At 44.5% G+C, this 121,105-nt stretch overlaps 1 protein-coding gene across 1 annotated transcript; it reads left to right on the plus strand.

Annotated features, from left to right (window-relative positions):
- The first annotated feature begins 58,737 nt into the window (after positions 1 to 58,737).
- Positions 58,738 to 116,338, plus strand: LOC142075040 (poly(A) RNA polymerase GLD2-like). Its single transcript, XM_075136036.1, is given in 10 exon segments — positions 58,738 to 58,759; positions 59,875 to 59,944; positions 64,307 to 64,383; positions 78,579 to 78,707; positions 84,123 to 84,166; positions 91,766 to 91,902; positions 109,570 to 109,638; positions 109,640 to 109,659; positions 114,128 to 114,207; positions 116,095 to 116,338. Coding segments are annotated over 10 exon segments (723 nt in total). The 3' UTR covers positions 116,170 to 116,338.
- The last annotated feature ends 4,767 nt before the right edge of the window (positions 116,339 to 121,105 follow it).

The raw sequence follows: 121,105 nt of genomic DNA on the forward strand, positions 1-121,105 counted from the left end.
AGGCGTGAAGGAAAGGTATCCCTTCAAGGAAGATGTTATATAATGCCCAGGCAAATGGACCACTATGGAGAGAGGTATCCAGTACCTGAGAGAACTAGGCGTGCTGGAGGTGGTTTATAGTGACCTGGACGATGACCAAACACCCAAAGATCCAGATGAAGTCCAGTGCACGCGACACATGTGGCGGAAGCTGGTACGGAGCGCACCAGTGTCGTATGCCAATTCGTTGGCAGTACTGTGCTGGAAAGAGGAAGAAGCACCAACGGTGGATGACGTGGCTGGCAGACCCAGGGATTTCGAAGAAACTGTCTCCTCCTCCCTTGTCTCGGCTGTGCAGAAACTGTCCCGGGAGTTCCAGCAATTCAAAGAGGATATGTCCTATTCTCCACCTGTACAAAAAAGTATCTCAGGCATTAGGAGTCAGCGTTTTTCTCCTCAAGAGAGAGGGTATAGAAGGTACACACCACGGGGCACTCTGTGGTTTTACCTGTGTGACCACGGAGAGGACATGAGGCAGTGGGATGGAAAACCTACCTTGACCCTAGAGGCACGGGTACATGAGTTGCAAGGAAAAACAATCACACAAGGGGGTTCTCCCAGGAAAAATGCTGCTCCAGTTTTCACGAATAACCTGTCTCACGATGGTCTAGTTTTTAGTGAACAGTTTCCCAGACAGAGTAAAAGGCCTGATCTTACTTTGGATTGTAATGAAGGAATTCTTGACTTGCGTTTGCAAGAAGTGAGAAGCGGATACTATGACCAGAACTAGAGGGGCCCTGCCTCCAGCCAGGTGGAGGAAAGGGACAACCGGGTTTACTGGACTGTGTGGATTCGATGGCCTGGCACATCAGACCCACAGGAGTATAAGGCTCTCGTAGACACCGGGGCACAGTGCACCCTGATGCCATCAAGCTATAAAGGGGCAGAACCCATTTGTATTTCTGGAGTGACAGGGGGATCCCAAGAGTTAACTGTATTGGAGGCTGAAGTGAGCCTAACCGGGAATGAGTGGCAGAAGCACCCCATTGTGACTGGCCCAGAGGCTCCGTGCATCCTTGGCATAGACTACCTCAGGAGAGGGTATTTCAAGGACCCAAAAGCGTACCGGTGGGCTTTTGGTATAGCTGCCCTGGAGATGGAGGAAATTAAACAGCTGTCCATCTTGCCCATTCTCTTGGAGGACCCTTCTGTTGTGGGGTTGCTGAGGGTTGAAGAACAGCAGGTACCAATCACTACCACAACAGTGCACCGACAACAATATCATACCAACCGATACTCCCTGATCCCCATCCATGAGCTGATTCGTCGACTGGAGAGCCAAGGAGTGATCAGCAAGACTCGCTCACCCTTTAACAGTCCCATATGGCCAGTGCGAAAGTCCAATGGAGAGTGGAGACTAACAGTAGACTACCGTGGCCTGAACGAAGTCACGCCACCACTGAGTGCTGCCGTGCCGGACATGCTAGAACTTCAATATGAACTGGAATCAAAGGCAGCCAAGTGCTATGCCACAAATGATATCGCTAATGCGTTCTTCTCCATCCCTTTGGCGGCAGAGTGCAGGCCACAGTTTGCTTTCACTTGGAGGGGCGTCCAGTACACCTGGAACCGACTGCCCCAGGGGTGGAAACACAGCCCTACCATTTGCCATGGACTGATCCACACCACACTGGAACAGGGGGAGGCTCCAGAACACCTGCTGTACATTGACGACATCATCATATGGGGCAACACAGCAGAAGAAGTTTTCAAGAAAGGGGAGAGAATAGTCCAAATCCTTCTGAAGTCCAGTTTTGCCATAAAACAAAGTAAGGTCAAGGGACCTGCACAGGAGATCCAGCTTTTAGGAATAAAATGGCAAGATGGACGTAGTCAGATCCCAATGGATGTGATCAATAAAATAACAGCCATGTCCCTACCAACTAGCAAAAAGGAAACACAACCTTTCTTAGGCGTGGTGGGTTTTTGGAGAATGCATATTCCAGATTACAGTCAAATCGTAAGCCCTCTCTACCACGTGACCAGGAAGAAGAATGACTTCAAATGGGGCCCTGAGCAACGACAAGCCTTTGAACAAATTAAACAGGAGATAGTTCATGCAGTAGCCCTTGGGCCAGTCCAGGCAGGACAAGATGTAAAGAATGTGCTCTACACCGCAGCCGGGGAGAATGGCCCTACCTGGAGCCTCTGGCAGAAAGCACCAGGGGAGACTCGAGGTCGACCCCTAGGGTTTTGGAGTCGGGGATACAGAGGATCCGAGGCCTGCTACACTCCAACTGAGAGGGAGATATGAAGCAGCATATGAAGGGGTTCAAGCTGCTTCGGAAGTGGTTGGTACTGAAGCACAGCTCCTCCTGGCACCCCAACTGCCGGTGCTGGGCTGGATGTTCCAAGGGAGGGTCCCCTCTACACATCATGCAACCGATGCTACGTGGAGTAAGTGGGTCGCACTGATCACACAACGGGCCCGAATAGGAAACCCCAGTCACCCAGGAATCTTGGAAGTGATCACGAACTGGCCAGATGGCAAAGATTTTGGAATATTCCCAGAGGAGGAGGTGATGCGTGCTGAAGAGGCCCCACTGTATAATAAACGACCAGAAAATGAGAAGCAATATCCCCTGTTCACTGATGGGTCCTGTCGCCTTGTGGGAAAACATCAGAGGTGGAAAGCTGCTATATGGAGTCCTATACGCCAAGTTGCAGAAACTGCTGAAGGAGAAGATGAATCCAGTCAGTTTGCAGAGGTGAAAGCCATCCAGCTGGCCTTGGACATTGCTGAATGAGAAAAATGGCCAGTACTTTATCTCTATACTGACTCATGGATGGTGGCAAATGCCCTGTGGGGGTGGTTGCAGCAGTGGAAGCAGAACAACTGGCAGCGCAGAGGTAAACCCATCTGGGCTGCCGCATTGTGGCAAGACATTGCTGCCCCGGTAGAGAACCTGTTTGTAAAAGTACGTCACGTAGATGCTCACGTACCCAATAGTTGGGCCACTGAAGAACACCAAAACAACCAGCAGGTGGACCAGGCTGCTAAGATTGAAGTGGCTCAGGTGGATCTGGACTGGCAACATAAGGGTGAATTATTTATAGCTCGGTGGGCCTATGACACCTCAGGCCATCAAGGAAGAGATGCAACATATAGATGGGCTCGTGATTGCGGGGTGGACTTGACCATGGACACTATTGCACAGGTTATCCATGAATGTGAAACGTGTGCTGCAATCAAATAAGCCAAGCGAATAAAGCCTCTTTGATATGGAGCAAACCCATCTGTGGGATTGCTTTTGCTCAAGGACCTGGGTGCACTTGGTGGGTAATGCGAAAGGATGGGGAAGTCCGGTGTGTACCTCAAGGGGATTTGATTTTGGGTGAAAATAGCTAATGAACTGCATTGTATGATGTTAATTGTTATATGATATTGTGTGGTGTAAGATAGCACAGACCCTCACATATCTAGGCGCAGCAATACTGGAGCCTCTATCATAACAGGGCAGTCCCACAGTCTCTCTCTCCATTGCCTCAGCCTTCTGTCTCTCTCCGTTGCTTCACCCCTCTGTCTTTCTCTGTTGCCTCTCTCAAGTCTTCCTTCCGGCAACGATCACGTCTGCTCACAATTCCCTTCACCTGTTTTGGCTCTTGAATCAGCTGGTACTCATTAGGCCACACCTCAGGGTAACCGCAAGCAGCATTCCTAACTGAGAGCTTTTTCATTTTGATGTTTACAGTTTCATTACAGAATGGACAACTAAGCCAGGTGTTCAGGTCTTTTCTCTCCACAATATTGTATATCATCATTTCTATGGTTGCTATCAATGGTATAGCAGTAAAAATCACCCAGATTAATGAAGAATGAACTAACTCCGATGAAACCAAGCCAAGTGCAACGAGCGCAGCAATACTGAAATGAGAACTGACTTCAGGGTGCAACAGCCCAACACCACACACCATCTCTCCGGCCCTGAAATACTTTTATGACATATGGAGCCCAAAGTTGTGGACTAAATGAACTCAGTGGACATTTTGGAGGGATGGCCCATAGACTAAGGGAATGATATCTGTGTGTGCAGTATATATAAAAAGAAAGATAGTGGTGATTAATTGAAACGTATCGAAAAATGCGAGACCTAAGCACGACGTAAATGGTATGGAATAAGGGGTGGATACTGTCCTGGTTTCGGCTGGGATAGGGTTAAATTTCTTCCTAGTGCTGTGTTTTGGATTTAGTATGAGGAGAATGTTGATAACACACTGATGTTTTCAGTTGTTGCTAAGTGCCCTCCTAGTCCAAGGACAGCTCCCGTGCCTACTGACTGAGCTAGGTACACAAGATGGGAGGGAACATAATCAGGACAGCCAGCCCAGCTGGCTAATGGGGTATTCCATACCATGTGACGTCATGCTCAGTATATGAATGGTAGGCGTGATCCAGGAAGTACTGATCGCTACTTGGTTATCGGTCAGCGCGGGTGGTGAGCAATTGCATTGTGCATCACTCGTTTTGCATATTCTATCATTATCATTATTATTTTCCCTTTTTCTGTTCTATTATACTGTCTTTATCTCAACCCACGAGTTTTTCTCACTCTTACCCTTCCGATTCTCTCCCCGTCCCACTGGGGGGGTGGTGGAGTGAGTGAGCGGCTGCGTGGTATTTGGCTGCCTGCCAGGTTTAACCACGACAATCAGTACAATAGATTTATAAAATATGTATTTTATAATTTTAAGTTGGAATTCATAGATATAATATACATGTTTCTATAGTTACTCAACATTTTCATATAAATGTCTGATACACTAATTACATTTCATAAATAGTGCTTTGTATAGTGTATGATATGTGTATATATATAGAAAAATTAGCGTATTGTACTTAATATATCAACTGATTTCTCACTTAAAAAGCACTAGAGAAAGCATTTAAAGGCATACATGAAAATCATTGAACCTGACTGAACGCTGAACATCAGAACTAGGCTGTTGCACAGTGGAAAAAAAATGATTACATTTGTTTAATTAAGAAAATTATTAATTGTACCTTCAGTATTTACTTGCTAAACTTTTGAATCTTGCTTTTAATGCGGTGTATATTTACATGGACACCTGCCAACCTTTAGCAATTGATTTGTGCTTTTTTAATATTTTTTGAATGGTTTGGGTTGGAAGGGACCTTAAAGACCATCTAGTTTCCTAATGTACATCTGATTTAAATTCTTTGTATTATTATTAACAATCTTGTATTGCTTTCCTGAGGAAAGCTGCTTTTTGCCTGGTACATAAAATTTACTTTAAACCTAAGTCTCTGGTTTGGCTTCAATCCCAGAATATCCTGATTTCTAAACAAACTGCAAAGCATATCATATGGGTATCATGATTAAAAAGCTGCAGTCTTTATGTGGATCCTGTACCATATTAATCCCTGTTATACCTCCATTTATTTAGTTGGAGTTACATTTCTTATTTAAATATACTTGCCATGTTTGGCCTCAGTACAAAATATGAAAATGGCATACTTAAAATGAAGCACTGTACTGATAAAAGTTTCATTATTTCAGACCTGGTCCTGGAGACTAGTAACATAATAAATGATCATATACTGCAGCTGTTTTTGAATCTGAAAAATGTTTCAAGTAAGTTGAATAATTTCCCACTAGGGAAAGGATGACTACATGAGTACATGTTTTTAATCACCCTTAATCAGGTAACACTTTTAAAAGCAGTAGTATCAAATGCTCTATCATAAGACTGTTTGCTGTGGTAAAGCATATTCTAAACATACACCTGGCGCAGTTCCCATAGGTCTTGTCTGGTGCTAAGAGGTACAGAAAAGAGCCTACAGACTTTTTAAGATTAGACAAAGGTTTCCATAGAAGAATAGGGTTTTTTCCTCCATTTTTTCCACTTGAACTACTGAATGTTGAGCTGCTTTGACCAAACTTTCCGGCACTATTTACCTTCAGACAGCACCTAAACCTGGAGCACATCAGCTCTAAAAGTTTCAGAAAATTGCAAATAGCACCAAACAGGAACTTTAACATTGCATAGTTGTTTCCATTCTGTGACAGAGATTGCAGCTGGTCTATCTGAGACCTCTTTGCTAATGACTTAGAATGATAGAATCATAGAATGGTTTGGGTTGGAAGGGACCTCCAAAGATCATCTAGTCCAACCCCCCTGCAATGAGCAGGGACATCTTCAACTAGATCAGGTTGCTCAGAGCCCCGTCCAACCTGACCTTGAATGTTCCCAGGGATGGGGCATCTACCACCTCTCTGGGCAACCTGTTCCAGTGTTTCACCACCCTCACAGTAAAGAATTTCTTCCTTATATGTAGTCTGAATCTACTATCTTTCAGTTTAAAAACATTGCCCCTTGTCCTATCGCTACAGGCCCTATTAAAAAGTCTGTCCCCATCTTTCTTATAAGCCCCCTTTAAGTATTGAAAGGCTGCAATAAAGTCTCCCCAGAGCCTTCTCTTCTCCAGGCTAAACAACCCCAACTCTCTCGGCCTGTCCTTATAGGGGAGGTGCTTCAGCCCCCTAATCATCTTTGTGGCCCTCCTCTGGACCCGCTTGAGCAGGTCCATGTCTGTCTTATGCTGGGGGCCCCAAAGCTGAACACAGTACTTGCGGGGTCTCACGAGAGTAGAGTAGAGGGGCAGAATCACCTCCCTCGACCTGCTGGCCATGCTTCTTTTGATGCAGCCCAGGATACGGTTGGCCTTCTGGGCTGCGAGCGCACATTATTGGCTCATGTCCAGCTTTTCATCCACCAGTACCCCCAAGTCCTTGTCTGCAGGGCTGCTCTCAATCCCTTCATCCCCCAGCCTGTATTGATACCAGGGGTTGCCCTGACCCAGGTGCAGGACCTTGCACTTGGCCTTGTTGAACCTCATGAGGTTCACATGGGCCCACTTCTCGAGCTTGTCCAGGTCCCTCTGGATGGCATCTTGTCCCTCTAGAGTGTCAGCCGCACCACTCAGCTTGGTGTCATCTGCAAACTTGCTGAGGGTGCACTCGATCCCACTATGTCATTGATGAAGATATTAAACAGTACTGGTCCCAGTACGGACCCCTGCAGGACACCACTTGTCACCAATCTCCATCTGGACATTGAGCCGTTGACCACTACCCTCTGGATGCAACCATCCAACCAATTCCTCACCCACCGGACAGTCCACCCATCAAATCCATATCTCCCCAATTTAGAGAGAAGGATGTTGTGGGGACTGCGTCAAAGGCCTTACAGAAGTCCAGATAGATGACATCCGTAGCCCTTCCCATGTCCACTGATGTAGTCACTCCATCATAGAAGGCCACTAGGTTGGTCAGGCAGGACTTGCCCTTGGTGAAGCCATGCTGGCTGTCTCGAATCACCTCCCTGTCCTCCATGTGCTTTAGCATAGCTTCCAGGAGGATCTGTTCCATGATCTTCCCAGGCACAGAGGTGAGGCTGACAGGTCGGTAGTTCCCAGGGTCCTCCTTTCTACCCTTTTTAAAAATGGGTGCAATGTTTCCCTTTTTCCAGTTGCTGGGGACTTCACCTGACTGCCATGACTTTTCAAATATCATGGAGGGTGGCTTGGCAACTACACCAGCCGATTCCCTCAGGAGTCTGGGATGCATCTTGTCAGGTCCCATAGACTTATGTATGCTCAGGTTCCTCAGGTGGTCTCGAACCTGATCTTCTCTTACAGTGGGAGGGACTTTGCTCCCCCAGTCCCTGCCCTGAGGTCCATCCACTCGAGAGGTGTGGGAAGAGAGATTGCCAGTGAAGACTGAGGCAAAAAAGTTGTTGAGTACCTCAGCCTTCTCCTTGTCCATTGTTACCAGTTTGCCAGTCGTGTTCATCAGTGGGGGGTATGCTTTCTTTGACCTTCCTTTTCTGGATGACATACCCATAGAAGCCCTTCTTGTTATTCTTTGCGTCCCTTGACAAGTTCAGCTCCAGCTGCGCCTTGGCCTTCCTGACCCCATCCCTACACAACCGGGCAGCGTCCCTATACTCTTCCCAGGATACCTGTCCCTGCTTCCACTGCCTGTGCATTTCCTTCTTGCCCTTTACTTTGACCAGCAGGTCTTGACTCAGCCATGCCGGTCTCTTGCCTTCCTTTCCTCATTTCTTACACATGGGGATCAAGAGCTCTTGCGCTCTATGGAAAGTGTCCTTAAAGATCTGCCAGCTCTGTCCTGCTCCCTTGTCCCTGAGGGCAGTTTCCCAGGGGGTCTTATTGACTAACTCCTTGAAGAGCTGGAAGTTTGCTTGCCTAAAATTCAGGGTCCTGACTTTATTCTTTGCCTGTCCCATGTCCCTCAGGACTGCAAACTCCACCAGTGCTTGATCACTGCAGCCCAGGCTGCCTCCAATCTTGACGTCTCTGATTAGCTCACTTGCGTTGGTGACCATCAGGTCCAGTATCGCATCCCCTCTGGTAGGACTGTTGTTCTAGTTTCGGCTGGGATAGGGTTAAATTTCTTCCTAGTGCTGTGTTTCGGATTTAGTATGAGGAGAATGTTGATAACACACTGATGTTTTCAGTTGTTGCTAAGTGCCCTCCTAGTCCAAGGGCAGCTCCCATGCCTACTGACTGAGCTAGGTACACAAGATGGGAGGGAACATAATCAGGACAGCCAGTCCAGCTGGCCAATGGGGTATTCCATACCATGTGACGTCATGCTCAGTATATGAACGGTAGGCGTGATCCAGGAAGTTAGCGATCGCTACTTGGTTATCAGTCAGCGCGGGTGGTGAGCAATTGCATTGTGCATCACTCATTTTGTATATTTTATCATTATCATTATCATTATTATTTTCCCTTTTTTTCCCTGTTCTATTAAACTGTCTTTATCTCAACCCACGAGTTTTTCTCACTCTTACCCTTCCGATTCTCTCCCTGTCCCACTGTGGGGGCGGGGGGAGTGAGTGAGCGGCTGCGTGGTATTTGGCTGCCTGCCAGATTAAACCACGACAACTGTCTATTACCTGGCCTAAGAAGTTATCCTCAATGCACTCCAGGAGTCTCCTGGATTGCCTGTAGCTCGCCATGCTGCTTTTCCAGCAGATGTCGGGGTGGTTGAAGTCCCCCCAGCAGGATGAGAGCCTGCGAGCATGATGCCTCCTGTAGGTGGAGTAAGAAGGCTTTGTCAATAGGCTCCCCTTGATCGGGCGGCCTGTAGTAGACAGCGACCACAAGGTTCCCTTTGTTGGCTCGGTCTCTAATTCTTACGCATAAGCTTTCAACCTGTTCGTGGCTATTCTTCAGAGACAGCTCTTCACAATCTATCAATTTCTTAGAATCATAGAATCATAGAATCATTAAGGTTGGAAAAGACCTCGAAGATCATCGAGTCCAACCGTCAACCCAACACCACCATGCCCACTACACCATGTCCCTAAGGGCCTCATCTACACGTCTTTTAAATACTTCCAGGGATGGTGACTCAACCACTTCCCTGGGCAGCCTGTTCCAAGGCTTGACCACTCTCTCAGTAAAGAAATTTTTCCTAATATCCAATCTAAACCTCCCTTGGCGCAACTTGAGGCCATTTCCTCTCGTCCTATCGCTAGTTACTTGGGAGAAGAGACCAACACCCACCTCACTACAACCTCCTTCCAGGTAGTTGTAGAGCGCGATGAGGTCTCCCCTCAGCCTCCTCTTCCCCAGACTAAACAGTCCCGGTTCCCTCAGCCGCTCCTCATAGGACTTGTTCTCCAGACCCTTCACCAGCTTCATTGCCCTTCTCTGGACACGCTCCAGCACCTCCATGTCCTTCTTGTAGTGAGGGGCCCAAAAGGGAACACAGGATTCGAGGTGCGGCCTCACCAGTGCCGAGTACAGGGGCACGATCACCTCCCTACTCCTGCTGGCCACACTATTTCTGATACAGGCCAGGATGCCATTGGCCTTCTTGGCCACCTGGGCACACTGCTGGCTCATGTTCAGCCAGCTGTCAATCAGAACCCCCAGGTCCTTTTCCTCTGGGCAGCTTTCCAGCCACTCTTCCCCAAGCCTGTAGCGTTGCCTGGGGTTGTTGTGACCCAAGTGCAGGACCCGGCACTTGGCCTTGTTAAACCTCATACAGTTGGCCTCGGCCCATCGATCCAGCCTGTCCAGGTCCCTCTGCAGAGCCTTCCTACCCTCGAGCAGATCAACACTCCCGCCCAGCTTGGTGTCATCTGCAAACTTACTGAGGGAGCACTCGATCCCCTCGTCCAGATCGTTGATAAAGATATTGAACAAGACTGGCCCCAAAACTGAGCCCTGGGGAACACTGCTCGTGACCGGCCGCCAAATGGATTTAACTCCATTCACCACAACTCTATGGGCTCGGCCGTCCAGCCAGTTTTTTACCCAGCGAAGAGTGTACCTGTCTAGGCCGTGAGCCGCCAGCTTCTCTAGGAGAATGCCATGGGAGACAGTGTCAAAGGCTTTACTGAAGTCCAGGTAGACCACATCCACAGCCCTTCCCTCATCCACTAGGCGGGTCACCTGGTCATAGAAGGAGATCAGGTTGGTCAAGCAGGACCTGCCTTCCATGAACCCGTGCTGGCTGGGCCTGATCCCCTGGTTGTCCCGCACATGGCTCGTGAGCGCCCTCAAAACCAACCGCTCCATAATCTTCCCCGGCACCGAGGTCAGGCTGTCCGGCCTGTAGTTCCCCGGATCCTCCTTCCGGCCCTTCTTGTAGGTGGGCGTCACATTGGCAAGCCTCCAGTCGTCTGGGACCTCCCCTGTTAACCAGGACTGCTGGTAAATGATGGAGAGTGGCTTGGCAAGCTCCTCCGCCAGCTCCCTCAGTACCCTTGGGTGTATCCCATCCGGCCCCATAGACTTGTGAGCATCCAGGTGGTGTAGCAGGTCGTTAACTGCTTCCTCTTGGATTATGGGGGGTTTATCCTGCTCGTCGTCATTGTCTTCCAGCTCAGGGGGCTGAATACCCTGAGGATAACTGCTCTGACTATTAAAGACTGAGGCAAAGAAGGCGTTGAGTACCTCAGCCTTTTCCTTGTCCTCGGTGGCAATGTTCCCCCCCGCATCCAATAAAGGATGGAGATTCTCCTTGGCTCTCTTTTTGTCGTTAATATATTTGTAAAAACATTTTTTGTTGTCTCTTATGACAGTGGCCAGGTTGAGTTCTAGCTGGGCTTTTGCCTTTCTAATTTTCTCTCTGCACGACCTAACGAGATCCCTGTACTCTTCTTGAGTTGCCTGCCCCTTCTTCCAAAGGTGGTAAACTCACCTTTTTTGTCCTGCGTCCCAGGCAGGACAGTCCCAGTCTGCCCTCCAGAAGTCCATGGTAGCGGTTTTGCTGACCCCCCTCCTTACTTCACCAAGTATCGAGAATTCTATCATTTCATGGTCACTAAGCCCAAGCCGGCCTCCGACCACCACATCTCCCACCAGTCCTTCTCTGTTTGTGAACAGCAGGTCAAGCGAGGCACCTCCCCTCGTAGTCTCACTAACCAGCTGCGTCAGGAAGTTATCTTCCACACACTCCAGGAACCTCCTCGACTGTTTCCTCTCTGCCGTGTTGTATTTCCAGCAGACGTCTGGAAAGTTGAAGTCCCCCACGAGAACAAGGGCTAGTGACTGTGAGACTTCTGCCAGCCGCTTGTAGAATGCTTCATCTGCCTCTTCATCCTGGTTAGGCGGTCTATAACAGACTCCCAGCAGGATATGTGCCTTGTTGGCCTTCCCCCTCATCCTTACCTGTAAGCACTCGACCTTATCATCACAATTGTTGAGCTCTAGACAGTCGAAGCACTCCCTAACATACAGGGCTACCCCACCGCCTCTCCTTCCTTGCCTGTCCCTTCTGAAGAGCTTATAGCCAATCCTTTGCAGCACTCCAATCGTGAGACTCATCCCACCATGTTTCTGTGATGGCGACTAAGTCTTTTCTTGACAAAGAGGGCAACCCCTCCACTCCTCCTTCCTCACCTGTCCCTTCTGAACAGCCTGTAGCCATCAATAGCCACACTCCAGTCATGGGATTCATCCCACCATGTTTCAGTAATGGCAACTAGGTCATAGCTTTCTAGCAGCACGGTGGCTTCCAACTCCTCCTGTTTGTTGTCCATGCTGCGTGCATTGGTGTAGAGGCACTTCAGCTGGGCTGTCGGCCATGTCACCTTTTTAGAGGAACACACCTTAATTCCTTTGAGGTATTTCACCAGTGTTCCCCTGTTGGCTTTTATTACCTCAGGAGCCCCTGGCTCATCTCCGTAAGACTTCAAGTGTGCTCCAGTGTACCCAGCACGTCTCAGAGCAACAGGCTGAGGGCCCTTGCTAGCACCCCATCCCTCTAACCTTGGTGTGTTGTCCCATGGCTTGTCATGGGCGAGCCTGGTATTATCTCCTTCCCCCTTTAAGTCTAGTTTAAAGCTCTGTCAATCCGCCCCGCTAGCTCATGAGCAAAGACCCTCTTCCCCCTTTGAGAAAGGTGATTCCCATCAGACACCAGCAGGCCTGGTGATGTGTAAGCCATCCCATTATCGAAAAACCCAAAATTCTGGCAGTGACACCAGCCATGGAGCCATGTATTAATAGACTGGGTCCGTCTGTTTCTTCCAATATCGCTGCCCGCAACTGGAAGGATAAAGGAAAAAATTACCTTTGTGGAATTGAGCCTCTGCTTCTATTATAATCATAAATTTATTTCATTGTTCATTCAGCTTGTTTGTTGTTGTTCCAATAAATTTGTTTTACAAACTGTTCTGTTACAATAAATATACCATTTTCATGCTAAAGCAATATTTCTCTTTGGAGCAGAAACACAAGACCAGTCCTAATCCTATTCTATTTTTGGGGATCAGGTGAAATCTCTAGTGCTAGTTCTCAAATTCCTTGTTGTACAGATGTTCAGCTGAGTATCTCTTGACCAGCAGTCTGATTCTTTGCATGAATGACTAAAACCAGAAGTATGGCTTTGTAGGTCTTTTCTGACAGAAGAGAATCTAACCTATCTGTTAACTTTCTTAGATCACAGTCAGGGTCAGGAAGTAAGAAGGCACATATCGAAAAAAATAGAACAATAGCTCTCAGCACGTCAAAGCACAGAGATTCGTCTCGGAAGGCTGTTGGTGATTTGTAAAACATCAGGTTATTTCAGGTACCTCACTGAAATGTGTAGCTATTTTGACAAATGGATGCAGGTAAGACATGGGGAAAAATCCTTAAGAGTGAACAGTCTGTGCCAAAAAAATTGTGAGATTTAATATCTAGATTACGGTAAACACAAAATATCAGGGTGTGCCAAGGAGCGGAGGAAAAGGAGACAAGGAAAAACATAGCAACACAAGTTACTTCAATCAGATAAATGCATTCCTAAATCTTTTTTTTCCGTTTAGTTGTACAAAAAATGTTGATGCTTAATACACTGCTATAAACACTGTCTGTTACCAGGCATATTTATTGTATCAGGTTATATTTATTGTACGCCCTATGGCAAATGTGAGAAACCTTGAAGAATGACATGTTATTGGTTAATGGATAGATTAAGGTGAGAAGAGTGTTGAAATGGTCTGGAGAACACTGTTTGAATGGACTAAGTGGGGAACTCCTGCTATCAGGAGTAGTATCACTTTACTGTAACAGTTAAGACACAAAGTTTCTGCCTGGTGAAGACGTGAGCAGGACTGGAAAGTTAAGTTATGATTCCAAACAGACAGCATATAAACAGGGCTGAGTTCCAGATGAAAATCGAAGTCCTGCGTAACTGGGCATTGCTAGGATTCTCATGAAACTAAAGATCTATTATACTACTCATCCTCTATTTAAGCTATCTTGGGACTGAATTCCTTCACGGGGGAGAACTCTTTCTTCATCCCAATACTTCCCATTTCAAATCCTTATCATCCCCCCCGCCAAACAACTCATACCTGAGCTTTGTAACACTTATAAACCATATTCCTTACTGTGGTGGGTTGGCCTCGGCTGGACACCAGGTGCCCACCAAGCCGCTCTATCACTCCCCCTCCTCAGCTGGACAGGGGAGAAAATATGACGAAAGGCTCGTGGGTCAAGATAAGGACAGGGAGATCACTCACCAATTACTGTCACGGGCAAAACAGACTCGGCTTGGGGAAATTAATTTAATTTATTGACAATCAAATCAGAGTAGGGTAATGAGAAATAAAAACAAATCTTAAAACACCTTCCCCCCACCCCTCCCTTCTTCCCGGGCTCAACTTCACTCCTGGCTGCTCTACCTCCTCCCCCCGAGCGTCACAGGGGGACAGGGAATGGGGGTTGCAGTCAGTTCATCACACGTTGTCTCTGCCGCTCCTTCCTCCTCACTCTCTTCCCCTGCTCCAGCGTGGGGTCCCACCCACAGGAGACAGTCCTCCATGAACTTCTCCAACGTGGGTCCCTACCACGGGCTGCAGTTCTTCACAAACTGCTCCAGCGTGGTTCCTTTCCACGGGGTGCAGTCCTTCAGGAACAGACTGCTCCAGCATGGGTCCCCCACGGGGCCACAGGTCCTGCCAGAAGACCTGCTCCAGTGTGGGCTCCTCTCCACAGGGCCACAGGTCCTGCCAGGAGCCTGCTCCAGCACGGGCTCTCCATGGGGTCACAGCCTCCTTCAGGACACATCCACCTGCTCCAGCATGAGGTCCTCCACAGGCTGCAGAGTGGATATCTGCTCCACCGTGGACCTCCATGGGCTGCAGGGGGACAGCCTGCTTCACCATGGTCTTCACCACGGGCTGCAGGGGAATCTCTGCTCTGGCGCCTGGAGCACCTCCTCCCCCTCCTTCTTCAATGACCTTGGTGTCTGCAGGGTTGTTTCTCTCATATATTCTCACTCCTCTCTCTTCCGGCTGCTGTTGCTCAGCAGTTTTTTCCTCTTCTTAAATATGTCATCACAGAGGTGCTACCACTGTTGCTGATTGGCTCAGCCTTGGTCAGCGGCGGGTCTGTCTTGGAGCTGGCTGGAGCTGGCTCTGTCTGACATGGGGGAAGTTTCTGGCATCTTCTCACAGAAGCCACCCCTGTAGCCCCCGCTTCTACCAAAACCTTGCCACGCAAACCCAGTATACTTACCCTAGCCCTGATCTTAACTGTGGGCTGACCTTAGCCAAAGACCCCAAACCACGGCCAAGATGGAAAAGCTCTCAGGGGAGAATTCTTTGTGATGCACAAACTTGCCCTTGGTAGCCCCTTTGCAGCCCCACCACAACAGGATCCTTAAGCTTTGTCTCCTAACCCTAAAAGTGGCCAGGTAGCCCATAACCCCAGAAAACCAAACTGTGGCACAACCGAAAAAGTTCTCAGGAAAGAACTGGTTTGGAAGCCCACACCTTCCCTTGGCAGCCTATCTGCAGCCCCACTTCATCTAGATCCATAGGCTTTGTCTCTCTTCAAATCATAATGCTAGAAGTGCATAGAGCTTTAACCCCATACAGCCCCAAACGTCGCCCAGATGAAAAAGCCCTCAGATAATTCCTTCTGCAGCCCAGACCTTTCCTCAGCAGCCCCACTCCATCTAGACCCCTAGGAACTATCTCTCTCCTCACCCTAAATGTGCCCAGGGCCTTAACCCCAGGTAAACCCAAACATGACCCTGATGAAAGTCTTCCAGGGCAATTCTTCTGCAGACCAAACCTTCCCTAGGCAGCCCCTTTGCAGATCCACCACAACTAGACCCCTAGGAACTGTCTCTCTTCTAACCCTAAAATTGCCCGAAGTCCACAAAGTTCTTTTTGCAGCCCAAACCTTCCCTTGGCAGCTTCTTTACAGCCCTACTCCACCTAGACCCCCAGACTTTGTCTCTCTCTGAACTCAAACCCTAGTCTTAACCCAAGCCATGTGCTGAGCCTTAGCCCAAGACCTCAAGCCATGGCCCAAACAAAAAATTGTTAAGGGAAATTTCTTTTTGTAGCTAAACTTTCCTTTGGCACCACTTTTGCAGCTTCACTCCATCTATGCCACTAGGGTTTGTCTCTCATAAGTGTAATGCTAACTCTAGCCATGGGATGACCCTTACACAAGGATCCCAAGCCATGGCCAAGATGAAAAAGTCCTGAGGAAAGAATTCTTTTTGCAGCCTAAACCTTCCCTTGGCAGTCCATTTGCAGCCCCACTTCACCTGGGCCCCTGCGCTTTTGTCTCTCTCTTATTCGTTAAGTCTATCTGTGAGTGGCCAGAGCCTTAAGCCATGACAACTCCAGCTGTGGCCAAGATAAGCAGCTCTCTGTTGAACAAGCCCTCAATTTACCCCTTCCCTCTCAAAGATGGAAGCTTCAACAGTGTCTCTGTGTATGCGTAAACTCATTATTTCTGTACCTATTCAACGCCAAGAGTTCACTTATGGTAATTGTCCTTCTGGAGAAGGACAATTCCCTTGTCCTAGTCTGGAGAAAAGGAGGCTGAGGGGAGACCTTATCGCTCTCTACAACTACCTGGAAGGAGGTTGTAGTGAGGTGGGTGTTGGTCTCTTCTCCCAAGTAACTAGCGATAGGACGAGAGGAAATGGCCTCAAATTGTGCCAAGGGAGGTTTAGATTGGACATTAGGAGAAATTTCTTCACTGAAAGAGTGGTCAGGCCTTGGAACAGGCTGCCCAGGGAAGTGGTTGAGTCACCATCCCTGGAAGTATTTAAAAGACGTGTAGATGTGGCACTTAGGGACATGGTTTAGTGGTGGACTTGGCAATGTTAGGTTAACAGTTGGACTCAATGATTTTAAGGGTCTTTTCCAACCTAAATGATTCTATGATTCTCCCGAGGAAGGAATCAAATCTTGATTTGGCTCATATCTTCTGAACTCTTGATTCTTCAGGGTGCAAGCATTTTAGCCCATTCTTGACTTCGGGTTTATCCTAGCACACCTATGATCTCTGGTAGCCAAATCCTAACTTATTTATTCAAATATTATCTTTATGACACACTTCTGAACTGTAGTTCAGTTACAATCAGACAACAACTTTAGAAAGCAAAATAGCTGTACTGTCGTTTCTATCTTTTGGCTTTAGCCAGAATTGGTTGTCAGTGGAACAGTGAGCTGTAAACTCTTTCTTTTATTCCTTCATCAGCACATAAAGGCCGTTAGGCTTTTTTCAGACAAAACACTTGCAAATAATGACAGCTGAGGACAGAGAAAAGACACGCCGTGAGGCCGGGCTTTCGGTCTGCGCCTTTACAGGGACGTGATGTTGTTCCAGCCCCAGCCTAAGGACCGAGCCGATACCTCCGCAGCCTGACAGAGCTGCGCAGGAACGGGGCGGCTGCAGGCGACTACCCCCCGCACAACGCACAGCGCCGCCCGTGCCTGTCAGCGCGGCGGGCACCCCCAGCATCTCGGCAAGCAGCTGCCCCGGCCCCAGGGCTGCTCTGCGCCGGGGGACCGCGCAAAAGACTCCAGCGCGGCCTCGCAAGCCGCCAGCCTGCCGCTGAGGCAGCCGCCCTGGCCGGCTCGCCACCAGTAACGGCTACCGACCCCAATGCCGCGCGCCGCCACTACAGCCCCCCCATCGCGGCACAGTGAGGAGGCGGGAAAGGCGCATGCGCAGGGGCCGCGCGGCGGGGGAGAGGTGGTGCGAGGGCTGGGCGGGGTGGTCACTTCCTGCTGGCGTCTCTGTATCCAGGTGAGAGGGTAGTGCTCTGCTGGAGGGGTTGATATCTGCTTCTGGCCTGTGCTGTTGTTGGGGGAGTGTTGGTATGGGGCCTGCTCCGCTTGCCTCTGCCTAGGCTTGGCATGAGTCTTCCGGCGGGGTGCAGGTGTCCCGTGTTGCTATGGGGAGAGGTGCTAGGGGAGTCGGGGCTCGGCGGTTGAGGGGGGGGCCCATAGTGCTGCCCTGTTGTTGGATGTCCTGGCCGCCTCTCTCTGGACCGCTGTCCTGGTTTCGGCTGGGATAGGGTTAAATTTCTTCCTAGTGCTGTGTTTTGGATTTAGTATGAGGAGAATGGTGATAACACACTGATGTTTTCAGTTGTTGCTAAGTGCCCTCCTAGTCCAAGGACAGCTCCCGTGCCTACTGACTGAGCTAGGTACACAAGATGGGAGGGAACATTATCAGGACAGCCAGCCCAGCTGGCTAATGGGGTATTCCATACCATGTGACGTCATGCTCAGTATATGAAGGGTAGACGTGATCCAGGAAGTAGCGATCGCTACTTGGTTATCGGTCAGCGCGGGTGGTGAGCAATTGCATTGTGCATCACTCATTTTGTATATTTTATCATTATCATTATCATTATTATTTTCCCTTTTTTTCCCTGTTCTATTAAACTGTCTTTATCTCAACCCACGAGTTTTTCTCACTCTTACCCTTCCGATTCTCTCCCCGTCCCGCTGGGGGCGGGGGGAGTGAGCGAGCGGCTGTGTGGTATTTGGCTGCCTGCCAGATTAAACCACGACAGTCCTTTTTGGCGCCCAACGTGGGGCTCGAAGGGTTGAGATAACGACACATCTGACCCGAACGGGTTAAAACAAATTTGTGATAAGCATTCATTATATCAGTTTAGTACTCGATGTTCACAATGTTGATTTATTTGCTCTCAGAGTTGTTGGATCTGTTTTTGGAGTTGTGGTATATAGCACCTTACTGGCTGTCTATACTGCTGATTATCAGTTTTTATGTGGGGTTGGTCATCTCTGGGAAATGGATTAAGGTCATTGCTTTGCTATACTGTGTGACCTGGCTTTATGTTATGATAAAATTATTGGTCACGAGCCTGTACTCAGCACTGCCATAATTCCTGTTCTTCGGGAGCTATCTTTTGGAAACTATTAATAATTACACTTCTTACGTCTTCACCTCAGAGGATGAATTTAGTGGGGAGACAGGATGGGACACTTTCTCCCACTTGTTCACCTTCCCCTCCATATCTTCAGAAACTCCTTTTTCTTCTATCCTCTTCATGAAGACGTCCACAATATTCCCTGAGAATTTTGAATATCCTTGGGATGTTCAAACAAGCATGATCATATTGCTATGTCTCCTGAATGTGGTTCAGGCCTTGTTTAGAGTTAAACAACTATTCAGGAATACTGTCCAGATATCAACCCCGGCAACAGACATGGTGACTACTCAAACCCCCACGACAGGCACTGTAGCTACTTCAACCCGCACGACAACCACTGTGGCTACTCAAACCCCTGCGACAGGCACCGTGGCTACTTCAACCCCCACAACAACCACTATGGCTACTCAGACCCCGGCAACAGTCACTACAGTTACTCCAACCCCCGCAACAGGCACTGCAGCTACTCAAACTCCGCCAACAGTCACTGCAGTTACTCTAACCAGTGCGACAAGCACTGCAGCCACTCAAACCCCGGCAACAGTCACTACAAATACTCCAACCCCCGCGACAGGCACTGCAGCTACCCAAACCCCAGCAACAGGTACTACAGCTGAACCAGAGGACCAACCGTCGCTGGTATCCGTCGCCCCTGTACAGAAGAAGAAATCTTTGAAGCGGAAGTCAGGTCGTATAGAAAAGGATGATGGAAAACCAGGGCCATCACGAGGAGGGGAGGAGGAAGAGGAAGAACTCATAAACGAGACAGAAACCACCCGATCCTTATCCCTGAATGAGTTGCGAGATATGCGGAAAGATTTTGGCCGTCGTCCAGGCGAGCATATCGTTACCTGGCTGCTCCGATGCTGGGATAATGGGGCCAGTAGCCTGGAATTAGAGGGGAAGGAGGCCAAACAGCTGGGATCCCTTGCTAGGGAAGCGGGTATTGACAAAGCAATTGGAAAAGGGACACAGGTCCTCAGCCTCTGGAGGCGACTGCTGTCAGGCGAGAAGGAAAGGTATCCCTTCAAGGAAGATGTTATATATCGCCTAGGCAAATGGACCACTATGGAGAGAGGTATCCAGTACCTGAGAGAACTAGGCGTGCTGGAGGTGGTTTATAGTGACCTGGACGACACCTGAACACCCAAAGATCCAGATGACGTCCAGTGCACCCGACCCATGTGGCGGAAGTTGGTACGGAGCGCACCAGCATCGTATGCCAGTTCGTTGGCAGTACTGTGCTGGAAAGAGGAAGAAGCACCAACGGTGGATGAGGTGGTTAGCAGACTTCGGGATTTTGAAGAAACTATCTCCTCCTCCCTTGTCTCGGCTGTGGAGAAACTGTCCCGGGAGGTCCAGCAACTCAAAGAGGATATGTCTTATTCTCCACCTGTACGGACCAGTATCTCAGCCATTAGGAGTCAGCGTTTTTCTCCTCAAGAGAGAGGATATCGAAAGTACACACCACGGGGCACCCTGTGGTTTTACCTGCGTGACCACGGAGAGGACATGAGGCAGTGGGATGGAAAACCTACCTTCATCCTAGAGGCACGTGTACGTGAGTTGCAAGGAAAAACAATCACACAAGGGGGTTCTCTCAGGAAAAATGCTGCTCCAGTTTTCAGGAAAAACCTGTCTCACGACGGTCCAGTTTCCAGTGAACAGTTCCCCAGACAGAGTAGAAGGGCTGATCTTACTTTGGATTGTAATTGTGATGAAGAAATTCTTGACTCGTGTTTGCAAGAAGTGAGAGATGGATACTATGACCAGAACTAGAGGGGCCCTGCCTCCAGCCAGGTGGAGGAAAGGGACAACCGGGTTTACTGGACTGTGTGGATTCGATGGCCTGGCACATCAGACCCACAGGAGTATAAGGCTCTCGTAGACACCGGTGCACAGTGTACCCTGATGCCATCAAACTATAAAGGGGCAGAACCCATTTGTATTTCTGGAGTGACAGGGGGATCCCAAGAGTTAACTGTATTGGAGGCCGAAGTGAGCCTAACCGGGAATGAGTGGCAGAAGCACCCCATTGTGACTGGCCCAGAGGCTCCGTGCATCCTTGGCATAGACTACCTCAGGAGAGGGTATTTCAAGGATCCAAAAGGGTACCGGTGGGCTTTTGGTATAGCTGCCCTGGAGTTGGAGGAAATTAAACAGCTGTCCACCTTGCCCGGTCTCTCACAGGACCCTTCTGTTGTGGGGTTGTTGAGGGTTGAAGAACAGCAGGTACCAATCGCTACCACAACAGTGCACCGGGGGCAATACCGCACCAACCGAGACTCTCTGATCCCCATCCATGAGCTGATTCGTCGACTGGAGAGCCAAGGAGTGATCAGCAAGACTCGCTCACCCTTCAACAGTCCCATATGGCCAGTGCGAAAGTCCAATGGAGAGTGGAGACTAACAGTAGACTACCGTGGCCTGAACGAAGTCACGCCGCCACTGAGTGCTGCCGTGCCGGACATGCTAGAACGTCAATACGAACTGGAGTCAAAGGCAGCCAAGTGGTACGCCACAATTGACATTGCTAATGCCTTCTTCTCCATCCCTTTGGTGGCAGAGTGCAGGCCACAGTTTGCTTTCACTAGGAGGGGCGTCCAGTACACCTGGAACCGACTGCCCCAGGGGTGGAAACACAGCCCTACCATTTGCCATGGACTGATCCACACCGCACTGGAACACAATGAGGCTCCAGAACACCTGCAGTACATTGATGACATCATCGTGTGGGGCAACACAGCAGAAGAAGTTTTTGAGAAAGGGAAGAAAATAATTCAAATCCTTCTGAAATCTGGTTTTGCCATAAAACAAAGTAAGGTCAAGGGACCTGCACAGGAGATCCAGTTTTTAGGAATAAAATGGCAAGATGGACGTCGTCAGATCCCAATGGATGTGATCAACAAAATAACAGCCATGTCCCCACCAACTAGCAAAAAGGAAACAGAAGCTTTCTTAGGCGTTGTGGGTTTTTGGAGAATGCATATTCCAAATTACAGTCAGATCGTAAGCCCTCTCTATCAAGTGACCAGGAAGAAGAACGATTTCAAATGGGGCCCTGAGCAACGACAAGCCTTTGAACAAATTAAACAGGAGATAGTTCATGCAGTAGCCCTTGGGCCAGTCCGGGCAGGACAAGATGTCAAGAATATGCTCTACACCGCAGCCGGGGAGAATGGACCCACCTGGAGCCTCTGGCAGAAAGCACCAGGGGAGACTTGAGGTCGACCCCTAGGGTTCTGGAGTCGGGGATACAGAGGATCCGAGGCCCGCTACACTCCAACTGAGAAGGAGATATTGGCAGCATATGAAGGGGTTCGAGCTGCTTCGGAAGTGGTTGGTACTGAAGCACAGCTCCTCCTGGCACCCCGACTGCCGGTGCTGGGCTGGATGTTCAAAGGGAGGGTCCCCTCTACACATCACGCAACTGATGCTACGTGGAGTAAGTGGGTCGCACTGATCACACAACGGGCCTGAATAGGAAACCCCAGTCGCCCAGGAATCTTGGAGGTGATCACGAACTGGCCAGAAGGCAAAGATTTTGGCATATCCACAGAAGAGGAGGTGATACGTGCTGAAGAAGCCCCACTGTATAATAAACTACCAGAAAACGAGAAGCAATATGCCCTGTTCACTGATGGGTCCTGTCGCCTTGTGGGAAAGCCTCGGAGGTGGAAGGCTGCAGTATGGAGTCCTATACGCCAAGTTGCAGAAACTGCTGAAGGAGAAGGTGAATCGAGTCAGTTTGCAGAGGTGAAAGCCATCCAGCTGGCCTTGGACATTGCCGAACGAGAAAAATGGCCAGTACTTTATCTCTATACTGACTCATGGATGGTGGCAAATGCCCTGTGGGGGCGGTTGCAGCAGTGGAAACAGAACAACTGGCAGCGCAGAGGTAAACCCATCTGGGCTGCCGCATTGTGGCAAGATATTGCTGCCCGGGTAGAGAACCTGACTGTAAATGTACGTCACGTAGATGCTCACGTACCCAAGAGTCGGGCCACTGAAGAACACCAAAATAACCAGCAGGTGGACCAGGCTGCTAAGATTGAAGTGGCTCAGGTGGATCTGGACTGGCAACATAAGGGTGAACTATTTATAGCTCTGTGGGCCCATGACACTTCAGGCCATCAAGGAAGAGATGCAACATACAGATGGGCTCGTGATCGAGGGGTGGACTTGACCATGGACGCTATTGCACAGGTTATCCACGAATGTGAAACGTGCGCTGCAATCAAACGAGCCAAGCGAGTAAAGCCTCTTTGGTATGGGGGACGATGGTTGAAATATAAATATGGGGAGGCCTGGCAGATTGATTATATCACACTTCCACAAACCCGCCAAGGCAAGCGCTATGTGCTCACCATGGTGGAAGCAACCACCGGATGGCTGGAAACATACCCTGTGCCCCATGCCACTGCCCGGAACACCATCCTGGGCCTTGAAAAGCAAGTCCTGTGGCGACATGGCACCCCAGAAAGAATTGAGTCAGACAATGGGACTCATTTCTGAAACACCCTCATAGACACCTGGGCCAAAGAGCATGGCATTGAGTGGGTCTATCACATCCCCTACCATGCACCAGCCTCTGGGAAAATCGAACCATACAATGGACTGCTAAAGACTACGCTGAGAGCAATGGGTGGTGGGACATTCAAGCATTGGGATACACATTTAGCAAAAGCCACCTGGTTAGTCAATACCAGGGGATCTGCCAATCGAGCTGGCCCTGCTCAGTCAAGACTCTTACGTACTGTAGATGGAGATAAAGTCCCTGTCGTGCACATAAGAAATATGCTGGGGAAGACAGTCTGGGTTACTCCTGCCTCTGGCAAGGGAAAACCCATCCGTGGGATTGCTTTTGCTCAAGGACCTGGGTACACTTGGTGGGTGATGCGAAAGGATGGGGAGGTCCGGTGTATACCTCAAGGGGATTTGATTTTGGGTGAAAATAGCCAATGAACTGAATTTTATGATGTCAAGTGTTACATGATATTGTATATCATTATTTCTATGATATAGCAGTGGTATAGCAGTGAAAATCACCCAGATTAGTGAAGAATGAACTAACTCCGATGAAACTGAGCAAAGTGCAACGATGATAGAACTGGACGAGCGCAGCAGTACCAAAATGAGAACTGGCTTCAGGATGCAACGGCCCAGCACCGCACACCATCTCTTCGGCCCTGAAAGACTGTTATAACAGATGGAGCCCAAAGTCATGGACTAAATGAACTCAGTGGACATTTTAGAGGGATAGTCCATAGACCGAGGGAATGATATCTGTGCGTGCATATATATATATGTGTGTATATATAAAGATAGTGGTGGTTAATTGAAATGTATTAAAAAAGATGTGAGACCTAAGCACGACGTAAATGGTATGGAATAAGGGGTGGATACTGTCCTGGTTTTGGCTGGGATAGGGTTAAATTTCTTCCTAGTGCTGTGTTTTGGATTTAGTATGAGGAGAATGTTGATAACACACTGATGTTTTCAGTTGTTGCTAAGTGCCCTCCTAGTCCAAGGGCAGCTCCCGTGCCTACTGACTGAGCTAGGTACACAAGATGGGAGGGAACATAATCAGGACAGCCAGCCCAGCTGGCTAATGGGGTATTCCATACCATGTGACGTCATGCTCAGTATATGAATGGTAGGCGTGATCCAGGAAGTACCGATCGCTACTTGGTTATCGGTCAGCGCGGGTGGTGAGCAATTGCATTGTGCATCACTCATTTTGTATATTTTATCATTATCATTATCATTATTATTTTCCCTTTTTTTCCCTGTTCTATTAAACTGTCTTTATCTCAACCCACGAGTTTTTCTCACTCTTACCCTTCCGATTCTCTCCCCGTCCCACTGGGGGGGCGGGGGGAGTGAGCGAGCGGCTGCGTGGTATTTGGCTGCCTGCCAGATTAAACCACGACAGCCGCCAAGCGCTGAGGTGGGGGGCGAGGTGTGCGAGTGCTTTGGGGGACTGGTGGGGCTCCGGGCGCCACGGGAGCTGTGTCCCCTCGGGCTCGTGTGCGCTTGGGCTTGCTTACATGGAAAGTGTAACAGTATTTACTTGTGTGCTTCCCTCAAAAGTACACGCTTGCTTGGAAAAAAATTGCTCATTGGGGGAAGTGTACCTGAACTGTAAAGCTTACGAGAACTCTTTTTGGAGAGCCTAGCAATTTCTGCCATGGTAATTTCTATTGAAAATCACCGTAAATGCCGTTATGGCTACTGTGAGACAAGAGTGTTGCTATGCTGTTTTGTTTTGGGTTTTGATTTAGGGAAGGTAACTTCTTCATTGCTGTTCTTTCTGGTATTTACAACTTCTAAAATTAAAAACCTGTTACTTTTACAACTAAATTTTAAATTGTGATGCTGATGAATTATATCCCTCAACTCCTTATGTATACCATATGTAATGCTAAGAGTGCCTGGGATGCTTAGAGATAAATGAGGTGTGTTAACAGTTGTTACATTGCCTGTCCATACTAGAAAAGGAAAAGTTAAAGAGACTTGTTTCTGTGAAGTGTAGGTCCCTTCTCACTGTTAAAAATTACTATATCCACTTTCTTCCTTAAAGTGACATAATTGGTGTTTCTGCATCTGTGTGTTTTGGTTTGTACTGTTTTATGATTTTTGGATTGTACATAAATATTATTCAGACTAACAGTAAATGTCAGGTGACTTTCTTGTCATGCAATTTGTTTTCTCTCTTCAGCAGAACTGTAAGTAAGCATCTCAAAAATAACTTTTACTAATACATAACACTTCCCCCCACCTCCAAAAAAAAGTGAAAGAGAAAACTGTAAGAACACTTACCTGGACAGCTTTTTCTTGGAGCTAGTAGAGCAATGTCAATGTAGGTAGTAACAGTTTTTCACTAGTGTGGGTTGTCATCACAGGAAGTAAGGAACAATGTCAAACCTAAGCAAATAAATTCCAAGGAGTTTATTTGCTTATGTTCCATGTTAATGCTGCCTGCAGTGACAGACAGAGCTGTCTGAGGAGGTAAAAAATATGACAAGACTCCATAGTGGTAGGTGAAAGAAGACTTCAAGGCCATGGAAACAATAAAACCTTACTACAATAAAGTTAGGAATAACTGATTTTATTTTAGTGTATGAGAGAATGCCTATTAATGTAGCTGTTAATACAATTTTTTTATATGTATATTTTCAGTTTGGTAATAGAGAGAGAAAACGTAAAAGTGACACTTAAATTTTATTCTGAACTTAGGCTACTCTGTGGTGACAGGATTTCCATGCTGGTACATGGATCTGTCAGCGCTTTTCCCAATAGTATTACTGCAGCATTGGGTTGATAAAAAGGTTTTTATGTAATAATTAGGGAAACACTGCCATTGCTCTTATGACATCTAAATGTTCCGCTTGTTTGAAAAAACTTCTTCCTCTTTTATTTGTATCCCTGTATTGCACTAATCGGGTAAATATTTGTCGTGGTTTAATCTGGCAGGCAACCAAATACCACACAGCCGCTCACTCACTCCCCCCGCCCCCACAGTGGGACGGGGAGAGAATCGGAAAGGTAAGAGTGAGAAAAACTCGTGGGTTGAGATAAAGACAGTTTAATAGAACAGAAAAGGGAAAATAATGATAATAAATAATGATAGAATATACAAAATGAGTGATGCACAATGCAATTGCTCACCACCCACGCTGACCAATAACCAAGTAGCGATCGGTACTTCCTGGATCACGCCTACCATTCATATACTGAGCATGACGTCACATGGTATGGAATACCCCATTGGCCAGCTGGGCTGGCTGTCCTGATTATGTTCCCTCCCATCTTGTGTACCTAGCTCAGTCAGTAGGCACGGGAGCTGTCCTTGGACTAGGAGGGCACTTAGCAACAACTGAAAACATCAGTGTGTTATCAACATTCTCCTCATACTAAATCCAAAACACAGCACGAGGAAGAAATTTAACCCTATCCCAGCCGAAACCGGGACAATATTTATATGCAAAGTCTTGAGATCAGTCACGAACAACTGTGTTTCAGTGTCATATCTTCTTTGTTTGCAGGGTTCTTAAGACTGAAGTAAAAAACAAATGAAGAAACTTGAAAGTAATGTCAGGTTTTCACTGCATCTAAGAGGTGTATACAGTATTGATAATAGGTTTTAAAAATCTTGTAATGTGGTCTTGCCATGTGAAATCTGAACTTTTATTGTTTCCAACATGTAAGTTGAGCTTAAGGTAAAATACTGATGATTTGCAAAATGGATGCAACACACAGTTCAACCTATTGTAGAGGCAAAGATTTTCATCCAGCCTTTCTGCTAAAGTGTAATGCATATCATGATAGAAGATCAAACAGCAGTCAGCTGTGCTAGAATTAATTTAAAATATAGAAAAATGCAGATTTACTATCACAGGCTCCATTCTGTTAGCACGCACATAAAAAACCACTGTGTATGATATTCTTAAAGATTGAGTAGATTACTTACCAATTGCTGTCAACATTTGGCTGCTTCTTCGCTTAAGTTGTGGGAAAAAAACCTAATGTTGCTGATAGCTTGTGATCAGCTGCATCTTCATGTTCTTATGATGAAGTGTTCCTTGCCTTATATTGTGAAAAGCACTGTGAAACATTTTGTTGTGGTTTAACCCATCAGGCAGCCAAACATCACACAGCTGCTCGCTCACTCCCCCCAAAACCAGTGGGATGGGGGAGAGAATCGGGGCGGGGGGGGAAGTAAAATTTGTGGATTGAGATAAAGACAGTTTAATAGAACAGAAAAGGAAGGGAAAATAATAATAATGATAGAATATACAAAATGAGTGATGCACAATGCAATTGCTCACCACTCGCCGACCCATGCCCAAGCAGCGATCCCCCTGCCTGACCAACCCCCGGTTTATGTACTGAGCATGAAGTCATATGGTATGGAATACCCCGTTAGTCAGCTGGGCTAGCTGTCCAGGCTATGCTCCCTCCCAGCTTCTTGTGCACCTGCCAGAGCTTGGGAAGCTGAAAAGTCCTTGACTAGCATAAGCACTACTTAGCAACAACTAAAACATCACTGTGTTATCAACATTCTTCTCAGACTAAATCCAAAACACAGCACTATACCAGCTACTAGGAAGAAAAATAACTCTATCCCAGCCAAAACTAGGACAGTATCCACCTCTTACCCTATACCATCTACATCATCCACAGGTCTCACATTTTCTAATACACTCCAATTGATCACCACCACTTTTCTTGTCTTTTGATATATATACATACAGATATAATTCCCTTAGTCTATGGGCCATCCCTCTAAAATGTCCACTGAGTTCATTTAGTCCATGACTTTGGGCTCCATCTGTCATAACAGTCCGTCAGGGCAAGACAGATGTTATGGTGCGCTGGATTGTTGCATGCTGAAGGCAGTTCTGGTTCCACTATTGCTGCACTTTGCTTGGTTTCATTAAAGTTCATTCTTCATTAATCGGGGTGATTAGTACTGCAATACCACTGATTCGACATATAGTATTATACAGCAATTAACATAATCAAATTCAGTTCATTGGCTATTTTCACCGAAAATCAAATCCCCTTGAGGTACACACCGGACCTCCCCATCCTTTCTCATCACCCACCAAGTGCACCCAGGTCCTTGAGCAAAAGCAATCCCACGGATGGGTTTTCCCTTGCCAGAGGCAGGAGTAACCCAGACCGTCTTCCACAGCATATTTCTTATGTGCACGACAGGGACTTTATCTCCATCTACAGTACGTAAGGGTTTTGATTGGGCAGGGCCAGCTCGAGTGACAGATCCCCTGGTGTTGACTAACCAGGTGGCTTTTGCTAAATGTGTGTCCCAATGCTTGAATGTCCCACCACCCATTGCTCTCAGCGTAGTCTTTAGCAGTCCATTGTATCGTTCGATTTTCCCGGAGGCTGGTGCATGGTAGGGGATGTGATAGACCCACTCAATGCCATGCTCTTTGGCCCAGGTGTCTATGAGGGTGTTTCGGAAGTGAGTCCCGTTGTCAGACTCAATTCGTTCTGGGGTCCCATGTCGCCATAGAACTTGTTTTTCAAGGCCCAGGATGGTGTTCCTGTTGGTGGCATGGGGCACGGGATATGTTTCCAGCCATCCGGTGGTTGCTTCCACCATGGCGAGCACATGGCGCTTGCCTTGGTGGGTTTGTGGGAGTGTGATACAATCAACCTGCCAGGCCTCCCCATATTTATATTTCAGCCATCATCCTACATACCAGAGAGGTTTACTCCCTTGGCTTGCTTGTTTGCAGCGCATGTTTCACATTCATGGATAACCTGTGCAATAGCGTCCATGGTCAAGTCCACCCCTCGATCACGAGCCCATCTGTATGTTGCATCTCTTCCTTGATGGCCTGAGGTGTCATGGGCCCACCAAGCTATAAATAATTCACCCTTCTGTTGCCAGTCCAGATCCAGCTGAGCCACTTCAATCTTAGCAGCCTGGTCCACCTGCTGGTTGTTTTGGTGTTCTTCAGTGGCCCGACTCTTGGGTACGTGAGCATCTACGTGACATACTTTTACAACCAGGATCTCTATCCGTGCAGCAATATCTTGCCACAATGCGGCAGCCCAGATGGGTTTACCTCTGTGCTGCCAGTTGTTCTGCTTCCATTGCTGCAACCACCCCCACAGGGCATTTGCCACCATCCATGAGTCAGTATAGAGATAAAGTACTGGCCATTTTTCTCGTTCAGCAATGTCCAAGGCCAGCTGGATGGCTTTTACCTCTACAAACTGGCTCGACTCACCTTCTCCTTCAGCAGTTTCTGTGACTTGTCCTATAGGACTCCATACAGTAGCTTTCCACCTCCGATGTTTTCCCACAAGGCGACAGGACCCATCAGTGAACAGGGCATATTACTTCTCCTTTTCTGGTAGTTTGTTATACAGTGGGGCCTCTTCAGCACGTGTCACCTCCTCCTCTGGGGATATTCCAAAATCTTTGCCTTCTGGCCAGTTCGCGATCACTTCCAGGATTCCTGGGCGACTGGGGTTTCCTGTTTGGGCCCGTTGTGTGATCAGTGCGACCCACTTGCTCCACGTAGCGTCGGTTGCATGATGTGTAGAGGGGACCCTCCCTTTGAACATCCAGCCTAGCACCGGCAGTCGGGGTGCCAGAAGGAGCTGTGCTTCAGTACCAACCACTTCCAAAGCAGCTTGAACCCCTTCATATGCTGCCAATATCTCCTTCTCAGTTGGAGTGTAGCGGGCCTCGGATCCTCTGTATCCCCGACTCCAGAACCCTAAGGGTCGACCTCGAGTCTCCCCTGGTGCTTTCTGCCAGAGGCTCCAGGTAGGACCATTCTCCCCGGCTGCGGTGTAGAGCACATTCTTTACATCTTGTCCTGCCCGGACTGGCCCAAGGGCTACTGCATGAACGATCTGCCATTTGATTTGTTCAAAGGCTTTTGTTGCTCAGGGCCCCATTTGGAATCGTTCTTCTTCCGAGTCACTAGATGCAGAGGGCTTACGATCGGACTGTAATTTGGAATATGCATTCTCCAAAAGCCCAGAGCACCTAAGAAATCTTATGTTTCCTTTTTGCTAGTTGTTGGGGTGTCCTGGTTCCAGCTGAGACAGGGTTAACTTTCTTCCCAGTAGCTTGGGGGGTGTACTGTGTTTTGGGTTCGGTGTGAAAGGAGTGTTGATGGCCCATTGATGCTTTGGCTGTTGCTGGGTGATGCTTGCACCGGGAGGGGGGAGCACAGCCGGGGTGGTGGACCCAGCTGGCCAATGGGGTATTCTATACCATGTGACATCATGCTCAGTATAAAAACCAGGTGTGTGGGGGGGCTCGCCCCCCGTTCGTGACACGCGGTCGGCGGTCGGTGAGCGATTGTGTTGTGCATTGCGTGTTTTGTGTATTCTGTTATTGTTGTTGTTCTCATTGTTATTATTACTGTTCTACTTAGTTTTATTTCAATTATTAAACTGTTTTTATCTCAACCCGGGAGATTTCCTACTTGTGCCCTCCCGATTCTCTCCCCCATCCCACCGGGGGGGGGGTGATCGAGCGGCGGCATGGCGTTTATTTTTCCTGGCTGGGGTTAAACCACGACAGTCCTTTTTGGCGCCCAACGTGGGGCACGAAGGGTTGAGATAACGACAGATTATTTAGAGCATATTAAGGAATTTATATCTGGTAACATATTAATTTGTTCTGCACTATGCTCTTGCTTTTACTGTACCTGTTAAAAATTGGAGTTGGGTTTTGTAGTCTGCTGTGCTCTGCCGTGATTAATGATGTTTTGCCTGGGAGATTTGTTACTAAAACGCTGGCATTGGGGGTTATTTGGTATTTGGGATTCGTAATGAAGCCGTTCCTGCATTTCGGGTACCACTTCATGGAGGCCATTAGCAATTATACCTTTTCCTCCGAGAGATTTTTTATGGAGGAAATAGAGAATGGCACCCTCGCTACCTTCATCTCCTTTGTTAAAATAACTTGCCAGTACCTTGAACATCCCTGGGTAGTTAAGATATATCTATTGGTACTCCTTGGGAATATTGTTTTGGTTTTATCCAAGGTTAGTAAGCAATTTAAGAATGTCATCCAGAGATCTGCCCCAAGGCTGGATAGTTATGAGTGGCAGGGCGAGTGGGATAGCATGGGCAAATGCCTAGGACGATGGGCACCCCCAGTGTTCTGGAACTTTACCCCTGAACAAGTGCAGAACCCTGAAAAATTAGTAGAATATTTGGAAGAAGTATGCTGTCACCCTGGCCATTCTAGGGAGACGCAAATTACTACAGTGTGCTGGGGCCTGGCCCACGCCTACCGAGCCCTGTTCAACACCACTCAGAACCCCCAAGGGGAAGGAAACGTCTCTGCAGCTGATGACAAAGCAACAGGCCCTGTGGCTACCCCACCCCCCACGGCAGGCACAGCGGCTCCCTCACCCCCCAGGGCAGGCACGGCAGCTACTCCGCCCCCTGCGACAGAGAACCAACCCATGCCGGAATCAGTCGCCCCTATACAAAAAAGAAAATGCACAAGAAAATCAGCTCGTTTAGTAAGGGATGAAGATGAACCAGGGCCATCACAAGAACAGGAGGAGGAGGAAGCAGAACCCGTAAATGAGATGGTGACCACCCAATCCCTATCCCTGAGTGAGCTGCGAGATATGCGAAAAGACTTCAGCCGTCGTCCAGGCGAGCACATTGTCACCTGGCTGCTCTGATGCTGGGATAACGGGGCCAGTAGCCTGGAATTAGAGGGTAGGGAGGCCAAGCAGCTGGGATCCCTTTCTAGGGAAGGGGGCATTGACAAAGCGATTGGACAAGGGGCACAAGTCCTCAGCCTCTGGAGGCGACTCCTGTCAGGTGTGAAGGAAAGGTATCCCTTCAAGGAAGATGTTATATGCCACCCAGGCAAGTGGACCACCATGGAGAGAGGTATCCAATACCTGAGGGAATTAGGCGTCCTGGAAGTGATTTATGATGACCTGAACAACGAGCAGTTATCCAAAGACCCAGATGAAGTCAAATGCACCCGACCCATGTGGCGGAAGTTTGTACGGAGCGCACCAGCGTCACATGCAAACTCATTGGCAGTAATGACCTGGAGAGATGGAGAGGAACAAACAGTGGATGAATTGGCTGGCCAACTCCGGCCATATGAAGAAAGTCTCTCTTCCTCCCTACGGGCCTGTGTGTCTCCTGTGGAGAAACTGTCTCAGGAGGTCCAGCAACTCAAAGAGGATATGTCCTGCTCCCCACCTGCACGGGCCAGTGTCTCAGCCATTAGGAGCAAGCGTCCCTCTGCTCAAGAGAGGAGACATCGTGGGTACACACCCCGGGGCACCCTGTGGTTTTACCTGCGTGACCACGGAGAGGACATGAGGAAGTGGGATGGAAAACCTACCTCAGTCCTACAGGCACGGGTATGTGAGTTGCAAGGAAAAACAATCACAAAAGGGGGTTCTTCCAGGAAAACTGCTGCCCCAGTCTCCAGTGCGTTCCCCAGACAGAGTAGAAGGGCTGATTCCACTTCCGACCTTAATAAAGGGGCTTCTGACTCATACTTACAAGAAGTGGATAGTGAATACGATGACCAGGACCAAAGGGGCCCTGCCTCCAGCCAGGTGGAGGAAAGGGACAACCGGGTTTACTGGACTGTGTGGATTCGATGGCCTGGCACATCAGATCCACAAGAATATAAGGCTCTCGTAGACACCGGTGCACAGTGTACCCTGATGCCATCAGGCTATAAAGGGGCAGAACCCATTTGTATTTCTGGAGTGACAGAGGGATCCCAAGAGTTAACTGTGTTGGAGGCCGAAGTAAGTCTAACCGGGAATGAGTGGCAGCACCCCATTGTGACTGGTCCAGAGGCTCCGTGCATCCTTGGCATAGACTACCTCAGGAGAGGGTATTTCAAGGACCCAAAAGGGTATCGGTGGGCTTTTGGTATAGCTGCCCTGGAGTTGGAGGAAATTAAACAGCTGTCCACCTTGCCCGGTCTCTCAGAGGACCCTTCTGTTGTGGGGTTGCTGGGGGTTGAAGAACAGCAGGTACCAATCGCTACCACAACAGTGCACCGGCGGCAATACCGCACCAACCGAGACTCCCTGATCCCCATCCATGAGCTGATTTGTCGACTGGAGAGCCAAGGAGTGATCAGTAAGACTCGCTCACCCTTCAACAGTCCCATATGGCCAGTGCGAAAGTCCAATGGAGAGTGGAGGCTAACAGTAGACTACCGTGGCCTGAACGAAGTGACGCCACCACTGAGCGCTGCTGTGCCGGACATGCTAGAACTTCAATACGAACTGGAGTCAAAGGCAGCCAAGTGGTACGCCACCATTGATATCGCTAATGCGTTCTTCTCCATCCCTTTGGCAGCAGAGTGCAGGCCACAGTTTGCTTTCACTTGGAGGGGCGTCCAGTACACCTGGAACTGACTGCCCCAGGGGTGGAAACACAGCCCTACCATTTGCCATGGACTGATCCACACCGCACTGGAACAGGGTGAGGCTCCAGAACACCTGCAATACATTGACGACATCATCGTGTGGGGCAACACAGCAGAGGAAGTTTTCAAGAAAGGGGAGAGAATAGTCCAAATCCTTCTGAAGGCCGGCTTTGCAATAAAACGAAGTAAAGAAAAGGGACCTGCACAGGAGATCCAGTTTTTAGGAATAAAATGGCAAGATGGACGTCGTCAGATCCCAATGGATGTGATCAACAAAATAACAGCCATGTCTCCACCAACTAACAAAAAGGAAACGCAAGCTTTCTTAGGCGTTGTGGGTTTTTGGAGAATGCATATTCCAAATTACAGTCAGATCGTAAGCCCTCTCTATCACGTGACCAGGAAGAAGAACGACTTCAAATGGGGCCCTGAGCAACGACAAGCATTTGAACAAATTAAACAGGAGATAGTTCATGCAGTAGCCCTTGGGCCAGTCCGGGCAGGACAAGATGTAAAGAATGTGCTCTACACCGCAGCCGGGGAGAATGACCCTACCTGGAGCCTCTGGCAGAAAGCACCAGGGGAGACTCGAGGTCGACCCTTAGGGTTCTGGAGTCGGGGATACAGAGGATCCGAGGCCCGCTACACTCCAACTGAGAAGGAGATATTGGCAGCATATGAAGGGGTTCAAGCTGCTTCGGAAGTGGTTGGTACTGAAGCACAGCTCCTCCTGGCACCCCGACTGCCGGTGCTGGGCTGGATGTTCAAAGGGAGGGTCCCCTCTACACATCATGCAACCGATGCTACGTGGAGTAAGTGGGTCGCGCTGATCACACAACGGGCCCGAATAGGAAACCCCAGTCGCCCAGGAATCTTGGAGGTGATCACAAACTGGCCAGAAGGCAAAGATTTTGGAATATCCCCAGAGGAGGAGGTGACGCGTGCTGACGAGGCCCCACCATATAACAAACTACCAGAAAGCGAGAAGCAATATGCCCTGTTCACTGATGGGTCCTGTCGCCTTGTGGGAAAACATAGGAGATGGAAGGCTGCAGTATGGAGTCCTATACGCCAAGTTGCAGGAACTGCTGAAGGAGAAGGTGAATCGAGTCAGTTTGCAGAGGTGAAAGCCATCCAGCTGGCCTTGGACATTGCCGAACGAGAAAAATGGCCAGTACTTTATCTCTATACTGACTCATGGATGGTGGCAAATGCCCTGTGGGGGTGGTTGCAGCAGTGGAAGCAGAACAACTGGCAGCGCAGAGGTAAACCCATCTGGGCTGCCGCGTTGTGGCAAGATATTGCTGCCCGGGTAGAGAACCTGACTGTAAAAGTACGTCACGTACATGCTCATGTACCCAAGAGTCGGGCCACTGAAGAGCACCAAAACAACCAGCAGGTGGATCAGGCTGCCAAGATCGAAGTAGCTCAGGTAGATCTGGACTGGCAACATAAGGGTGAATTCTTTATAGCTCGGTGGGCCCATGACACTTCAGGCCACCAAGGGAGAGATGCAACATATAGATGGGCTCGTGATCGAGGGGTGGACTTGACCATGGGCACTATTGCACAAGTTATTCACGAATGTGAAACATGCGCTGCAATCAAGCAAGCCAAGCGAGTAAAGCCTCTCTGGTATGGAGGACGATGGTTGAAGTATAAATATGGGGAGGCTTGGCAGATTGATTATATCACGCTCCCGTGAACCCGACAGGGCAAGCGCTATGTGCTCACCATGGTAGAAGTAACCACAGGATGGCTAGAAACACACCCTATGCCCCATGCCACCGCCCGGAACACCATCCTGGGCCTTGAAAAGCAAGTCCTATGGCGACATGGCACCCCAGAAAGAATTGAGTCAGACAACGGGACTCATTTCCGAAACACCCTCATAGACACCTGGGCCAAAGAGCATGGCATTGAGTGGGTCTATCACATCCCCTACCATGCACCAGCCTCTGGAAAAATTGAACGATACAACGGGCTGTTAAAGACAACACTGAGGGCAATGGGCGGTGGGACATTCAAGCATTGGGATACACATTTAGCAAAGGCCACCTGGTTAGTCAACACTAGGGGATCTGTCACTCGAGCTGGCCCTGCCCTATCCAAACCCTTACGTACTGTAGAGGGGGATAAAGTCCCTGTCGTGCACATAAGAAATATGCTGGGGAAGAGAGTCTGGGTTACCCCTGCCTCGGGCAAGGGAAAACCCACCCGTGGGATTGCTTTTGCTCAAGGACCTGGGTGCACTTGGTGGGTGATGAGAAAGGATGGGGAAGTCCGGTGTGTACCTCAAGGGGATTTAATTGTGGGTGAAAATAGCCAATGAACTGAATTGTACGATGTTAGTTATTACACAGTACTGTGTGTCATCACTTCTATGGTTACCATATGCCATATTAACAGTATTACAGTAAGAATCACCCAGATTAATGTAGGATGAACTCTGATGAAACTGAGCAAGGTGCAATGATGATAGAACCGGACGAGCGCCCAGAACTGGCCTCAGCATGCAACAATCCAACACCACACACCATCTCTCCTGCCCTGAAAGACTGTTATGACAGATGGAGCCCAAAGTCATGGACTAAATGAACTCAATGGACATTTTAGAGGGATGGCCCAGAGAGTAAGGGAATGATATATCTGTGTGTATATATCAAAAGGCAGGAAAGGTGGTGGTGAGTAATTGGAATGTATTGGAAAATGTGAGACCTGGGCATGATGTAGATGGTATAGAATAAGGGGTGACATACTGTCCTGGTTCCGGCTGGGACAGAGTTATCTTTCTTCCCAGTAGCTTTGTGGGGTGTGCTCTGTTTTGGGTTTGGTATGAGAGGAGTGTTGATGGCCCTTTGATGCTTTGGTTGTTGCTCGGTGGTGCTTGCACCTGGGCCTTTTTTTTTTTTTTTTGGCCTCCCATGCTCTGCCAAGTGCAGGGGAAGCTGTTGGTGGGGGGAGCCTAGCAGGGGTGGTTGACCCAGCTGGCCAATGGGGTATTCTATACCATGTGATGTCATGCTCAGTATAAAAACTAGAGTCCGGGGTTTGGGGCTTGCCCCCTGTTCGTGACACGCGGTCAGCGATCAGTGAGCAGATGCATTGTGCATTGCCTGCTTTGTATATTCTGTTATTGTTGTTGTTCTCATTGTTATTATTACTTTTCTACTTCGTTTTATTTCCATTAGTAAACTGTTTTTATCTCAGCCTGGGAGTTTTCCTACTTGTGCCCTCCCGATTCTCTCCCCCATCCCACCGGAGGCACGGGGTGAGCGAGCGGCTGCGTGGGGTTTAGTTGCTGGCTGGCGTTAAACCACAACTCCTAGCGAGGGATCCCATCTGTTTGGCTTCCTTCCCCTTTAATTCCAGGCTACGGACCCCATTATCCCAGAATCGGAGCAGCCAGGTAACAGTATGCTCGCCTGGACGATGACTAAAATCTTACCGCATATCTCGCAACTCACTCAGGGATAGTGGTCGTGTGGTTTCCGTCTCGTTTATGAGTTCTTTCTCTTCCTCCTCCCCTCCTCATCATGGCCCTGCTTTTCCATCATCCCTTTCTAAACGAGCTGTCTTTGGCTTCTGTCCTAGTTTCGGCAGGGATAGGGTTAAATTTCTTCCTAGTGCTGTGTTTTGGATTTAGTATGAGGAGAATGTTGATAACACACTGATGTTTTCAGTTGTTGCTAAGTGCCCTCCTAGTCCAAGGACAGCTCCCGTGCCTACTGACTGAGCTAGGTACACAAGATGGGAGGGAACATAATCAGGACAGCCAGCCCAGCTGGCCAATGGGGTATTCCATACCATGTGACGTCATGCTCAGTATATGAACGGTAGGCGTGATCCAGGAAGTACCGATCGCTACTTGGTTATCGGTCAGCGCGAGTGGTGAGCAATTGCATTGTGTATCACTCATTTTGTATATTCTATCATTATTTATTATCATTATTCTCCCTTTTCTGTTCTATTAAACTGTCTTTATCTCAACCCACGAGTTTTTTCTCACTCCTACCCTTCCGATTCTCTCCCCGTCCCACTGTGGGGGCGGGGGGAGTGAGTGAGCGGCTGCGTGGTATTTGGCTGCCTGCCAGGTTAAACAACGACAGCTTCCAAGATTTCTTCTTATGTATAGGGGCGCCTGATACCAGCACGGGTTGGTCCTGAGTTTCAGCCGCAGTGCCCGTCGCCAGGGTTGGAGTAGCCGCAGTGCCTGTTGCTGCAGTTGGAGTAGCCGCAGTGCCTGTCCCTTTGTCATCAGATCCGGAGACCTTCTCTCCGGAATAATGTTGAACAGGGCTTGGTAGGCATGGGCCAGGCCCTATCATGTTGCAGTGATCTGTGTCTCTCTGGAATTGCCAGGGTGACAGCATGCTTTTTCCAAATATTTTACTAGTTTTTCAGGATTCTGCACTTGTTCAGGGGTGAAGCTCCAAAACACTGGAGGTGACCACTGTCCTAGGCACTTGCCCATACTATCTCACACACCCTGCCACTCATAACTATTCAGCCTCGGGGCAGATCTCTGGGTGGTATTCTTAAATAGTTGTTTAACCTTAAACAAGGCCTGAGACACATTCAGGAGGCATAGCGATAGGAACATGCTGATTTGAACATCCCAAGGATATTCAAAATCCTCAAGAGCTATTGTAATCAGCCTGGAGGAGAAGGGGAAGGTGAAGGAAGCTGTCTCCCCTGTAAATTGGCTCTCCGAGGAGAAGAGGTAAAAAGTGTAATTATTAAAATAAGCTATCTCTCGGAAACTAAAGCACAGGGGTGACAGCAGTGCTGAGTACAATGTCACAACCAGTACTTTTATCATACCGTAAGCCAGTGTTACACAGTGTAGCAAAGCAATAACCTTAATCCATCTCCCAGAGATGACAATCTCCACATAAATACTGAAAATCAGCACTATATATAGCCAGTAAGGTGCTACATGCCAAAACTCCAAGAACAGATCCGATAACTCTGAGAGCAAATAAACCAACATTGTGACCAGCGACTACTAAACTGATATAATGAATGCTTATAACAACTTGTTTTAGCCCGCTCAGGTCATATGTGTCATTATCTCAACCCTTCGTGCCCCACATTGGGCGCCAAAAAGGACTGTTGTGGTTTAACCTGGCAGGCAGCTAAACACCACACAGCTGCTCGCTCACTCCCCCCCCCCCCCCCCACTGGGATGGGGGAGAGAATCAGAAAAAAAAAAAGTAAAATTCATGGATTGAGATAAAGACAATTTAGTAGAACAGAAAAGGAAGGGAAAATAATAATAATTATAATAATAATGATAGAATATACAAAATGAGTGATGTACAGTGCAGTTGCTCACCACCCACTGACCAATGCCCAAGCAGTGATCTCCCTCCTCCACCAACCACCAGTTTATGTACTGAGCATGACGTCATATGGTATGGAATACCCCGTTGGCCAGCTTGGTTAGCTGTCCTGGCTATGCTCCCTCCCAGCTTCTTGTGCACCTGGCAGAGCATGGGAAGCTGAAAGCTCAGCAACAACTAAAACATAAGTGTGTTATCAACATTATTCTCATACTAAATCCAAAACACAGCACTAGGAAGAAATTTAACCCTATCCCAGCCGAAACCAGGACAGTATCCACCCCTTTTTCTATACCATTTATGTCATGCCTAGGTCTCACATTTTCCAATACATTCCAATTAATCACCACCACCTTTCTTGTCTTTATATATACTGCACACACAGATATCATTCCCTTAGTCTATGGGCCATCCCTCTAAAATGTCCATTGAGTTCATTTAGTCCACAACTTTGGGCTCCATCTGTCATAACAGTCCTTCAGGGCAGGAGAGATGGTGTGTCGTGTTGGATTGTTGCATCCAGAAGCCAGTTCTGATTCCATTATTGCTGCGCTCGTCCGGTTCTATCATCGTTGCACTTTGCTTGGTTTCATCGGAGTTAGTTCATTCTTCATTAATCTGGGTGATTTTTACTGCTATACCATTGATAGCAACCATAGGAATAATTATATACAATAGCATATAACAATTAACATCATACAATTGAGTTCATTGGCTATTTTCACCCAAAATCAAATCCCCTGAGGTACACACTGGACTTTTCCATCTGTCCTGGTTTCGGCTGGGATGGATAGAGTTAAATTTCTTCCTACTGCTGTGTTTTTGATTTAGTATAAGAAGAATTTTGATAACACACTGATGTTTTCAGTTGTTGCTAAGTATCCTGCCAAGGACAGCTCTCATATCACCACGCAGAGGATGGGAGGGAGCATCATCGGGTCAGCTAGCCCAGCTGGCCAACGGGGTATTCCATACCATGTGACGTCATGCTCAGTATATGAATGGTAGGCATGATCCAGGAAGTAGCGATCGCTACTTGGTTATCGGTCAGCGCGGGTGGTGAGCAATTGCATTGTGCATCACTCATTTTGTATATTCTATCATTATCATTATTATTTTCCCTTTTCTGTTCTATTAAACTGTCTTTATCTCAACCCACGACTTTTTCTCTCTCTTACCCTTCCGATTCTCTCCCCGTCCCACTGTGGTGTGGGGAGTGAGAGAGCGGCTGCGTGGTATTTTTCTGCCGGCCAGGTTGATCCATGACACCATCCTTTCGCATCACCCACCAAGTGCACCCAGGTCCTTGAGCAAAAGCAATCCCACGGGTGGGTTTTCCCTTGCCAGAGGCAGGAGTAACCCAGACTGTCTTCCCCAGCATATTTCTTATGTGCACGACAGGGACTTTATCCCCCTCTACAGTACGAAAGAGTTTTGATTAGGCAGGGCCAGCTCGATAGAAAGATCGCCTGGTGTTGGCTAACCAGGTGGCTTTTGCTAAAGGTGTGTCCCAGTGCTTGAATGTCCCACCACCCATTCCTCAAAATGTAGTCTTTAAGCAGTCCATTGTATCGTTCGATTTTCCTGGAGGCTGGTGCATGATAAGGGATGTGATAGACCCACTCAATGCCATGCTCTTTGGCCCAGGTGTCTATGAGGGTGTTTCAGAAATGAGTCCCGTTGTCTGACTCAATTCTTTCTGGGGTGCCATGTCGCCATAGGACTTGTTTTTCAAGGCCCAGGATGGTGTTCCTGGTGGTGGCATGGGGCACGGGATATGTTTCCAGCCATCCGGTGGTTGCTTCCACCATGGTGAGCACATAGCGCTTGCCTTGTTGGGTTTGTGGGAGTGTGATATACTCAATCTGCCAGGCCTCCCCATATTTGTATTTCAACCATCGTCCTCCATACCAGAGAGGCTTTACTCGCTTGGCTCGTTTGATTGCAGCGCATGTTTCACATTCATGGATAACCTGTGCAATAGCGTCCGTGGTTAAGTCCACCCCTCGATCACGAGCCCATCTATATGTTGCATCTCTTCCTTGATGGCCTGAGGTGTCATGGGTCCACCAAGCTATAAATAATTCACCCTTCTGTTGCCAGTCCAGATCCACCTGAGCCACTTCAATCTTAGCAGCCTGGTCCACCTGCTGGTTGTTTTGGTGTTCTTCAGTGGCCCGACTCTTGGGTACGTGAGCATCTATGTGACGTACTTTTACAACCAGGTTCTCTACTCAGGCAGCAATATCTTGCCACAATGCGGCAGCCCAGATGGGTTTACCTCTGCGCTGCCAGTTGTTCTGCTTCCACTGCTGCAACCACCCCCACAGGGCATTTGCCACCATCCATGAGTCAGTATAGAGATAAAGTACTGGCCATTTTTCTCGTTCAGCAATGTCCAAGGCCAGCTGGATGGCTTTCACCTCTGCGAACTGGCTCGACTCACCTTCTCCTTCAGCAGTTTCTGTGACTTGTCATATAGGACTCCATACAGCAGCTTTCCACCTCCGATGCTTTCCCACAAGGCGACAGGACCCATCAGTGAACAGGGCATATTGCTTCTCACTTTCTGGTCGTTTATTATATAGTGGGGCCTCTTCAGCATGCGTCACCTCCTTCTGTGGTGGTGCATTTATACCCCCCCCTTCTTCCGTGGGCCACTTGTTGATCTGGGCCGCTTGTTCATCTCAGAAATTTCCATGAAACCTTGGCCTTGGTGTATTGAAGTCTGGCAGTTGAGCGCTCCTTGACTGTATCCTAAACTCTGCATAGCTGAGGATGGGAACATACTCCTCCTGCCTGGCCCAGGTGTCCAGTAGAACAACACCGAAACCTTGAGAATTCTTTAGTAATTACCACCTGGGACTGTGGCCAGGATGGAAATTTACGGATGACTAAAGCCAACCATCTTGTGAACCTATAAACGGTGGTCCTAAGTGAGGCCCTTTGAGCTCTCCTGGACCGCAGCGGCTGCACCCAGCATCTCTGAGTGGGACGCCTCTCAGAGCTTGCGATCTTTCAGGCCTACGATATTCGGAGGACTGCTGGGTCATGGGTGAGTCCCTTTCGAAGCTCAACCCTTTCGCCCGTTGAGAGGGAATGCCTAGACATTCAACGTGAATATTTCTTCACTGAAATCGAGGGGAATTTTTAACAGGTATACCTTCTGTATATTTTTTTATATATATATGTTTCTCTGTGTGTGTGAACTAATAGTAAGCATAATCTGTAATTAAGTTGTGATTGTAGTAGACTTACTAACTCACTTTGCAAATATTGAATTAGTTAATGATTAAGCGTTACTAAAGTTTGTCAATGATTGGTTCATAATTAAGTGTTGCTAAATTGTGAATGAAACCTAGACTGTCCCTGAAATATAAACCCTTAGATGATTTTCCTTTATATGTTTCACCCATGTAATAAGTAATAGAGTGAACCTTGCCATCGAATCCTATTAGGTCGCACCTTTATAAATCTCTATTAAAATCACTTTCTGCTAATTTCTTTGACGGTGATTCTTTAAGCGGCCTCTAAACCACTCATTCGCGACAAATTGGCGTAGTCGGCCGGATGGCAAGTAGTATCACTGATTACTTACAAAAACATGGAATAAATCCAAGTCTTAAATTCTCAGAAGAATGTGCTCGTAATAATTGGCATGATTGGGAAGCTGTGGAAAAACAACTAGAAGTAGCTAGGCGCTATATAAAAGATGGAGAAGGAATCAGTTGCAAAATGTTAGGCACCTGTTTGGAAGCTGCTTATCAGTACAGAAAGAATAACAATAGAAGGGAGCAGGACCTGAAAGAAGAAATAGAAGGCAGAAAGGAAGCTGAATTAATACTGTCCTTGAAAATTGAGCAGCTGCAAAAACAGTTACAGGAAGAAAAGGAGAAATCACAAAAGTTGGAAGAAAAGATCGAGATGATGCTTATGCGGGCTCCCAATCCCCCTGACATTGTACAGATTAGGAAATTAATTGTATCCCTTGAGGAATGGGATGGTGATATTTGTGGTGATCCTGATGACTATGATGAGGGAAATGATGACCCCTTGTTCCCCTTAGATTCCTCTGAATATGAGGCCAGACCCATCATTAAAGCAAAATATATTTTAATTCCAGTTGGTCCTTGGCAACAATTAGTAAACTTTTTAATAGATACAGGAGCACAAATTTCAATATTAACACAACAAGATGCCGAGAAGCTGGGTATACGACCTGGATGGCAAAGAGTTAAAATCACTGGAGTGAACGGAGCAAGTGTTATGTGCCAAACTGCAAAAGTTAATTTATGGCCCCCGGGTGAGAAGCGTATATCATCCACTCGCTTTGCAATTAAAGGTCACAATGAAAATATTTTAGGTTTCAATGTTTTGAACGGTCGAACCTGGTGTCTGCCGGACGGCAGCGTGTGGTCCTTCGGTTCAAATGTCAACCCAAACCCTCATAAAAATCGGGAAATGATAGTGCGCGTACTCCGTGCAGCTCCTGTACTCCCTGATTCAAAAATCACTAACGTTCCGCAGTATCTGATTTCTGATGCGGCACGAGCTGGAATCTCTGAAGTAATAGCAGATCTGGAAAAGCGGCATATTATTTCCAGAACCCACTCCCCATATAATTCACCAGTTTGGCCAGTGCGAAAACCAGACGGGAGGTGGCGATTAACACTTGATTATCGGTGCTTAAATGCCAACACAGCTCCGCTAACGGCTGCCATACCTAATATTGCAACTTTAACAGCCACACTACAAGCAGCCGCACACCCATGGATGGCAGCATTAGATGTAAAGGATATGTTCTTTATGGTCCCTTTACAGGAAAAAGATAAAGAGAAATTTGCTTTTACTTGGGATGGCATACAATACACCTTTAACAGACTCCCACAGGGGTATAAACATTCACCCACAATCGCTCATGCTGTGCTTGCTGAGCTTTTACAAACCGTCTCACTTCCCCAGAATGTGAAACTGTACCAATATATAGATGATATTCTAATCGGAGGAGATTCCTCTGAAGAGGTAGGGGAAGCAGCAAGAGCAGTATAGCAAGCGCTACATAAAGCAGAAGTTGAAATCCCCTTTGAGAAATGTCAGGGACCAAGTAGAGAGGTAAAATTTTTAGGTACGTGGTGGATTGCAGGTAGTGCAAGAATTCCACCGGACACCCTAAGTAAAATAGAACAATTGCAGATGCCCCAATCTAGAAAAGAATTACAACAGCTTATGGGTACTTTAGGATATTGGAGTGTGGCGAATAAGGACACGGACTCCGTCTGAGAGGGCACGAAGACGAAGACGAAAATCCTTTATTATACAGCACAAGCGCCTTTTTATACCTCACATTATGCCACGTATACACTTCAAAGAATTCCCTAGTACATCCCCTAAGCAAAGGTCATCTCGACACTCTTCCGCTAATTTCCTTATCTTTGTCACGCCCTCAGAACCGTTAACTGCCACCTCTTATCTCCCTTTTTCCCACGGCTTCTTTCACTTCCCACCTTCCCATGGCTTCTTGTTTACCAACGCTATGATACTGCTTGTACTCTCAGACATTGATTCCTCCACATCTCCCCCTTTTTCTTTTACAACAAACACTGAGCTAACTGACTTTTCTATTATTCGTTTCACACATTGCAATAAACATAGTACACACACAAGAATACATACGAATACAATCAAACGTATAATTCCCAGTTCAATCAAACTCATTACCCATTTTGCCAAGCCCCGATAATTCTATCTCTTGTGGCTCTACGCTCAGGGGCGGACGGTACACCAAACATCCGTCCCAATTGTCAGTCACATTGCGGCCGCCACTACAAAGTGTTGCATGCGGCTCCGTGAGACCTAGGGTCCAATTGTTCCATGGGAGTCCCACTAAGCAGGTGGAAAAAGGATCTCCAGGTGACGAGAGCAAAAGGCAAATGGTCTCCTGGCCTGTCTGATTCGCAAGGGTGATCCAGATGTTCTCTTTGGGCTGCAGTGGGGCCCAAAATGCGCTTATGCCTGCGACAACGGCGAAAAGGATGGCTTGACAAACCGCACTGGTACCCATCTTGGTCCTCGATCTGTGGAGACACAAGCATACCCTCGACCCCAGGTTATCAATGAAAACGGGCCTTCCCCACTCATGAGATTCCAGGTTTCTCACCTTTACCCACGCCTTGTCCCTTATGATTGCCTCATGACCTTCAACAGAATCAAAATGTCTGCAAATCGGGGGTCCACCTTCCTCAGCCCACCAATCGAGAAAATTAAGAACATAAACGGCTTTTGCCAATCTTTCCTGTGGGGTTAAATCCCCTACTCCCCCTTTTTGTTTTGTTAACATGTCTTTGAGCGAACGGTGCGCGCGCTCAACAATGGCTTGCCCTGTGGGGCTGTGTGGAATTCCCGTGATATGAGTGATTCCCCACGTTTGCAGGAACGTCCGTGTGGCTTGGGCAACGTACCCGGGGCCGTTATCTGTTTTTATTTTGCTCGGTACTCCGAGAATGGAAAAAGCAAGAAGAAAATGTTTTCGGACATCCCGGGACTTTTCCCCAGTGTGGGCTGTGGCTGCAATTGCTCCCGAAAATGTATCCACTGAGACGTGGATGTATTTGAGTCGACCAAAGTCGGGAAGATGTGTAACATCAGTCTGCCAAAGTTCGAGCGCCTGCAAGCCACGAGGGTTGACTCCCCCCAGCTGTGGAGGGCCCGCACACTGGCACTCAGGGCATGCAGTGACAATTTGGCGTGCTTGTGTAAGTGGTAAATGAAACATTCTAGCCAAGGCCTTAGCGTTCTGATGATAAAAGTTATGTGAAGGCCTCGCTTGCTCAAATTTCCCCGGGACAACAACAGCCCCTGCAAGCGAATCAGCCAACTGATTTCCCTCAACCAGGGGCCCCGACAATGCAGTATGAGATCTGATATGTAATATAAAAAAAGAGTGGATCCTTCGATGAATGCGTTTTCTGAGGGTTTTAAACAGAGCAAAAAGCTGGGCATTATTTACATCTTTCAAATAAGCAAACTCCATGCGGGACACTACCCCTGCAACATATGCAGAATCAGTCACGATGTTGACGGGGCATTGCCATTTTTCAAACACTCGTACCACTGCCGCCAACTCCACGATTTGTGGTGAACTGTCTTGCTTCCGGATATCAGATTGCCATTGATCATGGTCGTCTTTCCAGACAAGGACAGACTTACCCGTGCGCCCGGACCCATCCGTGAAGACCGTTAGAGCATCCAAAGGGGTCACGCTACATTTCGGCAATTGCTGCAGTGGTAGCGGGGACTGCAGCCATTTATGACTGGGAGGGTGAATAGAAATCGCTCCTGTAAAACCTTCCATAGCCATTTGAAAAGGTACAGACATTTGCATCAACCAATTTAACATAGGCATCACGACAGGGATGTAAATGGTATGCGGCTCTTTTCCGCACAGCGCTATCAACCGTTGCCTCCCTCTCATGACCAGGGATGCAAACATTTCTGCTCTAGTGGTGATGGTTTTTCCAAATTGATGGGGAAGAAACACCCATTCTATGACCAACAACTGTTCGCCGCTGGGTGTTGACTTCCATTGAAACAACAAACCATATGGTTGGAAGTCAGTGTTCACTATTGCTAACTGAAAAGGAAGCTCTGGATCACAGCGCTGTGCTTGCCGAGCCGATATCATTGTAGCAATCCGCTGCAACGCTTGCTGAGCCTCGGGGGTTAACGTTCGTCGAGACCCCAACACAGGGATCACCTTTTAGCAAATTAAACAGAGGTCTCAACAGCTCGTTGTTGATTCCCAACAGAGGCCTTACCCAATTGATGGTGCCCAATAATTTCTGCAAATCAGTCAGGGTGTGGACCTGACTACTGATCTTGAGCCCTTGCGGTATCACAGTTTGCTCAGTAATGTGCCACCCTAGATATTTCCAGGGAGCGGTCTGCTGCACCTTTTCTGGGGCAACTATCAAGCCGTTACGCTGGAGGCTCGTTACAACAACCTCCAATGGCCCCTCGTATCATGGCCTCAGAGGGGGTTGCTACAAGGATATCATCCATATAATGATAAATTACGACTTCAGGCAATTGGGCACGGGCTGGACTAAGGGCCTGTGCCACGAACCATTGACATATGGTGGGACTATTTTTCATGCCTTGCGGGAGCACCGTCCAATGGTACCATTGACTCGGCTGGGCTACATTGGTCGCGGGTAGAGTAAAAGCAAACCGCGGCGCGTCATCTGGGTGTAGCAGAATGGTAAAAAAACAGTCCTTAAGGTCTATTATAGTGATGTGCCAGTTCATAGGTATCATGGTTGTTGAAGGGAGACCTGGCTGTAGAGCTCCCATGTCCTCTATAGCCTCATTTATACATCTTAGATCGTGAAGGAGCCTCCACTTTCCTGATTTCTTCTGGATGACAAAAACTGGTGAGTTCCATGGGCTCGTGGATGGCACAATGTGCCCAGCGCGCAGCTGCTCAGCAACTAGGTCCTGCAAGTGATGCAGCTTATCCGTGGGGAGGGGCCACTGATCCACCCATATAGGCTTTTCACAGGACCATTGCAACTTCAGGGTGTGCTGCCAATCAGTAGCCCCTAGGATAAATTTATCCCCAGCATGATTCCCCATTGTGACAAACAAATCTCATCCCCACAGCGTGAGAGGGGCCGGAAGAACGAACGGTCGGACATTGGTCCGCCGACCCTCCGGTCCCTCGATTTGAATTAATTGAACACTCTGCAGTGGTGCTGTTTGCCCTCCGATACCTGTAAGGGCAATCGGGACCTGTTTCATCGGCCATTGAGCTGGCCAGTGTGACTGCGCAATGACTGTCACGTCAGCTCCGGTATCAATAAGGCCGCTGATGCGCACAGACTGCTGAGGGCCACCGCCTGACAGGCAGCAAGTCAGTTGCGGTCGCCCCGCAGCGACAGGCTGCGCCCACCACAGTTGTGGCGTGCTGGTGGAACCAAAACCTTCACCCCCCGTTCCTGAGGCTCCGCCGCAGGAGGGGCAGCTCGAAAGTAGACGAGCTGTGCTATTCGTGCTCCTGCCGGCACGTAACAGGGCAGAGTAGGCGTCCACAACGTGATTTTAATTTCTCCCGTATAGCCTGCATTGATAACCCCCGGGAGAATGAACAAGCCCTGTAACGTGGCGGATGAACGTCCCAATAAGAGCGCACTGTAACTGCCACCTAGTGGCCCCCACACTCCGGTGGGCACGGCTTGAACAGCCGTAGAAGTCAGGTTCACTGGGTGGGAGGGGGCCAAGTCCACGCCGGCACTTCCCCATGTCCGGGCGGATAATTCGGAGGCACGGATGCCGGAGGGGGGCTGGGGGCAGTTTGCATCATCACATGGGGGGCTGCTTCTGTCATCGCGCGGCCCCTCCCCGAGCTTCTGCGACCATTTCCCTGGATAGGCTGACCGTCTTTATCATACCGCGACCGGCATTGATTCGCAACGTGCCGGCCTTTCCTACATTTTGGACACGTTCCCAGTTGTGAGTCAGCCAGTTCCCGCCTCCGCCTGCCTGCCTGCGGGCACTGTCTCTTAAAGTGACCGGGGCGGCCACAGGTGAAGCACGTCTGTTGGCTAAACTTAATGTTTGCAAAAGCAGCAGCCATGGCCACAGCCTGGTGCTCCGTGGTCCCCACACGGTTGCATTCCTCTATCATTTGAACTACCGTAGGGTTTTTTAACGGACGGAGCACCTTCTGGCAATCCGCGTTAGCGTTTTCAATCGCCAATTTTTGTAATAATATTTGCCTCGCTTCCTCATTCTCTACTTGTTTGTCCAAAGCATCTTTTAATGTCTTGATAAATTTCATATACGGTTCCTGCAGTCCCCGCCTAATATTAGTAAACGAGCATTGGGGCTTCCCTACATCGGGGACCTTCATAAATGCTAGGTAGGCAAGATTCTTTGAATCATTTAGGGCTTCCATTGGGAGTTGTGCCTGGGCAGAGGCAGCGGCATATCGATCCTCTCCTACCAATGCCTCAGCTCCCAAGAGTCTCAGTGGATCTGCTGCGGGCTGCCCCAAATAGTCCAGGGCTTTGGCCTCACAGAGTCGCCGCCACTCCCCATTCCAGAGCATAAACTGAGCAGAGGAGAGCAACAATTGCGCCAGCGTTTTACAATCGTGCAGACATAACGTATAACTCCTCATGACTGACCCTAGCATGTTCGCAGAGTAGGGGGCACTGAGGCCAAATTCAATCACTCCCCTTCTCAACTCCTTCACTACTTGGAAATTCAAACCCTCCTACCGGGGCCTTTGATGAGCTTCGTAAATCACCGGGAACGCCCGGACCTCACGGAGCTTAACCGCGAGGTCAGAGTCCCCTTCTTTCTCTGCCTCCCTTTGAATCCCCTTCCACACATCATGCAGATCCGGGGGATATAAGTCCGGCTCTTTCTCTGGGTCGACTGGCCCCGGATCAAACGGGTTGGGATCATCACCGTCGCTACCCTGCTCCTCCCAGGCAGCCACCACTCCAGCCTCAGTGGCCGGGGGCGCAGAAGGCTCTTTGGCCACAGATGCGCTCCCTCCTGAGTTTTCACCTCTCAGCTTGTCTTTAGCACTGACGTGCTTTTTTAGGGTCTCATACAGAGTCCTCCAGGGCGCTAGCAGTCCCGCAGCCACCGAGTCCGAACGAGTGGCAGCATCCCAAAGCTGGGTGCCTGCTTCATCCCAAATTTTTGGATCATAAATGTTAGTAGAATCGACTCCCTTAACGGTGGATGCCACCCACTTCAGGAGTCATCTCAAGTCCCCATGATCCATGGTTACTTGATATTTCTTCAGGATCAATTCCATGGTCCTGCAAACAGTTTTTTCCTCCTTTGTCATGTTTGAACCCATGACTACCGTCCCCCGCTGCTCACCTCTGTCCTGCAGAGACGATTACGCGGCGTCGCTATCCTGTTTCCTTTCAACAGCTTTTCTCCCGTTTCCTTTCAACGGCTTTGCAGTTCAGCGGGGCGCACCACCGGTTCGGCAATTGCCGACTTTATGGCCCTTCAGACAGAGGGTCCCTGTTCGGGTGCCAATTGTGGCGATTAAGGGCATGGACTCCATCTGAGAGAGCACGAAGATGAAGACGAAGATGAAATCCTTTATTATACAGCACAAGCGCCTTTTATACCTCACATTATGCCACGTATGCACTTCAAAGAATTCCCTAGTACATCCCCTAAGCAAAGGTCATCTCGACACTCTTCTGCTAATTTCTTTATCTTTTGTCACGCCCTCAGAACCACGAGCTGTCACGTCTTACCTCCCTTTTTTCCCACGGCTTCTTTCACTTCCCATCTTCCCACGGCTTCTTGTTTACCAACGCTATGATACTGCTTGTACTCTCAGACATTGATTCCTCCACAGATACCTAAACAGCGTTCGCTACTTCCTGGACCACGCCTCCTATTTATATACTGAGCATGACGTCATATGGTATGGAATACCCCGTTGGCCAGCTGGGCTAGCTGTCCTGGCTATGCTCCTTCCCAGCGTATTGTGTACCTGGCAGAGCATGGGAAGCTGAAAGGTCCTTGACTAGCAGGGTACTTAGCAACAACTGAAAACATGGACAAAACCATAAATTTTAATGCAGACTTCAAATTGTCTTCACTGGCAGGTGTACATACCCAGATTTCAACAGCTCGCTTGAGGAGAGACTTGATATATCCATCTCGGAATAGGCATCTGATATACAATAGCAATAAGTCATCAAATATTGATGTTTGCGTAAGTGGTCCAGAACTTAGTCTGAGTATGCCTAGGATGCAAGTCGTTCCAGTGCTGAGAAGCACAGTGATAAAATCATTGTGTTTTCAGGAACCAGAAAGGGAGCATCTAAATAAATTATCACCTCCTTCTTTTTATCAAGAGCTTGTGTTCTGTGACAGTTTTAGATAAAATCAAGTTTGTTTGCCAGTAACAGAAAGTCATGATGGTCATGTGGGAGTGATCCCTGAAGGTTTTTTGTTTGTGCCATTGCTCATTTCTGATGCTTTCCAAATTCTCTGTTATCTTGCAAGTGCCTTTGGTCAGCTTCATTTAATCAAAATATTCTGTGGAAGGTCAGGCAGGACAAAACACTGCTGATATTACTGCTCCTGTCAGACTGTTTTAGTTGTGGTATGTAGGCCTCTTAGATCATCTATTCATAATTTTAACATCACTATGGGCATGAATTCCTATACCTAGCCATCTATCCTTGTGCCTTTGTGTGGGTGTTCTGTGGATAGAACTGATAGACAAAAGTTGTTTGAAAACATTCCCCTGATTCAAAATGAAAAGGCTTTTCCATATGGGTCTTTCCATTTGGATTTAGTTCACTTAAAATTTTTATCTCAACTATGCTAAGGTTCAGTACTTCTGAAACAAGGGAGTTGCCCAGTTATTTTGATTAAAGCTTATTTAGGCAAATATAATTGCTGTCATCCAAAATTTCGAAATATCTTGTGGGTTGTTGGGGTTTTTTTTTTTTGGGGGGGGGGGAGTGGGGGTGTCCCCCAAGCTAGATTTCAGAAGCTAATAGATTCATATGCTTTTTCTCCGCCTCTGAGGAGATGATCTTAGCAGTATGCTTCAGTGGTGTCCTGTTGGCACTCCTGTGGGTTTGTGGAGTCGGGCTTACATGCTCAGAAATGTCTGTTCATTGTCAGCTCCAAATTGGCTGCTAAGTTCTTTTTTTTTTTTTTTTTTAAATAGAACTGCAATTTCTTGTTTAAGAGATTTCCTACCTTCTACTGTCTTCAGAAGTCAGCTGCCACTTAATCAGCAAATGTGGGATCTACAAGTACATATATTTAAAGAAAAAGCATACAGAAATTGTAATTCTTTTGAGACATTACTTCAACTTGACCCAGAATTCTAGATTTGCAGCCTTAAAAGGGTTAGCATGAGTGCACGTATGCTGCTGCTGTGTACAAGCAAGTGTAAGATTTGTCTGTACCAAGCTTCTTTAAAAATTGCAATTTCATTCAAACAGTATTCTGTATTTTATTGCATGTGCTTTTTAACAACCTAAAAGGTATGAAGCTGCTTCTGATCATTATTTTTAGGTTTTGTGTTGTCCAGTTAATACATATGCTATCCTGTTATCTTACTAGTTAAGTAGTTCCTTCTTTCTTTCCGCTGTGGAAGAAAGACTGCAGCATGTTCTCAACAAGTGTGTGAGCTGTCATTAAACATATTCCTTGCTTCACACAAGAGAACAGAAATAAACATAGTTTGGGCCGGACATAAAAGCTAACTAAATATATGTGCTGAGATGTAAGAGAAACAAGAAGGGGGAAGAAAGATAAAATGTTATTTAAAACTAAGTTCTTGGGATTGTTTTGTGAAAGAGTTAAAGGGATAAAAAACGAAATAATTTTTCAAAAGGAAGAGATCTGTGGCATAGGTAATGTTCTAGAGCTTTTCTAGCCTTTTCCGAGACCACTGCAGTTTAGGAACTTGGGAGAAGTTTTTTCTAGCTGTGCCTCTCCTAACATCTTCCTCTTTGTTCCTGCACTCTGTGGTGTTCCTGTACATTCCAAAATAAGGGCAATAAGAAGAGTGTGATTCTCTACTTATTTCACCTTAATTCCATGACTGATTGATAAATTGGGAAGCATTCCGAAAAAAAGTCTTTCTTTTAGGCAAATCATCTTCAGAACTTTAAGTGCCATCCCTCTTATCCTTTGTATACAGTTAACTGTGGTTGTTAGATGTCCTGGTTTCAGCTGGGATAGGGTTAAATTTCTTCCTAGTGCTGTGTTTTGGATTTAGTATGAGGAGAATGTTGATAACACAATGATGTTTTCAGTTGTTGCTAAGTGCCCTCCTAGTCCAAGGACAGCTCCCATGTCCTACTGACTGAGCTAGGTACACAAGATGGGAGGGAACATAATCAGGACAGACAGCCCAGCTGGCCAACGGGGTATTCCATACCATGTGACGTCATGCTCAGTATATGAATGGTAGGCGTGATCCAGGAAGTACCGATCGCTACTTGGTTATCGGTCAGCGCAGGTGGTGAGCAATTGCATTGTGCATCACTCATTTTGTATATTCTATCATTATTATTATTATTTTCCCTTTTCTGTTCTATTAAACTGTCTTTATCTCAACCCATGAGTTTTTCTCACTCTTACCCTTCCGATTCTCTCCCCGTCCCACTGGGGGGGTGGGGGAGTGAGTGAGCGGCTGCGTGGTATTTGGCTGCCTGCCAGGTTAAACCACGACAGTCCTTTTTGGCGCCCAACGTGGGGCTCAAAGGGTTGAGATAACGATAGACCTAACCAAAGTGTGTTAAGGCAAAATTGTTATAAGCATTCATTATATTGATTGGTCACAATGTTGATTTATTGGCTGTCAAAGTTGTGGGGCTGGCTCTCAATGTTGGGTTATGTAATACCTTGCTTGCAGTACATGTTCCCTTTTGTGCTTTTTATCATGATTTGAAACTGGGCCAAGGTTATCATTTTGCTGTTGTTTTATGAGGTGATAAAATCATTGGTCGTAAGTCTAATCTGGTATCTGTACTCACCACTGCCGTCATCTCTGTACCTCGGGAACCACCTCTTAGAAACTATTAGTAATTACACTTTTTTCTCCTCGGAGAATGAATTTAAGGGGGAGACAGGATGGGACACTTTCTACCACTTGTTCATCTTCCCTTGCATATTGTCAGAAACTTTTTCTTCTATCCTCTTCATGAAGACGTCCACAATATTCCCTGAGAATTTTGAATATCCTTGGGATGTTCAAACAAGCATGATGATATTGCTATGTCTCCTGAATGTGGTTCAGGCCTTGTTTAGGGTTAAACAACTATGCAGGAATACTGTCCAGAGATCAACCCTCAGCAACAAGAAAAGAGGGAGAGCGAACAGCGGTGCCTCATCGGGGCGGGCAGAGCGGTGGGTCCTGGGGGCGGCAGGCGGCGGGAGATCAATCCCAGGAACAGACATGATGCCTGCTCAAAGCCCCACGACAGGCACTGCGGCTACTTCAACCTCCACAACAACCCCTGTGGCTACTCAAACCCCGGCAACAGTCACCGTAGCTTCTCCAACCCCTGCGACAGGCATTGTAGCTACTCAAACCCCAGCAACAGGTACTAGAGCTGAACCAGAGGACCAACCCTTGCTAGTATCCGTCGCCCCTGTACAGAAGAAGAAATCTTGGAAGCGGAGATCAGGTCGTTTAGAAAGGGATGATGGAAAAGAAGGGCCATCACGAGGAGGGGAGGAGGAAGAGGAAGAAGACATAAACGAGACGGAAACCACCCGATCCCTATCCCTGAGTGAGCTGCGAGATATGCAGAAAGATTTCAGCCATTGTCCAGGCGAGCACATTGTTACCTGGCTGCTCCGATGCTGGGATAATGGGGCCAGTAGCCTGGAATTAGAGGGGAAGGAAGCCAAGCAGCTGGGATCACTTTCTAGGGAAGGGGGCATTGACAAAACAATTGGAAAAGGGACACAAGTCCTCAGTCTCTGGAGGCGATTCCTGTCAGGCGTGAAGGAAAGGTATCCCTTCAAGGAAGATGTTATATATCGCCCAGGCAAATGGACCACTATGAAGAGAGGTATCCAGTACCTGAGAGAATTAGGCATGCTGGAGGTGGTTTATAGTGACCTGGATAACGACCAAACGCCCAAAGATCCAGATGAAGTCCAGAGCACGCGACCCATGTGGCGGAAGTTGGTATGGAGTGCACCAGCGTCATATGCCAGTTCGTTGGCTGTATTGTGCTGGAAAGAGGAAGAAGCACATCAGAGCCACAGGAGTATAAGTCTCTCGTAGACACCGGTGCACAGTGTACCCTGATGCCATCAGGCTATAAAGGGGCAGAACCCATTTGTATTTCTGGAGTGACAGGGGGATCCCAAGAGTTAACTGTATTGGAGGCCGAAGTGAGCCTAACCGGGAATGAGTGGCAGAAGCACCCCATTGTGACTGGCCCAGAGGCTCCATGCATCCTTGGCATAGACTACCTCAGGAGAGGGTATTTCAAGGACCCAAAAGGGTACTGGTGGGCTTTTGGTATGGCTGCCCTGGAGTTGGAGGAAATTAAACAGCTGTCCACCTTCCCGGTCTCTCAGAGGACCCTTCTGCTATGGGGTTACTGAGGGTCGAAGAACAGCAGGTACCAATCGCTACCACAACAGTGCACCGGCGGCAATATCGCACCAACCGAGACTCCCTGCTTCACATCCTGTCCTGGTTCTGGCTGGGACAGAGTTAACTTTCTTCCCAGTAGCTTGGGGGGTGTGCTGTGTTTTGGGTTTGGTGTGAAAGGAGCACTGATGGCCCATTGATGCTTTGGTTGTTGCTGGGTGGTGCTTGCACCTGGGGGAGCACAGCCGGGGTGGTGGATCCAGCTGGCCAGTGGGGTATTCTATACCATGTGACATCATGCTCAGTATAAAAACCACGTGTGTGGGGGAGCTCGCCCCGTTCGTGACACGCGGTCGGCAGTTGGTGAGCAGTTGCGTTGTGCATTGCCTGCTTTGTATATTCTGTTATTCCTGTTGTTCTCATTGTTATTATTATTGTTCTACTTAGTTTTATTTCAATTATTAAACTGTTTTTATCTCAACCCGGGAGCTTTCCTACTTGTGCCCTCCCGATTTTCTCCCCCATCCCACCGGAGGTGGGGGGTGATCGAGCGTCTGCGTGGGGCTTATTTGCTGGCTGGGGTTAAACCACGACACATCCATAACCTGATTCGTCTACTGGAGAGCCAAGGAGTGATCAACAAGACTCACTCACCCTTTAACAGTCCCATATGGCCAGTGCGAAAGTCCAATGGAGAGTGGAGACTAACAGTAGACTACCGTGGCCTGAACAAAGTCACGCCGCCACTGAGTGCTGCCATGCCGGACATGCTAGAACTCCAATACGAACTGGAGTCAAAGGCAACCAAGTGGTATGCCACAAATGATATCGCTAATGCGTTCTTCTCAATCCCTTTGGCAGCAGAGTGCAGGCCACAGTTTGCTTTCACTTGGAGGGGCGTCCAGTACACCTGGAACCGACTGCCCCAGGGGTGGAAACACAGCCCCACCATTTGCCATGGACTGATCCACACCACACTGGAACAGGGTGAGGCTCCAGAACACCTGGGGACCTGCACAGGAGATCCAGTTTTTAGGAATAAAATGGCAAGATGGACGTCGTCAGATCCCAATGGATGTGATCAACAAAATAACAGCCATGTCCCCACCAACTAGCAAAAGGGAAACACAAGCTTTCTTAGGCGTTGTGGGTTTTTGGAGAATGCATATTCCAGATTACAGCCTGATCATAAGCCCCCTCTATCAAGTGACTCGGAAGAAGAACGATTTCAAATGGGGCCCTGAGCAACGACAAGCCTTTGAACAAGTTAAATGGGAGATAGATCAGGCAGTAGCCCTTGGGCCAGTCCGGGCAGGACAAGATGTAAAGAATGTGCTCTGCCCCGCAGCCGGGGAGAATGGCCCTACCTGGAGCCTCTGGCAGAAAGCGCCAGGTGATACTCGAGGTCGACCCTTAGGGTTCTGGAGTCGGGGATACAGAGGATCCGAGGCCCGCTACACTCCAACTGAGAAGGAGATATTGGCAGCATATGAAGGGGTTCAAGCTGCTTCGGAAGTGGTTGGTACTGAAGCACAGCTCCTCCTGGCACCCCGACTGCCGGTGCTGGGCTGGATGTTCAAAGGGAGGGTCCCCTCTACACATCATGCAACCGATGCTATGTGGAGTAAGTGGGTCACGCTGATCACACAGCGTGCCCAAATAGGAAACCCCATTCGCCTAGGAATCTTGGAGGTGATCACGAACTGGCCAGAAGGCAAAGATTTTGGAATATCCGCAGGGGAGGAGGTGACACGTGCTGAAGAGGCCCCACTGTAAAACAAACTACCAGAAAACGAGAAGCAATATGCCCTGTTCACTAATGGGTCCTGTCGCCTTTTGGGAAAGCATCGGAGGTGGAAAGCTGCTGTATGGAGTCCTGTCGTGGTTTAACCTGGCAGGCAGCCAAATACCACGTAGCCGCTCACTCCCTCCCCCCGCCCCCCCAGTGGGACGGGGAGAGAATCGGAAGGGTAAGAGTGAGAAAAACTCGTGGGTTGAGATAAAGACAGTTTAATAGAACAGAAAAGGGAAAATAATGATAATAAATAATGATAGAATATACAAAATGAGTGATGCACAATGCAATTGCTCACCACCCGCGCTGACCAATAACCAAGTAGCGATCAGTACTTCCTGGATTACGCCTACCGTTCATATACTGAGCATGACGTCACATGGTATGGAATACCGCATTAGCCAGCTGGACTGGCTGTCCTGATTATGTTCCCTCCCATCTTGTGTACCTAGCTCAGTCAGTAGGCACGGGAGCTGTCCTTGGACTAGGAGGGCACTTAGCAACAACTGAAAACATCAGTGTGTTATCAACATTCTCCTCATACTAAATCCAAAACACAGCACTAGGAAGAAATTTAACCCTATCCCAGCCGAAACCAGGACAAGTCCTATATGACAAGTCGCAGAAACTGCTGAAGGAGAAGTTGAGTCGAGTTAGTTTGCAGAGGTGAAAGCCATCCAGGTGGCCTTGGATATTGCTGAACGAGAAAAATGGCCAGTGCTTTATCTCTATACTGACTCTGGATGGTGGCAAATGCCCTGTGGGGGTGGTTGCAGCAGTGGAAGCAGAACAACTGGCAGCGCAAGAGGCAAACCCATCTGGGCTGCCGCGTTGTGGCAAGATCTTGCTGCCCGGGTAGAGAACCTGACTGTAAAAGTACATCACGTAGATGCTCACGTACCCAAGAGTCGGGCCACTGAAGAACACTAAAACAACCAGCAGGTGGACCAGGCTGCTAAGATTGAAGTGGCCCAGGTGGATCTGGACTGGCAACATAAGGGTGAATTATTTATAGCTCTGTGGGCCCATGATGCCTCAGGCCATCAAGGAAGAGACTCAACATATAGATGGGCTCGTGATCGAGGGGTGGACTTAACCATGGACGCTATTGCACAGGTTATCCATGAATGTGAAACGTGCGCTGCAATCAAGCAAGCCAAGCGAACAAAGCCTCTCTGGTATGGAGGACGATGGTTGAAATATAAATATGGGGAGGCCTGGCAGATTGATTATATCACACTCCCACAAACCTGACAAGGCAAGCGCTATGTGCTCACCATGGTGGAAGTAACCACAGGATGGCTGGAAACATACCCTGTGCCCCATGCCACCACCAGGAACACCATCCTGGGCCTTGAAAAGCAAGTCCTATGGCGACATGGCACCCCAGAAAGAACTGAGTCAGACAACGGGACTCATTTCTGAAACACCCTCATAGACACCTGGGCCAAAGAGCATGGCATTGAGTGGGTCTATCACATCCCCTACCATGCACCAGCCTCTGGGAAAATTGAACGATACAACGGACTGCTAAAGACAACACTGAGAGCGTAGTTGACTAACCAGGTGGCTCTTGCTAAATGTGTATCCCAATGCTTGAACGTTCCACCACAATGGGATTGTGGGATTTGATTTTGGGTGAAAATAGCCAATGAACTGAATCGTATGATGTTAATTTTTATATGATATTGTATATCATTATTTCTGTGGTTGCTATCAATGGTATTTCAGTAAAATTCACCCAGATTAATGAAGAATGAACTAACTCCCATGAAACCGAGCAAAGTGCAACGATGATAGAATCGGACGAACGCAGCAATACTGGAATCAGAACTGGCTTCAGGATGCCACAATCCAACACCACACACCATCTCTCCTGCCCTGAAAGACTGTTATGACAGATGGAGCCCAAAGTCATGGACTAAATGAACTCAGTGGACATTTTAGAGGGATGGCCCATAGACTAAGGGAATGATATCTGTGTGTGGATATAAATATATATAAAAAGACAAGAAAGGTGGTGGTGATTAACTGGAATGTATTAGAAAATGTGAAACCTAGGCATGACGTAAATGGTATAGAATAAGGGTTGGATACTGTCCTGGTTTCGGCTGGGATAGAGTTAAATTTCTTCCTAGTGCTGTGTTTTGGATTTAGTATGAGAAGAATGTTGATAACACACTGATGTTTTCAGTTGTTGCTAAGTGCCCTCCTAGTCAAGGACATCCAGCTTCCATGCTCTGGAAGAAGATGGAAGGGAGCACAGCCAGGACAGCTAGCCCAGCTGGCCAACGGGGTATTCCATACCATGTGACGTCATGCTCAGTATATGAATGGTAGGCGTGATCCAGGAAGTAGCGATCGCTGCTTGGTTATTGGTCAGTGCGGGTGGTGAGCAATTGCATTGTGCATCACTCATTTTGTATATTCTAGCATTATCATCATTGTTATTATTATTATTTTCCCTTTTCCATTCTATTAAACTGTCTTTATCTCACCCCATGAGTTTTCTCACTCTTACCCTTCCGATTCTCTCCCTGTCCCACCGGGGGTTGGGGAGTGAGCGAGTGGCTGCGTGGTGTTTGGCTGCCTGACAGGTTAAACCACGACCCAAGTACTGCTCAGTGAAAGCATTGTAGAACTGTATTCCTTATGTTCAAATTTCTTGAATATACTTCCCACAGAAAAATCTTCCACTTATGTTTTTCTCTAATATCTAGTGCATGTTTTTCCACACGCTTTCCTAGATTGTATTTTTGCTGCAGTTGCTAAAGGTTACTTAGTTTAGCACAACCCTTCTGAGAATATTTTTTCTAAATTTAATAAGCTACTATTTGCTATAGATCAGTCAGTTTGACTCTACTTTAGGACCTTTTTTTTAAGATCAGCATCTTACATGAAACTTAATTGCATATTTTTCTCCCTTTCAGCAAGCTACATTGAACAACCTCAGCTGATTCGAGCAAAAGTGCCAATAGTGAAGTTCAGGGATAAAGTCAGGCAAGTATTCTGTTCAACATCATTTCTTAGTGTCCTGGTTTCAGCTGGGATAGAGTTAAATTTCTTCCTAGTGCTGGTGTTTGGATTTAGTTAGTTTGGATTTAGTTGGTTAAACCACGACGCTTAAACTCTGACACAGGAAATTATCTATGTATGGACTGTCCATATAAGTAGTCCCACTGAAGTCATGTTTTATTTGTGTTGTACTATAGTTGGATTGCAAATTTGTACAGCTAGTGTGCAGTGGCGGTGAGCTTACTTCCTCGGTGGCCTGAAACACTTCTTGTGGTTGAGATGCTGTTTAGTTTCTGTGATGTGAATTAATAGCGGTACATCATGTATTTCTATGGGTGATTTGTGCATAGTGCATTCTAGTTGACAGATGGTTCATGACAGGAAAACAATGGTGGGAAGAAAATTGTTGTGAAAGATAATTTTGCTTTCTGTGCAAACATCTTAACTATTGAGCTACTTAAGGACTAATTCATAGCTTTTACACTATATAAACAACAGTAAAACAAACTTTAGTTTCTTGTGATGACATTGTTTTCTTGATTAAATTTTTTTTTCATTTTAGCAGAGTATATTCTGCTGTCTTCTAGGGAGGTATTAACAAAAGGAGGTTTAACAAAGTGTAGTATTACATGTTCTATACACAGTGTTGGGTGCTAGTTCTATGGCTCTTTTTTTTTTAGAAGAGGAAAGTAATTGGAGAGAAGTGGATGTGTTGTATGTTATTGTATTCATTGTATCTTCATTATGAAGACATGAAAATAAATAATCAAGAGGGATGTACTAGGACAGAACAATGTATTTCTTATCGTGTGTGATAAAAGTATCTGCCATAGAGGAAAAAATTGTGCAAAGCACTCAAATTGGTTGGGAGCCTGAGTAATGTTCAAATCTTCCTATATTTATGGGCTTACATTTTGTAAGAATTATATGTATCACCTTCATGTAATAACATGGTTTGACTGTTCTTTGTAAATAGGACTTTGAACAACTTTCTTGTATCTATCTTATCCTGCCCACATGCTTCTAAAATTCACAATATGCTTTTATCACAATATGCTTTTATCACAGCAGAAACCCTGCTGTGATAAAAGTGAATCTGTCATGTTTACAATTTGAACTAATAAATATCATCCATTTAAGCTTTTCTTGCATCTGAGATTATATAATGCTTTTTAGGGTTTTGCTATATACTTTTTTCATTTACACCTAATCCCATATTTACTTCTGTATACTTGCCTATCTTTTAAAAATTTGAATATTTTTTTATCTAATAATTTTCTCCTCTAACAGTACAGAAGGTTGTTTCTCCCATGCTTTCTGAAAGTATTAAACTTGTCAAGCTAAAAATTGGGTTATATGGCTTAGCTACATATAACAATGCATAGATAAGTTAAATGGTAATTCCTGGTAAAAAACTTGAATAAGTCATGGAGCTATAGCAAGAATATTTTTTTCCTATTTAACATCAGAAAATAAACTTTTAAAGGAAACCTTAAGTATGGAAGTGATTATGTCAGAAGATGGAAGTCTTTTGTAGGCATTTATAGTCCATGCTGTGGTCACTTGCAAAAAAAAAAAAAAGTAACAGTCATGATATTCATATATCTTACAGACAGGATTTAAAGAATTCTTTATCAAAGAATACTAAATCAAAGTATAATCTTAGACTAGAAGCTGCCTATTACATTTTTCAGAGAAAAAACAGTGCTGTTCACCATCTGGTTTTCTGTGTTGTTTTTTTTTTTGGGGGTGGGGGTGGGGAATGACATGACTTTGGGTTGGGGGTTTTTTGTTTGGTGTTTTTTTTTTTCCCCTCTTTCCAGTTATCTTTCTCTTATGTACCCTGTCACCTCCATCCATGTTTTGTATTTTTATTTAAAACATCTGTCTCTTTCTAATCCTCATCGGCCTCTGTCTTTCCTAGGCTCATACATATACATACACGCACACTCATTCGGTTTCTCACAGAGGTCTTGAAAAATGGTTTGGATATTCTGTACCCAGGGGACTAAGCTTGTTTTGGCCAAAACCAGAAACTAAACATGACAAATTTCCTGTGAAAGCCAATTCTCTTGATGCCCGGCTGCTGGGAGAAGGTAGTAGAATTCAATGGGTGCTATCTCTGCATCTGGATTCTAATGTGTTGTCAATGGTCCACATATACTTGAAAATTGCCATTTCCTACTTATTTTGATTTGGTGAAAGGTTGTCCTGGTTTCGGCTGGGTAGAGTTAATTTTCTTCCTAGTAGTTGATATAGTACTGTGTTTTGGATTTAGTAGGAGAATAATGTTGATAACCCACTGATGTTTTAGTTGTTGCTAAGTAGCGCTTATGCTAGTCAAGGACTTTTCAGCTTCCCATGCTCTGCCAGCGAGAAGCTGGGAGGGGGCACAGACAGGACAGCTGACCCAAACTGGCCAACAGGGTATTCCATACCATATGACGTCATGCTCAGTATATAAACTGGGGGGAGTTGGCTGGGGAGCGGTGACCGCTGCTCGGGGACTGGCTGGGCATCGGTCGGTGGGTGGTGAGCAATTGCATTGTGCATCATTTGTTTTGTATATTCTTTTATTTATTTATTTAATTATTATTATTATTATTTTCCCTTCCTTTTCTGTTCTATTAAACTGTCTTTATCTCAACCCATGAATTTTACTTCCCCCCCCCCCCCCCCGATTCTCTCCCCCATCCCACTGGTTGTGGGGGGAGTGAGCGAACGGCTATGTGGTGTTTAGCTGCCTGCCGGGTTAAACCACATTCAGTTTGTGTGTTCTCCTTTTTCATCTTAAAGGTTTTTTAATGCTATAAAAGTAAGGGAAGATCCATTGCATGTAAAGACTTATTATCTTTTTTTGTAGTCTTTCCCAGGAAATAATTCCAATGCTGGCTCTGCTACCAGACAAGCCTTTGATTAATTAACAAGATTTCTGTACTGTGGAGGATGAAAAAGCTTCCTCTTCTGCTACATTTGATGTGCTGTTGACTCTTTTCCTCTCCTTTAGCACTTTTGCTAGAACTTGAGTCCCAACAGTACAAAACCTTTTTTGCTTGCCAAAATTGCAACATCTATTAAATGTTTGTATTAAAGTACAATATAACTGCAATGGAACTTCTTTAATCAGAATCTGGTAAATAGTAATCTTGTCAATTGGGGTTAATTGGAATTACATATGCAGCTTGATGTATTTCTTTATTATAATTGCATATACAACTAATATTCCTACTGGTATTTATGCTTATTTTTACTTTTGTCAGGCAGTAGCTCAAGCTTGTTTATTTCCTGTACTGTTAGATGTTTTAAGATGGTAGTACTTAAGAAGTCATGCTTGATATTAATTCAGGTTTAAAACTGTGTAATACTTGTGATGCAAAGAATGTTTTAATGTAGTTCATGATGTCAAAAACCTTTTGTAGGCATCAAATTAATGTGTTTTATCCAGTTTAATAAATTCTAGGTCTATGTTCCCCTTATAATAGTTCAAGAGAATCCAAAGGAATGTTCAGGCAAACAACTATGTGAATGAGACTTGGGTATATGAAATGGAAATAGCTGTACATTGCAGATAGCTACTGCTTTGTCAATAATAGGCTCTTCTTGTTGCGAGTTAAAATGTTGCTATGGCTTATTGACTATGAATTTAATATTGTTTCTTGAGTACTGTGAGCAGTTAAGCTCTATATGCAGTATGAAATTCAAATTGGGGGGGAATATAAATAAAGCATGTAGTGCTTGTTTGCCTTGTTCTTATTTGCTGTTAACAGTAAGAAACAGTTATTAAAAATTGCATGCTCTGAAACGGTTACAATTCAGAAGTTTTTTCACACAACATGCACCATTTACTAATAAATGGTTTTCATTTCAAAGTGCTTGCTGATTTGTCTCTGACCATCATTGCAGAAAAGAGATTCTTACCTTTTGACCTCTTCCAGTTCTTCTCCTTTTCAGTTCATTGGCATGATTAGCTAAACTAATACCTCAGAATCCTTCCTGGCATCAAAAGTTGTCCATAGTAAATCATGTATTGTCTAGTTGGGAGAAAGATTTCTTAAAAATCCAAAAATTATTTGATATATTATGTTGTCCTAAGGTCTAGATTTGGATCTACATGTATTTTCTATGTAAAACAAGAACTACATTTTGATAACAATGGAATTCAAGTCTATAAACAATTCAAGTACTATAAACAAAATCAGAGTAGAAATCACAGCATCAAAACTCTGAAGAAAGTTTCTAGAGTATTATCTTAAAGTTATTTCTCCACCTCTGTCACTAAGTAGGTAATAAATATTCTGAAATTGAATATCTGATGCTTGATTCTTTTTCTTTTCTCCTCCCCAACAGTTGTGTGGAGTTTGACTTGAATGTAAACAATGTTGTAGGAATAAGAAATACATTCCTTCTGAGAACCTATGCATACAATAAGCTTTTTATATATTATTCCTATAAACTTTGCTTTTTAAATTTGTATTTTGGTATGGATAGACTATTAAAATTAAGTTGAATATATTAGGTTACTATATATAATTACCTAGTTAGCTGCATTAGATAGCTTTAAGATAACTTCTTGTTGCTCACTATAAATGTATTTTAATTGAATATTATAATATTCAGAAGATAACAAAGATTCTTCATATTAAGGTCCACATATCTACTACAAGGGCTGCTTCAGTCTTCTGCAGATAACAAGATCATTATACTAATGATCATCTCATGGTGTAATCTCCAGTTTCTTTTATTTCTTTACAGCCACTGATAGGTATGTGTGGCCGATAGCTGTGGCTGTATGCTGTTACAGAGTCTTTCCTTGGAAAATCCAAAATACTGCTTCAGTTTTTATACTAACCCCAAAACAAAACTGGTTTGTGTCTCCTCAGGAGTCTGTTTCACTATCTCTTCCTGAAATGCAGACTTCTAAAGGGGAAGTAATAAGAACAGCACTCTTAGTGCTAAGCTAAGCTTTTCTTACGTAGCAATCACAATGTCATTTGGCAGATAAATACATAAGGAGTGGACCTCAGGCTACTTCTTCTAGGCCATCTGCGCTTCTTCTTTTACCACCTTCTTCAGTTCTTGCATACAGGAATTCCTTTCTTTTTAGGGTAGGAAGCTATTAGTATAAGTTACCTTTACTAGTTAATTTTGACTCTTCAAGCAGAGTAGTTTCAGCATTCCATATTCACGTTACTAGAAGGGTCTACAACTTGTCCTGGATCAGTTAGTTAACTATAATTTCTTCATACATCCAGGAAGGCATGGGAAAGATTATTTTTAAGCTTGGAAGGAAATCTGTTGTCATTCATGGCTACAGGTGAGGGGTCACTTCACCAAGTCTAATGTTGATATAGTTGTTCCTAGCTTCTGCCACAGATTTCCCTTATTCCTCATAGCAAATCACTGTAGGGCAGATAAGAGTCCAGATGTGAAAAAAGGCAAACCGCGGGGGGGGGGGGGGGGAGTCGTAGAGGTTTCAAAATTCCCTTGGGCTAAATTAAGGTGAAACGACACCAAATGATCGATTAAACCTTTTATTTAAGGTAGAAGCAACCTGAACTTGGAAAGCGTAATGGTAGGCAACGTGGGTTCTATTGAAACATTTAGGAGAAGAGGAAAGAGAGGGAAAGAAAAAGGAGAGAGAGAGAGAGAAAGGAGATAGAGAGATATCACCACCCTTGGATCCCACAATGATGAATGTGGCAATCCTCCGGTGATGGTCGCGCGCTGGCTCCTTGGGTTGGTGTCCTTTTATAGTTTTGTTTCCACCCCCACGATTATGTCAGTCCTGTAGCTTTTGGTTTTCTGCGCGGGTGCCACTGTGTGTGGGGGGGTGGTCGCGAGGGGTCTTTCGGGTGGTCTTCGGGTGGTCGTGAGCCCCTTCCTCAGATAAACTCTGTATGACCTTTTGCCAGATATGGTGGGTCATCGTTACTTGGCAGAACTCGGAACTGTGCATCCTCCGGCACACCCTCTGGGTCCTGTGTTAATCGACTTCTCACTTGCGGCTTATCATTGCTATACAGAACTTGTTTTGCCACAATGTTTGAGACATCAACCTCACATTAACTCTTTCAGTCTCTCACACCACCCCGTGGCTCAAACATTGTCTATATGATCTTCGTCCAGGGTGGTGATTCTCACATAATGGATAGAGGATAGAGAAGAGGATAGAGAAGATAAAAGTCGTGAAATCATACATTTTACAACAGCAAGGCCGATCATCAAAAACAAGAACCCACAGCCCAACATCATAGCAATACTTAAAAGCCATTTTCCCCAACCTGTAAGTCCCAGTGAATTCAGGAGAGAGGTGGACCAAGACCAGGGCTCCAGCTGTTAAACCAGTCCTTCGGCTGCATTGCCTGGAAAAGCTCTCCGGTTTGCTCCGACACCTCTTTCATCTTCTTTCGCGCTGCTTCTATGGTGGTGGTTGCGTTGTGTATGGTGAGGCAGCATTCTCCATCGATGAGATTTAACATTCCACGTACCCCCTGCTCTTTTAACAATAACATATCTAAAGCTAGTCTGTTTTGTAAAGTCATTTTAGACACCTGTTGAATCTGTAAATTCATTTCCCCAAAAGCATAATGGGTCCAATTGCTTAAGATGTGTATTTGTCAGGTCAGGTTTTCTAAGACAAACTGGTGTCTTTTAAGGGTTACATATGGGGTAAATATATTTTCTAACATTAAAGATGTTTTCATGCCCCAGGTATAATAATCGGGTATTTGGACTCCATGCACCGCCCATTCAGGTCGTGCCTGAGGCCCATCACTTTCTCAGCGCCTTCCGTTTTGATGAGGCATTGAGAAATGGAACACCCTAGAAGGACGCATTGTAGGAATTCCTATTCCACACTGTAATCCAGCGTGTTTTCTCACATTAAGATGGGAATATAGTTTTCCATCTGAACATCCCCATAATGTTCCTTGTGGGGCAGGATACCATGCTGTATGGCATTGATACTTATCGTCTCTGGGTACCCAGGTACCCTGTAGGTCCCTGTCCCACACCTTTCGGTGTTCTGGACCATGGCTTGTGGGAATACCGCACCTAAGTGTGGTTCTTCCCATTTTCCAGGTTCCGTTACACCTATTGTCCAAATTTCGGAAACCCCGGGAAGGGTATCCCCAGCAAGTACACATATCTCGTATAAGGGTTTGGAGTTCAGGGATATACCATGTTTCAATAGGGTCTCCTGCACCTGTGGTACAATTTAGGATCGTGGTACAGTTAATTAACTGGGAGTATTTTGGGGAGGGGGTTTCAACATATTCCTCATCAACGGGACAATCAGGATAAGAGTCTCCATACATCACATGTTTTATAGACCAAGCCCACTCATATCTGGTTCTGTTAATTTTACCATATTTTCGGCCTAGGCAATCTGAAATCAATATACACCATGTAGGAGACAATTTAACTGTATAGGGGTGTTCAAAAGATTCCGTTTCAGGAGGTGGAGGCCAGTAGGGGATTTGGGTGCATGATATTCTGTCGGGACCCCTACAGTGAGTTTGGTTCCACTATTTACCTGACGCATTATGTATGTTCATCAAATCTTCAGGACAAGGAGATATTGACAATTTAAATGGAGCCCATTCGGGAGGAGTGTATGGATCGCTTATATTCCATCTATAGCATGTTTTGTTCCAAAGATTAGTCCAATTTGCCAGAGGAATTTGATAAAATGCGTCCTGATTCACTCTCCAATCCCCATTAAAAATAAAAGCATTGTTATGTTGACTCTCAAACGGAACTTTTACTCTGCCCCATGTGCAATTGGTGGTACAATTATTAATGATTGTATACAATTTACTTTCCAGCAACTTGGAGAGGTTAAGATTAACTATAGAGAAGCCAATACCTTCTTCTGAAGACTTGGGAATTGGGACACAAACTCCTTGGTTAGTATGATTCCAGATACTCACGAACCCTTGAATTAATTCCCAGGCAAGGTTTGGAGACTCATTTCCTCTTCCCTCACTAAGGGTGGCAAAGGTGAGGAAGAGGGTTTTCCAAAGCATCATGCTCTATTATAGCATACAAAAACAACAAAGAGAATTACACAGATAATAAAAAATCACTAGGGGTAACAATATAAACATATGGTCCCTCTGCGACGACTTATGAGATACACAGAACAGGAACAAAACAAATTTAAAAGGATGGTACAATCCATCTAGTATTGATTCGATGGTCCCTTCTGTGGGCATCGGTGGCTATCCAGGCATAGAGGTTAAGCGGAGTTTTCAGGGTTAGGGGTACTTCCCCTACTGTTGGTAAGTCCACCAAAACAGGTTGCCCTGGGTAGTGGAGTGGTTTTACCGAATCTTTCATTTCTTTTCTCCCCGAGAGTAGGGAAGGGGGTTTGGGACAAAATGCGGTGAGCCTGGGACATCCATTGACCTCCCAGTGACTATTCACTTTTGCTACGGCATCGGGAAGTTGTGCAGTCCATCCGGAATTGTGGGGTCTGAGGACATGCTTCAGCAATCCGTTTGTTCTTTCCACTATCCCATTAGCTTGAGGATAGTAGGGGGTGTGAAATATCCATTGTATTCCCTTGCCTTTTGCCCGTTTGTCCTGGTTCCGACCACGACAGTCCTTTTTGGCGCCCAACGTGGGGCACGAAGGGTTGAGATAACGACAGATTATTTAGAGCATATTAAGGAATTTATATCTGGTAACATATTAATTTGTTCTGCACCGTGCTCTTGTTTTTACTGTACCTGTTAAAGATTGGACTTGGGTTTTGTAGTTTGCTGTGCTCTGCAGTGATTAATGATGTTTTGCCTGGGAGATTTGTTACTAAAACGCTGGCATTGGGGGTTATCTGGTATTTGGGATCTGTAATGAAGCCGTTTCTGCATTTTGGGTACCACCTCATGGAGACCATTAGCAATTATACCTTTTCCTCCGAGAGATTTTTTATGGAGGAAATAGAGAATGGCACCCTTGCTACCTTTCTCTATGATGTCGTCTCCTTTGTTAAAATAACTTGCCAGTACCTTGAACATCCCTGGGTAGTTAAGATACATCTATTGGTACTCCTTGGGAATATTGTTTTGGTTTTATCCAAGGTTAGTAAGCAATTTAAGAATGTCATCCAGAGATCTGCCCCAAGGCTGGATAGTTATGAGTGGCAGGGTGAGTGGGATAGCATGGGCAAATGCCTAGGACGATGGGCACCCCCAGTGTTCTGGAACTTTACCCCTGAACAAGTGCAGAACCCTGAAAAATTAGTAGAATATTTGGAAGAAGTATGGTGTCACCCTGGCCATTCTAGGGAGACGCAAATCACTGCAATGTGCTGGGGCCTGGCCCATGCCTACCGAGCCCTGTTTAACACCACTCAGAACCCCCAAGGGGAAGGAAACGTCTCTGCAGCTGATGACAAAGCAACAGGCCCTGTGGCTACTCCACCCCCCACAGAAAGCACAGCGGCTCCCTCACCCCCCACACCCCCTACGGCAGGCGTGGCAGCTACTCCGCCCCCTGCGACAGAGAACCAACCCATGCCGGTATCAGTCGCCCCTATGCAAAAAAGAAAATGCACAAGAAAATCAGCTCGTCTAGTAAGGGATGAAGATGAACCAGGGCCATCACGAGAACAGGAGGAGGAGGAAGCAGAACCCGTAAATGAGATGGTGACCACCCGATCCCTATCTCTGGGTGAGCTGCGAGATATGCGAAAAGACATCAGCCGTCGTCCAGGCGAGCACATTGTCACCTGGCTGCTCCGATGCTGGGATAACGGGGCCAGTAGCCTGGAATTAGAGGGTAGGGAAGCCAAGCAGCTGGGATCCCTTTCTAGGGAAGGGGGCATTGACAAAGCGATTGGACAAGGGGCACAAGTCCTCAGCCTCTGGAGGCGACTCCTGTCAGGTGTGAAGGAAAGGTATCCCTTCAAGGAAGATGTTATATGCCACCCAGGCAAGTGGACCACCATGGAGAGAGGTATCCAATACCTGAGGGAATTAGGCGTCCTGGAAGTGATTTATGATGACCTGAACAACGAGCAGTTATCCAAAGACCCAGATGAAGTCAAATGCACCCGACCCATGTGGCGGAAGTTTGTACGGAGCGCACCAGCGTCACATGCAAACTCATTGGCAATAATGACCTGGAGAGATGGAGAGGAACAAACAGTGGATGAATTGGCTGGCCAACTCCGGCAATATGAAGAAAGTCTCTCTTCCTCCCTATGGGCCTGTGTCTCTGCTGTGGAGAAACTGTCTCAGGAGGTCCAGCAACTCAAAGAGGATATGTCCTGCTCCCCACCTGCACAGGCCAGTGTCTCAGCCATTGGGAGCAAGCGTCCCTCTGCTCAAGAGAGGAGACATCGTGGGTACACACCCCGGGGCACCCTGTGGTTTTACCTGCGTGACCACGGAGAGGACATGAGGAAGTGGGATGGAAAACCTACCACAGTCCTGCTGCTCCAGTCTCCAGTGAGCAGTTCCCCAGACAGAGTACAAGGGCTGATTCTACTTCCGACCTTAAAAAAGGGACTTCTGATTCATACTTAAAAGAAGTGGATAGCGAATATGATGACCAGGACTAGAGGGGCCCTGCCTCCAGCCAGGTGGAGGAAAGGGACAACCGGGTTTACTGGACTGTGTGGATTCGATGGCCTGGCACATCAGACCCACAGGAGTATAAGGCTCTCGTAGACACCGGGGCACAGTGTACCCTGATGCCATCAAGCTATAAAGGGGCAGAACCCATTTGTATTTCTGGAGTGACAGGGGGATCCCAAGAGTTAACTGTATTGGAGGCCGAAGTGAGCCTAACCGGGAATGAGTGGCAGAAGCACCCCATTGTGACTGGCCCAGAGGCTCCGTGCATCCTTGGCATAGACTACCTCAGGAGAGGGTATTTCAAGGACCCAAAAGGGTATCGGTGGGCTTTTGGTATAGCTGCCCTGGAGACGGAGGAAATTAAACAGCTGTCCACCTTGCCCGGTCTCTCAGAGGATCCTTCTGTTGTGGGGTTGTTGAAGGCCCAAGTACAACAGGTACCAATTGCTACCACAACAGTGCACCGGCGGCAATACCGCACCAACCGAGACTCCCTGATCCCCATCCATGAGCTGATTCGTCGACTGGAGAGCCAAGGAGTGATCAGCAAGACTCGCTCACCCTTCAACAGTCCCATATGGCCAGTGCGAAAGTCTAATGGAGAGTGGAGACTAACAGTAGACTACCGTGGCCTGAACGAAGTCACGCCGCCACTGAGTGCTGCTGTGCCGGACATGCTGGAACTTCAATACGAACTGGAGTCAAAGGCAGCCAAGTGGTACGCCACAAATGATATCGCTAATGCGTTCTTCTCCATCCCTTTGGCGGCAGAGTGCAGGCCACAGTTTGCTTTCACTTGGAGGGGCGTCCAGTACACCTGGAACCAACTGCCCCAGGGGTCGAAACACAGCCCCACCATTTGCCATGGACTGATCCACACCACACTGGAACAGGGGGAGGCTCCGGAACACCTGCAATACATTGATGACATCATTGTGTGGGGCAACACAGCAGAGGAAGTTTTCAAGAAAGGGGAGAGAATAGTCCAAATCCTTCTGAAGGCCGGCTTTGCCATAAAACAAAGTAAGGTCAAGGGACCTGCACAGGAGATCCAGTTTTTAGGAATAAAATGGCAAGATGGACGTCGTCAGATCCCAATGGATGTGATCAATAAAATAACAGCCATGTCCCCACCAACTAACAAAAAGGAAACACAAGCTTTCTTAGGCGTTGTGGGTTTTTGGAGAATGCATATTCCAAATTACAGTCAGATCGCAAGCCCTCTCTATCACGTGACCAGGAAGAAGAACGACTTCAAATGGGGCCCTGAGCAACGACAAGCCTTTGAACAAATTAAACAGGAGATAGTTCAGGCAGTAGCCCTTGGGCCAGTCCGGGCAGGACAAGATGTGAAGAATGTGCTCTACACCGCAGCCGGGGAGAACGGCCCTACCTGGAGCCTCTGGCAGAAAGCACCAGGGAAGACTCGAGGTCGACCCTTAGGGTTTTGGAGTCGGGGATACAGAGGATCCGAGGCCTGCTACACTCCAACTGAGAAGGAGATATTGGCAGCATATGAAGGGGTTCAAGCTGCTTTGGAAGTGGTTGGTACTGAAGCACGGCTCCTCCTGGCACCCCGACTGCCGGTGCTGGGCTGGATGTTCAAAGGGAGGGTCCCCTCTACACATCATGCAACCGATGCTACGTGGAGTAAGTGGGTCGCCCTGATCACACAACGGGCCCGAATAGGAAACCCCAGTCGCCCAGGAATCTTGGAGGTGATCACAAATGGCCAGAAGGCAAAGATTTTGGAATATCCCCAGAGGAGGAGGTGATGCGTGCTGAAGAGGCCCCACTGTATAATAAACTACCAGAAAATGAGAAGCAATATGCCCTGTTCACTGATGGGTCCTATCGCCTTGTGGGAAAGCATCAGAGATGGAAAGCTGCGGTATGGAGACCTATACGCCAAGTTGAAACTGCTGAAGGAGAAGGTGAATCAAGTCAGTTTGCAGAGGTGAAAGCCATGCAGCTGGCCTTGGACATTGCCGAACGAGAAAAATGGCCAGTACTTTATCTCTATACTGACTCATGGATGGTGGCAAATGCCCTGTGGGGGTGGTTGCAGCAGTGGAAGCAGAACAACTGGCAGCGCAGAGGTAAACCCATCTGGGCTGCCGCATTGTGGCAAGATATCGCTGCCCGGGTAGAGAACCTGACTGTAAAAGTACGTCACGTAGAAGCTCATGTACCCAAGAGTCGGGCCACTGAAGAGCACCAAAACAACCAGCAGGTGGACCAGGCTGCTAAGATTGAAGTGGCTCAGGTGGATCTAGACTGGCAACAGAAGGGTGAATTATTTATAGCTTGGTGGGCCCATGACACCTCAGGCCACCAAGGAAGAGATGCAACATATAGATGGGCTCGTGATCGAGGGGTGGACTTGACCATGGATGCTATTGCACAGGTTATCCATGAATGTGAAACATGCGCTGCAATCAAGCAAGCCAAGCGAACAAAGCCTCTTTGGTATGGAGGACGATGGTTGAAATATAAATATGGGGAGGCCTGGCAGATTGATTATATCACACTCCCACAGACCCGACAAGGCAAGTGCTATGTGCTCACCATGGTGGAAGTAACCACAGGATGGCTGGAAACATACACTGTGCCCCATGCCACTGCTTGGAACACCATCCTGGGCCTTGAAAAGCAAGTCCTATGGCGACATGGCACCCCAGAAAGAATTGAGTCAGACAACGGGACTCATTTCCAAAACACCCTCATAGACACCTGGGCCAAAGAGCATGGCATTGAGTGGGTCTATCACATCCCCTACCATGCACCAGCCTCCAGAAAAATTGAACGATACAACGGGCTATTAAAGACAACACTGAGGGCAATGGGCGGTGGGACATTCAAGCACTGGGACACACATTTAGCAAAGGCCACCTGGTTAGTCAACACTAGGGGATCTGTCACTCGAGCTGGCCCTGCCCAATCAAGACTCTTACGTACTGTAGAGGGGGATAAAGTCCCTGTCGTGCACATAAGAAATATGCTGGGGAAGACAGTCTGGGTTACTCCTGCCTCTGGCAAGGGAAAACCCATCCGTGGGATTGCTTTTGCTCAGGGACCTGGGTGCACTTGGTGGGTGATGAGAAAGGATGGGGAAGTCCGGTGTGTACCTCAAGGGGATTTAATTGTGGGTGAAAATAGCCAATGAACTGAATTGTATGATGTTAGTTATTACATAGTACTGTATGTCATCACTTCTATGGTTACCATATGCCATATTAACAGTATTATAGTAAGAATCACCCAGATTAATGTAGGATGAACTCCGATGAAACTGAGCAAGGTGCAACGATGATAGAACCGGACGAGCGCCCAGAACTGGCCTCCGCATGCAAGAGCCCAACACCACACACCATCTCTCCTTCCCTGCAAGACTGTTATGACAGGTGGAACCCGAAGTCATGGACTAAATGAACTCAACGGACGTTTTAGAGGGATGGCCCATGGACTAAGGGAATGATATCCCTGTGTGCGTATATATCAAAAGGCAGGAAAAGTAGTGGTGACTAATTGGAATGTATGGGAAAATGTGAGACCTGGGCATGATGTAGATGGTATAGAATAAGGGGTGGATTTTGTCCTGGTTCCGGCTGGGACAGGGTTAACTTTCTTCCCAGTAGCTTGGGGGGTGTACTGTGTTTTGGGTTCGGTGTGAAAGGAGCGTTGATGGCCCATTGATGCTTTGGTTGTTGCTGGGTGATGCTTGCACCAGGAGTGGGGAGCACAGCCGGGGTGGTTGACCCAGCTGGCCAATGGGGTATTCTATATCATGTGACATCATGCTCAGTATAAAAACCAGGTGTGTGGGGGGGCTCGCCCCCGTTCGTGACACGCGGTCGGCGGTCGCTGAGTAGTTGCATTGTGCATCGCCTGCTTTGTGTATTCTGTTATTGTTGTTGTTCTCATTGTTATTATTACTGTTCTACTTAGTTTTATTTCAATTATTAAACTGTTTTTATCTCAACCCGGGAGCTTTCCTACTTGTGCCTTCCCGATTCTCTCCCCCATCCCACCGGCGGGGGGGTGATCGAGCGGCTGCATGGAGTTTATTTTTGCTGGCTGGGGTTAAACCACGACACCATTCCTGAACTACCCCAGCAGTAAAGTGGCTACCGTTATCTGATTGGATCAACTGGGGTTTAGGTAGGTAACTAAACCATAGCTTCAACCCTTTCACTGTATTGTCCCCAGTTGCTCTCGCGACGGCCTCAGCCTGGGTAAGTCCCGACACCACTTCCACCCCGACAAGAACATATTGCTTCCCGCCTGACTTCTTAAAAGGTACTGTGTAATCAATTTGCCAAGTCTCCCAGAGTCCCTTCCTGTTCCGTAAGTGGAGAGGGGGTTCTTGCAAGGGATGCCTTTCTAATAGAGTATGGCACTGACTACAAGCAGAAATGACCGTATTACATAGTTCCCGAGTAACAGGCCAACCCCTGCCACTGGCTTCTTTGAAAAGGTCTTTAACTCCTGAATGACCACATTTCATGTGTAACCACTCTAACAGGTGTTCCCACTTTTCTTCTTCAGCTTCTGCTGCCATTGTAGCTAAGCGGGTTAGCAAGTCTACTTGATTATTCCAAATGTGGGCTGGGTGATTCCCCTTTTGGTGTGCAGCTACCCATCCCACCAAGTCAGTCCTCTGTTTAGCAACATTTAAGATTTCCTTCCATTTTTCTCTTTGCCATATGGGTACCCAGTTAACTTCCCACTGATTTTGTTCCCAGAAGGGGAGCCACTCAGTACATCCTTTAAATACAGCATATGAATCCGTATAAATAAATACCGGTTCTCTGTTCTCAGCCTCTCTTTCTATCACACTCCAAACTGCTATCAACTCCCCTACTTGAGCACTTCCCTCGCCGTCTGTTACAATTCGGTCCCCTGAACCAACATGTAGGGCTTCCGCTCGGTATTTCCACATCTTTCCCTCCCTTTTAGAGGACGCGTCGGTGAACCATACGTTCCTTAGATGACGTTCAAATGGAGGGGCAGGTTTTATGTAAGAAGGAGGAGGTTCTTGGACTGACTGATTATCGGGCGGTTCTTATATTTGGAGTGTTTTGGGTGCTCCCTCTTCTATCTGACATGTGCGGCAATAGTGATCTAGCTGCGCATACCATTTCCTTACTGTTTCTCACTGTGCAACTCCTACAGGAGGTGGGGTTCCAGCTAGTATTGGTTTCAAGACCTTAAAGGGTCCTCTTAAGATGATTGATTGTTGCCATATGATTTTTTCAGCTTCCTGTAGAGCTAGGTTAACCACAAAGAGGCCCTTTTCCCAAATCGAATAACGTTTTTCTGCATCTTTAAAGCTTTGCAAATGAAACCCAATAGGGCAAGTCGGGCCTTCAGGTCCCCGTTGCCACATGTGTATTGATAGCCCGTGAGTTGCAAAACCCCATTCAATATGGAGCGGGTCTGTTGGGTATATGGGCCCTAAGGCCTGGTATACTCCAGCCTCAAAAATTAACAACTTCAAGGCTTCTTCATGGATGGGGGTCCAATCCCAAGAGACCCTTTTGCGTGTTAGATTGTATAGAGGTCGGGTTATGATGGAGAAGTCTGGAATATGTTTTCTCCAAAATACCAACAGGCCTAAGGCGTGTTGGAGTTCCTTCTTGTTCCCAGACGTTCCCACTTGTTCAAGGGCAATCAAGGTTTCGGGGGGAATACACACTGTCCCACCCTTCCACCAGATACCCAGGAACTTTACTTCTGAGGATGGGAGCTGTACCTTCTCTGCCAGGATCTGAAGTTCTAAATTCTCTAGGTGAGTGATTATTTTTGGTTGGGTCTGTCCTACTACGCTGGTATCAGGGCGTATCATCAATATATTGGTATACCTTAACTCCCTTTTCAGAGGTGATCCTGGCAAGCTCCTGTGCCAGTGCGTAGTGGGCGATAGTCGGTGAGTGGCGGTATCCCTGAGGAAGATGTGTAAAAGTAAATTGCACCCCTTCCCAGGTAAAAGCAAAGCGATCTCTGTCTGCCTCCTGCAAAGGAACCATAAAAAACATGTCTTTCACGTCAATGGTGGCTAAGATCTGGTGGGTTTGTTCCTGTATGGTTGCAATCAGCTCGGCCATGTTAGGCACTGCAGCTGTTAAAGGATCTGTATTGGCATTCAGGTGCTGATAATCAATTGTTAATTGCCACTTTCTGTTTCGTTTGCGGACTGGCCACACCAGAGAGTTATAAGGTGAGTGAGTTGGGATAATTATCCCCTGTCCCTGTAACTCAGTTATTACAGGGGTAATTCCCTCCCTTGCTCCTAATGGCAAGGCGTAGGGTTTCACATTGACTATCTTTGAAGGAGGAAGTGCAGGCGCCGACTGTAAAAGTCTTATCGAAGCCACAGGGAGTCCGAACTTCCATTCCCTTCCTTTTGAGTCTACCCATGCTCTCCCCTTCAATAAATCAAGTCCTAAAATGTTTGTTGGTAAGGTCCCTAGGATCATAACGGCCTCTGTTGCGGCTTCATCCCCAGGCAACCAACACTTAACTCAAGCCGTGGGTTGCGGTTTTGAGTTTCCAAAGGCATCTGTTACCCAAATTTATTTCCTATCAGCAATTATGCCAATGTGATTAGCTTCATCTGCTCACAGGGCTGACATCTGTGCTCCAGTATCTACTAAAAAAGTGACTGGAGTCTTAAAGGGGCCCAGGGGAAACGTAATCAACAGGTCCCCTTTGTCATTTTCTGTGAGCCTTCTCAAATAGATCCACAGTCCATCCCCTGGCTCACTTCTTGGGGACTGCGGAGGTGGTTTCCTGGCTTGGGGACACTTAAATCAATCAACTCAGTCTCCCGGGGAGCAGATGGGGTTATAGTTCTGGGTTCTTGGGATAAGAGAGAGATATCCTTGGGGTTTGAGGGGGATGGGGTCCCCTTTATTTTGTCCCAGCCTTTCACCAAACTTTCCAAGTTGGGGGTGGGTAACCCGTCCATCACCTCTCAGGGAATCCCCTTTGAGATGCCCTCTGCCCATAGTATATATCTTTTATTATCGGGAGGTTGCGTCGGCCTCGCCGGGGGCGGGTTGGGAATTGTGCGAGGGCTTAGCTTATATTCCCCCATTCCCTTCCATCCTTTTAAGATCTGCTTTGGATTTTGTCTCTCCCTGACCAGTGAATCCCATTCGTCTCCCATAATTAATCAACTCCTGTGCTACTTCTCCCCATGTCATCTCTGGGGGACCCCCCCTTCTCTGGGGTCGGGGCGTTCTCAAACGATCTTGTAATTGCACTGCATATAATTTCAAAGCATCGGGTAATCCCCTTATAAGAGGCTGCAACCTGTCGGGATCTGCCGCATATTGCATGGGAGAGGGCTATTGCGGGACCAATAATCGGTCATGCATCAATTGGAGACACGCAATTTTTTGTACACTTTCTAAAATATGACCCGCCGTAGGCACTTTAATCAAGAAAGGATCTCCCCTTTCCATAGGGTCCAATCCACCTGTCCAATATGCTACTCTTTGGGTCAGGGACCAGGGTTCTCTATCGTCATTTGTGGTTATAAAAACTCCCGGTCCCCAATACCCTCTTGCCTCATCCTCACTCAGTAAGATACGGTCACCCCCGGTAAGAGATACTCTCCATACATATTCAGTTTCCATTTCTCGGAGTCCTCGGGAATATTTGGTCTGTCCTGGCAGCAAGTTAATTCAGGCAATTAGTGCAATGAACTGGAGAGAACTTAGAAGTAGAATGTGACACTGCTTCATTGACTGATGCATTCAGTTTTGTCTTATCTGCAAGTTACCTGGCATACCCCTTGTGATGTATCTGTGGATCTTACTATTCATACTGTTTTCAAATGCAAATATTTTTTCTGATTTTTATAAGATGAATAGTAGTTGTAGAATAACTAAGTAAATTCTATCAAATATTTACAAAAGGTAACCTTAGAATACAAGAGTATCATGTTGATCAAGTAGGAACAAATATTGTTTGATTGCTGTCTAGTTAAATGTGCTTTTTTTTTTGAGAAGCATTTATTTTATTTGCAGTTGAGAATAGAGTTCATCCGTTAGTACTGGTTGTTAAGAAGTGGGCGAGTTATTATGACATAAATGATGCCAGTCCTGGTACTTTAAGCAGCTATAGTCTTGTGTTGATGGTTTTGTGCTGTTTAAAGAGTAAGGTTTTTTTTCTTGTTGAAACCATCCCTTTTAAGTTCATATTTGTGTAGTTTTCCTCTTTAATTAAAATTAAACACTTGGCAGGAGTTATCTTCTACACAGAAAAATCTGAAAATAAAGTGCTTTTACTCCATTTCCTTAGTGCTGCATTTTTATTTAACAAGTGGACCTCTTCTCTGGAGGTAGTTACCTGCTTTAAAAAGAAAGAAAAAAAAAATCTACGTACCTGCAGGACACTGTGTAACTATAAAATAAATTCAAGCTCTAGTTAACAAAATTTTTCCTTTTAACAAAGGGAAAAACCTAAAATAAATAATAATAAAAAACAAACAAAAAACCCAAACAAAAAACAACAAAAACACCCAAATCACTGAAATTGTTATGTTTATTTGGGACCCTCCAAGAAAATTCAAAGGGACAACAAATGCTGTGGGGTCATTTTTCCGTGTTCTGATGAGTGAAGGACTGAACATCGGGGGACATGTATATGCAAGAATGCACTACCATGTGGTTAGATTTTTTCACTGATTACTGTCTTCTGTAAGGTTACTGATGTCGAAGACCATTAGAAGTTAGGATATTTGACTGCCAGTGGCAGTATCTTTTCTTGTGACTTCAATATATTGAAACATTGAACATCTGTATGGAGCTGGAGAGCTTTACCTGAGAAACTAAGGATCCCTGTTGAGAATTCAAGCAAGCCATGCAGTCCAGAAATGTTCTTGAGGAATAGATTGAAATGAGCTTATCCCCCTATTACTTTCTTTCATTAAAAGAAATCCATGTTTGTGATTTTTGAAGTTTGCAATTCTTGCTTAAGACTTAAGGAATCATTTAAGAAATCATTTAGCTCAGTATGAGTATCTTGATTGTTTATTGGGAGATAAGTGGCTTCAGAAACGAAGGCAAAGAACCCCTGAAGTGTACATCTTGTGGAGTAACATGCCTGTAGAAGTATTTTCTTAATTCCTGTCAGTTCATATATAGACTTGTGTATCTTGCTGCTTGTATTCATTCTATATCTTTGTTTTATTTTTTTTGCAATGTGCTGATTGTTCTTGTTCATGTTATTTTAATGACAACTGGTTCTTAACATTTTATGATTATATCTGTGGACAAATTGGGTATGCTCTCACTTTAGACTTTTCCCTTTTGTCAGTTTGTGTAGGTTTTAATTTTTTTAATCAGATAGAAAGATCAATGTTTAGTTCCTCTGACAGCTTGTTTGGCCTGGAATGTAGATACTTGTTGTAGAGTGGGTAGCCAACTATTTATTAGTTTCAAGATCGCACTACACCCACTCTGTACTAGGGTGGAAAGCTTTTTATGATAGTTGACTCCAGCTGGTGGCTTGCTTTCAGCTGAACAGTATCTGTAGCAGAGGTCCTAGGAGGATGTTTTGTCCGTTTGGGATCCAGTTGGCTGGGTTACTTCTGAATTCTTTGATGCTCATACTGTGTGCTTATTGCTAATGTACCAATCATGAGGATAGTAGGACATAAGCTAGTCTACCCAGTGATTATGTTGTCTTCTCTACACCTACTATGGTGAAATTCCATAGATTCCTTTGTTTCTGTGGAAAGTAAAGAAAATGTGGCCAAGTCTGTTGTCACAGCACTGAAACCATACTGTAGGTGACTGAGTACTTCAATATTGATCCTTAACGAAAAAAAACAAAACAACCAAACAAAAATTGTTGATTTAGTGTGGTGGTGCATTCATACTCCCCCTTTCTTCCCTGGGCTACTTGTTGATCTGGGCCGCTTGTTGATCTCAGAAATTTCCATGAAACCTCGGCCTTGGTGTATTGAAGTCTGGCAGTTGAGCGCTCCTTGACTGTATCAGAAACTCTGCATAGCTGAGGCTGGGAACATCCTCCTACTGTCTGGACCGGGTGTCCAGTAGAACACCACCGAAACCTTGAGAATTCTTTAGTAATTACCACCTGGGACTGTGGCCAGGATGGAAATTTACGGATGACTACAGCCAACCATCTTGCGAACCTATAAATGGTGGTCCTAAGTGAGACCCTTTGAGCTCTCCTGGACCGCAGCGGCTGCACCCAGCATCTCCCTCTGAGTGGGACGCCTCTCAGAGCATGCGATCTTTCAGGCCTACGATATTCGGAGGACCGCTGGGTCCTGGGTGAGTCCCCTTCAAAGCTCAACCCTTTCGCCCATTGAGAGGGAATGCCTAGACATTCGACGTGAATATTTCTTCACTGAAATTGAGGGGAATTTTTAACAGGTACCTTCTGTATATTTTTTTATATATACATATGTTTCTCTGTGTGTGTGAACTAATAGTAAGCATAATCTGTAATTAAGTTGTGATTGTAGTAGACTTACTAACTCACTTCGCAAATATTGAATTAGTTAATGATTAAGCGTTACTAAAGTTTGTTAATGATTAGTCGATAATTAAGTGTTGCTAAATTGTGAATGAAACCTAGACTGTCCCTGAAATATAAACCCTTAGATGATTTTCCTTTATATGTTTCACCCATGTAATAAGTAATAGAGTGAACCTTGCCATCTAATTCTGTTAGGTCGCACCTTTATAAATCTCTATTAAAATTACTTTCTGCTAATTTCTTTGACGATGATTCTTTAAGCGGCCTCTAAACCACTCATTCGCGACATTTGGAGGAGATGAAATGACAAGCAACTTAAAAATAAAAAGACCAAAGTGATTATTAGATACAAGATTGAAAATGTTGGGAGCAACTGGATGCTATGCAAAGGTGAAGCACAAGCAGGAGAGGAGAAAAAGTATCTTTACGTGGTCTAGCAATGAGTGACCATCTCAACAGTGACTTGATAAGCATTTGATAGTGTCACATTTTTAATGGAAAAGGGCCTTTTCACTTTGAAAATAGATTTGGAGAATAAATTTCCGTGTATCACAGTAACTCTAGAGACTTGTATTGGGTGCTGTGTGCAGTCATGAATAGCCAATTACTGAGCTGTGCATAAAAGTAATGCACAAAAGGGAAGAGAGTAGGAGTTACAAGTATAAATGTGTAAGCTTGCCACAATGTTAACAACCCTGCAAACATGAGGGCATTTGCTGTAGTCATCTGTGGTAGCTGCCACAGCTGTCTGGGGAAGGAAAAAAGTTCAAATAATTCCTTTCATGCAAAAATGTGTGATCAGTCAGCTGCCTGGGAAGGATCAGCAGTCTGCAGGCCAAAGAGGAGCTATTACCAGTGCTTCATCAGTCTTTTCTGCTAAAAAAGGCTGAAGTGTGGCTCTGGACATGTATCTAGCACCAGCTGTTTAGATTCTGATGTTTTACTCATGCAGATTTTAACTTTTTTCACTTCTGCTACTGAAAGCAGCTTGTGTCCTAGTCATAGAATTTTCTAATAGGGCTTTTGTTGATGTTACTGGGGGCGGGGGGAGCTTTCTTTAGCAGTTAATAGTGTCCCTGTCTTCACTAGACAAATTTCTTTCCTTTATTAATCCATTTCCATATTCTCATACTTGTGTGGAAGTCTTTGAATCTAAGGTTAGTGTGTCTTGAGTTTATTTTGTAGATACATCAATTTCTTGTGCATGAACTTTCCTCCAGGTAACAGGTCCAACTATCTTGTACAGTAGGAAAAGGAAAACTCGTGTGGCAAATGCTAGTAGTAAGGGGTAACTTTTCCCCTTAACTCCATCCTCCTAGTATATTATGCAGACCCAGATGAAATAAATTGATTGCTCATATTGCTCAGATTTTGTTGCCTTTTCTTTCATTATGGTAGAGAATTGGAAAATATCCAAGACCTTGTAGAAATAAGATGCTCTTTCATATTTCTAAACACCCACAAACAAAATAAAATTATTATTAAAGCAGCCATGATCATATTCTTAGCAGTCTTGCTAGTTAATATAGTATACTCTTTGAAGATATCCCAAGCATGTTCTGAGAATTCTGCTGTTCTGATTCTTAGTCCCTGTGGAAAAAGGATTCTGTAACATCTCTTACCCTATGAGACCTTGTCTGAAGGGTGAATTAAGTCCCAAGTCGAAGTCCTGTGTGCTGAACTTAATTATTGTTCTCCCTGGTGAATGATGTAGACCAATTGTTTAAAAAGACATGCTGAAGACATGATGTTGAAGCTTTAGTATGAGGAGTGCTCTAACAGTTCTGTAGCTGCTCTAAGGCTTGAGTAGGATGTGAATACTTTAGGATTTTTTTCTGTCTATCTATGGCACCATCTAACCTGGGAGAGAAGGGTTTTTTTCCCTGTTACTTGTATTGTGCAATATCCATGACTTTCATAAGTTACAGACATTAATGATACTAACAAACACAAAATAAACTAAACAATTGTATGACCTTTATAACCTGTTTGCCATTCAGTAGACCAGTGTTGTGGTTTAACCCGGCAGGCAGCCAAACACCACACAGCTGTTCGCTCACTCCCCCCACCCCTCAGTGGGATGGGGAAGAGAATCGGGAAAAAAAAAGTAAAATTTGTGGATTGAGATAAAGACAGTTTAATAGAACAGAAAAAAAAAGGATAATAATAATAATAGAATATACAAAGTGAGTGATGCACAATGGAATTGCTCACCACCTGCTGACCGATAATCAAGTAGCGATCGCTACTTCCTGGACCACGCCTCTTATTTATATACTGAGCATGACGTCACATGGTATGGAATACCCCGTTGGCCAGCTGGGCCAGCTGTCCCAGCTATGCTCCCTCCCAGCCTCTGAAAAGTCCTTGACTAGCAGGGTACTTAGCAACAACTAAAACATCAGTGTGTTATCAACATTCTTCTCATACTAAATCCAAAACACATCACTAGGAAGAAATTTAACCCTATCCCAGCCGAAACCAGGGCAACCAGCTAACAGCGTTACACTCTATTTATGTGTATTATGGGGATTTTGCTAGCAATTGCTGCTGAGTGTGTTGGGTGTTACTTTTATCTTTAGGTTACTTTTGGAGACTTGGTATGTAATACTTTGCAGCTGAAGAATGTGTACTTATGCAGTATCTGGAGACTTCCTGTGCTGTGATAGAATCATATTATATTAGATGTAGGGAAAAAAAATGAATGAAGCTTTGATTTTCCTTTAGGGAATCTAGATGAGTTTCTTATAGCCATGAATTAACATGAATTTTAAAAGTCAAGTCATATGCAGCTGCTGTAGAATTTTTCATGTCTTCTACAAATAGCAGTATCTTAGTAACAGCTGCTTCCCTTAGCTGAATTAATTCCTTATACTACTATATACAAGATATAGTAATAGAAAGATTTGTGGAATAACTTCTTTTACAAAATACATGAAAGTGAAGGTCTTAAATGTTTCTAAGATGGAATTTCAGTCCAACCCTTTGGTGTAGTTGATAAGATATTGTTACCTGTGAATTACATGAATCACAGCAACTTTAAACTTTTTTTTTTATAGCCCTTCCTGAACCCATCCTTCCATCCCTCCAAAAAAATTACCCAGTAAGTGTTTCTTATGAATTTACTACACCATATATGTGTATGAAGCTGCTTATCTAAAATATGTGAATTCTTAAATATCTCTAATGGGTTAAGTTAAACACAGTCTGTAAGCCTGGTCATTGATAACCTTTTTCACACTTATGTTTAGTGTATTTGCTGCTTTTGATCATTTCTTTATTGAAAACAGTTTGTTATATATGAGAAGATTTCACACACAGTTGGAAATGAGTGCTAATGAGAGCTGCTGACCTAATTCTCTCTATGCTGGCCTGAAAATATCCCTGTCATCTGTAACTTTCTGATTCTTATTTCTTAATATGTTAAGTAGTATTGTTTCTATCCAGCTGTGGTGTTTCATAATTCCATACCTCCCTACAGCTGTTGAGTTGCTTGATATTTCTGGGTGCAGAGTGTGAATGATATATGTTTTACTAAGGAGACTTTTGAGACCTCACAAAATTGGGCTTCAGTCCAACAAGAAAACGCCTTTTGGGGACTTTGCTGTTATGTCCAGATCATACTCTGAGTTCCAGAGAACTCTGTAAATTGGTATGCTTTGATCCTCTGCAGAATTAGGACTGCAATTCGTGAGCCTTAATCTAAGGAAGATTACCTAGAAATAACAGCAACCCTCTTAAATATTTGTCTGGGGACAAAAGAGCTATTGCTGAATAGTTCTATGCTATAGCTAATTTAGAGAAATACCTCATTCCTTCTTCCTTACCTTTCCTTTCATGTGTCACTTCTTAAATTTTTTCTTTATTCATAGTTGCTATAGTTTGATGTTCCTGTCTGTGTTTTTACTGTTGCTGATAATTGTGCTGAGGTAGTAGTATCAGAAAGCCATTCTTTCTTTTGGATATACTTCCTATAATGCTGAAATGGGGATATTTGATGACACTGTACATCAGGGAGAAAATACTGTGGTGTCAGCCATCTTGGGTAATTAGAATAATCAAGATGCAGAAGAAAGCTTTGAGCTACAGTAAACTCTTTTATTTCTATTTTGTAACCCTGCTTAGGTATACCTGTGCTAAATTTTTATGGTCTTTATTTTTTCTCTGATTTTTTTTTTTTTTTACTGTACTGTGTACCTTCTAATCTTTTCATTGTTAGTGCTTAAAAGCATTTGAAGCTGTTTTTCATTTCTTGTACACCTAGCTTTATCTGGTGGGTTTTTTAAAATTACTAAATTTGCTAATTATATCTGCTTAAAGCTCGTATGCTGTAGTATTTTAAGTTTTGTGTAGCATGTAATTTAAAGAAAACAACTGTAAGAATTGGTAATTTTGACTTTGTAATAATAATTCAAACATTTATATTTGTAGTGTTTGAACTGTGTAAATGCCTTCAGAGTACTATACAAATATTAATGATTTAAATTATTAAAGCAAAAGTGTACAATATCATAAGCTGAAAAATCTGACATTTGTACTAAATGCAAGGTTTCATCTTGTGTCCTGTGAAAGTGGTAAATCACTTGCAGGTTCCTGTGTTTCTAGAACACTGCTGTAGGAATAGCATTTTTTACCCTGTTTCAACATAGATTTCTTTGTTGGTTATCTTGCCTTTGGAGTATGGACAAATATTCTAGGATTACTAATAAAATAAAAAGAATATTTTATACATGCTTACTATAAGACCAAAGTAAAACTATGGATCAGGATACTAAAAAAAAAAATAATGCTAGAAATTTGCAAATATATTTTTAGTCTACTGTCTCCATTAGGAATATAATTAAGTGTTTAAAATGTGCTGTGAAAGTTACAATTTCTGAATACTGATACTGCAAAGAAATTTAAAATGAAAATGAGAAATACACCAAAACAATTCTGGTCTTGTAGCTTGCAGTAATAACTACAAAGCATGGGCAAATGTCAGTACCCAAAGAAACCATATATTTTTCTTGTGGTTGTAGCTAGTCAAAGCTGTGTCTCTGTTCTAATACTACACATAAACGCTGCTTCTCCCCTTCTGAAACAAACCACCCTACTTACAGTCTGTTGGGGTTTCTTTTTAAAATCAAACTTGCAGCTCTTTCTTTTCTTATTTGAAAATACTTCTGTGCTTTGAAGGAAACTCCTTGTTTTAAATTGTAGGTGCTGTGTAAAAGAGACATGCTTACCTTGAGCAAGAAACAAAAGGCAGATTCTGTGACTTGGTATATCCCTACTGCAGATGTGAAGGGTGAGAAGTCCTGGAAAGCCACCAGATCTGACCACCTGTGCATTCTGTTGCCATGGGGGAGTCTCTAGCTGGCACGGAGCTGATGTTTTGCAACTGCTAGTTTAGAGAGAGTGTTGGAGCATATCAGATGTGGGGTTGGATTCTGGGGCTTCCTGGCCCCCCCAGCCAGATGGGGTAGATGAGAGTAGCCCACAAAATGTGTTGATCAGTTCTGAAGCTTATATAGAACTCGCCTCTGAGTCATGACTTTCACAGATAAGCTCTGGAGAACCTGTGGTGGCTTAGGCCACTACTGCTTCTGGTTGTTTTGCCTGTGTATTTGCCAGAGGTGAACATTGCTGCAACTGGTAGTCAGAAGGGAACATGTGCCTCAGTCTCCAGTGTTCCAGAGCAGCCTGGTATATTAGCTTAAATCCAGATGGAGCTGGGTCTCCACTAGTGCTCTGGATTGTGAACTTTATGGACTCTAGCATGAGCACGTTTTTGTTTCTGCTTCCTCAGCTTCATGAGCAGCAGTCATATCTTACAAAGGGATGGGGCAGAAGATGGGATGGTGCTTACTGTAGCTACTTCATGTATGGGAGTCAGTCCTTGGACAGACACAATTATTTGCTTCGCCCTTTGAGTTGCACTTGTTTAAAATATAAACATTAATTAAATGTTCATTTGTAAGATTGGAGAAGGGTATTTTATGCGTGTGACTATAGATACCTATTAAAAATGGCAAGATACTATGCTGATGTTACCACTGTAAAATTTTTTGAAGGAAGAATCTTGTACAGTCAGAGTTAGTCATTATACATCAAGATATTCAAATGTAAAGATTTTTTTGGATGTATGCTTGTGTTCCTTTCCAGTGTGTAAGGTGGAATGAGAATATGCATAAGCATTATGTAGCTTGAATATAAAGCATGTTGCTGAACGCTAGTGTTTCTTTGAGAAATCAGCCAACCAAAGTAAAGATTAGAGATCTAGCAAAAAAAAAAAAACCACAACAAAACACACCACAAACCAAAAACAAAACAAAACAAAAAACCCAAAAAAAGATTTTGGGGTCCCTTTTCCTGGGGTATTTTGAAATAATGGATAGCTCATTTATATTTGTTTCTCAATCAGATCCTGAATTTCTTTTCCATTTCTTCAGATGGCATGAGGCAAAGACACAGCAAGCAAATTGGGGACTAGTTTTAAAAGAAGCTGAATTTCTTGCCTTCTAGAGCAAGTTAAGAATGGAAAACTTACAGGAAGGCCTACTTGAAACTAAGCTAGTTTGAAGGATGCTTTGTAATTCTGTTTTATTACCAACCTCCCTTATGTGCAGAATTGTGGTGGGTTGACCTTGGCTGGCTGCCAGGTGCTCACCAAGCTGCTCTATCACTCCCCTCCTCAGCAGGATGGGGGGGGGAGAGAGAAAATAAGATGGAAAAAAACCTCATGGGTCAAGATAAAGGCAGTTTAATAAAGCAAAAGCAAAGGCCGTGCATGGAAGCAAAGGAAAACAAAAGATTTATTCTCTACTTCCCATCAGCAGGCGTTGTCCAGCCACTTCCTGGGATGTAGGGCTTCAGTATGCATACCGGTTGCTCATAATAACGATGTCATAATAACATCATAATAACGAACGCTCCCCCCCTTAGCTTTTATTGCTGAGCAGATGTCGTGTGGTATGGAATATCCCTTTGGTCAGTTTGGGCCAGCTGTCCTGGCTACGTCCCCTCCCAAGATCTTGCCCACCCCCAGCCTACTGAGTGAGTGGGGGTAGGGGGGGAATGTTGGAGAGACAGCCTTGATGCTGTGGGAGCACTGCTCAGCAGTAGCCAAAACACTGGTGTGTTATCAACACCTTTCTAGCTACCAATACAAAGCACAGCACTATGAGGGCTGCTATGGGGAAAATTAACTCCATCTCAGCCAGACCCAACACAAGAATCTATAATCTGTACCTTGTTCTGTTTATCTAGTTATTCCCCGAGTCCCTCTGGCAGGAAGAAAAGTACTGTTATCCTTGTTTTACAATAGATGAATGGAGGCAGGGGGAGGCTAATGGAGTTTCATGGGTTGTCTGTGGCAAATCAGAAAAATGAGCCTAGGTATCCTGTGGCTGGTGGCTGGTCTGATCTCTTGTTCAGTGGACACTGAGTGATTGCTTTGTTAAGAAATGACCTTAATCTACATTGTTGTTTATTGATATATTGATATATATCTTGACAGAAGTTTCCATGAAATCTTCCCCATACCCAACTTTTAAGTAATAATTAATTTGGGTTTACATGTAAAACTCTAATTTGGTAATAGTAATTTCCTCCGTAACAAACTTGCTGTATTTCAGAAAGATGAAACACTCTTTTTTTTTTTTTTACATGTGGTGATCAGTAACCTGCAGTGTTTTAAAAAATAAATTGACTAACATTATCAGAAACACTTGATTAACAATTTGCTTTAGATAATTTAAGTTAGTGTAAAAAAAAAAACTTTTCTTCCAGAAAAGTAATTTTAGTCATGCTTTCTATTTTGTGGTATTTAGTTGTCTTTTTAAGAGTCATTTTCATAGTGGTATAACCACTAAAGCAAGTGGAGATGGGAATTATTTATAACTATGTGTGTCTCTTAAACTAGGTGGGTTTTTTAATGACTAGCTGCTATAGACTGTAACTTGCATTTTTACTAGAGCACTTGTATAGAATAATATGCATTTATTTTTTGAAGGCAAATGCTTTTGAATAAGGAAAACTTTGATTTGCCTGACCTTTGTGAGGTAAATGTACTTAATATAAATGGTAAAACTTGGAACTGCAGATTTCATGAAATTGAACTTGGTGGGGGGGAATTTAAACATCATAATTTTAGATTTCAGAATTCAAGAGTTTTAATCCTAATTACTAGATGAAGATTTAGAAACTAGCCTTCTAATGCAGTTTAGGAATTGCATCTCTTTTGCCATGGATGGGAATCTTTGGAATGTGGTACGTTTCCTGCTCATCAGGTGAGGAGTCTTTCAGATTCATCGCTGGTGCTTGCATGACTTTTCTAAGTTGTAAATTCATTGAAGAAACAGACAAACTAAATATCCTGAAAAATGCCTTCATCTGGACTATGCTTCTATAATAATTGCCCTTTTCAAAATACAGAGTTGTGATTTTAAAACTCTGCAAGGTTTTGTAACTTCATATTTCATTAACTGCCAAAAAATCTTATTGAGAAAATATCTTTGGATAAAATTGTATTTGATATCCTTTTGCTCTCTCCTTTTTTCTGGATGTAAGTATACACACACAGAGGCATGCATGTACTTCTCTTCCACCACCACCCCTGCCCCCGTAAGTTTTATTACAATGATATTTGATATTTTGTCTTTTGCTATTGGTGTAACTGTTACCAGGAGATTTATTTTTTCTTACTCAAATAGTGTACAAACATTAATAAAAATGAATTAATCTTGATTAATATATAAAATGTAAACAAAATGTACTTAAGCTCAAGATTGATAAGAAAAAGCAACATCCTCTCTAAGCTAGTTATAGTGCTAAAGAAAATAGCTTATTTATTTTTCTGAAAAATAGTATCCCAAAGTCTAGCCTTTTAGCTGCTCAGTATGTCAACCTTGCTGTGGCGGCAGATTTTTCTTGCAGTTGAGAAGTTCTCAGGCATTTGAACATTCAAAACATAAAAGAAATCTTGTTCTTTTAAAAATGTCTGTTGCCTCCAAACATTTACTTATTAATGTTAGTAGACATCTGTTGTAGTAATTTCATTGCATTTCTGTTTTGTATTGTTGGAGGTCAGCAGCCCTTGTTCTCATTCCTTTTTTCCCCCTGTGCCCATTTCCTCATGAGCTGTTATACTGCTAATACTAAAATCATTTGTTTGTGACTCTTCTACAACTTTCTGTGGGCATGGGCAAGGAGTGACTTTCACTCCAGCTACCTGTCTGTTTAATATTAGTGTTAAAACTGTATATGCTGTATAATCTATGAACAACTCTGTTCCCCTTTAGATCTTTATATATATGCTGCATATGTGCTTTTTATGTCTGTCTCCATGTTTTTGGAGTGTTCTGTTGGATTGTAAGCTGTTAAATTCTGAGCTCTGCTAACTATAATAATATTTTATATGCAAAGTTATATCATGTGAGAACAAGATCTCAAATTTTTCACAGCTGGAAGAATGGCTTTTTTTTTCCCAGAAGGTGTTGTGCAAGGTTCCAGGAAGCTTTTCTAGAATTGGCAAAAGAGGACGGGAGTCCGAAACTTTCCAATCCTACTGGTTTGATCACTAACCATACTTTTCTCAGAGGAAGCATTGCCTGCTGTGAATGTGGAAATAGTATTACAGTATATAGTCCTTCCACTGATGTTCTAGTACTATAAAGTTTGAGAGTCATGCCTGATACTACTAGTTAAAATAACAAAGGAGCAGGAGGGGAGATACAGTAATGACTGAATGGGTCCCTAAATTTACATAGATGTATGTCCTTATGTGAATGTAAAACTTGTTCTTGTGTATCTTGGGTTTATTTTCCTTAAAATACATGACATTGCTGTAAAATGTAGTATCCTGGTATTACCAAGTTTTAAAAATAGTTTCTCTAGCTAGCAATAGAAGATGTATGTTCTCCTCCATGTACCCCAGTCTCTCAGAAGAACCTAAAGGATGCGATGGACACCCAAACAGTATAGCAGATCTAAAACCATGTTAATTTAGTCTTGTGTAGATTCCTTTTAAAGCTGGCTTTCCTTTATAGCAAACCTGACTTCTCCCCCCAACCAAAGAAAAGCATACTTCAGCTTAAATGCTGCGTTCTGTGTATTCAGGTTTTCTGTATAACTTATTCTTTCAGATAGGTTGGCTAGAGGAGGTGCTACTGCAGTCTTTGAACTCATTATGTGGGAGGATGCAGGTTCATATTAGAGCTAGTGGGTTTGACATCCAAGTTTAACTCTATGCTGCGGGGAAAAATAAGTCAGGCCTTCCTTTTGGATTGAGTGTTTCTGTATCACAGTTATGGGAACTTGGCAATAAGTGCATTAGCTTCACCTACCCTATCTCAGTTCAACTGCAGCCAGCTCAGTGCAGGCTACCTTACTCAGCTTCCGCTCATGTGGTTTTACTAGCATGTAAACACAAGTCCAGCTCAGAGATTCTCCCATGTTAAAATTATTTAGCAAATAGAAGGCAAGGGATGGTCTCGGACACTCCTGTGCAAGATGATTTTACCTGAGCTCAGGGGGAGTAACTAGTATCCAACAGAGGAGTACAAGAGAAATAGAGCCATTTGCTTGCACGTGTCCTTGAACCTCTAATAAGCAAATGATGGGCAGCTTCTTTTGTTGTGAAAAATATATGCACCTAGATTAAGTCTCTGTGTGTGTGTGTGTGTGTGTATATACACACACTCTGATTTTATTTTGACAGGAATCTTTTAATCCTACTGTGCAGTTGCATCTTGTTCATCAAGCTCCATTTAACATTCCTCATTACCTCTCAAAAAATGGATCAAGCCTTGGAGATTTGCTAATAGGCTTCTTCAAATATTATGCCACAGAATTTGAGTAAGTAATAAGGTCATCTTAGTGTTTTAGAATATGTAAAATTTTGATTCCTTCTATTCAATATATCAACACTTTATGACCCTTGAAGAGAAAAGAATACCAGTAATGCAGGAGTGATAACTGAGAGAGGAAATGAGTTAAAAGACTAAAGGACAATAGGAATGCTGATAAAGTGTCTGACATCTTTTGCTTAGCCAAGCAGATTATCCTGTAAAATAGCAGCTGAAAGTTAGATAGCTTTGTCCTTTAAAAATAGCTGGGTTTTGTTATATTACACTATTTTAAAACTGCATATCCCTGTGCGAGAAAGATCTATTCTTCTTAGGGGTAGTTTAAGGTATTGATTGTGATATGGAATTATTTGGACCTGAATAGCTGCACTTCTCTTCTGTCACCCTGTCCTGGTTCCGGCTGGGACAGAGTTAACTTTCTTCCCAGTAGCTTGGGGGGTGTGCTGTGTTTTGGGTTCGGTGTGAAAGGAGCGTTGATGGCCCATTGATGCTTTGGCTGTTGCTGGGTGCTGCTTGCACCGGGGAGGGGGAGCACAGCCGGGGTGGTGGACTCAGCTGGCCAATGGGGTATTCTATACCATGTGACATCATGCTCAGTATAAAAACCAGGTGTGTGGGGGGGCTCGCCCCCCGTTCGTGACACGCGGTCGGCAATCGGTGAGCAGTTGCATTGTGCATCGCCTGCTTTGTGTATTCTGTTGTTGTTGTTGTTCTCATTGTTATTATTACTGTTCTACTTAGTTTTATTTCAATTATTAAACTGTTTTAATCTCAACCCGGGAGCTTTCCTACTTGTGCCCTCCCGATTCTCTCCCCCATCCCACCGGAGGTGGGGGGTGAGCGAGCGGCTGCGTGGGGTTTATTTTTGCTGGCTGGGGTTAAACCACGACAGTCCTTTTTGGCGCCCAACATGGGGCAGTGAAGGGTTGAGATAACGACAGATTATTTAGAGCATATTAAGGAATTTATATCTGGTAACATATTAATTTGTTCTGCACCGTGCTCTTGTTTTTACTGTACCTGTTAAAGATTGGAGTTGGGTTATGTAGTCTGCTGTGCTCTGCAGTGATTAATGATGTTTTGCCTGGGAGATTTGTTACTAAAACGCTGGCATTGGGGGTTATCTGGTATTTGGGATTCGTAATTGTGGAGGAATCAATGCCTGAGAGTACAAGCAGTATCATAGCGTTGGTAAACAAGAAGCCATGGGAAGATGGAAAGTGAAAGAAGCCGTGGGAAAAAGGGAGATAAGAGGTGGCAGTTAACGGTTCTGAGGGCGTGACAAAGATAAGGAAATTAGAGGAAGAGTGTCGAGATGACCTTTGCTTAGGGGATGTACTAGGGAATTCTTTGAAGTGTATACGTGGCATAATGTGAGGTATAAAAAGGCCCTTGTGCTGTATAATAAAGGATTTTTCGTCTTCGTCTTCGTGCCCACTCAGACGGAGTCCGTGTCCTTACTCGCCACAAATGGCGCCCGAACAGGGACCGGGACATTCTGTCTGAAGGGCCATAAAGTCAGCAATTGTCGATCCGGTGGCGAGCCCCGCTGAACTGCCAAAGCTGTTGAAAAGAAACAGGAAAAAAGCCGCTGGAAGAAGACGGGATAAAAGCTGTTGAAAAGAAACAGGAACGAAAGCTGTTGAAAAGAAACAGGAACGAAAGCTGTTGAAGAGAAACAAAAAAAAAAAAAAGCCGTTGAAAGGAAACGGGAGAAGAGCTGTTGAAAGGAAACAGGATAGTGACGTCGAATCGTCTCTGCAGAACAGAGTCATAAATGGCTGCAGTCCCCGCTACCATTGCAGCAATTGCCGAAATGTAGCGTGACCCCTTTGGACGCTCTAACGGTCTTCACGGATGGGTCCGGGCGTACGGATCGAGGACCAAGATGGGTACCAGCGCGGTCCGTCAAGCCATCTTTTTCGCCGTTGTCGCAAGCGTAAGCACGTTATGGGCCCCATCACAGCCCAAAGAGAACATCTGGATCACCCTTGCGAATCAGACAGGCCAGAAGACCATTTGCCTTTTGCTCTTGTAACCTGGAGATCCTTTTTTCCACCTGCTTAGTGGGACTCCCATGGAACAATTGGACCCTAGGTCTCACGGAGCCGCATGCAACACTTTGTAGTGGCGGCCGCAATGTGACTGATAATTGGGACGGATGTTTGGTGTACCATCCGCCCTGAGCGTAGAGCCACAAGAGATAGAATTATTGGGGCTTGGTAAAATGGGTAATGAGTTTGACTGAACTGGGAATTATACGTTTGATTGTATTCGTATGTAATCTTGTGTGTGTACTATGTTTATTACAATGTGTGAGATGAATAATAGAAAAGTCAGTTAGCTTAGTGTTTGTTGTAAAAGAAAAAGGGGGAGATGTGGAGGAATCAATGCCTGAGAGTACAAGCAGTATCATAGCGTTGGTAAACAAGAAGCCATGGGAAGATGGAAAGTGAAAGAAGCCGTGGGAAAAAGGGAGATAAGAGGTGGCAGTTAACGGTTCTGAGGGCGTGACAAAGATAAGGAAATTAGAGGAAGAGTGTCGAGATGACCTTTGCTTAGGGGATGTACTAGGGAATTCTTTGAAGTGTATACGTGGCATAATGTGAGGTATAAAAAGGCCCTTGTGCTGTATAATAAAGGATTTTTCGTCTTCGTCTTCGTGCCCACTCAGACGGAGTCCGTGTCCTTACTCGCCACAGTAATGAAGCCGTTTCTGCATTTTGGGTACCACCTCATGGAGACCATTAGCAATTACACCTTTTCCTCCGAGAGATTTTTTATGGAGGAAATAGAGAATGGCACCCTCGCTACCTTTCTCTGTGATGTCATCTCCTTTGTTAAAATAACTTGCCAGTACCTTGAACATCCCTGGGTAGTTAAGATACATCTATTGGTACTCCTTGGGAATATTGTTGCGGTTTTATCCAAGGTTAGTAAGCAATTCAAGAATGTCATCCAGAGATCTGCCCCAAGCCTGGATAGTTATGAGTGGCAGGGTGAGTGGGATAGCATGGGCAAATGCCTAGGACAATGGGCACCCCCAGTGTTCTGGAACTTTACCCCTGAGCAAGTGCAGAACCCTGAAAAATTAGTAGAATATTTGGAAAAAGTATGCTGTCACCCTGGCCATTCTAGGGAGACGCAAATCACTGCAATGTGCTGGGGCCTGGCCGATGCCTACCGAGCCCTGTTTAACACCACTCAGAACCCCCAAGGGGAAGGAAACGTCTCTGCAGCTGATGACAAAGCAACAGGCCCTGTGGCTACCCCACCCCCCACGGCAGGCACAGCGGCTCCCCCACCCCCCAGGGCAGGCATGGCAGCTACTCCGCCCCCTGCGACAGAGAACCAACCCATGCCGGTATCAGTCGCCCCTATACAAAAAAGAAAATGCACAAGAAAATCAGCTCGTCTAGTAAGGGATGAAGATGAACCAGGGCCATCACGAGAACAGGAGGAGGAGGAAGCAGAACCCGTAAATGAGATGGTGACCACCCGATCCCTATCTCTGGGTGAGCTGCGAGATATGCGGAAAGACTTCAGCCGTCATCCAGGCGAGCACATTGTCACCTGGCTGCTCCGATGCTGGGATAACGGGGCCAGTAGCCTGGAATTAGAGGGTAGGGAAGCCAAGCAGCTGGGATCCCTTGCTAGGGAAGGGGGCATTGACAAAGCGATTGGATAAGGGGCACAAGTCCTCAGCCTCTGGAGGTGACTCCTGTCAGGTGTGAAGGAAAGGTATCTCTTCAAGGAAGATGTTATATGCCACCCAGGCAAGTGGACCACCATGGAGAGAGGTATCCAATACCTGAGGGAATTAGGCGTCCTGGAAGTGATTTATGATGACCTGAACAACGAGCAGTTACCCAAAGACCCAGATGAAGTAAAATGCACCCGACCCATGTGGCGGAAGTTTGTACGGAGTGCACCAGCGTCACATGCAAACTCATTGGCAGTAATGACCTGGAGAGATGGAGAGGAACAAACAGTGGATGAACTGGCTGGCCAACTCTGGCCATATGAAGAAAGTCTCTCGTCCTCCCTACGGGCCTGTGTCTCTGCTGTGGAGAAACTGTCTCAGGAGGTCCAGCAACTCAAAGAGGATATGTCCTGCTCCCCACCTGCACGGGCCAGTATCTCAGCCATTAGGAGCAAGCGTCCCTCTGCTCAAGAGAGGAGACATCGTGGGTACATGCCCTGGGGCACCCTGTGGTTTTACCTGCGTGACCACGGAGAGGACATGAGGAAGTGGGATGGAAAACCTACCTCAGTCCTACAGGCATGGGTAAGTGAGTTGCAAGGAAAAACAACGACAAAAGGGGGTTCTTCCAGGAAAACTGCTGCTCCAGTCTCCAGTGAGCAGTTCCCCAGACAGAGTAGAAGGGCTGATCCCACTTCTGACTTTAAAAAAGGGACTTCTGATTCATACTTACAAGAGGTGGGTAGCGAATATGATGATCAGGACTAGAGGGGCCCTGCCTCCGGCCAGGTGGAGGAAAGGGACAACCGGGTTTACTGGACTGTGTGGATTCGATGGCCTGGCACATCAGACCCACAGGAGTATAAGGGTCTCGTAGACACCGGTGCACAGTGTACCCTGATGCCATCAAGCTATAAAGGGGCAGAACCCATTTGTATTTCTGGAGTGACAGGGGGATCCCAAGAGTTAACTGTATTGGAGGCCGAAGTGAGCCTAACCGGGAATGAGTGGCAGAAGCACCCCATTGTGACTGGCCCAGAGGCTCCGTGCATCCTTGGCATAGACTACCTCAGGAGAGGGTATTTCAAGGACCCAAAAGGATACCGGTGGGCTTTTGGTATAGCTGCCCTGGAGACGGAGGAAATTAAACAGCTGTCCACCTTGCCCGGTCTCTCGGAGGACCCTTCTGTTGTGGGGTTGTTGAGGGTTGAAGAACAAGAAGTACCAATCGCTACCACAACAGTGCATCGGCGGCAATACCGCACCAACCGAGACTCCCTGATCCCCATCCATGAGCTGATTCGTCGACTGGAGAGCCAAGGAGTGATCAGCAAGACTCGCTCACCCTTTAACAGTCCCATATGGCCAGTGCGAAAGTCTAATGGAGAGTGGAGACTAACAGTAGACTACCGTGGCCTGAACAAAGTCACGCCGCCACTGAGTGCTGCCGTGCCGGACATGCTAGAACTTCAATACGAACTGGAGTCAAAGGCAGCCAAGTGGTACGCCACAATTGACATTGCTAATGCCTTCTTCTCCATCCCTTTGGCGGCAGAGTGCAGGCCACAGTTTGCTTTCACTTGGAGGGGCGTCCAGTACACCTGGAACCGACTGCCCCAGGGGTGGAAACACAGCCCTACCATTTGCCATGGACTGATCCACACCACACTGGAACAGGGGGAGGCTCAGGAACACCTGCAATACATCGATGACATCATTGTATGGGGCAACACTGCAGAAGTAGTTTTTGAGAAAGGGGAGAGAATAGTCCAAATCCTTCTGAAGGCTGGTTTTGCCATAAAACAAAGTAAGGTCAAGGGACCTGCACAGGTAATCCAGTTTTTAGGAATAAAATGGCAAGATGGACGTCGTCAGATCCCAATGGATGTGATCAATAAAATAACAGCCATGTCCCCACCAATTAGCAAAAAGGAAACACAAGCTTTCTTAGGTGTTGTGGGTTTTTGGAGAATGCATATTCCAGATTACAGTCAAATCGTAAGCCCTCTCTACCACGTGACCAGGAAGAAGAACGACTTCAAATGGGGCCCTGAGCAACGACAAGCCTTTGAACAAGTTAAATGGGAGATAGTTCATACAATAGCCCTTGGGCCAGTCCAGGCAGGACAAGATGTAAAGAATGTGCTCTACACCACAGCCGGGGAGAATGGCCCTACCTGGAGCCTCTGGCAGAAAGCACCAGGGGAGACTCGAGGTCGACCCTTAGGGTTCTGGAGTCGGGGATACAGAGGATCCGAGGCCCGCTACACTCCAACTGAGAAGGAGATATTGGCAGCATATGAAGGGGTTCGAGCTGCTTCGGAAGTGGTTGGTACTGAAGCACAGCTCCTCCTGGCACCCCCACTGCCGGTGCTGGGCTGGATGTTCCAAGGGAGGGTCCCCTCTACACATCATGCAACCGATGCTACGTGGAGTAAGTGGGTCGCGCTGATCACACAACGGGCCTGAATAGGAAACCCCAGTCGCCCAGGAATCTTGGAATATCCCCAGAGGAGGAGGTGACGTGTGCTGAAGAGGCCCCACTGTATAACAAACTACCAGAAAATGAGAAGCAATATGCCCTGTTCACTGATGGGTCCTGTCGCCTTGTGGGAAAGCATCGGAGATGGAAAGCTGCGGTATGGAGTCCTATATGACAAGTCGCAGAAACTGCTGAAGGAGAAGGTGAATCAAGTCAGTTTGCAGAGGTGAAAGCCATCCAGCTGGCCTTGGACATTGCTGAATGAGAAAAATGGCCAGTACTTTATCTTTATACTGACTCATGGATGGTGGCAAATGCCCTGTGGGGGTGGTTGCAGCAGTGGAAGCAGAACAACTGGCAGCGCAGAGGTAAACCCATCTGGGCTGCTGCATTGTGGCAAGATATTGCTGCCCGAGTAGAGAACCTGGTTGTAAAAGTACGTCACGTAGATGCTCACGTACCCAAGAGTCGGGCCCCTGAAGAACACCAAAACAACCAGCAGGTGGACCAGGCTGCTAAGATTGAAGTGGCTCAGGTGGATCTGGACTGGCAACAGAAGGGTGAATTATTTATAGCTTGGTGGGCCCATGACACCTCAGGCCACCAAGGAAGAGATGCAACATATAGATGGGCTCGTGATCGAGGGGTGGACTTAACCATGGACACTATTGCACAGGTTATCCATGAATGTGAAACGTGCGCTGCAATCAAGCAAGCGAAGTGAGTAAAGCCTCTTTGGTATGGAGGACGACGGTTGAAATATAAATATGGGGAGGCCTGGCAGATTGATTATATCACACTCCCACAGACCCGACAAGGCAAGCGCTATGTGCTCGCCATGGTGGAAGCAAGCACCGGATGGCTGGAAACATACCCTGTGCCCCATGCCACCTCCAGGATCACCATCCTGGGCCTTGAAAAGCAAGTCCTATGGCGACATGGCACCCCAGAAAGAATTGAGTCAGACAACGGGACTCATTTCCGAAACACCCTCATAGACACCTGTGATGTAGTAGGTACAGTATCTACTATTCCATACTGCTTGCTTCTGTAATTCTACTGTTCGCTTCTGTAATTCTGAACAATGAAGACTTGTTGCTTAGAAATTAGGTAACTAGCAGGTGTTGTGTTTGCAGGTGTGTAGAATTGTAACCAGTCTAAATTGTGTATCCTGGAAGCATTGTTAGGCTCTAGTGAAGAATAACCTTGGAAACTATAAACAAACGTGGTCCAAGTATGGCTCAGGGACAAATTGCGACCCTATAAGATAAAGAGGAAATAAGTTCATGAAGAGTTCACTACCCTAACGACCACCAGAGACCACCCGAGACCCTCAAGGAGACCCTAAAGGCTTTAGTGCGCATGTGTCTAGGATGACGTAATATTATAATTAGTTCTCAGAAATTTATTGAATATGTAAAAGAGAAATTTAAAATATGTATGATGAGAAGCATGGATATAAACAGAAATGTGATTAGACCAGGTGTGCTTGATTTGTGGCAAGTCCGCCGAGCACCCAGGCCTGAATAAAACAATATCTCTCCTGAGCGTGTGGAATTGGTTACTTGCACGCCGGGCACGAATCCACTTTTCGGACAACACCTGGGCCAAAGAGCATGGCATTGAGTGGGTCTATCACATCCCCTACCATGCACCAGCCTCTGGGAAAATCGAACGATACAACAGGCTGCTAAAGACAACACTGAGGGCAATGGGTGGTGGGACATTCAAGCACTGGGACACACGTTTAGCAAAAGCCACCTGGTTAGTCAACACCAGGGGATCTGTCACTCGAGCTGGCCCTGCCCAATCCAAACCCTTACGTACTGTAGAGGGGGATAAAGTCCCTGTCGTGCATATGAGAAATATGCTGGGGAAGACAGTCTGGGTTACTCCTGCTTCTGGCAAGGGAAAACCCATTCGTGGGATTGCTTTTGCTCAAGGACCTGGGTGCACTTGGTGGGTAATGCGAAAGGATGGGGAAGTCTGGTGTGTACCTCAAGGGGATTTGATTTTGGGTGAAAATAGCCAATGAACTTAATTGTATGATGTTAATTACTGTATAATACTGTATGTCATCACTTCTATGGTTACCATATGCCATATTAACAGTATTATAGTAAGAATCACCCAGATTAATGTAGAATGAACTCCGATGAAACTGAGCAAGGTGCAAGGATGATAGAACCAGACGAGCGCCCAGAACTGGCCTCTGCATGCAACAGTCCAACACCACACACCATCTATCCTGCCCTGAAAGACTGTTACAACAGATGGAACCCAAAGTCATGGACTAAATGAACTCAATGGACTTTTTAGAGGGATGGCCCATGGACTAAGGGAATGATATCTCTGTGTGTATATATATCAAAAGGCAGGAAAAGTAGTGGTGACTAATTGGAAGGTATGGGAAAATGTGAGACCTGGGCATGATGTAGATGGTATAGAATAAGGGGTGGATATTGTCCTGGTTCCGGCAGGGACAGAGTTAACTTTCTTCCCAGTAGCTTGGGGGGTGTGCTGTGTTTTGGGTTCGGTGTGAAAGGAGCGTTGATGGCCCATTGATGCTTTGGTTGTTGCTGAGTGGTGCTTACACCGGGGAGGGGGAGCACAGCCGGGGTGGTGGACCCAGCTGGCCAATAGGGTATTCTATACCATGTGACATCATGCTCAGTATAAAAACCAGGTGTGTGGGGGGGCTCGCCCCCATTCGTGACCGCGGTCGGTGGTAGGTGAGTAGTTGCATTGTGCATCGCCTGCTTTGTGTATTCTGTTATTGTTGTTGTTCTCATTGTTATTATTACTGTTCTACTTAGTTTTATTTCAATTATTAAACTGTTTTTATCTCAACCCGGGAGCTTTCCTACTTGTGCCCTCCTGATTCTCTCCCCCATCCCACCGGTGGCGGGGTGAGCGAGCGGCTGCGTGGGGTTTATTTTTGCTGGCTGGGGTTAAACCACGACACACCCCAAGTCAGTGGAGATAACTGACCAGGTGGCTCTTTACTTTGACTATAACATACATGAATATAGGCCATACCTAGTGAGGAGAAGTAGTAGAAGCTAAAATTGTGAGGGAATCTGAGAAAGCTGTAGATTGTGAACATTTTGCCAAATTGTCACTCGAATTTCTTACAAAAATTGCTTGTCCATGTAAAACATCAAATGGCTGTATTTAAATAAGCCTAAAGATCTTCTAAATAACTTGTTTCTGAGGCAGTTGGTTTATACATGTTGTTGTCCTGTGTATGTGCATCATATCTATTTCCTGGAAGGAGAACAAAATATGTAACTGCTGGATATTCATTATCATTTTTGAAGTGTTCATATTTTACTTCAGTGTAAGAAATGAGTGATCATGAAATCCTTAAATGAAAACATCGCTGGGGCATGCACCACATGTGGAATACGTAAGCTAAATCCATATGGCCTGTGGCAATTCATGAACTAATTGCACTTTTTGTATGTTTAAGTCTGATTCTGAGAGATTTTCACATAAAGGATTTTCCTTCAACAATCTCTGCAAATAAGGGAACGGTCTTTTGTCCTAAAAGTTCCTCCTGAGTACCTGTCTTTTCAGCTGGCAAGGTGCTGTTTGCTAAACAGGTAAATTAAACACCGCTGGAGGATATCCTCAAGTTCCTAATTTATGTGGGACACTAGATGCATCCTTTACTACTCATCTGTATAACGAGTTGTTAATCTTCTCATATATAAAAGAGGTCTAATTAGTAAATATCTTTTACACTGAAGTTGTGGTTTCTGGTTTGCCTGTGCAAACTAGCAAGGAAGGTCTTGCCCAAATGCAGGAAAAATACCTAATTTGATTTTCCTGGTTTGGGTACTTGTCAATACAGAGTCAAGAGCAGATTTCTGCATAAATCAGTAGCTGGTCCCTGTGTTCTCTTACTTTAAGGGAAGATTTTTTTTTTTGTCTGCTGTTAGACATGCAGGATATACTAAGAAGTATGAAGACTAACAATGCTGCAATATCAGTACTTGAACTGATGGTAATATATTAATATTATCTTTTGTGATGATCATATATAAAGAAAAAATTTTACCTCAATTTAATTGCAGAGGCATGGGGGAGCTTCTGGTTAAAACAAAGCTTGAAAAGGTGGAGAATGAAGATAGGATAGTTGCTGAAGTCAAGGGAAGAAAAGATTTTAAAACAAACAATAAAAGAATATCTGGCTAGTTTTTTCCAGAGTTAAGTACCTTTTAAATATTTAAATATTTGACTGGTGATATTCTGTTGTAAAAACAAACAAAAAAGACCCTGTAAAAAAATAGTCATTAGGATTCCTGTATTGAAAATGTTACATAGCTGAGAAGTCATATCAGGAAATGACGCACCTAATGCAGCAACCTATATTATCTTTAACTTTTTCTACTATAGAAATAAAACTTAGTCAGTTGTACTGTTTACTTGACCATCTGTGTATCCCTGATAATTATAATTCCTGTTTGAAAGGAGCAGAGTGTGTGTCTTGAAGATACCAAAATTCTGATAGTTTCATAAAAACTGGTAATTGGCTGGAAAAGAGAAACTCAAATTAATGCCCATGCAGAGGAAAAGGCGGGCAGAATGTGGTGTTTAAACATTTTTTGTGTGTGTGATAGCCAGCCAACAAGAACAAATAGTGTCACGCTATCCACGGTATATGTTATCTTTGCTTTGAGGTTGCTGATGGAAACATTATAGGTGGGAATGAGGATAAGAGTTAAATAAACACAACACAGGGCTCTGTTAGTTTTGCCTTTCATGGAAGAACTAGTATTTTACTTCTGAATCATAGAATAGTTTGGATTGGAAGGGACCTTTAAAGGTCATCTAGTCCAACCCCCCTGCCGTGGGCAGGGACATCTTCCACTAGATCAGGTTGCTCAGAGCCCCGTCCAACCTGACCTTGAACGTTTCCAGGGATGGGGCATCTACCACCTCTCTGGGCAACCTGTTCCATTGTCACACCACCCTCACAGTAAAGAATTTCTTCCTTATATCTAGTCTGAATCTACCCTCTTTTAGTTTAAAACCATTACCCCTTGTCATAGAATCATTAAGGTTGGAAAAGACCTCTAAGATCTCTAATTGTCCTGTTGCTACAGGCCCTATTAAAAAGTCTGTCTCCATCTTTCTTATAAGCCCCCTTTAAGTATTGAAAGGCTGAAATAAAGTCGCCCCAGAGCCTTCTCTTCTCCAGGCTAAACAACCCCAACTCTTTCGTCCTGTCCTCATAGGGGAGGTGCTCCAGCCTCCTGATCATCTTTGTGGCCCTCCTCTGGACCTGCTCGAGCAGGTCCATGTCTGTCTTATGCTGGGGGCCCCAAAGCTGAACACAGTACTTGTGGGGTCTCACGAGAGTGGAGTAGAGGGGGAGAATCACCTCCCTCGACTTGCTAGCCACACTTCTTTTTATGCAGCCCAGGATACGGTTGGCCTTCTGGGCTGTGAGCGCACATTGCCGGCTCATGTCCAGTTTTTCATCCACCAGTACCCCCAAGTCCTTCTCGGCAGGGCTGCTCTCGATCCACTTATCGCCCAGCCTGTATCCATATTTGGGATTGCCCTGACCCAGGTGCAGGACCTTGCACTTGGCCTTGTTGAACCTCATGAGGTTCACACGGGCCCACTTCTCAAGCTTGTCCAGGTCCCTCTGGATGGCATCCCTTCCCTCTAGAGTGTCAACCACACCACTCAGCTTGGTGTCATCTGCAAACTTGCTGAGGGTGCACTCAATCCCACTGTCTATGTCACTGATGAAGATGTTAAATAATACTGGTCCCAATATGGACCCCTGAGGGACACCACTCGTCACTGGTCTCCACCCGGACATCGAGCCATTGACCGCAACTCTTTGAGTGCAACCATCCAGCCAATTCCTTATCCACTGAGTGGTCCACCCATCAAATCCATGTCTCTCCATTTTAGAGACAAGGATGTTGTGTCAAATGCTTTGTACAAGTCCAGGTAGATGATGTCAGTTGCTCTTCCCTTATCCACCAATGCTGTAACGCCATCGTAGAAGGCCACCAAATTTGTCAGGCACGATTTGCCCTTAGTGAAGCCACGTTGGCTGTCACCAATCACCTCTCTGTTTTCCATGTGCCTTAGCATAGTTTAGAGGAGGATCTGCTCCATGATCTTGCTGGGCACAGAGGTGAGACTGACTGGCCTGTAGCATTTAAAAATGGGGGTTATGTTTCCCCTTCTCCAGTCACTGGGAACTTCACCAGTCTGCCACGACTTTTCAAATATAATGGAGAGTGGCTTAGCAACTTCATCTGCCAGTTCCCTCAGGACCCTTGGATGCATCTCATCAGGTCCCATGGACTTGTGCACATTCAGGTTCCTTAGATGGTCTTGAAACTGATCTTCTCCTACGGTGGGCGGCTCTTCATTCTCCCAGTCCCTGCCTTTGGATTCTGTGAATTGGGCAGCGTGGCTAGAGCACTTGCCAGTGAAGACCAAGGCAAAAAAGTTTTTGAGTACCTCAGCCTTCTCCATGTCAGTTGTAGCCAGGTCTCCCATTTTGCTCATTGCGGGGGTACAGTTTCTTTCATCTTCCTTTGTTGTCCTATGTACCTGAAGAAACCCTTCTTGTTATTTTTCACATCCCTAGCCAAGTTCAGCTCCAGCTGTGCCTTGGCTTTCCTGATCCCCTCCCTGCACTCTCGGGCCATATCCCTATAATCTCCCCAGGATGTATATCCCTGCCTCCACTGCCTATGCATTTTGGTTTTGTGTTTTAGTTTGGCTAAGAGGTCTTGACTTAGCCAAGCTGGCCTCCTGCCTCCCCTGCCCAACTTCTTGCACATCGGGATTGAGAGCTCTTGCGCCCTAAGAAAAATGTCTTTAAATATCTCCCAGCTCTCATTCGCTCCTTTGCCTCTGAGGGCAGTTTCCCAAGGGATCCCATGCACTAGCGCCCTAAACAGCCAAAAGTTTGCCTTTCTGAGGTTTAGGGTCCTGACCCTACTTTTTACCTGTCCTGTACCCCTCAAGATTGAGAATTCTACCAGGGCATGATTGCTGCAGCCCAGGCTACCTCCAGTCTTGACCTCTCCGATAAGTTCTTCTGCATTAGTGAGCAACAGGTCCAGCAGTGCCTCTCCTCTGGTTGGGCTCTCCATCACCTGTACTAGGAAGTTGTCCTCAATGCACTCCAGTAGTTTCCTGGACTGCTTGCAGTTCGCTGTGCCGCTTTTCCAGCAGATGTCTGGGTGGTTGAAGTCCCCTATCAGGATCAGGGCCTGCAAGCGTGATGATTCCTGCAGTTGAAGAAAGAACTCTTCATCAACCTCCTCTCCTTGATCGGGTGGCCTGTAGTAGACACCAACCACAAAGTTTCCTTTGTTGGCTTGGTCTCTAATTTTCACCCGTAAGCTCTTGACCTGCACATTGCTGTTCTTCAAAGATAGCTCTGTGCAATTAATCCTACTTTTGGCATAGAGGGCAACTCCCCCACCTCTCCTTCCTTGCCTGTCCCTTCTGAATGGTTTATAGCTGTCAATCACAGCACTCCGATTGTGCGATTCATCCCACCAAGTTTCTGTGATAGCAATCAGGTCGTAGTTTTCCATCTGGGCAGCAGCTACCAGCTCCTCCTGTTTGTTTCCCATGCTGTGTGCATTGGTATAGAGGCACTTCAGCTGGGCTATTGGCCACATCCCCTTTTTAGAGGAGCTTGCCCTAATTCCCTTGAGGCAATTCACAGGTGTTTCCCTGTTGCTTCCTAATGCCTCAACAGCCCCTGGCTCTTCTCTAGTGCTTAGAACTTCATCCCCTTCCCCTGCTAAATCTAGTTTAAAGCTCTGTTTATAAGTCCAGCTAGCTTGTTGCCCAGGATGCTCTTGACCCGCTTGGTCAGTTGAGCCCCGTTAGCTGTTAACAGGCCTGGTTTTTCGAAGGTATGCCCAAGATCGTAAAAGCTGAGACCTTGAGCATGGCACCAGCTATGCAGCCAGTCATTCACCTGTTCAATTCATCCCCTTTTTCTTGAACACCCATTATTTTACTTCATGTAGTGAATAATATTTAATGGCAAGATGGGCCCAAAAAGTAGGGCACAAAGGAAGAAACAAGTGCCTTGCATGCTGTGCAGCCATAAATAAGTTTATCTCCTTGTGCTGTGTTGTTTTGTTTTTGTTTTTTCCCCCCTTATGCTATTAATCTGCTTTGTTTATTTAGACTATAAACTCTTTCAGAAGAGAATTGTTGATTACCATGTATTTATACCGTGCCCATTCCACAGTCTGAGTCTGGGATTTTTGCTGTGTCCGTAGGAAGTAATATTTCTCCCCCTTCATAAATTACCAGAAATGTGATTTGGAAACTGCTGCATATATTGGACTTGCACACTACATATGGCAAAGCTTGATTTGCTGACACGGTTGTATAATTAGCTTGCCATAGAGTTCAAGTCTGCATTAATGTTTCACATGATACAGTTGGCTAAAAGTATACTTATAACTCAGTTTTAACTTTCACTATTATCAAAGCTCCACTGATCATGCAGTGAATGTGACAGAGTATAAAAATGTATGGAGGTGTTCTCAAAAGAAAGTATTTGGAAACTGGTCCGTGTTTACCAGGCCCTCTGAAGAGAGTGTCTGATTTCACTTCTGCAGCTGTGAGTGAAGGCAGCAGGTTTTCACTTGGCTGTTTCTCTACAAAGCGAGACCTTGAAGCGAAGGCCTTGCTCCCCTGAAGATACTACTAGGGAACCTCGAGATTGTCCTTTGGGACTACTTCTCTTGGATTTATTGTTTCAGGTTATGTAATGGTTGTTTAAGATCATTCATTGATTAAGTTGTATTTGGTGGACATGATAAAAGATCAATTATGTTATCGTGACAAAATATAAAATACGATTGCTTACGGCTCTCTTCAGGGCAGAATTGGTCAGGTAATAAAGTGATCATATTTTTTAATTGAACTATATTGAATTAAATATGCTTGCAATTTGTACCCATCTTAATGTGTTTCTGCAAGTAGCTTTGGCTTATAAGAATGCTCTGGAAAATATAAGCTTTTATATCTATTTGTAGTGTGTTCATACACACTTACACCTGGAAATCGCTGGTCTTTTTCTTTCAAATTCTTGCCTTCTCCATGAGGAGCACGTACCTAATGCAGGCAGTGATCCCAGAAATAACTGATGATTGAGAAAGCTGTTCAAATGGTTATTGTTAACTTATGGATTGAAAGTGTATATGCGGAGAATATTCACTTTGCATTGGCAATAATGAAGTTGTTGTGTGCAAGCCAAAATGGTTAAAATCAATACACAAATAACTTGCTGTTGGTAATTAATTTCTAGTTCAGATTTTGGTACTAAGGCAGGGTTAGTGAAGGTTTAATGATACTATTAGTTAAAGTAGTTGTTTTCAAGTTTAAATACAAAGCTGTTTAAATAGCTAGAAATGTAACTTTTTTTTTGTTCCTTCTTGCTAAACCAGTGTATTATGAACACATTTATTTTTTGCTGAGGAATTAAGCCAGGTAGAAAGAAAGAAGTCAAGAGAAGAATTACATGTTTGAAGTGAAACAATACTGCTTGTTTTAACCAAACAGAGATCAAATATTTGTTGAGTAACTCTTACTGGCCTGGATCTGTCTGATTTTTAAATAAGCTTTTAGACAAGGCAGAAGAGTTGAACTGTCAGCAGCTTCTGCTCATGACCAATGTTCTGAAGCTGCAGTTTAAGCTTCTTTGATGCTCTAGTCACTTGCTTTTTCTCTTTTGTCTTTTTTTGTGTTTGTTTTTTTAAGCAATTCATCTGAATTTCTTGTTAAGCTTGTGTTTGATGGAAGTTTATTAAAAAGACATGATAGGAAATGATTTGGTGCTTCACAACATCTCTAATTCTTGCAAAAGTAGTCTAATATGGGAATTAAGGAGAGGGAGAGTGATGGGTTAGAATGAAAACTTTATTTTGCTTTGAATGCTAGAAATGATCATCATCTGTATTAATTTTCTAAAGAATATATCAAGAGAAATCTAAATATACACAGCAGTGGGTGAATAAGTAATCTGAAGTATCCTAAACTATGCTTCATATGCTGTGTCCTGCACCTCTTTGAAATATCATAAAAGGCTATTCATATTCTTAAATAGAAGAATAATGTAAGTGTTCTGTGGAAGTATGGTTATTCAAACAGCTAACTTTCATAAGTGGCTTTAATCATGAGCTGTATCCAAGCTAATCTGTAGAATCACAGACACAGATTTTTTTTTTTTTAGCTGGTGTAAACTGTCTTATCACTGTCTTATCACCACTGACTTAATGGAGTCAGCTCTGACTTAATGGACAGCTGATCTGTGGCCTAGGGAGCACAGAGTTGTTCCAAATTTAACTGATGATGTACAGACTGTATTTTGTTTTACAGTTGATATTTATAGATTTACTGCAGGTGGTTGATGCACCCAGCCAAGCTCCTTTCTCTTTGCATTATGTCAAAAGATCCATACAGTCAGGAGATCCAGTCAGGTGTACATAACACCAGTTCAGTTAGCAGCATGCTACCCAGCTATTTCTAATCCCCATCTAGTGCGGGTGTGTGGTGATCCAGGCCTTTTGCTGATATGGTAGTTCCCTTGTTTAGTTAAGAGCAGCTGAAAACTAGCTGGGTAGAATTGGTCAGGAATATAAAGCTTAGAACAAAGAACATAAAGCAAGTGGTTGCTTTGGCTTCCATTATGTTTGGCATAGCATTGTGCCAAGCATCATAAAGATCATAAAGATGCTTGGCACATCATAAAGACTGCCCTCTAAACTGCACTGCTGTTCCTGTTTCAGTGTGATCATTTCCTATGGTTTTGTTGTAAAATTGTGTGCAGAAAGCAGTAGGTTATCCTCAAATGCGTGTTTGAGTTGCTACTCTGTTGTTACAGTTGTGGAAGATCTAAAATTCAGCATACACAAAGTATTAGTGCTTTCTAATAATGGGTTCCTTGCACTAGGAATGCTGACCTGTAAGCATGCTATCTTTATATATCTTTATATTGTTGAATTTTTTTTTAATGGAATGCAATATGTGACATCATCTGCACTTAAACTCCTTATGTTCCTTTTCTTCCCACAGAAAATGCTGAAAGATATATTTGAGGCTATAATTTATTTTTAACTTAGAAATAAATGTAGGTGTCCATATTCATGTTGACATTGTTTTTTGAAGAAAAAAAAAATTCTGTCATGAATACATGTTACTTATGGAAACTGTGATGTTCTGTTTTGCAGATGTTTTCGTAAATACACTTTTGTGTTTGTGGAAAATTTTTCTTGTTTCCCACCCATCATTCCTTACTCTTATATAGTGAATTACTGTTACACTAAATTACTCCTTAAAGTACTGTGCTATCCAGGCTTATGACATAGCAATTTGACAATTTTTTAATGTAAACTGATATTATTCATTCAGAATCAAGAGTTAAAAGGTCTGCAAATTGTTTTTCTTTTCCCTAGTTGGAGCCATCAAATTATTTCAGTTCATGAGGCCAAAGCTATTCCAAGACCTGATGGTATTGAATGGAGAAAAATTTATTTGTGTAGAAGGTAAAATGTAAAGATGCATTATAATTTTTAACTGTTAAGACACTAAATATATGAATCTGTCAATTAGACTTTACCTTGGTTGTGTTTTAATAATGCACATGTGTAATATATTTACGTAGAAAATAAAGTTTAACCAATGTGAATAGTTTTGGAAACGGTCTCGTCAAAAACATTTGAGAAGTAAGCTTTAAGTTCTACAGTGTTTAAAAATAGTTCTCCTGACCTTTTCTTCAAGAGGACTCATTGCCCTGTTATTTTGAAACAGGGATTAGGACTTTGACAAGGAATGGCAGTAGTGTGTGTTTTCCTGCTCTGCAAAAGTAGTCTTCAGTTTTGCCAAGATGGAGCTTCTGAAAAAACACAGTGGGCACATATTCAGATTCCTCTCTAAGAATATTCTTTGTTCTAGTAATGCTCTGGCATCCCAAGTCCTAGCAGTAACTAGATTATGTGTATGTTGATCCCCTTGTGGTTACTATTTTTGGTTGTCTGGTGAATGTACAGTTTCCACAGAGGGTAAACCCAGGCTACCTTTTGGAGTTGCAGGTCTCAGCCTTCTTAATTCAGGCTGAACTTGGCAGTAGCATGATACAGGGAACCTGCTTCATGTGCTCTTTGGTGCCTTTCAACTGCCATGGGGAGTCTACATGGAGAAGATGAACAGTTAGCATGCATAGGAGATGAAGCTTGGACCAAGGAAAGAGAAAATAATAGACTAAGAGAAGGATTGAGATGTTAGAGGAGAATGAAAAGAGAAGCAGGGAAGGACTGGGAGCTACCCTGTAACTGGAAACAGTTAACACAAAGAGATAAGAAAGGGGAGCAAGAATCAGAATGCAGCAGGTGAAGGGAAATTGATTGGACAAGAGACCATGGATAAGGAACCAAGGTGAAGTGGGAGCAGAATTAGAAGTCGGTGGTTTAAGACACTGGGGTGAAGAGGGAAGGTTTGAAATGGGGGAGGTGGCCTGGGCCCCAGCTGTAAATAAATGGGAGGCTATTAGGATCAGGATATCAAGGGTTGAAGTTGTAGGATAAAAGAGGAATAGAACTTGGACAGGAGCCAAACTGTATGGAAGTAGTTGTTAGAGACTGGGAAAATTTTGCTGGGGTGCATGGGAGGAATAAGGCAGAAGTCCTGTGGTTAGACACAGACACTCCGCAAGATTCCTGGGGGGTGGGAGTGCACTCTGTGTGTGTGTGCATGTAATTTCCTGCATTTGTGCTGCTCTGTGCAGAGAATAATTACCTACTGGTGAAATTAGTTATTCTGTGGCCTAGAGCTCACCAACTTGGCTGTAATCATATGGACAGTGTGAAGCCACATAATGGGATTCCTGTTCTTTATTTGACTTGGAAAAAAAATCAACTACCAGTCATAGGGAAAAAATACACTGAAACCTGTGAAGACGACTGCATGCTTGACTCTGCAGTCTCAGAGTTGAGAAATGTAAGAATTAGAGTATCTGCACAGCTGAAATGATTCAGGATAGTGCAGGGCAGACATTGCCAAGGCTCTGATCTGCACGTGGGAGGTGGGAATGCTGGGCAGCTGTCTGCTGATGTCACATGATGATGATCCGCTGTGTTGCTGGTGGGGGTCTGTGTGTTTCAAGCTCTCAGGTTTTTTTTATGATGTTACAAAGTGGTTGAATAATTAGGTTTGCCTTCTGTTAGCTTGGAAAATAGGATATCAACATACAAAATAGGCATTTTAGAATTTGTATTAAATGGGCTTGATCACATACAACTTCTTCTTAAGAGTGTGTTTTGCATTTGAACTATTAAAAAAGCAAAATTATCTATAGGTGGCACATCTGATTCCTTCCTGTTACCATGTGCTTCAAGACTTGATTAAGAGTGGGTTTTATCCTCACATACCAAGTTTTTACTTCTAAATTGGAAGGGAAAAATTAAATTTCCTATTTCAACTCGAAGTAAGCTTCATGTTTATAACAGCTGTTAAGCTGAACTAGTTTAACTAAGTATGTAGGTAAACTTCTGTGTACTTTGAGAAGAAACTTTTAAAAGCTAGCTAAACATGTCAACATATTCTGGTTTCCAAGTCTTTGTCAGATTTTCCATTTAGTAGACTAAAATTCCAATAATTGGTATTATTGCATATATTTTTAATATTTTAAATATATTTGTTGATAGATTACAAGAAGTCTATACCTGCAAATTGCCATAATTCTACATGTAGCACTATATTCAGGCTCACTCAAAGAAAAAAAATGTATTCTTTTTTAATTTTTATCAGCCTTAAGACTGATTCTCACTTGTATTTCTGCTGTTTGAGAAACAAATATAGTAGAGATGCTCTTTTCAGACATTTTAAAATCTGGCAGGCTATTACCATTATAGGGATACAGAGAACTTTGCTTTTAGCTAATGTTTGTGAATGTTCCTTGTCAGAAGCTCTAAATTGCTAGCGACTATTCTGGTTTCAGTTTAAATCTTCTCTATATCAAATAATACCATATATTCTCCTGTTGAAAAAGACACAGTTTGGAAAAGCTAGAAACTTGGCAATTTTGTGAGACAATTAAATTGATAGTCATTTAGGGGAACTGGATCAGAAGCTGTCTAAGCTGCACCTGATTCATGCTTGTACTTTTAAATCTTTCAGATCCACATGTTAAAAATAATTCTAAAAGTAATTCCTCAGGGCTTGGTTTGCAGCAGTTCTGAAGTTTTATGATTTCTTGTATTTTCATTTGGAAAGATGATCCCCTTTAGCCTTTCCCTCAAGCATCAGTGTTAAAGTTTTATTACTTTTTTTCTTTTAATATTCTCATGTCTGTGTGTGTGAACAAAATAACTTATGATGGACTCTCACTGTCCTGATGGTTAGAAAATGTAGTGTTGTAAATAGTAGCTGATTGCAAAATTATTCTTGCTGTGCTCTAGGGAATGAGTTTGTCTTTTGACAGTCAGTAAATATGCAGGAAGAATAAAGGGAAGAAGTGAGTCAGTTTTTGTGACTAGGAAAAGTACCTTTTTTTCCCCACTGACAGTTTTAGAAGATTGTACACCTTTGCTCTTGTTGCTTTAAAAGAAAAAAAATCTCTTGATTCGACATAAAGTACATAAAGGTCCTAGCATTAAAGAAACACTTGACATCACGTTTAAGACACACAAAAAATGCCGTACCTTCACACGGTAAGGGGTATGGAATTCTTACTGACAGTAGGTCACTGTCAAATTTTGTGACTGGTTTTAGAGGACTAGGTACCTTTCTTATTTGATGGCCAGTTTTCTGCTCCAATCTAAATGTATGATGCATTCTAAAGTAAAATAAATCTGCCTGTAAATGTCCATTAAAAAAATTTATAGGTAGTTTGAAGAAAAACCTTTTAGAAACATGCCAAAACCAACACTTGTTACTTGAAACAATTTATTTGATTTTGAATTTAAATAACTTACAGTAACAAACCCAATGCCATGGAACATGTTTCAAATTTGAAGTCCCAGTCTCTATAATGGCATAATCTCTTCTGATGTCTGTTTAATGCTTTATTTCACTATATGTCCCTATGTGAATAAAAGCAATTCATAACCAACTAAACAAAAAAGCTACCTGATCTAGCAAATACTTCTATGGTTCGATGGCCCTTGAGGACTTTCATAAATTCTGCCAGTGTGAAATACACCACATGTTATTTAAGCAGTTCTCTAGTAGGGCAAAAAGAGACTGTATAATATCTGTTTTGTAGTGCATTGTAATGCATAGTCTCTGCATCATAATTCTTTAGTATCTGTTACTTTAATGTTGGCAACCTTATCAGTAGCAAGGAGTACTTTTTTTTAATCCTTCAATTAAAAAAAAAAAGTTCCAAAGTACTAATTATGTTAGCAAAAAAAATAAAAAGGGAGAACGTCACATAAATTTGTAGTCTTTTTGAAGGGGTAAGCCCCAAATTGTTAATTTATTAATAGCTATTGTAGAATAGATATGAACTGATAAAAAATATTTTTACAGCAGTTGGTACTTCTTACATGAAAAGTTATAGTAAATATTTTACTGTACTCCTTGTATTTCACTGAGAAGCTGTTGAATGAGATGAATCTAAAGTGGACAGTTCCAAGAGGGACATGTGTAGTAAGTTTCAAAACATTTTAATATGCAAAATCATATTCTGATATCTCATCACAGACTATTAAGCAGTAACAAATAATTACTGATGCATGAATTCAGCACAATCATAGCATGCTTTGATAGAAATAATAACCTGACTTTATTATGGATTACATACCATTAGAGTGTTCAGTGTTTGGGGCTTTTCTGGATGAATGTTATGTAGAAATAAAGATTGAGAAGCAAAGTGGAATCAGCCACTCAAAACACTCTTGGGAAGCAACGATATGTTGACTCCTCTGTTTTTTGCCTGATTACTTGCTCAATGAAGACAGCATAGCTCTAGCTTTTTTTTTTTAATGCTTTTAATGTTTGTGTTTGATCTTGCAGAGCCCTTTGATGGGACAAACACTGCTAGAGCTGTACATGAAAAACAGAAGTTTGATATTATCAAAGATTAATTTCTGAAGGTAAAAAGTGCATCAGAGTTAATTTTTCCAGTCACTTTGGTTTTCAAGATAGTTATGCAAATGGAAGTCATTGAACCTGGCTGTTTCTGATGGTTTTTATGTTTATTTTTATGCTTTGTACTATATATATGATAGAAACTTATTCTTAAAAATGTTTGTGGAAAATTATTCAATAAGAGTATTAATGTCCGTATGCCACTAAGCATCAGGCTTAAGTTGAAATGGGTGCTTGAAATAGTAGACCCTTTGTCTTAGAATTATCAATTTTACACACACAAGAAAATCTAATGATAATTAATAGCTTTAGAATCACAACTTTATCTTCATTATTTCTTCCTACATGAATTTGACTGATAATAAACAATGTTTTATACCTCTTACTATCCCTTTTTTATAATATTGCCACCAATGGGTTTCTGCTGTTTTTTGACAGCTGAATTAAATTGTTACTTTTCTTTAGGAAGACCACACTCATAATTTTAGAACATGAGTAGTTCAAACTGGAGCTTTCGCTGTTCCAGGTAGTGGAGGAGGAAAGGAAACTTTGAATGAAGCAAGCAAAGATTTAGGCCTTGGTTAAACATCCTTATTCTAAAAATCCTTGCTGCCAACTCACTTGTATGCTTGTCTCCTATCATAGGCACTGCGTTTGGAATTATGTTCATATATCTGAGCTCAAATTCTGGTTTTCTGAGATCTCTGACTATTCATAATGTAGACTATTCATAATGTAGTTTATGACTAGGGATTAGTGCGCAGAACTGGCTTCTACCTTTAACCAGTTAGACTTCCTTGTATGCTGTCATTGGAGACTCCTGTTTACTCCAGTTAATCAAGTCCTTAAATATCTCAAGGGTTTCTCCAAGAAAAAGGAAATCAATGCCAGGTATTTGTAATAAAACAGATGCTATAAGGTGTTGCCTTTATATAGTCAGAAAAAGATAACATTTTTGCTTTGTAATTCTGTTCAGAAATGTCAGTTTCCTTCTATTTAGCCATCTTAGCATACAAAATACTTAACTGTTCACATACTTTTACATAATATATTTTCTTTTGTGAATCTGCTAAAGCAGTGGTTTACAAAGTGTTTGGGCTCTCATGCTGTTCTGTGAAATCAGAGTGAATTTCTCTTTTCAGAGTTTTCAATTAAAAAATTGGTTTCAAACCTGTGTGGTTTTCCTAAAAATGTAAAAGCAGTTGTTTGGTCCAAGCTGTCTGGAAGCCTGTATACTGGAGTGTTATGGCCCTGAAAAAAATTCCTCTTTACTAGGAACTATAAGGAATGACAGTTGCTTAAAACTACAAGTACTTATGAATATCTTGCACTTTAAGAAACCTAAAGAATCTGTTTGTCTCACTGCCGTTGAGAGATTATTCTTCCTGTGGTTTTCATTACACGTTGTGATTTAAATGAAGTCTATGTAAAGACAGGAGGGTCGGTGCAGTTATTTGCAGGTTCATGGCCTAACAGATGTGTCCTGGAATCCAGAACAGAATACAGAAGAAAACTGAAATAACCTATTTTAAAGACACAATTAAGTTCTGGAAATGTCAGAATATAACATCTTGTATCAGGAACTTTGACATGTGTGAATTTGAGACTATTATTTTGCAGTCGGAATATCAGTGTAATGCTTAAATAATGTTAACATCTCAGTCTCTGCAAATCCACTCTCTTCTTGAAAGGACGTACCTTCCTCAGTAGTTCCTTGCATTTTGTGTACCTTTGGATTCATTTTCCCTTAAAAAAAAAAAAAAATTCAAGAAGGGGAAAAATATCAACCTTATTTTTGTGGATCTGTGAGGCTTACTACTTACAATGGTATTTAAGTATTAATGGCAAAGAAGATTATTTAGCCTTTTAAAACATTGTACTTTTTCCCCCAGTCTTGGCAGATATTACGAGACAAGAAAGACCTGAACTGTATATTACCTTTAAGAATAACCATACAGAAAAGATAACCAACTTCTTCCATTTTCTCCTTATTGGATCCTGCTGAAATAAAGAACAGTATCAAAATCAAGATGCAGTTACCCCATGGTTTTTTATGACATGTTTTTCTCCTTAAACTTTTGTTAAGGAAATGTTTATAAGAAAGATTGCATATTTTATTATTGACATTTGTTAATACAGGTGTTCATTCAAAGATATGTTTTCTGAAAAAGCTTGCATTGTTGACTTCTAGAAGAAACTGTTGTGACTCAAACAGCAAACCACAAGAATAAATCCATTTTAAAGAAAGTATGGGAATATACTGACTTCTTGTTTCTATAATCTGTGTAATCATTAATTCGGATGCATTTAACCATGAAATGAAGAAATTCAGAGCTAAACAATGTGTGAGTCTGTATTCTTAAGGCATTGCACACAGTACACGCTACTTGATGAACAGACAACCCATGCTTTACATCTGCTTAACGCAGTACGCACTTTTGCTCAACTTGGCACTTTACAGTTTTATTTCCCTTTTACGTGGAAAAAGAAGCAACAATTTATGAAAATTAAGCTAGATTATAGTTGGTAGTGTTCTGGATACTAAGAACTGTAATCTAAACTGGAATTTTCAAGCAACAGTTCTACTACAAAGAATTTGAAATAAAAAAGGACAAATCAATATATGTAAATGCTTCATATTCACACAGAGTAGGCAAGATACTTTTTAGTGCTTCCTGTTACATATTTGAAGTAGTAGTGATATCTGCTTGGGGGGGGAGGAGAAAACCCAAAAAAACCACAACCCTACCACTTCTACAATAAGCTGGGCTTCTGTTTTGATTTTGTGTAAATATTTGTAAATTGGTTAGCTACTGTAAATTGGTTAGCTACTGTAAATTGAATTTAAATAAGTAATCTTGAAAATTTTAGCTTTTAAAAAAAATTTTGAAATTTTAGACCTGCTGTAGCACAGTTTGTGCCTCTCATGTATTTGTTATTGAAGACCAATTCATTGTTAAAACTGTACTTATCATTGATGTCAAATTCATATTTTCACTTTGTTTAATATTTTTGTATGGTGTCCAGTAGAATACAGTTTATATATGGAAAATACAGCTTCTTTTTCCAGTTTTATGTTATTTTGTACTGGATATTTATAATATTTCCTATAATTAAGTAGAAAAGAAAATGGTATGTAAAAATAAGGCCCCTGTTGCAAATCATAAACTTCTATATGGCTATTCTGTGCTGTGTATGTATACAGGTATAAGTTTCACCTATTGCTGTTTCTAACTAGATTGTGAAAACCCTTATAACTGTGTAAAATAACAAGCATTATCTCTTCTTGTGCAAACTTTAAGTTCTTATTTATTTCAAGTTTTACAATTTGGAAGTTCTAGAAACTGTAAACTATTTGCCTGCTGTGAGGTTACTTACTACACACTTCATGATCTAGTCTATCTAAGATTTTGGCTTGCTTCTTAAAACAGCTTCCTTCTGCAAATTAAACAATTTTAATCTGACTCTAACAACCTACTAAAATGTTCTCCCTCCATGTGTACTTTCTCCCTCCCTGCCTCTCCTCTTTAGAAGGTGGTAGATTTGGTCTCAGTGAAACATTCACTTTGACCTGCTTTATGTAAAATGCAACAAAAAGTTTTTAGTACAGGATGATGTCTGGATTTAAAGATGTTCTACGTGGATTTTGGGGAGAGGGGAGGAGAGGACTCCTCTTTTTTTAAAAGGTGCTGGCTATCTCTTTGTCTACAAAATGTAAAACTTTCCCAACGTGGGGCAACTAAGAAGGGACATACATGTTCAAACTTGGCAAAAATGTATTTTAAGTGAGCTGGATGTGAGGCACAAAACTTTATGCATGTCTATCATCTCTTACGAGTTTGTATTGCATCACCTAAGGTGTCAACATATCCCACACCTTAAATTATTGCTTTATGTTTGAAACCGCTTCTTCCTATCATCTGTTTTAAAATAGACAATTTTAAAAAATTGTGATACCTCTATGCAACTCTGTAAAAATTGACCCACCAACTCAGTGATCTTTTTAATACAAGCCAAGATCTGTAGCCACAATGACCTGTGTCTTTAAAAATAATCTTTTTGTGCTTTTTCTCAAGTTTGTGTACTTCTGATAAGCTATATTTATAATCAGAAATATAAAGTCTAGATGGTAGTTTCCCCAAATGTTTGGGGATGAGCCTGTTTGTTGCATCCTCTCTAACAACAGAAAATTCCCCAGTAATTTACTGCGTTAGCTAAGCAAGGTGCAAGCTGGTGTGACTCGGTTTAACTTACAGTGAAAGAAGCTAGTGGGTAATCTGGCAAGAGCACGGAAAGTGGCAGTGCTCTCGCATATTTAAAAAAAAAAAAAATCTGAAAGGTTCGGAAAACAAATTTCACCAGACATCATATTATATTATTTTCCTGTCAAGGCAAACAAAAGCAGCCTCACTTCCTGTGCAAGTGCCAGACAACTGGAATGACAACGAGTGAACATAATGATCTTTGTTAAATGGTGGGCTGCAACTTTTGTCAGAAAACTTCAGATAAAATACCACAAAATAAATTGTTTGGGGAGAGGGAGTAGGAGCTGAACTTTAACTTTGGATTCAGTTCTGCATAGTCTGAAGTTGTTGAGAGGCTTAATGATCTGGATTTTCATCTACTCTGGGCAGGTATCCAGAGCAAGAAATTCACTAATGGCTATAATAAATCTTAGTGTTAGAGTCAAGTTTTCCCTTCTCAACTTCAAAATAAAAACATTCGCTATACCTATCCCTTGGCGTGCACCCTAGCAGTAATAGTTTTTCTGGGAGACCTTCAGTAAAAGGTGTTTTTTCATGGCTGACCAAGGTTTCAGCGTGTGTGCAAGACACTAACATCTGAGGCTTCTTACTGCCTTGAAATGAAAATGCTTTAGTTCAGCTCTGTTGTTTTAGGAATAGTTTTGACTACTTATTTTGGCATTGGGTTTGCCTGTCATTTCTCACCTTGTATAATGTCAGAAACTGCTAGTGTCTTGTCTAGGATTTTAGGAACTCTCTTTAGTCTTCTAGCAATGCTTTTAATTAACAGGCTCAGAGTTGTACAGGAGGACCAAACATTAGCAAGAGCTTCCCATTCAATAACAGTAGTGCCAGAACTGGCATAGGCTGTATACTGTGAAACTTGAAGTTTGTCTTCTAGCTCTCTTGCTCTCGCTTCTCCTAAAATGTGATTTTGTAAATGTACTCTGCGTACCTTAAGGTATTCTGACAGTATGAGAGGTTGTTTTAAAGAAATCCCTTACAAAGAATTCAATATAAACCAATTTAAAGACTCAAATTGAAGGGTGACATGGTTATTTGGGAGAAATAGGCAACCATAATAAAAGGATATAAGATGATTTGCAGATAACCTGAAGTTAGTGTTTGTGAATACTATCCCAAATGCTTATTTGGAACCAATACTTTACTTGAATTTAGGTCACTGGACTCAATTCACAGTATATTTGGTGTTAAATTTAAGTCCATCAGAGAATATCACTCTTGATGTAATGGACTCTTCATGCTCTGGGGAATCTCACATGTATTTTGTAGTGTTTGTTTTTATCTCTATTTTGTTCTTGTTTTCTCTAATCCTTTTGTGTTTTGATATAAATCTTTCATTGGTTATACAGAGTATGATGCTTGTAGGAAGAGCATGAAAGAATGTGCTGTTTTGGTCAGATTACAGGTCAAATTAAGTGGTGAGAAGTACAGAAGGGAGAGCACTAGGTCTGGAAATAATTTGAAGGGATACTGGTAAAAGGGTACTCACCTTCCTCTTGCTGTGTTGAAGACTGAATCAAAACTTGTGCAATATGCATATGCTTAGTATATAAGTATTTCTACAAGACTGTAATGCTCTTCTCTTCCATGTGTAAAGAATGCTAAGTCCTCTACCTTAAAAATTTTCATTGTGCTGTGTACACTGTCTTTGTGCTCATGATAAAATCTGGAGTTTAAGCTTAGTATCTGTTTCAAATACACTTCTTCGAGAAATTATGTTTTGACCTTGTAAATTGTGTACCTCAGTGGGTAGGTCAGGAGAGCAGACAGGTTTTATCTGTACATGCTGTTTAGGAAATATTTTACTTAAAATGAATTTGTCAGTAGAATTTATTTTAGCATTGCAGAGAGAGCTTGTATTCAGAAATACCCACTTGGGTGTTTCTGTACTTATAACACTAGGAAGAGTTTGCTGATTGATTTATAACCAGCTATTTATTTGAAGAAAAAAAAGGAAAAAAAAATTATAAAAAAGTTATACAATGTTTTATACCTGAAATAACTTGGAAGTTCATTATTTAGAATCAGAGTTTTGGTGCTTCTCTCTTTCTTCTAAAAAATTATTCTTTTAAAAAGTCATTACTTTGGCTGATATGTATTCCCATTTTGTCTGTGAAAAGCACTGCATTTTGTGTGAAATGCAGAATAATAAAGGACAAACATGGCTTAACCTAAACCCTACATAGTTTGTCTTTGGTTTAAACTAAAATTGGTTCAAGTCCACTGGAAGAAGAAATTTGAAATGTCCTATGATTTAACACATTGACAAATTTGGGGGTTCAAATATATTCCCTGCACGTTGTTAAAAACTACAGTGCATCTGATACCTCTTACAGTATGGTATTAATTATTAAAGGCTCGTGTCCTAGGCTCATCCACTAGTAATTGTATTTGACCTCTCTCGCTCAAAGAAGTCTCACCTTGAGGCACTCTCAGTCTCCTGGTGGGCTCAGGGTTGGAACTTGCTTTTGAACATGCTAAATGCACCTTTTTGTGGGGGCACAAGAAAACTTTCCTTCCGCTTCATGTGTGCTGTCCACCCCGAATTCATTAGAGCTGGTTTGGGAAGGTCTGCCGGGGCCCCAGCTCCTTCCTCCCTGCCCCTGCCCTGCTCCGCTGTCTTTGTTGTAAAAAT

Source organism: Calonectris borealis, chromosome W (genome assembly GCF_964195595.1).
Source record: "Calonectris borealis chromosome W, bCalBor7.hap1.2, whole genome shotgun sequence".
Taxonomy (NCBI): domain Eukaryota; kingdom Metazoa; phylum Chordata; class Aves; order Procellariiformes; family Procellariidae; genus Calonectris; species Calonectris borealis.